This window comes from Acinonyx jubatus, chromosome B3 (assembly GCF_027475565.1).
Source record: "Acinonyx jubatus isolate Ajub_Pintada_27869175 chromosome B3, VMU_Ajub_asm_v1.0, whole genome shotgun sequence".
Taxonomy (NCBI): domain Eukaryota; kingdom Metazoa; phylum Chordata; class Mammalia; order Carnivora; family Felidae; genus Acinonyx; species Acinonyx jubatus.
Genome location: NC_069386.1, coordinates 132,644,779 through 132,788,494, shown reverse-complemented (window position 1 = coordinate 132,788,494; position 143,716 = coordinate 132,644,779). Strand labels below are relative to the sequence as shown.

At 42.5% G+C, this 143,716-nt stretch overlaps 3 protein-coding genes, 1 long non-coding RNA gene and 1 pseudogene across 14 annotated transcripts; 4 read left to right on the top strand and 1 right to left on the bottom strand.

The window, feature by feature from the left end:
- The first annotated feature begins 7,090 nt into the window (after positions 1-7,090).
- On the top strand, positions 7,091-7,199 carry LOC113601688 (uncharacterized; annotated as a pseudogene).
- An 18,398-nt stretch (positions 7,200-25,597) lies between these two features.
- LOC128316105 (uncharacterized) lies at positions 25,598-42,557 on the top strand. Its single transcript, XR_008299619.1, has 3 exons — positions 25,598-25,955; positions 40,187-40,313; positions 42,383-42,557. It is a non-coding gene; the product is annotated as an uncharacterized LOC128316105 (long non-coding RNA).
- Positions 42,558-56,209: 13,652 nt separating this feature from the next.
- CPSF2 (cleavage and polyadenylation specific factor 2) lies at positions 56,210-89,925 on the bottom strand. Of its 3 annotated transcripts, none has more exons than XM_027066457.2 (16): positions 89,769-89,925; positions 85,794-85,855; positions 81,662-81,841; positions 80,296-80,455; positions 80,111-80,216; positions 78,685-78,814; positions 76,835-76,950; positions 74,991-75,178; positions 74,027-74,317; positions 68,438-68,538; positions 66,801-67,001; positions 64,503-64,655; positions 62,876-63,101; positions 61,128-61,427; positions 59,593-59,727; positions 56,210-59,197 (listed from the first exon to the last, which is right to left on the bottom strand). In XM_027066457.2, the coding sequence occupies exons 3-16, from the start codon at positions 81,808-81,810 to the stop codon at positions 59,105-59,107; spliced, it is 2,349 nt and encodes a 782-aa protein (XP_026922258.2). In that variant the 5' UTR covers positions 81,811-81,841; positions 85,794-85,855; positions 89,769-89,925; the 3' UTR covers positions 56,210-59,104. The 3 variants fall into 3 exon arrangements, with proteins under 3 accessions (XP_026922258.2, XP_026922259.2, XP_014941756.2); XM_027066458.2 differs by having other exon boundaries at positions 85,790-85,855; positions 89,769-89,907; XM_015086270.3 differs by lacking the exon at positions 89,769-89,925 and adding an exon at positions 82,512-82,559 and having other exon boundaries at positions 85,794-85,809.
- A 159-nt stretch (positions 89,926-90,084) lies between these two features.
- On the top strand, positions 90,085-96,482 carry NDUFB1 (NADH:ubiquinone oxidoreductase subunit B1). 2 transcript variants are annotated; one of them, XM_027066460.1, is made up of 3 exons: positions 90,085-90,256; positions 95,286-95,430; positions 96,373-96,482. In XM_027066460.1, exons 1-3 carry the CDS (start codon positions 90,100-90,102, stop codon positions 96,407-96,409), a joined length of 339 nt encoding a protein of 112 aa, XP_026922261.1. In that variant the 5' UTR covers positions 90,085-90,099; the 3' UTR covers positions 96,410-96,482. The 2 variants fall into 2 exon arrangements, with proteins under 2 accessions (XP_026922261.1, XP_026922260.1); XM_027066459.2 differs by having other exon boundaries at positions 90,182-90,337.
- Positions 96,483-102,735: 6,253 nt separating this feature from the next.
- Positions 102,736-140,499, top strand: ATXN3 (ataxin 3). 8 transcript variants are annotated; one of them, XM_053224853.1, is made up of 12 exons: positions 102,786-102,804; positions 108,113-108,205; positions 109,698-109,862; positions 110,092-110,136; positions 111,825-111,910; positions 112,385-112,451; positions 117,181-117,268; positions 122,746-122,878; positions 123,545-123,711; positions 125,254-125,350; positions 131,143-131,231; positions 136,179-140,499. In XM_053224853.1, the coding sequence occupies exons 3-12, from the start codon at positions 109,809-109,811 to the stop codon at positions 136,274-136,276; spliced, it is 924 nt and encodes a 307-aa protein (XP_053080828.1). In that variant the 5' UTR covers positions 102,786-102,804; positions 108,113-108,205; positions 109,698-109,808; the 3' UTR covers positions 136,277-140,499. The 8 variants fall into 8 exon arrangements, with proteins under 8 accessions (XP_026922252.1, XP_026922250.1, XP_053080831.1 ...); XM_027066451.2 differs by lacking the exon at positions 108,113-108,205 and having other exon boundaries at positions 102,736-102,804; positions 136,182-140,499; XM_027066449.2 differs by lacking the exon at positions 108,113-108,205 and having other exon boundaries at positions 102,736-102,804.
- The last annotated feature ends 3,217 nt before the right edge of the window (positions 140,500-143,716 follow it).

Below are 143,716 nucleotides of genomic sequence, written 5' to 3'. Positions count from 1 at the left end.
GCGGAAGGGAAATCTTTCTTTAGGACAAACATGTGTGAAGGTACTTGCAAACATTCTCTTTCATCTGCTCGGCGACGCTGCACAGTGAGATGCATTGTCGCCGTTTTGTGGATGGGAAACCTGGATTTCAGGGAATAGGAGTGACTTGACCACCATTACACTGCAGGGGGCAGAATCAGATTGAAACCCAAGGCCGGCTGACGCTCTGTGGTAGGGCCCTTCTGGTATCCCTGGCTCAGTTACTCTGCAGCCTTGGGTTCAAAGTCTGCTCCCCAGACCTGCAGCATCCGCATCACCCGGAAACTTTTTAGAAATGCAAATTCTCGGGCCCCACCCCAGACCTAGTGAATCAGAAAGTCTGAGAACGGAACCCAGCTAGCAGTGTTTCAAGCTTTCCAGGTGATTCCAATGCGTGCACAAGCTTGGAAACCTCTGTGCTACAGATCGAAAGCTGATGAGGAGCAGGGGAGGAGGGGGTGGTGGCCACCAGCTATGACTAGAAGCCCATGACACTCAAAAATATTCCAGCCTTCCTTCCATGCGACCTGAAACTCCAGCACAGGTGTCCCTCCCTTAACGTGATGCTCTAGGACCTTGATTCTCAAAGGGCAGGAACTAAGAACAGCATCCACATCACCTGGGAGCTTGTTAGAAATACAGAATTCAAGGCCACACATCAGAGTCTACTAAAGACCTCCTACATCAGCACCTGCATGTTGAGAAGATTGAGATGTATGTTAGAGCCTGAGAAGTACTATCGTATAGGGAGGGCTAGATGGAGAATCCCTGAGTATACATTCCAACCTCACCACTTTCTTAGGCCTCCCAGCCCGTGTTGTGAGTTCCCAACTCAACAGCTAAAACCTTCGGAGCCTCTGGGCTATGTGCCAGAGTTCCCAACGGAAAGCTGATATAGGTGTCTCAGCCAGCCTCTAACTCATGTTGGGATCCTGTCCTTCACCTTGAGAGACATTCTTGGACTGTGACATTACTCTGAGAGTGTTCTATGAGCAGACAAAGCCAAGAAAGAGCAACAAAAGATTATGTAGCATGAAACAGAGAGACTGGATGGGGTGGGCAGGGGCTAGGTGAGGACAGGAAGAGGGAGCTAGAATCTGAGAAAACAGAGCAAAGGGTGAGGGGCAGAAAGGAGGATGTCAGTGACTCAGAAGCTTAAGTCTGCACACACGTTCTATGTTGGGCATATTGGGCAAATTCTATGGTGTCGAGCCCGTTCCTACCATTTGATCGGGGTTCTGCCTCAGCTTCCCATTTGGCCTTCCAGCCCCCGGCCCAAAGCCCGTTCTTAAGCCTGACGACTAGCCTGCGCCCCACCCCACCAATAGCCATCCACAACTTCTCTTAGCTTCCTCCTCTTCCCATTGGCCCTTGTTCACTAGATCCTGTTTGCCTTACAGCCAAGACCGTCTGAAGTATAACTAGATCTCCCAGAAATAAGAGGCCTGGAGAGGGATCTAGCAGTTAATCTGGTGGACAGGGAGGGAAAGATTGACATGGATATCAGAAGTAGCTGAGAAAAACCTTCCAAACCAGGGATCACAGAGAAGAAAATGGAAGAAGAGAAGTTCAACACTGGGGGTAAAACCATATGTACCTTGAGGAAAGTCTAATATGTACATGTCTGGGACTTTGAAATCATCAGCACACTTTTAGGTGACAGCCAATGGATATCCAGGAAGCCTTTGATTATATTTCAGTAGGCTTTGGTAAGCCTTCTATTTTCAGCATCAGGAAATTGTGTTCTTCCAGGAAGAGATTACTTAGACATCATGTTGAAGCCTAGAAGAGTCCAGAAAAATTCTAACGTGACCCAAGCTATCGTGGGACCCACCTGTACCCACCCTGGCTCTTCTCTCTGGGTTCTTCTCCATCTGCTTACTTTCTGAATCCAAGTGGACTCGTCAGATCAGTCTGCCATAATGCCAGGCTACCACAGACTGGGTGGCTTAAATAGCAGAAATTTGTTAAGTCACAGTCCTAGAGGCTGAAAGTCCAAGATCAAGGTACTGGCGGGGTTGGTTTCTGGTGAGTTCTTGCTTCCTGGCAGCCACCTTCTTGCTGTGTCTTTATGTAGCCTTTCCTCTGTGTGTGCACCGAGAGAAAAACAGAGCTCTGGGGTTTCTTCCTATTATTGAGGACATCAGTCCTACTGAATTAGGGCCCACCCATATCACCTTCCTTTCCCTTGATTACCTCCATAAAGGCCCTGTCTCCAAACACAGTCACACTGGAAGTTAGGGCCTCATCCTACGGAGCTGGGGAAGGGAGACACGATTCAGTCCATATACTAGGGTTAAGAAGCTAGGCTCCGATCACTCCATAAGATGCAGCGAATAAGGCACGGCTATTATTGGGGGGTTGGCCCCTTAAGGCTACACACCAAATAGCAAAAAATGAGTGTCCTCGCTTCTGGACCTCAGTAAGAAAGGAAGTGAGACAAAGCCCTGTTGTAATAGTAGGACCCTAAATACTGATTCTGACTCTGTGACCCATTTTTTCCATATATAAGAGGTATCAACTCGGAAACAGAAGCCAACAGCCCAAGCTTATTTTTGTTAATTTTTTTTTTAAGTTTATTTTTGAGGGAGACAGACAGAGCATGAGCGGGGGGCGGGGCAGAGAGAGAGGGAGACACAGGATCTGAAGCAGGCTCCAGGCTCCGGGCTGTCAGCACAGAGCCCAATGCGGGGCTTGAACTCATGAACGTTGAGATCATGACCTGAGCCAAAGTCACACGCTCAACTGACTACCACTCAGGCGCCCCCCCAAAACAACCCAATTTTAAAAAGGGCAAAGGACTTAAACAGATATTTCTCCAAAGAAGGCATCAGGTGGCCAATAAATACATGAAAAGATGCTCAATATCATTAATCATTAGGAAAATGCAAATCAAAACCATAATGAGATACCACATCACGCCCATTAGGGGGGCTATTATCAAAAAACAGAAATTAACAAGTGTTGACAAGGGTGTAGAGAAAACGGAACCCTTCTGCCCTATCGGTGAAAAAAATGGCCCAGCCAGTGTGGAAAACAATATGGTGGTTCTTCAAAACAGTTAAATATAGAATTACCATATGATCCAGTGATTCCCCTTCTGGGTATATGCCCAAAAGAAATAAAAGTGGGGACTCAGACATTGTATACAAGCGTTCACAGCAGCATGTGCAAAAAAGTGGAAACAACCCAAATGTCATTGACAGGTGAATGGATAAACAAAACGTGACATATACAGACAATGGAATACTACGCAGCCTTAAAATGGAAGGGAATCTTGGGGCGCCTGGGTGGCGCAGTCGGTTGAGCGTCCGACTTCAGCCAGGTCATGATCTCGCGGTCCGTGAGTTCGAGCCCCGCATCGGGCTCTGGGTTGATGGCTCAGAGCCTGGAGCCTGTTTCCGATTCTGTGTCTCCCTCTCTCTCTGCCCCTCCCCCGTTCATGCTCTGTCTCTCTCTGTCCCAAAAATAAATAAACGTTGAAAAAAAAATTTTTTTTAATTAATTAATTAATTTTAAAAAAATTTAAAAAAAAATGGAAGGGAATCTTGTCATAGGCTACAACATGGATGAACCTTGAGGACACTACGCTAAGTGAAGTAAGCCCATCACAAAAGAATAAATATTGTATGCTATTTGTACATGGTCCCTAGAGGCTTCAAATTCGTAGAGACAGAAAGAAGAATGGCAGGTGACAGGGGCTGGAAGGAGAGTGAAGTGGGCACTTAGTGTTTAACAGGGACAGAGTTCCCTAAAAAAAAAGGAGATCCCTCTTTTCCTTCACCAAATGGCAAAATCAAATCCTCAGCCTCTTTCCAACCTGTGCTTCCCAGACCTGTTTCAGAAACAAACACCTGATGAGAATCTGTGGGGTTAGCCAGTCTTTGGTCTTCCCAGGGCAGGACTGGAAGCCCCTGGAGGCAGCTTAGGGCAAGTATTTTGTGATCCTTGGAGGAATAAATTCCTTTTTTGTTTTTTTAATGTTTATTTATTTTTGAGAGAGAGAGAGACAGAGCACAAGCAGGGAAAGGGGCAGAGAGAGAAAGGGAGACACAGAATCGGAAGCAGGCTCCAGGCTCTGTCAGCACAGAGCCCAACGTGGGGCTCTAAGTCATCAACCATGAGATCATGACCTGAGCCGAAGTCGGACGCTTAACTGACTGAGCCAAACAGGCGCCCCAAACTCTTTAGAAATCAGCTCTTGGGGTGCCTGGGTGGCTCAGTCGGTTAAGCGTCCGACTTCGGCTCAGGTCACGATCTCCCGGTTTGTGAGTCTGAGCCGAGTTTGAGCCCCGCACTGGGTTCTCTGCTGTCAGCACAGAGCCCGCTTTGGATCCTCTGTCCCCTTCTCTCACTGCCCCTCTCCCACCTGTGCCCTCATGTGCTCTCTCTCTCTCAAAAATTAAAATAAACCTTTAAAAAAGATAAAATACTTTTTTAAAAAATCAGGGTTCTGGGGTGCCTGGGTGGTTCAGTCGGTTAAACGTCCGACTTCGGCTCAGGTCATGATCTCGCAGTTCATGGGTTTGAGCCCTGATTCAGTCTCTGTGCTGACAGCTCAGAGCCTGGAGCCTGCTTCGGATTCTGTGTCTCCCTCTCTCTGCCCCTCCTCTGCTCATGGTCTGTCTCTCTCTCTCTCTCTGTCTCAAAAACAAATAAACATTAAAAATAAATACAAAAAAATAAATAAAAAATCAGGGTTCTTCCATTTTTGGATGAGTCCTGCTGATTGTATTTCTGAGCTGGGCAAGGCCATTGATGCATAGATTCAGGAAAACCCAACTTGGAACCCATCTGTTCAGTATATGAAGCAAAATCACAGGAAGTACTCAGGCTGAAAATTGGTTTGGGTTTTTTGTGCTTGTCTAAAAAAAAAAAAAAAAAAAAAAATCCTTCAGCCACCATGCAGATGAGTGTAGTATCTTAAAACACTCTGCCCTGTGAAAACACACCAAATATCATCTTTTGCTTTCCTGATCTTTGGGCATTCTAATTTCAGATGTCTGCCCTTCAAATGTGATGAGTGGCTATCAGTTTAAATATCAGACTCTTGATTCAGGATATCCTTAAAGGACCGGAGGGCTTTACAGGAATTCAAAAAAGAATGGTTTCAAACCTGGGTGCCCACCTCTGCTGGTGGTAATTTCATGGAAATCCCTCCCAGAATGCATCTGAGGCGGGTTGGGTGTGATGTCTGCGGGTTTGGGGCCCCCCGTGCACCCCACACACACACACAACCTGCCGTTTCCTTCAAACCCCAGGGCTAAGGCTGGGGCTGATCTCCAAAAGCCTATGTGCCGCCCAAGGGTGAGGATACCTGTCTTGTTTGTTCACCACAGTATTCCCAGCTTGGGAGCAAAACAGAAGCTCAGTAAATATCTACTGAGTTGAATTGAATGTCATCGTGGGTGGTAGAGAATAGAGCATAGAGATCAAAATGTTAATTCCAGATAAGCCAACGTAAACACAAATCTTTGTCTTCCCAGCTAAGCAAACAAAGAAGAAACACTCAGAGTTTGTTCCTTGTGCTAATTAATACCCAAATTTTAAACTCTAAAATCAATGTATTATTTTTATGACCTAGGATCTATTAATCCTGAAAAACAAAGGAAGTTATAATGACTTGGTGATTCATTTTTCTCATTTGGGCTTACGCCTTTCAGCCAGTTTCCTCTTTCTAATAAATGACAAATTCGGAACAGGGGATCTCTGCGCAGTCCAAACAGACCTGCCAACCCCGCGTGAGACAGTAAAACCTGGCTGCGGGTTTGCCCACTGGCCCACCTCATCCCTAAGTATGGAAAGCCCTAGGTCTCACTAGGTGTATCTCTGAGCAAGCTCCTTTGCCAATCAACTCGGGTAAAATCTTTGCATTTTGTATCACATCTTGTACTTTTCAAAGCATTTTGATATGAATCCATAACATTTTATTCTCACAACCACCTAGTGAAATCAAAAGGATCCTCACATGACAAAGAAGACAGAGGCTTGGAAAGGTCATGTGATCTGCTCACTTGAATTAAGAGCATGGTTTGGATTCTCATTCCTTCCCTACTTCTCTGAATTAATCATTTCTTATTTTAATGCACATTTATAAGCTTAAAACTTAGCAGCACCCTGCCAGGTTTTTCAATAATTTGCCCACCGTGCCCTGGGCACACAACAGCCAGTGCAGATGTCCCGGATGCCTGCCAGCTGCGATTACTTTTCCTCTGGGGTCAGAGCCTTTTTCTTTTCTTTTCTGTTTTTAGTGTTTATTTATTTTTGAGAGAGACAGAGCGTGAGCAGAAGGGGCACAGAATCCGAAGCAGGCTCCAGGCTCTGAGCTTGTCAGCACAGAACTGGATGCGGGGCTCGAACGCACGAGCCGTGAGATCATAACCCGAGCCGAAGCCAGCCGCTTAACCGACTGAGCCACCCGGGAGCCCCCGAACCTTTTTCTGAGCGAGCAAGCTTCAGAGACTCTACGTCGTCCACCTCTTTGGTTGTGAAGTGCAGAATCCATTTCGGGAACTGGGAGACTTATGTCAGAATTCACAGAAAGGGGGACTCAGAACACGACAACGAGCTGGACCTCAAGAACACCAGGAATTGATTGGTGCTACTGGGTCCAAAGTGGCCCGGGGTCTGCAGCAGCAGAAGGCTGTAGACCTTCGACCCGGTCTAGAACTTTCCTACTAAGGAGACTCAGCCAGGGAGACACCTCGGGTGTTGCTTCCTGTCTTGCCCTCACCTGTCTAATGCTTCAGTGCTGCTCAGAGTGTGTGGAGCTAATGAAGTCAACACATTAAATGAAATTCCAAGAGCGTCAAAACGTGCTCCTGAAAATTCTTGAAACCTCCCAGAGAGTTTATGTGTGATGCACAAAGCCCCATTTAGTAATATGTGTTATATGCAGAATGTATGGTGTAAGCCTTGCTGAAATTTTATTTTTCTCCGGCATTGTCCTTTGAGCCTTCCCAGTAGAGGGCATCCTTTTCCTGTCCCTTGATGGACACTTGATTTTTTTTTTCATTAAGGTAAAATTCACATTACCTAAAATTACTCAATACCCATTTAAAATGTACAATTCATCACTTCTCGGTCTTTCGGCTAAGATCAAGTGTAGTATCTGTTCTTATAAATTAACACCTCAGGCAACAACAGATGTTGGCGAGGATGCGGAGAAAGAGGAACCCTTTCGTGCCGCTCGTAGGAATGCAAGCTGGTGCAGCCACTCTGGAAACCAGGATGGAGGTTCCTCAAAAAACTAAAAATAGAACTACCCTATGACCCAGCAATTGCACTACTAGGTATTTATCCAAAGGATACAGGTGTGCTATTTCAAAGGGGCACATGCACCCCCATGTTTATAGCAGCACTATTGACAATAGCCGAAGTGTGGAAAGAGCCCAAATGTCCATCGACTGAAGAATGTATAAAGAAGATGTGGTATATATATACAATGGAGTATTACTCAGCAATCAAAAAGAATGAAATATGCCCCATGCCCCATCGCAACAACGTGGATGGAACTAGAGGGTATTATGCTAAGTGAGATAAGTCAGAGAAAGACAAATATACAACTTGACTCGTATGTGGAATTTAAGATACAAAACATAAAGGAAGGGAAGCAAAATAATATAAAAACAGGGAGAGAGACAAACCACAAAAGACTCTTAAATACAGAGAACAAACTGAGGGTTGCTGGAGGGGTTTGGGTTGGGGGGGATGGGCTAAACGGGCAAGGAGCGTTACGGAAGACACTTGGTGGGATGAGTGCTGGGTGTTATACATAGGGGATGAATCACTGGAATCTACTCCTGAAATCATTATTGCACAACATGCTAACAAACTTGGATGTAAATTAAAAAATAATAAAGCATCTGGAATAATGTCAAGAATATAGGAGATAGTTAAATAAATAAATAAATAAATAATAAAGTGTACGATTCACTGTCATTCAGTTCTTTCACACTGTTGTGCCACCAACCCCTCTTATCTAGTCCTAAGGCATTTTCACGCTCCCCCAAAAGGAAACCCCATACCCATCAGCAGTCACTCCCCATTCTTCCCCCCTCATCCCAGTCCCTGGCAACCACTTTATGTCCCTGTAGATTTCCCTATTCGGAGTGTTTCATTTAAATGGAATCCTGCAAGGGGACCCTGGGTGGCTCAGTCAGTTAAGCGTCTGACTCTTGATTTCGGCTCGGGTCACGGTTCCAGGGTTGTGGGATCGAGCCCCACGTCAGGCTCTGCACTGGCATCGTGGTGCCTGCTTGGGATTCTCTCTCACTCCTTCTGTGCCCCTCTGCTTGCTCGCTCTCTCTCTCAAAATGTTAAAGTGGAATCTTACAAAATGTGATCTTTGTGTCTGGCTTCTTTTGCTTAGGATAATATTTTCAAGGTTCATCAGCCCCTCAAGTTTTGCTTATTCTTTGGTATCAAAAAGTCCTACAGTGATATTCTTTGCAAACATGGTCTCAATTCAGGAATTCAACTCTCCCAATCAACACTTAAGTCTTCTTAAGGTAAGACTTCTGTGCCACCTCCTGCCACTGTCCCTCCTGCTCCAGGGCCACCACCTCTCTAGGGGAAGCAGGCTGTGGTCCGTCTTCTCTCCCTCCCTCCTCCTGCCCAGTTCGCTAACTCCAGCTCCTGGTGTCTGGACTCTGTGGGTTGGAGAGCGTGGAGGGAGAGCAGGGACAGGGCTACTTGAGGGGCACTGTACCCAACCAGCCTTGAGCGCTCTGAGTCTGACTGGCCTTTCGTGAATGGCATTCCTCTGGGTTCTTCAGAACCCCTGCTGGAGCTCTGCAATTGCAGACATCTTGATGTGGGCAATACATTCTATTCTTTTCCTGTGTTCCACTCACTCCACACCGTCCCCGTGGTGTCCCTGGCCTTTTCAAATAGTCCTCTGAGCAGGACTGAAAACTCTCAGACTGGTCTCTCGCCCATGAGGTTAGGAGATAATAAAAATAATTCAAATTACATAGACATATTTAGATATTGATCTACAAATGGGCTTGATTACATTCACGGACCTATAAAACTATAGAACTATAAACCAGTTCTATGCAAAAGCATATTTAAAAATAAAATTCTCAAGATAAAAATAATATATCTGCAATTGCATATGTCTGAGCAAAATTTTATTCAGTTTTTTAAAGTTTATTTATTTGGGGCGCCTGGGTGGCCCAGTCACTTAAGCGGCCGACTTCGGCTCAGGTCACGATCTCGTGGTTCATGGGCTCGAGCCCCACGTCAGGTTCTGTGCTGACAGCTCGGAGTCTGTAGCCTGCTTCCGATTCTGGGTCTCCCTGTCTCTCTCCTCCTGCCCCGCTTGTGCTCTGTCTCTCTTAAAAATAAACATTGAAAAAAATAAAAATAATAAAAATAAATTTATTTATTTGGAGAGAAAGAGACAGAGCGAGAGAGCAGAAGTGGAGGAGGGGCAGAGAAGGAGGCAGAGAGAGAGAGAATCCCAACCAGGCTCTGCACTGTCAGTGTGGAGCCCAGTGTGGGGTTCGAACTCACAAACTGTGAGATCATGACCTGAGCTGAAACCAAGAGTCAGATGCTTAACTGACTGAGCCACCTGAGTGGGACACCTGAATAAAATTTTAAAAGTACGTATACTAATTATGTGAGCATTTAAAAACCATTAGAAAAATAATTATTTTGGGTACACAATCAAGTACTTGAATCCATTTTGTAGCTATATCTAATAGCATATCACAAATATTCTTCTAAAGAATATATTTTATTTTTTCAATTGGGGCTCATTTTCATAACATAGCCTGAAATTGTCTTCAAAGTTGCATTTGCTTGTTAATAAATTTGAAATTTCTGATACCTTCAAAAGACTCCTCTATAGACCATGATATTTTTAATTGAGAATATATTCTTTGCAGGTGCTGAGTTGCCTGGTGAGCCCAAAGGAAATTATGCCAGATAAAGATAGCCTCATTTCTAACGTATGTCATATCAAATGTATAATATTTCAGCCCAAATATTTTCACAGGCACTGTCTTTTTGCCACCTTTCTGATTACTTTGGTGAGTACTTATACAAGATTTAAAAAGGCATGAAATAAGAGATCTCTGTTTATGACTCTTTTGAATGTTTTGCCAAGCTTAGATTGTAGGTCCTTCCTTATTCCATTGTGGTACGGAATATATATTTATACAATTAAAAAGAAAAGCTAGGGGCACCTGGGGGCTCAGTCGGTTGAGCATCCAGCTCTTGATTTCAGCTCAGGTCATGATCTCCCGGTTCTGTTTATGATCTCACGGTTGGTGGGATCGAGCCCCGCACTGGGCTCTGCGCTGACAGCGGGGAGCTTGCTTGGGATTCTCTCTGCCTGTCTCTCTGCCCCTCCCCACCCCCAAAATAAATAAACTTTAAAACAAATAAAAATTAAAAGAGAAGCTCCATCCAAAGGATTGGGCCTCAAGCTGAGCTTCCCCCAGCCCCAGGTGGAGGTTATGCGATGGGTGCTCCCATCCTTGAGTTTTTCTGGCTCCTTCCTTCCTTTCTCAGGGCTAAGTTTCCACGCCTTCCCATCTGCAAGCTTGGTTTTCAATCACCGCAATTTTCTAGAGAATTTTAAAAGCTGAAGTTCATTGTAGTGTCTCATGCCTTGAGTATTTTGGTTAACATTTCCAACTTGTTGAATCTACTCCTGAAATCATTGTTGTACTATATGCTAACTAATTTGGATGTAAATTTTTTTTTAAATTAAAAGAAAAGAAGAAACGTCCCAAACTAGCACATAGAAGAGGTGAGTGAGGAAGAGAAAGTTGCCTGTAATACAACAGACCTTATAAAATAATAGGTGAAAAGTTAATGTATTCAAGTATATAGTTCACTAAAATCTTAAGTAAAAATTAAAAAATATATATCTCCAACTCATTTTTGGCAAAAATATAGAGGACTCCCTCAAAAAAAGGAAGAAAAAAACCCAACTTGGTGCCATCATATGACTCAGGCTGATGTACACAGTAGTTCTGCAAAAGTCCAAGCATTTTCACATCTGATGATTCACCACAATGAAAGCATGAACTATTATGCCAAAGTGTTTTTCCTTCCTTCCTTCCTTCCTTCCTTCCTTCCTTCCTTCCTTCCTTCCTTTTCCTTCCTTCCTTCCTCCCTCCCTTTCTTTCTTTCTTTCTTTCTTTCTTTCTTTCTTTCTTTCTTTCTTTCTTCTTTCCTGTTTTTTGTTTGCTTGTTTTCTTAAAGAGAGAGTGTGTGAGCAGGAGAGAGAGACAGAGGGAGAGAGAGGGAGAATCTTAAGCAGGGTCCACACTCATCACGTAGCCTGACACGGAGCTCGATCCCATAACCCTGGGATCGTGACCTAAGCCAAAACCCAGGGACAGACACTCAACCAACTGAGTCACCCAGGTGTCCCTGTGCCAAGCTATTTTTTAATACTACATGAGCTTTATCCAGTTACTCTGAGTTTGCATGCAAATATTTACAATTTTTAACAGCCGCAGTTTCTATTTCAGCTGGTAGAGTATCACAGCTGGTCTAAATGAATTGGGAAGTACATGTGCATAACAAGCAATTCTCGGGTCACTGCTATTTGAAAGTTTAGTAAAAACATCATTTTGATCATGAAGCTGTGTTTCACCAAAATATATTTGTATTGAGACCACAAACATAATTTCATCCTCAATGCCAGATATTTTAACTAAATTTCCAGTAGTGTTTACACTCATTTTGGATGTTTTACCTTTGGCAGGATTCTGTGAGTTGGTTGAAAGAAATCAAATCTCCATCGGATCCACTTAAAACATCGGATGACACTGATACCAAGTTGGCATCGTGTAACTGTTTGCAAAGTCATTCTCTGCCAGGGGAGCCCACACATTAACAGTTATCACTTCTCTTTGTACATGTACAAGAAAACGTGGCATCCAAAGTGAGCAAAATTAATTGTTTATTGTGGGAAAATATACATAACATAAAAATTACCATTTTGACCACGTTTAAGGGTATAGTTCAGTACATTCACATTGTTTGCAGCTCTCGAGAACTTTTTCATCATCCCAGACTGACTCGCATCTCTCTCCCTCCAGCCTCTGGTAACGCCCAGTCTACTTTCCTTCTCTATGAATTCAACTATTCTAGGCACTGCGTATAAATAGAACCAGGCAATGGTTGTCTTTCTATGTCTGGCTAATTTCACTCAGCATGATGTCCACAAGGCTCATCCGTGTGGTAGCATTTTATTAGAATTTCACTCTTTTTTAAGCTGAATAATTCTATTGTATGTATAGATCCCATTTTGCTTATCCAGTCATCCATTGATGGACACTGGGTTGCTGCAACCTTTGGGTATTGTGAATAACACGACCGTGACTGTGAATGTCCAAATATCTGTTCAAGACCCTGATTTCTACTCTTTTGGGTTGATACCTAGAAGTGCAATTGCCCGATCACATGGTAATTCTATGTTTAACTTTCTTGAGGAATCGCCATAATGTTTTGCAGAGAGGCTGTATGACTTTATATTCCCATCAACAATGCACAAGGGCTCCAATTTCTCCAAACCCAATTTCAAATATTTTCTGTTTTGATAATAGCCATTCTAGTGGGTATAATCTGATAACTCACTGTGGTTTTGATTTGCATTTCCCTAATGATCAGTGCCATTACATATCTTTCATGTGCCTTCTGGCCATTTGTAGATCTTCTTTGAAGAAACGTCTGTTCAAGGACTTTATTCAAAAAATGAGCAAGATTAATTTTAAAGGACAATCATTTAATATGAACAAGAAGCCGTGGTTCACAGAGCGGTGTGTAAACGTACTTTTCTGTAGCTGCTCATGTAAATCACCCTCTTTGGGCATCATCTCCTGAAAGTCATAATCACTACCTTTTGCAGTGGACGTTGATGCTTCTTCGGCAGATTTGTGCCTTCTGGTCTTCACGTGGGTGATCACTGCAGCCCCCGTGCTGTTCTTGGTAAACAACAGTTTGTGCTAGGTATATGTTCATCATCATCTGTCTTGAGAAACATAAATGTGCTGCTTCAGTTTCCATTAAATACGCACACAGATTTTGGAGCTCATTATGGCTGGACGGGTTTATTGAAAAACATTCAAAAAGATTACCAAACAATACGGTGAATGAGTTACACTATGTGGTAACAGCCACAGCTACTGTGGCAGGAGACTCTGACTTTTCCCAATATGCTCCAGGGTAGGGCTGTTCAGCTTCTCTTTCCCACACATATTTTCCTCTACTTCATACACCTGACCTGCAACTTCCCATATTTCCAGTCGATACCATCAACTGGCAGCCTGATGGCTCCCGGCATATGGCGGGGCGCAGCAGAGACCATGGGCACAGGCCATTGGCACGCCTGGCCGGCGCGCCAAACGGCCACATCAAATCCCTTCTCCTAGCCCCAGACTAGACTGGCAGTGGTTAGCTTTCCCCCAGTCACTTTATGTTGTCATTTTTCACTTTATTTCTCTCCAGGGCCCTGCATACTGTCCTTGAAAGAAAGGTATGAGTTAAGTGGTGCGAGAGGAAAAGGGAGATGTCGCCAGGAAACTTCTGGACCAAAGCACATGTGTCACACGCTACCAGATGGGGCCGTGGTGGAAGCTGAAAGTGCCAGGTGGAGGTCGACCGAACCCACGGTCTGTTTGAGTCAACTATCAATAGAATATACTTTGTTTACAAATGACATGCCGAACAGGACGAGACCCCTGATCTAAACTGACAACACGTCTAAAGATAACAGATCTAAATTGGAACTGTCCCCAGCAAACGAGGGCCGCTGATCGTTCATCAGTGACCCAAAAGGGGTCCGTGGGAAAAGCCACACACCCCTGCTCAGACAAGCTGGGTTCCCCATGCAGCAGCCACCCGCCTGTGCTCCTCCACCAAGGGAGCTCCCAAGTCCACGTCTATCGCCTTAAAGATTGGCCAGGCAGGAATAAAATGCCAATCCACGCGCTCCCCAGCCACTTGGCCACAGAAAATAAACGAGAGGGAATTCGCTCTTTTGAGATACACTCACTGCACTTCACTGTTGGGTGATACGAGACCAGTCCAGGCTCTACTAAGAGGGCAAGCTGGGCAAGAGTTCAACTCCCTGGGTCACAGCCCACCCCCCCCCCCCATACTTAGCAGCTGTGTGACCCTCGCTAAGTCACTTAACTGCTCTGGTTCCTCGCCTAAAAAGGATGATAAGAATACTTGCCTTCTAGTATCCAGGGTTGCCAAAACAAATTTTTAGTTACAGTGTGCCCCAAATTTAACCAGACATCCTGGATTTTACTGCTTAATCTGGCAACTCTGTTGGTGTTACAGTTAGCACGGTGCCTGGCATATTGTAGGTTATGTAAAGTTAGCTTTGTTGTTGGTGCTGCTGGGCTTTGGCTATGAGGAACAGGAACCTTACCGCACAGGCAAAGGGGACTGTGGTGGTGGGACAGAGCTGTTCCCTCTCTTTGACAGGTGCCTTGTGACTCCTACTCCCTGTCTCTCAGCGGCCACATGGACCCTCACAGTCAGACTCTCTCGGACCTATCCTTCCGTTGGATTGGCTTCATGCTAATGTCTGACCTGATACATCCTCCAGCCTCAAACCTACATGACCTATTAGATTCAATTCTGTCTTTATTTGGGTTGTCGCGGGAGCAGACCCTGACAAAAGGATTCCAGGAAAGTAGCTTATTCAGGGGGTGTCCCACAAACGCAGGCAGCAGGTGGGGGGAGGTAGTGAGACAGAGAAGAAAGAAGTCAATGAAGAAAGAAGCCACGGGGCGCCTGGGTGGCTCAGTGGGTTAAGCACCTGACTCTTGGTTTCTGCTCAGGTCATGATCTCATGAGCCCCGCGTCAGGCTGTGTGCTGACAGTGCAGAGTCTGCTTGGAATTCTCTCTGTCTTAAGATACGTAAGTAAGCTTGAAACAAAGAAAGAAAGAAATCACTATGGAGCAAGTTACCACCATGGGTAACTGAACCTCAACCTTTCTGGGAAAACCTAGAAAACAGAGTTATCCCAACTGAGGGCTGGGCAAGCTTAGCATTTATCCCCTGGCTCCGTTCATCACGTTCAGGGCTGTTTCCGGGGGCATTAACTCTCTGGCATTTCGGGCTTGCTTTGTGCACAGGCTGAGTGTGCTCCCACTGCCAGACAAAAGTTCTCAGATGCAGAGCAGAGGCGTGCACAAGAAGCCACCTTGGGCGTGTGGAAATGGGGGTGGAGGGGCTATGTGAGGGACACGGGCAGCATCTCCTACAAGCACCCACCCCAGCTGAGGAATCTGTGTCTCTCAGTTGAGATTCTCAAGGGAGAGCGCCTGACTGGTTGCTATCCAGCCAATGGGCTGGTTGGTGTGGGTCAGGTGATGACTCTGACCTGGTCATCCAGCACCCAGTGGTCAGAGCCCCGGAAAGCATCATGACCTGCTTGGTCAGCAGAGGCATGGGCTGGGTAGCTATTCCAAAAATGGGCCGGGGGTGAGGAAAGCTCTCCATGCACAGCCCCCTCGCTCTGATAGTCATGTCTGTGTTTACGAATAAAGGTAAACCTGTCTCTTGAACCTGCTCCCTCTGGGTCAGGAGCCTCTCGGGCCAGGCCCAGTCCATCTACAAAGCTCCTTCCCCACCTCTGGAATGCACTCAGCAGCTTCCTGTCTTCTCCTTTCTAGGCTAAATCAACATCCTCACTTTCTTTCTTTTTTTTTTTTTTTAATGTTTATTTATTGTTGAGAGAGAGAGAAAGTACAAGTGGGGGGAGGAGCAGAGAGAGAGGAAGACACAGAATCCAAAGCAGCTCTAGGCTCCAAGATGTCAGCACAGCTGACACAGGGCTTGAACCCATGAGCTGTGAGACCATGACCCACGCTGAAGGTCACCCAACTGACTGAGCCACCCAGGCGCCCCAGCATCCTCACTTTCTTCAGCTCTTCTTTGTAGCATGCTCGGGTCAGAAGAACCATCAGTCCAGAAAAGCAGATGTGGGTGAGGAAGGCAGAGGAGGGAAGCTCGCCCCTCATGTTCTGACTTGGGCCATGAGTGTGCAGGATGGCTGGGCAAGGCCAGCTGGAAGGGAGCCGTGGGGCAGAAGGCCTGGCCTTGGTCTGAGCCATCTGGTTCCAAACGTCTCAGCAGCCAGATTGTGTTTCACTCTGCTGTCTCCAGGAGGAGTTGCTCGGCAGAGCGGTGAGGAACCTGCTCTCGGCCACCCACGCCAAGCCAGATGTCCAGGAAAATGAAGTAAACCATCCTCCTGGTGGCTGGGCGGGCTGTGCCATTGCCAACAGGAAGCCAGGAGGGCAAAGGAACTGTCTTTGTGAAGAGAACGTCCCCCGGAGATAGGCCCATAACTAGGCCATTCCTCTCAACAGGGACCTCTTCATCAGAGAGAGAAAGTCTTCCTGAAGGACACTAACTAGTATTGGGCAAATAACCAGATAGGAAAAACAAATGAGAACCAGGCCAAAAGGAACACACACACCCAGCCTTGGCTAGTGAACTTTCTCTGACATGAGTTCTGTCTCTGGGTTCAGTAGATCCAATCCGCCCCGGCCCTTCTTAGAACTGAGTCCCGCCAACGACTCAATGCCACTCAGAGGCTTTCTTTGGTCATTACTGGCTTCTGTCATCAACGGAGCTGGCTTTTCCTTTGGTTAAGGTTACCAGTTCTATTCATTTCCTGGGACTGCTGAAACAAAGGACCAGAAGCTGAGTGGCCTAGAGCAGTGGGAATTTATTCCCTCCCAGGTCTGGAGTCCGGAAATCCAAAATCAAGATGTCGGCAAGGTCGCGCTCCCTCCAACAGCTCTAAAGAAGCATGGCTCTTCCCTCTTCCAGCTTCAGGGGGATATTGGCCTTCCCTGGCCTCACTGGCCATGGTCATGCCCCTCTGATCTCTGCCTCCATTGTCACATGGTCTTCTCTCATCTCTTCTGAGGACACTTGCCATCAGATTTAGAGCTCGACTTCTTAGTGCAGGATAATGTCATCTCAGGACCCTTAACTAAATCTATAAAGGCCTTTTTCCCAAGTAATGTCACGTTCACAGGCTCCCAGGATTTGTATAAACACATGTCTTTTTGGAGGCCAACATTCAGCCCACCACACCACCTAATTTAAAAGTCCCGGAAATCGGGGTGCCTGGATGGCTCAGTCGGTTAAGCACTCAACTGCAGCTGAGGTCATGATCTCAGTGTTCACGGGTTCAAGTCCTGCATCAGGCTCTGCGCTGACAGCTCAGAGCCTGGAACCTGCTTCAGATTCCGTGTCTCCCTCTTTCTCTACCCCTCCCTCACTCACACTCTGTCTCTCTTTCTCTCAAAAACAAATAAACATGAAAAAATAAAATACAAAATAAAATAAAAGTCCCAGAAATCTTGTTTGTGAAGTATGTACTGAATGCCGACCCTACGCCAGGCTCGTGAGGGCTGGGTCTGCTTCGCAACAACCCCCGCCTGAGGCCTAGTGGAGGTTCAGGAAAGTACTCCAGGACAACACCTGGCCAATTTGCAGTTCTTGTCTCCATCAAGCCAGGGAGGGCCAGGGCTTGCCAGGCAAAGACCCCCAAGCAGAAAGCCAGCGCAATGCAGCCTGCCCAGCAGAGTAGGCCAGAAACAGCCACTCAGGAATCTGAACTGAGAGGGTGAGGGCATTCGTTTGCTGGGGCTGCCGTAACAACCACAGATGGATGACTTCAAACAAGGAAGGTGCACTCTCTCACGGTTCTGGGGAGCTAGAGTCCGAAATCAGGGGGTCTGTAGGCCATGTTCTCTCTGAGGCTCTGGGTAGACTCCTTCCCGCCTCTTCCCGGTCTCTGGTGGTGGCCCTCCTTCCTTCCTTTCCTCCTTCCTTTTTTCCTTTCCTCCATCCTACCCTCCCTCCTTCCTTTCTTCCCTCCTTCCCTTCTTCCTTCCTTCCTTTCCTCTTTCCCTTCTTCCTTCCTTCCTTCCCTCCTTCCTTTCCTTCCTTCCTTCCTCCCATCCTACTCCCCTTCCTTCCTTCCTTCCTTCCTTCCTTCCTTCCTTCCTTCCTTCCTACATCAAATACCTACCACGTGTATACAGAGGGTCAGGCACTGCCTAGACCTGCAGCACACTCTGTCCTCGGTCCCTGCCTTTATTTTCTCTCTTTACCTGCCCCTGCTGCCCAAACCCTCTGGCCTCCCTTCACCCTGTGCTGCCATCCCAGAGTGCCAGCCTTCCAGACCCCAGCGCGAGCTCTGCCTGTAATGTGCTGCTTCCCAGGGCTGGACTGACAGAGAAAGCGAGCGAACCCCTTCTGTGGGGCATGATCACAGGCGAGCCTCTCCTGACTGCTTCCCGCTGCTGTTTGAGGCTGAGCTGTTGGAAGCCAAAGTTTCTGGGTTGGCTCATTTTTAAACAATGATACGGTTTACACATTCAGCACTTCTGCACAGAGCCCTTGGCAACCGCTCAGGCTGGCTTGCTTCCAGCTCTCTGATAAATCAGCTTCTGAGTCAACCTCTTCCACTTCAGGACGAGCTTAGCAGAATCTCACCTTCAAAACTCGCTTAATCAGAATGTGACAAGACCATGTCTGCGGAGGTGCAAGGGAGTTTCTCTGCATTTATCTCTCGGGCATCATGTGTATGGAGTTGGCCAGAGATTCTCTTGCAACTTTTTCTTGGGGTTCTGGAAACGTAGCTAAACACATGCCAAAAAAAAAAAAAAAAAAAATCTCTGCCTGCAAAATAACCTTGTCTTAGCAGACGCGTCGTTTCTGCCATTTTGTAAACATCAGAGGGCTGTCGATGGAGATCAGGGTCTGTGTTTGCCGAAGCCCCGAAGGCAGCAAATGCTCCCAAAGGGGGTTGAAGTGATGGGTTCAGGGACTTACCTGAAACTTCACTGAAGTGAGTTGGAAATTTGGTGGGTCAGTACAGCTCAGGTGTCAAATATGGCAGGTGGTGGGTATTTTTGGTGCCTTCCGCAGGTGGGATAGAGCACCCAAATCATGACTTCCTCACTCTTCCATGGTTCCAAGAAACAGAGGGAAGAAGGATAACAGTGTATTCCGAGGGGTTCCATTGGGTCTACTGCCGAAAGACATTGCTTCAGTTGGCACGTGGAGATTTTGTGTTCTCTTTGGTTGAGGTAAGAAGACAAGAGGAAAGGAGTGACTGGAAGGAACTGAAAGAAGGAAAACATGAGGGCCCCCAGGGTGGAAGTGGAGAGCCCTCACCCGCCCTGCCCCTAAAACCAGGGGGATATGGTGCGCTGCCCACTGTCCTCATGGTACAGAGAGCATGAGACACCCCAGTGCTGCTGATGTACCCCATAGGACCTTGGAGAGCACAAAAGAGAGCCCAGGGGCACTTCTGGAACACAGCCCCCAATGTTGGATGCAAGGCAACTATTTTGATCTTTTAGATAGAATTCTCCCCACCTCTAAAGACCACAGCAACTTTGCAGAAGGACCCTTGACCAACTGAGGTTTGCCTCGTAGGGGTGCTCATTTCCTTAGGAAAGATGCAGACTCCAGGTTTGACATCATCCGTGCCAGAGATTTCCTCAGCCAATCAGCACCATGTGAGGCTCCCAGCCACCACCCTATACCATCCCCCGGCATGACCCCCACAGCAGCTCGGGGAGCCCCAGAGGTGGCTCCTGCACACTCAGGAGTGGTCCTTTGTGGGGCCTGCTGCCTGCGAAGCCATTCATGCCCACACACTCACAGGGTAAGGATGGGCCTGCCAGGCATGAGGCCCCACAGTGCCCCCTGGCTGTGAGTCACAGGAAGTGCGGTGTGCTGCCCCCTGGGACATCTTCACTGAGCAAAGTCCCCCTGAGATCCGCCAGCAGGGGGCTGCGTGCTGCCCCTCACCCTGCCTCACACTGGCATGCATCCAAGTAGGGTGGCCTATTCCCTTCTGCTCTGCCGGTTCCTCCAACAGTTCTCAGCTGTGCGGGGCCAGGCGGAGGGGCAGCCAAGAGAGACTCCAATCCTGTATCCTTATCCCCTCAGGGGCCCGTGCAGAACTCCTCCAGCCCCAAAGCCTCCCATTAGTCACACTGGGTCCTGCCCATTGGTTCATCACACTTGCTAGGGGTAGCTAAATCGCAGCCCCAGGCACAGATTTTCAGCGGCTGTTTGTCTCTTGGTTTCTTTTTTTAATTTTTTTTTTTTCAACGTTTATTTATTTTTGGGACAGAGAGAGACAGAGCATGAACGGATGAACGGGGGAGGGGCAGAGAGAGAGGGAGACACAGAATCGGAAACAGGTTCCAGGCTCCGAGCCATCAGCCCAGAGCCTGACGCGGGGCTCGAACTCACGGGACCGCGAGATCGTGACCTGGCTGAAGTCGGACGCTTAACCGACTGCGCCACCCAGGCGCCCCTGTCTCTTGGTTTCTTAAGCTGATGTTTTGACACTGGGTTAGAAGTACCTGCAAGGTGTGGGGAGCAGGGAGGCAAGCAAGGTGGCCCCAAGCTCTCAGGCTGTTTATTGCCTTGGCCTTGGCCCTGTCCGCCCACCCTGGAACCCCCCTGTGTCCTACTCTTGACCTTCCTGGCTAAGGCCCTGTGGTTTGGGCCCTGGGTTCCTATCCTCTCTGCCTCTTGTACTTGGCACTGTCTTCTGGCCTTGACCTTGGCTTCCACTCAACAATTTTCTGGCTTACACCCCGCACCCCCTGGATATGCTGTCTTTAGCAGATGCTCCTCCAAGCTCAACATGGTCCTGACAGCCTCTTATTCCAGAAATGTCCCTCATCTCCGCCCTACACCCTGCTATGGATGATGCTCAGGCTGGGGACTGCAAGTAGGAACAGAAAGTGGTCTTAAACTTAGCAACTGGGCTCTAACAGAAGGGGAAACTGAGGCAGGTGTTACCTAAATCTTAGCCATACCTCCTGGGGTTGAAGAGTATGGGGGGAATATGAATGGATGTGTGGTGTCTCTGGATGTCATTTTAATGTGATCTAAAATGCCAACATTCCAAGAGAGATGTTCGTGGCCCAGTTTAATTGGATGAATGGACGAAGGAGGGGGTGGTTAGGTGCCTACGGTGGTTAGGTCAGGGGAAGGAATCAATAGTGGGGTGCCGGAAAAAAGCCCTCTGAGACTCAGCAAAACCCACAGCACCTGAAGGGTACAGGTGCAACCAATAGTCCAGGCTAAGAAAGGGCATAGGGATCATTGTGGTAGCAGTAAAGAATCCAGGTCGTGGTGGCTCAGTCGGTTGAGCGTCCGACTTCGGCTCAGGTCATGATCTCACGGTTCGTGAGTTTGAGCCCCACATCGGGCTCTGTGCTGATGGCTCAGAGCCCGGAGCCTGCTTCAGATTCTATGTCTCCCTCTCTCTCTGCTCCTCTGCCGCTCACACTCTGACTCTCTCTCTCAAAAATAAATAAACATTAAAACAAAAAATCCAGGTCACATCACAAGGAACAAAAGTCTAGAGATTATACCTAAGGATTGAGATTGAGTCTTTAAATGGTGAGTTTCATAGAGTTGGGACAGAATGCTTCAAGTTCTCCTGCTCAATGGTCAGCCAACGTCAATGTTTTTGGAACAGGCTGCTGACAGAAATGTAATAGGGAGAGGTGTGACCCATGCCAGCTGCAGAGGGCATATCTGTGGTTGCCATTTGTGCTATTCCCCATCAGTGCTGATCCCTCTTTCCAGGCACTTGGTAGGCTCTCCCATCCCTACCTCCTCTGAAATTAAGAAAGTTAAAGGAGTTGCTCTGGCCAGTGAAACCCAAAAGGGCATGTGTCCTTCTGGGAGGAAGCTTTAAGAACCAGTGAGCTGTTCACCTTCTTCACCCCTACAGGGGTCTTGTAAACACCTGTCAAGATGGTGCCTCCACCTGCCTGAGCACCTGGGTGGACACGCAAGCAGAACCCTCTGCTGACGCATCCTCGGGCATGTAGCGCGGACAACAAATAAAGTCTAATTGTGGTAAGCCACTAAGTCTGGGGGGGTTGTTACTACCGCAGCTTAGCCATTGGACCCTCACTCTGTGCATGAGTCTCTGTGACCATAATCAAAGAGTTTTCCCTCATCAAGAACTCTCCAGAGTTTTCTGAGTCCTTTGTCAGCATTACAGGGTTCAAAGAAAACCACCAGGGGGACTTGGGTGATTCAGTCGGCTAGAGTGGCTGACTCTCGATTTCAGCTCAGGTCATGATCTCACGACTCGTGAGTTTGAGTCCTTCGTTGGTTAGCGATGTGACCACAGAGCCCACTTTGGATCCTCTGTCTCTCTCACTGTGCCCCTCCCCCCACCTCTCAAAGATAAATAAATGTTAAAAAAATTTTTTTACAAAGAAAAGAAAAGAAAACCACCAAAAGGCAACACCCCCTGCTTGAGTTTTCTCATTTTGTTGAGAAATCATACAAGCATCACCAACCTCGTTAAGAGGGCAGTCAGCGGTGGCCACCTCATTACTCATGGCCCCAGAAGCAGAAATCAGCCTGGTTCAGGCAGAAGCAGGGGTGATAAAGAGCACTGGCTGTGTGACTGCTCCCCAGGGATAAACACAGCCTAGTACACAAGCCCTTAAAGGGGAAAATGACACTGGGCTTGATTCTAACTGGTGTCATTCTCCCAGGAGACAGCTCATCCCAATGGATCTGTCAGGCTAGGAGGGAGCACTGAGGTTTACAGGGATCGAGCAGCAGAGTGAGAGGCCACGTCCAAGTGACTCTGTTTCCTCATCTGTAAAATGGCACAATCCTGATCCACCAAGTGCCCCTCTGCACTGGACACTATGCCAGGCCCTGGGGATACAGAGATGAACATGTCCCAGGGTCTGTCCTCAAGGATCGCACGGTCCAGCACAGGGCTACTCAACGCGCTGGGCCGTGAATTGTTTGTTACTGGTCTGAGGAAAACAAGAAGCTTGCACCAGAATGAAAACCAATTCCCATCACTAGGGACACCATCTAGATCAACTGACTTGTCGTATAGCAAGACTTTCTCAATGAAGAAAGTGACGAGTTGATTTACAAATTCTTTGTTGTGAATCGCAAGTTTGGGCCACATATCTATTGACCACCGGTGTGCCATTGATTTAATGAATATCGTCAAAGAGTATTGTCTAGTATTTTTGAGACTTACTCTAAAGGGCTTAGAAGAAGTGAAATATTTTGGTGGCAGAGCAATGGCAGAAGCCGTGGGTGTCCCTTCTCTGCGTCCCGTTAGCACTCGCCAGTCTGGAGCACACGGACAGTTTCCTCCAGCGAGCACCTGCGATGTTGCACCTGAGGGCTGCCTTTGAGCACCAGCGTGAGCGCAAAGCAGAAGTGTGGAGAGCAGATGGCCCTGGGAGCTCCCCCTCAGTCCATGAGAAGGATGTGGAGGATAAATCGCCCAACGTTTGTCCCTCGGGTGGGACAATTCGGAATGTATGTTCTCTGCTCTCTCTCAGAGGTCCCTGGCAAAACTACACCCCCCCTCCCCCCGTCACCCACAGTGGTGACCTGCTCTCTAGGAAACCCTATCTTGGCCCCTTCCCCTCCTTCCTCTGCTTTCTGAGATCACCTCCCAATAAAACCATGTGGACTCACATTCTTGTCTCCGGACCTGCTTCTGGGGAGGCCCTACCTAAGACACTGCTATCTAATGACCCCAGGAATCAAATAGTGGAACTCGTGCTGGATAAGCACTTTGGGGGTGATCATAAGATGCCTTCTTAGAGCTGTGGCTACATTCGGGAATCTTTTCGTGCTTCTGGTTACCACCTTGCTGCTCAGATTGGCCCACGGGGCGGTAATGACTCCCAGTGTAAGGTTTTGTATTGTATTCACTTGAGGGAAGCAAGGCAGTAGGATGGAAAGAGAACTCTGGCCCCGGACTCCAGAACAGAACTCTTGATTTTTGCCCCAAACCTCTTTATCTCACATGAGGCATCCCCGTCCGCCCAGCTGCCCAAGCCCTAACCCTGAGTCGACCCTGAACCTCCCTTTCTCTGTACCCTGCACATACAATCCATGGGTAAGTCCTACCGCGTATGCCTTGGGAACCTGGTCATTCGGCCCTCTCCAGGCCACCCCTTCATTCCAAGCCACCGTCACCTCTCTCTAGGGCCACACCAACAGCTTCCCTACCGGCCCTTCTCCCTCCCTCCTATTGCTTATGATCTGATTTCCACAAAACATCCAGAGAGACCTGAGAACACTGCAAATCAGATCATGCCATCCCTTGCTTAAAACCTTTCAGTGACTCATCATCTCAATTGGAAAAATACCCAGACCCACTTAGCACGGCCTGCAAGGCCCTACGGGAGGCAGGTCCTGCCTTCCTCCAACCTGGCTTCCTCCCTTCCTCACTGAGCTCCAACCCACGGCCTCCGATCAGCTCCTCCGGTTTCCCCAGCTCTTTGCTGCCCTTTTTGCTCTGTGCACTTTTTGCTCTGTCTGCCTGGAAGCCCCTTCCTTGGTCTGTCCTTTGCGTCTGTCAGGCTCAGTTCAAATGTCACTCAACAAGGCCTTCCCCAGTCACTCTAACGAAAGTGTTCCCTGCCCCCAGAACATGCACCAGAAACCCAATTGCTCACCACCACATCACCCTATTTATTACCTTTTTAGCAATTATTACTAATCTAAACTCACCTTGCTTGCTTGTTCGTTTTGTTCCTGCCGGCCTCCTCTCCTGGAATGGAACCTCCATGAAACCCCCAATTTCTGTCTCCTTTGCACCACATTCCCAGCCCTTGGAGAGTGCCTAACATACAGGTCGTGCTCAGTACATTTTTTTAAGTCACAATGGCTTAGAGTCCTGCCTCTGGCACTTAATAGGTGACCCTGTGTGCATAAGCCTCAGCTTCCTCAAATGTAAAATGGGGGTGATGTAGTAATTACCTTATAAAACTCCTAACACGGTCTCACACACAGGGGAAATCTGGCAAATGCTGGTTTGTTTCCATGCCCATCATAATACTTTCAGCTGTACGAAGAAACACACCTGACTTCAACAAGAGGATGAAACAACAACGGGCCTAGGGGCACCTGGGTGGCCCAGTTGGTTAAGCGTCCAACTTCGGCTCAGGTCATGATCTCACGGTTCGTGGGTTCGAGCCCTGTGTCGGGCTCTGTGCTGACCGCTCGGAGCCTGGAGCCTGCTTCGGATTCTGTGTCTCCCTCTCTCTCTGCCCCTCCCCCCTCATGCTCTGTGTCTCAAAAATAAGTAAAGGTTAAAAAAATTAAAACAACAACAACAACCATAAGGGCCTCATTATCTCACATAATTAGAACACCTGCATGAGGGATGGCCTCAGTGGTGCCATCAGGGACCCAGACTCTTCATCTTTCTGTGCAGCCTTCCTTGGCATAATAGCTTGGTCCCAGGCTAGACCATCCTGTGGTCACAAGACGGCCAGCACAGTCCCCACATCACATGTGACAACCCATGACAACATCAGTTTGGAGGAGAAGAGCATTTCCACCCAAGTGTCTCCTTTTACTGGGGAGGAAGAGGTTTCCCAGAAGACACCAGCAAACTCCTCTTCTCTTCGGTCCCATTGGCCAGGATTGGAACAAAGGAGGATGGGAGTCTCCTGTCTGGCCATCCCAGCCTCTTTGTGGCAGGACGGGAGGCAGAGATGGAAAACAGCTGGGGGGTGCATCCAGGAGGTTCCCTGAATCTTTCTTCCCTTTCCTCCCTGCTTTTCTTGCGTTTCCTTTTCCTGATGTGCCCTCTCAGGCTTGGCTGGTTTTGAATTAGTGAGTCCACACAGCTCTCAGCTGTGTGGTTCCCTGTTTGAAAAGAAAGGCCTGCAGGTGTTGTTCGGTGGGTGCGTGGGTGTCTCGAGGCTGAGACCGAGGATGTGCTGAGGGTCAGTAAGAAGTGGGTAGAAAGAGATCCAGATATCGCCGCCGGGGGAAGAAGACAGGGCTGAGCAGCCTGGAGGAGTCAACAGAGGCTGAGCCCAGAGGCAAGTGAGAGCCTGGGAGGCTGTCAGCAAAACCTTTTCCGGGAACAGGGTAAGTGGAACAGAGGGAAAGAGAGGGCTTTTGTTTCCAAACCTCAAACCGACCTCTGCTTTTCTTCCTCAAGCCGCCCTGACTCTGCTCTCCTCTGTCCTGTTCCTTCAGGACACCGATGCCTCTCAAAGGTCCGGGCTCCTGGCGCTCCGGCCTCAGGGGCCCATGGAGGGGGCACCCCTCCTGCTCCTCCTCCTCTGGGACCCTGTCTGCTCCCAAGCCCGGAAAAGACATTCCTGACTACAGACACACACGGTGCCAAAGGGCTCAGACAGGATCTCAGGGCGGGCAGGGCTGAGAGGAACAGCTGAGCTGCGGGGAAGCCCAGAGATCTCCACCCTCATGATGGGAGAAGGTGTGTGCACAGCACGTGGCTGTGGGTCACCATTCGAACCCATTCCACACTGAGTGGTTCTGGATTCCGGGAACAGTGTTTAGGCACCACCTCAAGACCTGCCGTGAAATTATTAAGAGACGGGCCCTGGTTAATGAGGGTTGGAAACCCCACTTTCATATTTACTAGCTCAAGTGGACATTTGTCATTTCGTATGGCCTCGAGAATCCATATCCCTTTATTTTATGGTGAATCCTCCACCTGGAAGTGAGGAACCTGCCTCCCACGGTAGAAGTGGAAAATGCCAGATGCTCCCATTCCCTAAAAGCCTTGCTGCTAAGGCACAGGACCCCACATATTCCATCAATTCAGTCCACAGATTAAGTCCCTCTTAGAAAATGGAAACCTGGGTGCTTTCTGTTTCCCTGACTGGACACTCAGTGGACACTGGCTAAGTCCGGTGACCAGTACGACTCTGAACACTTTTCACGGCCACCTCGTTTCAAAAACCAGGTTCTCTGGTCCTCCCAGTGACATTTTTCCCCTCTAGATTTACTGAGCTATTTCCTTTTCAGCTTTATTGAGATCATGGACGTAGAACATTACGTAAGGGTAAGGTGTACAATGTGATGACCTGAAACTTGCCTAATTGTGAAATGTTTACCACAGTGAGGCCAGTTAACCACCATTCAGTTTCTTTGAGTTGGATGTTTTTAGATTCCACATATACATGAGGCCATACGATATTTGTCTTTTTCTGACTTATTTCACTTAGCGTGATGCATTGAAGCTCTACCCACGTTGTCACAAACGGCAGGACTTCCTTCTTTCTATGTGTGTGTAATATGCCATCGTGTGTATGTGCGTGATATATATGTCACGTCTTCTTTATCTATTCATCTGTGAATGGGCACTTGGATTGTTTCCATGTCTTGGCTATTGTGAATAATGCCGCAGCGAACCCGGGAGTGCAGACATCCCTTTGAGATAATGTCGTCTTCTTCAGATATATACCTAGAAGCGGAATTGCTGGAGCGTATGATAGTTTTATTTTTTAATTTATTTATTTTGAGAGGGTGCAAGCGGGGGAGGGGCAGAGAGAGAGAGAGAGAGGGAGACGGAATCCGAAGCAGGCTCCACGCTGCCCACACAGAGCCCAATGAGGGGCTTGACCTTGTGAAACTGAGAGATCATGACCTGAGCCAAAATCAAGAGTCAGATGCTGACCTGACTGAGCCACCCAGGTGTCCCTATTTTTAAATTTTTAAGGAAACTCCATAGTTTTTGTTGTGGCCACACCAATTTACATTCCCACCAACTGCACACGAGGGTTCCCTTTCCTCCACACCTTGGCCAGCACTTTTTATTTCTTGTCTTTTTGATGCTAGCCATCCTGACATGTGTGAAGTGATATCTTCACAGATCGTGGCTTTGATCTGCATTTCCCCGCCAATGAAGAGTGATGTGGAAGACATATTCATGTACCCCTTGGCCATTTGTATCAGGGTATATATTACATGCAGTGATACTTGCCCTTTTTAAGAGTACGGTTCTGTAAATTTTGGCAAAATTATACAGTTGAATAACCATTCCTACAATCAAGATATGGAACATTTCCTTCGCCCCCAAAAGTTCCCCTGTGCCCCTTTGTGATCAGTTAATTTCCTCCTCCTACCTCCACACCCTGGCAAGAATTTCCTTCTCTTTGGCCTTTTCTAGAATGCCATATAAATGGAATCATGCAGTGTGCTGCCTTCTTTTTTAAGTTTATTATTTATTTTGAGAGCATGCATGCATGAGCAAGGAAGAGGCAGAGGGAAAGGGGGATAGAGACTCCCAAGCAGGCTCCACACTCAGCATGGAGACTGAACGGGGCTGAATCCCATGAGATCACAACCTGAGCTGATATCAAGAGTTGGCCGCTTAACCCATAAGCCACCCAGGCGCTCCAAAGCAGTATGCTGGCTTCTTTTACTCAACATAATGCTTTTGAGAGGTATCCACGCTGCTGCATGTATAAATAGTTTGTTCCTTATTACTGTGGAGTCGTATTCTACCTTTTGAATGCATCAGAATTTAACTCACCAGTTGATGGACATGTGGGTTGTTTTCTCTTTGAGATGATTATGAATGAAGTTCCTATAAACACCAACATTTGGGTTTTGGTGTGGACATATGTCTTCATTTGTTATGGATAAATACCAAGGAGTTGAATCACTGAGTCATATGGTAAATATATGTATACATTTATCAGAGATCATCAAACCATTTTCCAAAGCAGCTGTACCAGTTGGCTTTTCCACCAACAACATATGAGAGTTCCAGTTGCTCTGTATCTTCATCAGCATTTGATATTGTCAGGTTTTTAAAACAGAAGCCATTTTAATACGTGTATGGTAGTATCTCATTATGGTTTTAATTTCCATCTGCCTAATTATAAATGCTTTTGAGCATCTTTTTTGTGTGATTCTTGACCATTCATACACCTTGTTCAGTGAAGTGCCTCCTCAAATATTTTGCTAATTTTTCATTGGGTTATTATTGAGCTTTGAGAATATGTTATGGCTACCAGTCCTTTATCAGGCTTCTGTTTTGCCAATATTTCTCCCAGTCTGTTGCTTACCTTTTTATTTTCATAAGTGTCTTTCAAAGAGCAGAAGTTTTTAATTTTGATGAAGTTCATTTTATAGTTTTGTTTTTTTATGATTCATGTTTTTTATGGCCAAACCCAAAGTATCAAAGTTTCTCCTGTTTTCTTCTAGAAGTATTATAATTTCAGCTTTACCATTTAGGCCTATAACCCATTTCAAATTAATTTTTGTATATAGTGTGATTGAGAGGTTTGAGGTTTGGGTGTGTTTTTGCTTTTTTTTTTTTTTTTTTTTTTGGTTCTTTGTTTTTTGCATGTAGATATCTAATAGCGCCATTTGTTGGAAAGACTATCCTTTCTCCATTGGATTGCTGTGACACCCATGCGAAAAATCAGTTTCTGTATAGGTCTAGATCTGGGTTCTGGTTTCTGTTCTATTGATCTATGTGCTCATTCTTTCACCAATACCACACTGTATTTGATTGCTCTAGCTACAAAGTAAATCTTGAAAACCAATAGTATGAATCCTACAATATTGTTCTTCTTTATCAAAATTATTTTGGCTAATTGAGGTCCTTTGCTTTTCTATATAAATATTTTTTTGTTTTTTTAATATTTATTTATTTTTGAGAAAGAGGGAGGGAGGGGCAGACAGAGAAGGAGACACAGAATCTGAAGCAGACTCCAGGCTCTGAGCTGTCAGCACAGAGCCCAACGTGGGCGGGGTTCAAACTCATGAACTGTGAGATTATGACCTGAGCCAAAGTTGGATTCTCAACTGACTGAGCCACCCAGGTGACCCCCCCTTTTTTTATATTTAAAAAAATTTTTTAAGTGTATATATTTTTGAGGGGGGGTTCCTATGTAAATATTAAAACCAGCTTTTAAAAGAAGCCTGCTGGGATTTTGATTAGGATTATGTTGAATCTGGGGATCAATTAAGGGAGAATTGGCATCATGACAGTATTGTTTTGTTTCGTGAACCCAGTATGCCATTTCTTTAACTCTTCTTCGATTTCTCTCAAAAATATTTTTGTAGTTTTTAGCTTACACATCTTGCACGTTAATCATCCTAAAGAACTTCATGATTGTGGTGCTTCTGTGATTAGTACCTTTTTAAAAGTTTCCATTTCCATTTGTATATAGCCAGCATATAAAGACACAATTAAATGAACGAACGAATTTTATTTAGTTCATTGACCCTGTAACCTCCATTCCTGCTAACGTCACTTGCTAGATAATGGCATCTTTGTAAATTCTTTGAACTTTTCTCTGTAGACAAGCATGTTGTCTACAATTTTATTTCTTCCTTATCATTATGACTCTTAATGCTTTTTCTGGCTTTATTGCACTGACTAGAACATTGAGTAGGAGTGGTGAGAGCAGACATCCCTGCCTTTCTCCCAGTCTTTGGGGAAAGGTGTGGAATGTCTCACCATTAAATATGATGGTAGCTATAAGCTTTTGTGGCTGCTTTTTTGTTTTGGTGAGGAAGTTCCCATTTATCTCTCGTTCACGGAGTGGTGTTTTTTTTTTTTAATCATGAATAGATGCTCAATGACCTTTTATTTTTTATTTTTATTTTTTGGTTTTGTGGTTGTTTATTTTTGGAAGAGAGAGAGAGAAAGAGAGAGAGCACACAAGCAGGGGAGGGGCAGAGAGAGAGAGGGACAAAAGATCTGAAGCAGGCTCTGTGCTAACAGCAGAGAGCCCAAAATGGGGCTCGCACTCACAAACCACGAGATCATGACCCAAGCTGAAGTTGGACACTTAACTGACTGAGCCACCCAGGCATCCCGATGTCCAATGACCTTTTAATAAATTTATTTTCTGTTTAAGTCACCTAGAGTTGGTTTCTGTTGCAAATAGGAGCCCTGACTGATATGCTAGCCTTGCAACGTTAAGCAAGTTCCTTAACGTCACCTGAGCCAGGATCTAAATAGTAGCCTGGTGATGAAAAAAATTTTTTTAATTGTGTCAAAATAGGAATTTATTAAAAATGTTCTGTGTTGTACAGGTAGAGCCACATAACAAAATATATCTCATTTGACCAAAGCTCCCTTGCCTCTTTTTTTTTATTAACTTGTTTTATTTTTTATTTTTTTAAATTTACATCCAAATTAGTTAGCATATAGTGCAGCAATGATTTCAGGAGTAGATTCCTTAGAGCCCTTTACCCATTTAGTTCATCCCCCCTCCCACAACCCCTCCAGTAACCCTCAATTTGTTCTCCATATTTATGAGTCTCTTCTGTTTTGTCCCCCTCCCTGTTTTTATATTATTTTTGTTTCCCTTCCCTTATGTTCATCTGTTTTGTCTCTTAAAGTCCTCATATGAGTGAAGTCATATGATATTTGTCTTTCTCTGACTGACTAATTTTGCTCAGCATAATACCCTCCAGTTCCATCCACATAGATGCAAATGGCAAGAGTTCATTCTTTTTGATTGCCAAGCAATACTCCATTGTATATATACCACATTTTCTTTATCCATTCACCCATCGATGGACATTTGAGCTCTTTCCATGCTTTGCTATTGTTGATAGTGCTGCTATAAACATGGGGGTGCATGTGTCCCTTCGAAACAGCATACCTGTATCCCTTGGATAAATACCTCGTAGTGCAATTGCTGGGTCATAGGGTAGTTCTATTTTTCACTTTGTGAGGAACCTCCATACTGTTTTCCAGGGTGGCTGCACCAGCTTGCATTCCCACCAACAATGCAAAAGAGATTGTCTTTCTCTGCATCCTCGCCAACATCTGTTGTTGCCTGAGTTGTTAATGTTAGTCATTCTGACAGGGGTGAGGTGGTATCTCATTATGGTTTTGATTTGTATTTCCCTGAGGATAAGTGATTTTTAGTCTTTTTTTCATGTGTCAGTTGGCCATCTGGATGTCTTCTTTGGAGAAGTGTCTATTCATGTCCTTTGCCCATTTCTTCACTGGATTATTTGTTTTTTGGGTGTTGAGTTTGGTAAGTTCTTTATAGATGTTGGATACTAACCCTTTATCTGATATGTCATTTGCAGATATCTTCTCCCATTCTGTTGGTTGCCTTTTAGTTTTTCTGATTGTTTCCTTCGCTGTGCAGAAGCTTTTTATTTTGATGAGGTCCCAGTAGTTCATTTTTGCTTTTGTTTCCCTTGCCTCCAGAGATGTGTTGAGTAAGAAGTTGCTGAGGCCAAGGTCAAAGAGGTTTTTGCCTGCCTTCTCCTCAAGGATTTTGATGGCTTCCTGTCTTACATTTAGGTTTTTCATCCATTTTGAGTTTATTTTTGTCTATGGTATAAGAAAGTGGTCCAGGTTCATTCTTCTGCATGTCGCTGTCCAGTATTCCCAGCACCACTTGCTGAAGAGACTGCCTTTTTTCCATTGGATATTCCTTCCTGCTTTGTCAAAGATTAGTTGGCCATACGTTTGTGGGTCAATTTCTGGGTTCTCTATTCTGTTCCATTGATCTGAGTGTCTGTTCTTGTGCCATGGTGATGAAAATTTGTAAGCCCTTTTAATCCGCCCACCTTAAGAGAATTGCCACAATAGCCTTCAAAGCCACCCACTGTGTTGTAGATGAACCTTGAGTTTATTATTTTTCTCCCATCCCACCCTCAATACCTTGCTTATTATATGTAATTATATAAATAATAGATATTAATTGTACAGAATTGGAACAATTCATTAAAATGTAAACAAAGTAAAGGTCACCCAGATGTCACTGTCCTGAGACAACTGCCGTTAACAATTCCCCTCCCATGTCACATCAGAACCACCTCCCACATTCTCCTGGTTCACAGGATTGACTGGGCTCAGCTGGGTGGTTCTCACATGGGGTCTCTCCTGCATTTGCAACCATATATTGCCTGGATCTGTGGTCATCAGAATGCTCATCTGGGCCGGAAGTCCGAATTGGCTCTCTGTCCTGGCTAGAGGTTGCTTAGCTGGGGGTGTTGGTTGGAACACCTTGGGCTCCTCAAAGCAAGAAACCAAGGTTCTGAGAAGGAGCCAGCTAGGAGTAGGAGCTCCGAATGACTGAGCTTCAGAGGTCTCAGGAGCCACCCTGCCACATTCTGTTGGTGGGTCCAGCAAGTCCATAAGGCAAACCTGGATTTGGAGTGTGGGCCATTACACTCCCCTTTCAGTGGGATAATTAGCAAAGGATTCGCGGCCATCTTTAACTTCCCACAATCATTATACAATAAATGCGTGTTGAGCACCTGCTACATTCTAGGTGCTATTGTAAATGCCAGGGACACAGGGGCACCTGGGGGCTCAGTGGGTTAAGCTTCTGACTCTTGATTGCAGCTCAGGTCATGATCCCAGGGTCATGAGATCAAGCCTGCTGTCGGGCTCCAGGCTGACAGTGAAGAGCTTGCTTGGGATTCATTCTCTCTCTCTCTCTCCCTCTCTCTCTCTCTCTCTCTTCCCCTCCCTCACACTCTCTAAATAAATAAACTTAAAAAAATTTTAAATAGGTGCTGGGGATACAGTGGTGACAAGACAAAGTTCCTGCTCATATGGAAATTATTTTTTTAAGTTTATTTGTTTTATTTTGAGAAAGAACACATGCACATGAGCGGGGGAGGGGGAGTGTTGTGCTGACAGCACAGAGCCTGGAGCCTGCTTTGGATTCTGTGTCTCTCTCTTACCTTCCCCCACTCGTGCTCTGTCTCTCTCTGTCTCTCAAAAATAACATGAAAAAAAAGAACATGAGGGTGTTGAAGATGTGATATGTGTTCAAGTCCCTGCCCTGCCAACCCTGTGTGACCTTGGCCAGTAACTTCATTTCTCTGTGCCTCAGTTTTCCCATCTGTAAACTGAGGAACTGAGGCCAATAATAGAACCTACTTCCTAGTGCCATGAGAACTAGCCCTCGTGAGCCTCTTGCTACAGTGCCCGGCACACAGTAGGTGCTTTATCCATGTTTGTTGAACGAATGGACGTCTCCTCGAGCCCCTGCTGCAAGGAGTCGGCTCTTCTGTTGCAGGTGGTCCAGCCACCAAGTGCAGCCCTGGGGCACCCCCACCGCCCCAGGCTGGCCTGAACCAGTTTGCGTGGGAGCCAAGCTGAAGCAGGTTCCACGGGCTGGTTCGCAAGCCAGGCTTCGTGGTGGTGAAAAGCAGGCCCGTGCCGCCTGTCGTCTGGGGAAAACTAAATGGACCTTCCCCTCGGGGGCCACAGCGATGCCTGCTCGTTCAGGAGCTCAGCCCTAGGAAGGCAGGCTCAGAAATAATTAACATCTCACAGCCTGGGCCTGAGCTTCCCACAGTCAGAGCTTCATGGTGACGTGTCAGCACCCACCCCCCAGGGCCGCGCAGCCTGGGCCTTACTGGCCGGTGAAACAGGACCACCAGCCCCCAGCCTTCCAGGCAGTTTGTGCTGGTGACAGCCCCTGGCCACTCTGCTGTTAAGCCAAGTGGCTTCCCTCCTGTGCCGTCCAGCCCCGGGGAAGTAGGCCAAGGCCGGCCTGGGAAGATTATTTGCAGGGAATTAGAGCAGGAGGGAGCAGACTTCCGGCAGCCTTCCAACCGGTGGCTCATCTATAATGGCCATCTGCAAAGGACGGGGGCCACCTTTAGCTGAGAGCGAGCACTGACTGTGGGAAGAGGCTGTGAGGGCAGCCACTGTCACAGCCTCCCCCTGTGCCTCCCCCAGGATGGCTGACCAGTTCTGGGAGTGAGGAGATCTGAGTACTCCTGTCATCGCTCCCCGTGTGGCCTAGGGGAGCCACCTCCCCTTTCTGGGCCTCCTTTCCCTCACCCGTGAGAAGAGCGTGCTGGACCCGCCTACCTCTCCTCCTTGGGACGCCACCATTCAAATGGCAGGGGGGTGGGTGTGGGAGCAAAGACCCATTTGGGATTCCTGCCGGGTTGGAAGGCAACAGCACGGAAAGAGACCAAACTGTCACCGGTGGGGTGACAGGATTCAATGTGGAAGGAAGGCACGAACGAAACGTAGACATGGATGACTTACGTGACTGTTACAGGACAAGAGTTTCCTCCGAGAGACGCGGAACACGTGTAACTAAACTGACTTCTAAGCATCAATTGTATAATCCCATAAAACAGATAAAATCAGAATTAATTAGATGCTTTGAATAATACGTATAGCTAGCATTTACTGAACACTTATTCACCAGACATTGTTCTTTGTGTTTTACAATTATAAAGTCACTGAATCCTCACAATGATACAAAGGCGGTAATGTCATAAGCCCCAGTTTACAGATGGAGAAACTGAGGGGCGGAAAAGGTCCCAGGCTGACCTCGTAGTCCGGCTTCAGGGCCCACGGGCTAATATGCCCCACTTCCGCCTCGGAGTGGCCAGAGTGGCTCTTAGGCCAGAGCGTCACTGAGGCTGGAACTGCTGAGCTGGCGCCCGCCTCTGTCACCCCCTCAGGGGGAAGAGTCGTCCACACCGAGGAGGGCAAGAAGTCCGAGCTTCGGACTGCCTAGCCTGTCTAGTTAGAAACAAAGCTTCTCCGGTGTCTCGTGCCAGCCCTGCCTGACCGACAACTCAGCTGTTCGCTGCTGGAGCCTGGAACCCAGGCCACAGCGCTTCCTCCCCGGTACCCGTGGGGTCGGGCTGTGGGGGCTCCCCCAAGCCCTCTGTCCCCGTGTCACACGCAGACCTGGTCTGACTCCAGGATCCTCACCCCACCTCCAACAGCACGTTTCCTCAAGACCCAGTAACCAGGGGCCAGTACCGGGCCGGCCGCAGGATGATCCCATTGGCGAGACGTCAACTCCTGCACGATGCAGGGGCCTCGAGGTTTGGGGGAGAGATTGTGGTGGGCGCAGGTACTTAGGTTGGTTCCACGACTCAAAACTGACTTCAGGGGTGCCCGGGTGGCTCGGTGGGCTGGGCGTCCAACTCTCGATCTCGGTTCAGGTCACGATCTCGCAGTTCGAGGGAACGAGCCCCGCATCGGGCTCTGCACTGACAGTGCTCGGGATTCTCTCTCTCTCACTCCCTCTCTCTCTCTGCCCCTCCCCTGCTTGCGCACCCTCTCTCTCAAAATAAATACATAAGAAACTTTTAAAAAACTGACCTCAAGGAGGTCCTGGCCTTTACCTGATTACCAAGACAGAGAGGACTGAACAACAGATGAATCGTTTCTCTGCCTCACACATGTGATTGCCAGTCCACACAGTAGTCTAGAACCTAAACACACTGCCATTTGCATCAACTCTAAGGCTCTCTATTCTGCTAAGAAAGTGGCGGGGTGGGGGAGGGGCGGGTAATAGTACTGGTGGAACTTTGACATGCGAACCATTTTAAGACTCATCTTGATTTAGGCACGTGTATCCCAATGTTTATAGCAGCGCTTTTGACAACAGCCAAATTATGGAAAGAGCCTAAATGTCCATCAACTGGTGAACGGATAAAGAAGATGTGATTTATATATACAATGGAATACTACTTGGCAACGAGAAAGAATGAGATCATGCCATTTGCAACAATGTGGATGGAACTGTAAGGTATTATGCTGAGTGAAATAAGTCAGAGAAAGCGATACCATATGTTTTCACTCTTACGTGGATCCTGAGAAACTTAACAGAAGACCATGGGGGAGAGAAAGGGGGAAAAATAGTTACAAAGAGAGAGGGAGGGAGGCAAACCTTAAGAGACTCTTAAATATAGAGAACAAATTGAGGGTGGATGGGGGGGGTCGGGGAGAGGGGAAAATGGGTGATGGGCATCGCGGAAGGCACTTGTTGGGATGAGCCCTGGGTGTTGTATGGAAGCCAATTAGACAATAAAATATATTAATAAAAAAGACTCATCCTGATTTGCATGTGGGCTTCTTGGAATGGATGAAATATGTAACCCCTTTTTACAGATTAGGAAATCATGACCTTGTTGTAGGTTATGCACTCAAGGTCACATGGAAAATGAGGACAAGGGATTTCAGACACCTGTCCTGACAGCAAACCCTGCGTGTCTTATACTCTGTGCCCCGCCTCCCTGGAGGGGTGTAAGGAGAGGAAGCAGAAGGGGCCAGCCTTGCAGACGGAGCTGCACAGAGATCAAGGCCAGTGGCAGTTAACGGTGCAGCAGACATTTGCTGGCACCCCTTAGGAACCTCCCACCACAGTGACCTCAGATGGCCGACAGGAGGGGTGGTCACTGTGCGGCAGGCATGGTAAGGAAGGAATGCTCCAAAGGCAGGGCTGGAGGGCAGGACGAGGAGGGTGGACAACCCCTTCATCTTAACCTTCGCACTTACCGGCTGAGCAGTCCCTGCCCTGAGCCCCATTAATGACTGAGGAAGCCACCTCTGGGGCAGATCGTCAAGGAGATGCTGAAAAACAACGCACTTGAAATATCATGAGGCACTCTACGAATTCAGGTTTCTTAATATTACAGGTACAAACACACAAATCTGGGCTTCTGTGTAGGGGCCATCTAGGCATGCAACCACGTTCAAAAGAAACCCCAGAACCAACTGGAGAGCTGTTTAAATCTTTATTCTCTTGAAAAATCCCAAAAAGGGATTCCCTGTCTCCCTTACTTGTCCTGAATGATGCAAGTTGTATCTATCACTCTTTTCCTTTTGTTTCCATGAATTCCCAAAACTTGAAAGAAAGGAAAGGGTGGGACGCGTGGATGGCTCAGTCGGTTGAGCGTCCGACTTCAGCTCCAGTCATAATCTCCCGTTCCTGGGTTTGAGCTCCGGGTCGGGCTCTGTGCTGACAGCTCGGAGCCTGGAGCCTGCTTTGGATTCAATATCTCCCTCTCGCTCTGTCTCTCGAATGAATGAATGAATGAATGAATGAGAAGAAGAAAGGGAAAGAAAACCTACCCAGCCCAATGGCTTTTCTCCTTTGTCTCAATTCCTCCCATTTCAGGATCTTACCTTTTTTTCTTGCATGCAGAATGCATGCATTCTCTGCCCTTGCAAATAACTGAGGCTTTGTTTTCTTTACCCTTAAAAAGTATGCAGTTCTATGGGGCTCCTGGGTCGCTCAGTCGGTTGAGCATCCAACTTCGGCTCAGGTCATGATCTCGCAGCTGTGTCCATGGGTTTGAGCCCCATGTCAGGCTCTGTGCTGACCGCTCCGAGCCTGGAGCCTGCTTCAGTTTCTGTGTCTCCCCCTCTCTCTGCCCCTCCCCTGCTCACTCTCTCTCTCTCTCTCTCTCAAAAATAAACAGTAAAAAAATCTGCAGTTCTATCCCCATCAAAATTGGCACATAACTCCTAGGCCTGGAAGTCAAAGGATCCTTTCTTGTGGGGGAGTGGGGAGCATGTTAATACTTTTCATTGTGGACATATAAATCATCATCCATGATCTCTTGACCTATCACATAATAACTGTGGGACTCGTGTTTGTAGAGTAAATATGATGGAAAGTATAAGTTCCTCTGGTGACTGAGGTATATTATATACATACAATCATATATGACGGGATTCCCTCCGAACTCTCCCTCACTAAAAAAAGTTGCCTTGTAACCAGGCCTTTACAAAATGTGGCGTGTTATGGGAAAATCTATTCTAGCTGTTGTTATTCCGAACGCTAAAATACCGTTTTGAGAAGATACATCAGCCTGAAAAAATAATCAGTTGATGCTAATTTGGGATGCTTATAAAGATCACCTGACAGAAACAAAAGAGGAGCGAAAGAGATTTAAATTTTTTTAATGTTTATTTTTGAGAGAAAGAGACACAGTGTGCACAGGGGATGGGCAGAGAGAGAAGGAGACACAGCATCCGAAGCAGGCTCTAGGCTCTGAGCGGTGAGCACAAAGCCCGAGGTGGGCTCGAACCCACGAACCGTGAGATCGTGACCTGAGCCAAAATCAGATGCTTCACCGACTGAGCCACCCAGGTGCCCTGGAGCCAAAGACATTTAGCACAGATTTAACAGCCTTTAAGGGGAAGGGTCTTACAATTGTGTGAGATGTTGCTTTAAAAAGAAAACAAAACACACAACTTTTTAAAGGCCACTAAGAAGTAACGCTTGTCACTTAACAGGGCTGGGCACCTGCCCAGTCTCCACGAAGCTGTGGCAATCGGAACACTTGTCTCCACCCACCTTGGGCCTTCAGACCCAATCAACATCACGCTGGGGAATGAGCTCAACCAGAGAGCCTCTGCTGAGGTACCGCAGCCCCTACACTCCGTCTCTGTCATGAGAACAACGGTCCCCCAAGATGTCCCTGTCCTGGTCCCCGGAGCCGGTGAACATGGGACCTTACGTGGCAAAAGGGATGTCACAGGGGTGATGGAGGATCCCGAGAAGGGAAGATGATCCTGGATCGTCCAGGTGGACCCAGGTCATCACAAGGGTCCTCGTAAGAGGGAGGTCGGAGGTCAGGGGAGAGGTGACAACGGAAGCAGAGACTGCAGTGATGCAGCGTAGCCGGGGACCACGGGCCCGGGAAGGCAGCAGCCTCTGGAAGGAAAGCAGACTTGCCGACACTTTGATTTTAAGCCAGTGACAGCTTGTGGAGCCTCTGACCTCCAGAACTCTAACCAGCGTGTGTTATTTTAAGCCCAAAAAGAGCAATGCAGCCAGTACTTACCATGTGGACGTCATGAATATGTATCCACAAGAGGAATTGCTCCCCGAGTCTCCAATGACCGTGTCATGCACGGTCTCAAAAGAGCCTGCGTCTCTTATCGGTGCCGGCTGAGGCAGTAGATTCAGAGGAGAGAGAACAGAGACACCGATGTCCAGGGACTCCCAGCAGAACCTGAATAAAATGGCTCCATGAAACCTGAGTGGAAAAAGAGCAAATTTCTAAATCAGTATCACCTTTTTCATAATATGCTACTTTAGATATAGGTGTGAACATTTAAAAAATATTACAAACCGGGGCTCTTGGGTGGCTCAGTTAGTTAAGCGTCCGACTTCAGCTCAGATCTTGATCTCACAGTTCGTGAGTTGGAGCCTCATGTCGGGCTCTGTGTTGACAGCTCAGAGCCTGGAGCCTGCTTCAGATTCTGTGACTCCCTCTCTCTCTGCCCTTCCCCAGGTTGCACTCTGTCTCTCTCTGTCTCTCTCTCTCTCTCAAAAACAAATAAACATTGAAAAAATAAAAATAAAAAATACTACAAACCTTTGACTATTTCTCTACAAATTTATATATTCAAGTTGGCCAAAAACATTGGCTTTTGGCTGGTTAGTTGCTTGGTTTTGTTTGAGGGAGTATTTTCACTCCTTTCACTGGAAAAAGGGGAAATTGCTTTCCATGTAGAGTTGCATATACGAACTGGGGCACCTACGGGCATAGCAGGAGCAGAATTGAAAGCCTAGAGTTTATGCGTTAGTGTGAAGGGGACTCAAACCTGTACCCGTCTGCCGTTTCAGGACGATGAATCCATCAGGCTTCTAGTGTTAGAGGCCTTCCCCATACCCAGGCCAGCCTCTCTGCATGTTTGTTCTTTTCGTGACTTGGAGGGCAGTAGTTGGAACATTCGAGATGGACCAGGGCGAGGTAAGCCCCTTAACAGTGTCATGAGAAGCATGAGGTTGTGAATTCCTTCTCTAGATCTTTAGAAGATTGTGTTGATTTTAAGAGGTGGGAGGGGTGAGAGGGGCCAGTTCAACTAGTGTTGTCCTTTTCCTTCGGAGATTGAACCTAGAGAGAAAATGTCCTAGCTTGACATAAAAGCCCAGCTTCCCCCAGTGTCCTTCAGAGATGAAACCAGAAGAGCAGGGTGGGGCGGGGGGACCAGGGAAGAGAGGCCCAACCCAGCTCCCCACGTCCTGCATGGCCCCTGCCTTCACGGGAGTAACCAATGACGTTCTCTCTCTTGGGATTCAGCGTCCAAAGAATTTTCCAGATCAAGCATCAGCAAATCCTAATCTAACTTAAAGCCAACCTCCATCCAATGATTCATTTTCTCTAACAGTCGGAAACCTTTAGGAACCCAAACTCCATTTGCTGTGCTCCCCATGGGGCCAGCTTAGCGTTTCTCTTATAGGAAAAGAAAAAAATTTTTAAAGGAATTTCGTGTTGTATTTTGAAAAACTAAAAAAGGAAAAAAGAAAACCTCTGATTTGGCAACATTTCTGGCAACAATTCCCCAGAGAGGAGCCCCTGGGTAGTTCAGTCAGTTGTGACCAAATTTGGCTCAGGTCACGAACTCACTGTTGGTGACTTTGAGCCCCATAGCGGGCTCTCTGCTGTCAGCACGGAGCCTGCTTCGGATCCTCTGTCTCCCTCTCTGTCTCCCTGCCCTCCCCCCACTGTGTTCTCTCTCTCTCTCTCTCTCTCTCTCTCTGTTTCTCTCAAAAATAAATAAGCATTTAAAAAAAAGTCTTTAGGGGCGCCTGGGTGGCTTGGTCGGTTAAGCCTCTGACTTCGGCTCGGGTCATGATCTCGCGGTCCGTGAGTTCGAGTCCCGCGTAGGGCTCTGTGCTGACCGCTCAGAGCCTGGAGCCTGTTTTGGATTCTGTGTCTCCCTCTCTCTCTGCCCCTCCCCTGTTCATTCTCTGTCTCTCTCTGTCTCAAAAATAAATAAACGTTAAAAAAAAAAAAAGTCTTTAAAGAATTCCCCAGACAGTCTAGATTTGCCAGCACAGTTGACTAAGAATCATTTGGTTAAAAAAAAAAAAAAAATCCTTTGGTTGGCACAGGTGCGTGGCCTTTTGATTTTCAAGGGGCTTGTCCGTCTGTCCTATTCGATCCCACCCAACAGCACGGCCAAGTAGGCCTGTGGATCCATTGGCAGGCCTTCTAGTGGTGGCATTGATACTGGTCCACCTCCCGTTTGGCTCTAAATCATGCTGTCTGTCTCGAATGCCAGCTTGTCCTCACCTCACTGTGCCTCCCACCGCTAGCTCCTCTCCCTCCCTCCCTGCAAAGCAGCACCTTTCATTTAGAAGAATGTGTTCTTGGGGACACCGTCAGTCAACGGTCGGCCTCGGTCGGCCTCCTCGTGTCTTTCCTTCAGATCTCCTGGGGGGCGAAGGAAAGCCGTCTGGGCCCCAGGCTCCGTTTCTCCTTCCAGGGTTGGCCCTACCCTGGTCACCTGGCCGGTAGGAGGCGCTCAATGATGCTCCCTCATGTCCCTCTTTCCATCCACCCCCCTGCTCCTGGGCATCTGTCTAATCAACACTGTTCTGATCTATTTAAGAGACTGCCGTGTCTATGTTCTTAAACATATATGATGTTCTTTGTATGTTTATTTTTGAGAGAGAGAGTGCAAGTAGGGGAGGGACACAGAGAGAAGGAGACAGAGAATCTGAAGCTGGGGGGCTCAAAATCACTCACCGTGAGATCATGACCTGAGCCAAAGTCGGAGGCTCAACCGACTCAGCCACCCAGCTGCCCCAGACGTATAGGATGTTCTTAAATGAGTAATGACAGGGACTGGGCTTTATTTCTTTTCTCCCCCAGAGTGACCAGTCCAGCACTGCATATAGTCAGCCTTCAGTAAAAGAATGATTTGCTAGTGATTTACACTAGACCCATTTTTGGGGGGACTGGAGGGTTAATATTTAGTAGACTAAGAGAAGACACAGTGTATGTTATAGGCTTTACTCATTTGCATTTCTAAGTTTTCTGATCACAGATTATTCCAGAAGCCACAGATTGTTCCAGAGTGGATAGGAGCAATTCCATAACATTATGTAAGGTATGAATTGGTCTTAGGGTTATTTTTCTTTCTTTTCTTTTTTAAATTTTTTAATGTTTATTTTTGAGAGAGAGACAGAGCATGATTGAGGGAGGGGCAGAGAGAGGGGGAGACCCAGAATCCAAAGCAGGCTCCAGGCTGTGAGCTGTCCACACAGAGCCCGATGCGGGGCTCAAACTCACAAACAGGGAGATCGTGACCTGAGTCTAAGTCGGATGCTCAACCGACAGAGCCACCCAGGCACCCCATTAGGGTTATTTTTCTAATCAAAGCGTCTTTCACTTGCTTTAGAAAGTAATTTCTCCCAATGGTGCCCTTTCTTGTTCCTCACAATTAAAAAAAAAAAAATCTGCTCTTTTATATTTCTCTTTTCATTCTTTGGGACACTCACTTTTCTATAGATATAGATGAATTAATATATTTCATTTCCCTCAAATTTTAATGTGTCTTCTTTAGATTCTATCCCCTACTTGAGGCTGAGAATAGGGAGTTAGATTACCCAGAGCATTAAAGATTTATCACCTCCATCACTCTTTATAGGACTTTTCTTATTTCTAAGGAATAACTCATTTGCTTAGGTTATTTTGCAGAAGAAAAGGGAATTATGGTTTTCTGAAGCCCTGCATGAATTTTCAAAACTCTGTAGGATGGTGAGTTTTTAATAACTCCAACTAATTACCCATTTAAAGATTAGAGGTGAGGTTGAAGCCTTTAAGCTTACCACCATTGAAAATGACTAATAAAACCAACTTATTATGAACAAAATGTGGTTTCAATACGAAGCGGAGGTGGGGGGGGGGGGGGACAGCCATTTGTACAAGCAAGATTTTCCCCAGTTCAGGTTTGAGATCTATAGTAAATCCACCTAACTAAGGGATGTTGGTTGCAAATGCTAAAATTACGTGAGTAGTTTTCCCCTTTGCTGAGAGCAGTGAGCTGAATTGATGTAATATTTGTTTTCTACCCACTGGGTTATAATGGTAATGAGGAAGGGGAGGGCCGTGTGGAGGATGAGAGCTATAGGGACCCAGAAAGGCATTCATTTGCCAGGTCTTGCTTTTATTACCTATCCCCCACAGTGTTTGGGATCTAAAAAAAAATGGAATGTCATACCCTAAGTGCCACAAAATATTTGACATGGATGATAGAATCATAATATAGAACAGGGTCTCATAACCCCACCCCAGGACCATTTCACAGATAAATGAGGATCAGGGAGGACTAGAGACTTGGCCAAGGTCCCATAGAAAGTGGCAGTTTCAAGACTTCCAAATCTCCAGTGTTCCTTCTACACTGAGACACTCCTCTGTTCTCACTCATCATACCTGTCATTCGTCTTGGGGCAACCAAAGGGGGGATAAGACCCAAATGGTTGTGCTGAACCAGGTGTACATGTTCTTAAACATCTCAGTCAAAGCCATATTTAACATCAGAACTTGTCCAGACTTTATTATTTTTTTTAATGTTTATTTTTGAGAGAGTGCGAGCAAGGGAGAATCGGGCGGGGTGTGTGGGGGGGGTGGAAACAGAGGATCTGAAGCCAGCTCTGTGGTGACAGCTGAGAACCATGATCGTGACCTGAGCCGAAGTCGGATGCTCAACAGACTGAGCCAACCAGGTGCCACCAGACTTTATAGTTTTTTAAAAGGTGATGGATCTATACTCTGGTTTCTCTTCAGATCGTATAAATCTTTCGCCTTTTACTAAAAGGTGATGGATCCTATGTCGGAAGTGAGATGGACAGTGACTACACTGTGAAGCCTTCAAAGACAGGGGTCCAGTTGTGGCGAGGGTAGGCAGTGGGGGAGCAATGAAAGCCAAGGGCGCTGATGCTCTGCAGTGGATGCTTCCACGCAGCTCTCTCTGCCTCCCTGCTCCTTCTCCCTCCTGCCACCACCTGTCTCGCCCCTCTGAAGCTCTGTTACACACTGCACCAAGGGTTGCTGAGAAGAGAGGAGGTGAGACTTTACAGGTAACATCCATCACGGTTTCCCACCTAATTTTCTTTTATTAAAGATTTTATTTTTAGTTAATCTCGACACCCAAAGTGGGGCTCGAACTTATAACCCCGAGATGGAGAGTCATGCACTCCACTGACGGAGCCAGCCAGGTGCCCCCCCCCCCCCGCCCCACCTTCAGACTAATTACTCTTTGAGGCAGAAATAAAAGCCTTAGTAAAATTCATTAACTGAACACTGGGGAAAATTTCATCTTTAATGCAAACCTGAGTTAGAATCTTCCCTTAGCCATTTGCATATACAGCTTCACCAAAATGGCACCATACCTTCTATATTACTCTGAAATTTATTTTTTTGTCATTTTAGCATAACACAAACATCTTTCCAGGTCAGTATGTATCAACCTATCAATCAAAAAAAAAATTTTAAGTAGGTGTTTAGGGGTGCCTGGGTGGCTCCGTCGGCTAAGCGTCCGACTTCAGCTCGGGTCATGATCTCAGTTTGTGGGTTCTAGCCCCACATTGGGCTCTCTGCTGACAGCTCAGAGCCTGGAGCCTGCTTTGGATTCTGTATCTCCCTCTCTCTCTGCCCCTCCCCTGCTCACGCTCGCTCCCTCTCTCTCTCAAAAATAATCAAACATTAAAAAGAAAATGGGTGTTACCTATTCTAGTGTGTCTACACTGTGATCAGCTACTACTCCCTACCCACGAATGTTCAATGTCAACCAGGTTTACAATGCAAAAAATGTCCTAATAAAGGGCTTAGCCCAGTGCCTGTGGTATAGTGAGTCCGGGTGTCGGGGTCCCTATCTTCCTTTGCTATTGGTGCCTTCACAGAGTGTTAGAATGGAAGTTAGGGTTAGCAACTCCAAAGACCTGTTTATCATTTTGTGCATCTCAGCTTGCTGAGGTTGTAGGTGTTCCTTAGTTTCTGAATTTGCATTTGACACTAGTCCTTTCCCTACTTTAGCTCAAAGGTGGAGATCTCAAAATGTCGAATCTGTCTGGAGAGGCTCTATCAACAGCAGAAATGTGCTCCCGAAGTGGGACAGGTGAAGCAGCATGTTGCTGTGAAAGCATTTACAACAGGGAAAACATCACGTGAGTCCCGATTACGCACTAAGATGACCACTGTTTCTATTTTGAAGTGGTGGGGAGGAGGGCAAGTTGAAGCCCTGGGAATATACAGATCCTGGAGTTTCAACAACAGACAGAGAAGCATGGAGATTTCCTTCTCTGAAAGATAGGAAATAACACTTGTTTCGTGAACATCTTGACATCCGTGAATGTTCTCTATTCAATCCACGCAGCTGGTTCCTTCCTTTTTCCCGAACACCTATTTGTGGCTGCATCAGGACAGGTCTCCAATGGTAGTCACTCTTGTTGAAGTCTCAAATCTGTCCAAGAGGGGAATACTTTGAATATTCCAATCTGGATGCATATCCTGGATACGGTTCTTATTCACTAGCAATTGACACCCGGAGAGACTTAGGGGAGGCTTCACTTTCTCACCTACAGAGCGGGGATGACTTACTTGTTAGGTCGGCATAGTCGGCTGTGAGGATTCAATACAAGTAACTCAAGGCACGTAAGTGTGTGATACACAGGAAGTGTTCGCTACGAATCCTCTTTAGTCTGGGTCAGCAACTAAACAGAAACACAGATCCTCTCTCCCTAGTGTGCTAAGCAGTGCATAGCATACTCTTATCACTACAGTTTGTTTCTGTTGCCCTTCATCAACTTCCATAGGATTGCCAATAGAAATTAATCCTTTCGGAGCACATGAGGGCTAAATATGCTGGTATTGGTCTCACTTTTTAGGAAGCTGAGGTCATGGAATGAAGAACTCACCTTGGAATGGCTGCTGGAGGATGATGTCCGTGGGTGAGTTCTGAACAGTTGCCACAGTGGTTGTTTTTACCCACTGTGAAACGTATTTTAATAATTACTAGTAATGAGGTCATGAGGAGAATGATGGCTCTAACAAACCTTTTTAAAAAATTTGTTCTGGCTCCCTTGGGTTGGTCAGGGTCAAATGTGATGTCGCAAGATTGGAGAGAGAAAATTTAAAAAGAGAAAAAGTATTGTGCTAAGCGAAATAAGTCAGAGAAAGACAAATACTATACGATTTCACTCATATGTGGAATTTAAGAAACAAAACAGATGAACGTGGGGTGGGGGAAGGGAAGAGAGGCAAACCAGAAAACAGACTCTTAACTGTAGAGAACACACTGAGTGTTGATGGAGGGCAGGTGGGTGGAGAGATGGGCTAAGCGGGTGATGGGCATTAAGGAGGGCTCTTGTGATGAGCACTGGGTGTTTTATGTAAGTGATGAATCACTAAATTCTACTCCTGAAACCAATATTGCACTGTATGTTAAAAAAAAAAATAGCAAGACAAAAATATACATACAATTCACCCAAAATTCTCATATAAGATGTGAGCACTGGAAACAACTTGGATCCGTTCTGTTTAGGGGTTGATAGTGGGTACTGACGCTCTCGTTTAGTGGTTGAATGTGAAGACTTAACTCCTCTTTTCCAAAGAGGCTTTACTGCACGAGTACATAAAGCTGGGTCACTTTTGGGAACCTGAAGAGTGGCATCTTACCTGACGGTCAGCTTCTTGGATGCTTGTTGCTTTGTATTTTCCCAGTAATAAGCGCTATTGCAGGTTCTAACCTATACCCTTAGTTCCTATTTGCTATGGTTCCCAGGCTATTCAACAAGCTGATTACTCTACTAGGGTCCTAACTCAAGAGATTACTGTCCTTAAAAAGTGGTATTTTGTAATCGTAGCTCTTTGCCACTATATGCTAGTGTTAATATCACCATGATGCACGGTTTTATGAATTAATCTGTCTGCACTCCAGATTACAGAGAAAAATTGGAAACCATCCAACAGTTGGGAAGAGCTAAACAAATAATGATACAGCCATATGACGGACTATCTATAGCCATTAAAAAGATACTTATAAAAGGGGAAGTTTTCTCTAAAGGCACAGTGAAAACTTGTATACATATCAATTACATAAACATTTCATCTTTAAAAAGATGGCAAGAGGCCAAACTAATAAAAGTACTATATTTTGTAAAAGATTTTTTTCCCTCTGTGCTTTTCTGTACCCTCTAAGCTTTCTATAATATGCATTTATTCCTTATTACAGAAGAGAGTTAAAAGTGTAGTGGGGGAGTGCTGAATGAAGGCCTCTAAGCAAGCTCTTACCAGTAGAATGTAGCAGGACATCACCATCTTTATTTTGAACAGTCTATTAGCAACTGGAGAGTCCATTAGTCTATTAGTAATATGGCCCTAAGCCATTACCCTTTTTGGCAGCCATCTTTATACTCAATTTAGAGTCTAATAAAATGCCTTTTTTTTTTTAACCTAGAATTCTAGGCTTTTTCTCTCCCTTATATATTTATGCACCTGGTTTACAAACACAGGTGAAAGTCCATTTTGTTAGATTTTGCCCATGGTCCAAATTGTCAAGATCCCCGCTGGTACCTATTCTCTGTTTTCTCATACAAGAGCTAGTACTTCAGGCAGCAGGTCATTTGCAAAGTTTCTTAACCTGCTGCCAATATCCTCAACCAGAAAATTTACAAAACGTCAAGGTAAGGTGAGGACAGAGTCTGCTAATTCAGACTGGCACATATCCATCAATGACCCTTTGCAAATAGCTTTGGAAGGGTTAGAAACCCACTTGACGAAATCCCAACCCAACCCCCGTATCTCCCTCTTATAAGTATTAGGTGACTTTTCAGAATCAATATATAAGCATTCCTGGATAAATATGTTCCAAGTTTCTCATGCTCATTTTTGACCAAGGGATGCCTGTTTTCTGTAATTCCATGGGGAATAGCATAAAGTTGGCAATAAAGACAAGAAAAGATTCAGTATCTCTAGATTAATGCATTATCACTTTGACCAAACCAGAAAGGTTGCCGTATTTAAATTAACCTTAGTAAATGTCTAAAAATGTCTTAGCTCTACATTAGGTCCTATGGTATAAACCACACTGTTGTTTACAGGAAACTGTAAAACATCAGAAGTTATTTTTGTTGCTGTTGATTTATTGAGAGAGAGAAAGAGAATCCCAAACAGGCTTCACACTGTGAGGGCAGATCCCAATGTGGGGCTCAGTCTCACAAACCGTGAGATCATGACTTGAGCCGGAATTAAGAGTTGGAAGGTTACCTGAGCCACCCAGGCACCCCAACATTAGAAGTTACTTTAAAGGATTCTCATCTAGAAGCCGAAAGGATAAATATTAGAGAACCTTTTTGTAGTTCAAGTGACATGGTAAAAGAACCCAATTCACTACTGATCAGGTAGGTGGCTTTGAATAAGCCATTTAGGAACCCCTCCCCCAGAGCCGGTTTCTGTATTTGTAAAAACAGAGGTGATGCGAACATTTAGGGTTGTAATAAAAGAGTAAACAAGGCAATATATGTGAAAGAGACATTAAAAATTGTTAAAACATATTAAGGTGCTTACTATGTACCAGGCACTCTGAGTGCTTTGCCTGGTTCATATCACTTAATCCTCCTACAACCCTTAGAAACAGGATCATTCCCATTTGGGCTCAGAGATACTGCAGGTTTGCATGTAGACAACTACAATAAAGCGAATATTGCAACAGAGCAAGTCAGATGAATATTTTGGTTTCCCAGTGCACATAAAAGTTACGTTTACACCATACTGTAGTCTATTAAGTGTGCAAGAGCATTATGTCTAAAAAAACAACGTACATACCTTAATTAAAGAACACGTTATTGCTGAAAAAAATACTAACCATCATCTGAGCTTTCAGCAAGCTGTCACCTTTTTGCTGGTGCAAGGTCTTGCCTCAGTGTTGCTGGCTGCTGACTGATCGGGGTTGGGGGATGCTAAAGGTGGCTGTGGCAATTTCTTACAAAAAGACAACAATGAAGTTTGGCACATCAATGGACTCTTCCTTTCCCTGGAACACTTAGAGGCCACTGTAGGGTTATTAATTGCCCTAATTTCAAAATTGTTGTCTCTCAGGGAATAAGGAAGCCCAAGCACACAGAAAGAGATAGGGGAATGGCCAACAGTTGAGGCGGTCAAAACACACAAAACGTGTAACGTATATTACGTGTGCACTCTTATATGGATGCCATTCATGGTGCCCCAAAAGAATCACAATGGTAACGTCCAAGATCACTGATCACAGATGACCATAACAAACTGAACAGAAAAGTTAGAAATATTGCTAGGATTACTGACATGTGACACAGACACAAAGTGAGCAGATTCTATTGGGAAAATGGCCCCGAGAGACTAGCTTGATGTAGGGTTGCCACAAACCTTTCATTTGTAAAAACACAGTTAACGGCAAAGTGCAATTAAGTGAAGCACGATAAAACGGGGTATGCCTGTATAGTTTGTTCCAATATAAACCGACTGGCCCAATCCACACAGGAAGTTGTGCTATAGGCATTTGAAGCCCTGGACTTTGGAGCCTGTGAGCTTAACTACCCCTTCCACAGGGTGGGGATTTGTTGTGTTTTACCTACCACTATCCATTCTTCTACCTTGTGGTTAACAGCCCTTAGACTCTTGTGGAGAAGTCTCCCCGTGTCTCACTTGGTTAAGACTGACAACCAGGGTGCCCCTGTCTAGCCATAGAGTCTGAATGTAACCAAAGCCAGGCCAGCGATGGATTTCCCTCATGACTTTGTGTGGTGAGGGGCCCAAATTGTAGCTGACTCATGCCCTTAGTGGTGCCTTGAAAGACTGTTGGGTCTGTTGCCTGGACCCTAGAGCTATCTGGGGTTTTTGTCCCAACAAACTGTTTTCCTAAGGTAGCCAGAGAGTTTCTTTTGCTCAGAACCAAGAACTCTGATAATAGATCAAAACCAGCACATACTATAATGCCTGTTATGCGTGAGACTGGAGGACTATGGCTTCAGTTTCCTTATCTGTAAAATGGGGTCGTAACAGGGCCACTGCACCCATAATCATCACGATTAAATGGGACAATGCATGCAAGGTTCTCACTCGGCAAGGTATCTGGTACATAGAAAATAGTGTCAGCAAGCTACTATTGCTTGTTTTTTTGTAAAACAAAAGCAAAACAAAAAAACCTCTTGAGCAATTATTCCCATTAGGGGAACTAGATCTCTAAAATGGAAATAATTATGGCCATAGACTCCATCTTCCCACAGGTAGGAATAAGTTCTAATAATTATTATACAGGCTCCCACGTTTGTTACATAACTGGACTCCATCCTGAGCTTACTAAGGAATCATTTGTCCAGGGGCACGATATTATTCCTCCTACTACGGATTGTGAAGATTGAAAAATAACTGACTTTAATAAAAGAACACCTCAGCACTCAGTATAGTGAACTTGGTCCTGACACTCCTAAAGCTTAAGAGTTAAGGGGGTGGATGATCCAAATGATGAACTGACAGGCAGGTTTTTTTTTTTGCAAGGACAGGTATAAAACAATATGAACACAGAAATGAAGATCTTTGACTGCTAACGTGTTTTAGCTCTGAGGGCATTTGGATTCGCTACCGTGTGGTACCCTCCCCGCCACATCCATTGTCCCCCTCAAGACTGCGGCCCCACCTTCTTCTTCCTCACTCTCCTCCACTGACCCCACGCCACAGCAGTCATCACTCTGACTTAACCAGCGTAGAAAGTAATGCGGAAAATATTGTAGCAGAACAACAAAGACAAAACAGCCGAACTAAACAGTGCTATTCAAAGTAGAAAACTTTATCTGTGTTTCTTTCCCTGTCACTAGACCACCGTGGGAACTGGAGGGCAAGATCTGCAGTGGCAGTGCCATCTGGGCCAAAGGTGCCTTCTTTAAAATCCCTACCATGGGGTTCAACCAGCAGGAGCCACCACAGACTTGGAAGGGAGGAAACTCAAGGCGCAGCAGCCCTGTGCAGGGGAGCAGGGGGTGGGGTGGCTCGGAGGAAGGCAGCCAGCCCTGTGGTCAGGAGATTGGCTAATCCCAGGGGGGAGTGAATCTAGTGAGGATTATGGGATCCCCATTTTTTACTACAGGGTAAAGGAGGTATAAACATGGAAAGGGGGAAACTGGAACAGACCTTGTGGAAGAGTAGAATACATACAGATGGGCGGATGGGGAACAAACATAGATGTATATTTTCCCTACTCTCTGCTCAGGGGACCTAGTAGCAATGACAGCACAGTGAGTGGCAATGAGCACAAGTTAGCACCCAGTCTTGTTCCTAAATACGATTCTCCACTAAACTGAAACAGGACTCTGGAGAAACAGCCGATCACAGGATGGGGTAGGAATAATACAAGATAGGAAGTACTTCAAAGAACCACAAGGAAAACAATTATGGAGCCATTATGGAAAACAACTGGAAGTTCCTCAAAAACTTAAAAATAGAATCACCCTATGGCCCAGCAATCCCACTGGACACGTTATCAGAAAGAACTGGAAGCAGGATCTCGAAGCGATATTTGCACGCCCATGCTCATCACAGCCACGAGTCACAGCAGCAAAGTGGCAGGAGCAACCCAAACGCCCGCTGACGGATGAGAGGATGGAGAAAATGTGGTATATCCATACAATGAAGTGTGCAGCCTTAAAAAGTAAAAGGAAGGAAGGGAGGGAGGGAGGGAATCCTGTCACATGCTATAGCATGGATGAACCCTGATGACACTATGTTCACTATGCTAAGTGAAATTAGCTAGTACCAAAAAAGACAAATATTTTATGATTCCACTCACACTCTAAAGCAGTCAAAATCACAAAAACAAAGTAGAAAGGTGGTTATCAAGGGCTGGGGGGAGGGGGTGGAGCTAGTGCTTAGTGGGAACGGAGATTCACTGCTGCAAGATGAAAAAGTTCTAGAATCTGTTGCACAACAATGTGAATATACTCAACACTAATGAACGGTACACTGAAAAGTGGTTACGATGGCAAATTTAATGTTTTCTCTCTCTCTGTCTCTCTCTCTCTCTCTCACACACACACACACACACACACACACACACACACAAAACCTGAGACTGTGTCAAAGAACACAAGAGCCAGCTTGAAAGTGCTCCCACCAGCCAAATCTAGGGCAACTAGAGGATCAGAATAAATCAAGATAGTTTGTAAACTACAAAACAGAATCCATGTTCCATACTAATATGATAAAGAGACGAATGAATGGATGCTAAGTAAATACATAAACAGGGGAGAAGATCAGGTGCTTATACCAGAATGCCAATTTCCTGAAGATGCAGGAGTCTGATTAGAAAGCCGCCATTTGGCAAGGCCTGATTCAGCCAAGAGGCATCAATGGATGCTAAAACCAGAGGATAAAAATGTATACAAAACAGGTATTGATATAGTCTCAAAGTGGCTCCCCACAAGACACTAATTCCTCATTAACTAATTAAGTACAAATACTTATTAACTTCACAGTGAAAAAACCTTGCACACATGACAAACTATTAAAAACTAACATCCCTGGTAACGGCAAAAATTGACATGAAGCGCCTCCTGGTATTACAAAGAGAACACGGAATCGCCTCTCTGGTATCCTTGCCAAAAATTTGGAATCCGATTCTAATCACGAGACACCAGACAAACCCAATGTGAGGTTTATCCTACAAAGTAACTGGCCATCACTCTTCAAAAAATTTCAAGGTCCTAAAACAATTTTGTTAAAAAAGGAAAAACTGACGAAGTACTCCAAACTGAGGAAAGCTGGAGGGAAAACCTAACTGAATCCATGCATCGTCATGGACTGGACCCTGGGGCGAAAAGGAAAGGATTACGATAAGGACATTTTTAGCGTAACTGGTAACATTCGAATGGGGTTTGTGGATTAAATGGTAGAACTTTATCAATATTGCTGTCCTGGTGCTGACAGAAGTACTGTAGTTACAGCTAATGAGACATCGTAACTGCAACTTAGTATAATAACAATTAAAAAATTAATATGTATATATAAATAGAATAAGGTAAATACGGCAAAATGTTAACGGGAGAATCTAGAAGAGGGATATGTGGGATCTTTTAAATTATTCTTGTAACTTTTCCATCTGTTTAAAATTATTCCAAAATAAGTGAAATAAAATATATACAAGTGATCTTTCAGCTGTTAGAGATGTATTACACTGGTTTTTATACTACTAGAGATATCTCTGTTTAATGCTTTCATTATCTCAGGTAAAAACTACTTTAAAAAATGGCCGAAATAAATGTGAAAGAAGCTTTTTTTAATGGGCAATAATGTAGATATGAAATTCTACTCGATAGTTAAAAACTCAGAATACTCTGAATCCCCTTTCCTCATTAAACATGCTTCTTTCTTCCTATAATAGTTTATCTCCTTGAAAAAAAAAATCACATATATGAGATACTGAAAAACCTTGAGAATTTGAATCCTGTACATTTAGGATAAGTAATTTTTTCTCATGACTGATAAAGGATTTACACAGTCTCATTAAAGACTTATGTCCTTTGATATTTAAATATGAAATTTAACCTGAACCATGACTTACATTGGAAATTAGAGTATCTTTATGATTTCTGATATATTCTACTAGTTTTAATTAGAGTTTGGGGTTAAATGACTGTTTAATGTTAAAAAAATCTCCTATGGTAGCAAATGTCTGTCTAGACAAGGCATTTTTTTAATCTTTTTTTTTTTTTTTTTCCATCATTTAGAGTCAAGTGGTAATGTCATTTGGGCCAAGACTGCAAGTTGTTTCTAAAATAATTTACATTTCTCATAAGCTTGGTAAATGAATCCAAAAAGATGAGAGCTCCCAAAATATTAAACACAAGACCAGCAGCAGCACCCCCGGAATACAAACAGCTTCCCACAGAGATCTGTTCAAAGGGCTTCACTAGTGGCAAACACACAATTTAGCAGTGCCTTAAAAAAATTGTTAGAGGGAGAAAAGGAAATACGATGAATTGGATATTGGACATTACCATCAACAAAACCTCAGAAAATGATGTTAGGTCTTCATGAATCCTTCATATATTCTCCACTGGAGTTTATCAGGCAGAATCAAAAATTTGGGCAGGACCTATGGAATCCATGAACAATTTCATGAAAAAAGCATATATACTTTTGGTTCTATTCAACTACAATGAAGAGAAAGTTAAAACCCTCCAAACTTCTATTTTGCTCCTTGACATCATATTTTGACTTCAAGAATTAAAATGAAATAGTCTTGAGCAACAAACGAAAAGCACCAAGAAAGAGAGGGGTTGGGGGCGGGGGGAGGAGGAGGAAAAGGACAAAAGCAAAGCTACCCTCGCTTCCAGCAAAGTCCTAGGTTTATTTATTTTGGTCATTTTGGTATTTTCTCATAGACACAACTGAGGTGGTCAAAAGTGAGAGACAATCAAAAGAAGAAGAAAAACACCCTCCTCCATCCATGCTCAGGGAGGCAGATCTGAATGTTCCTTCTCGCTCCCACCCCATCTGCACTTACACATTCATTCTGTAGTTACCGAATGGCTAAAAGAGGGGGCTTGGGGGTGGCCAGGAACAACCACCACCAAGACAATTAACCTTTCAATCACTGGATTGCCAGCCATAAGTGGTCATCGGTTCATCAATATTTGAAGGACGATAGCCCTGAGATAAGCCACCAGAAACTTACAACCAAAGAAGAGTATAGAAGGTAACACCCCCTCCCCTTTACTGGCCATCATATAGAATGAAAATGAAGCTCTCCCTCAGCATGCTACTGTCCTAGGTTAGCAGGTGCTGGGCGCTGTTCTCAGAGCAGATCAACTGAACATATTAACCCAAAGCAAAGTGAACATACACAAAGGAACTGAAACACAGCAATGCAGAAGAAAAAAAGTAGTTGAAGTTTACAGCTTGATATCTCATAGTGTTATGGTTGGGACTGTGGAATTCGTCTAGTTCAACACACTTATTTTAGTGTTGAATGGGTTCTAGATCCATTCATTTAGTACTGAATGAATAGACTCTGTAAGGCTGGGTCCCACTCCCTCTCTGGCCTGCTATGAGGCTCTCAAGCAAATCCCTTCCCTTCCCGAGGCCCATTCATTCAATACTAAAATAAGTGAATTGAACTAGATGAATTCCACAGTCTCTCTCAGCCATAACAGTTAAGATTTTAAGTTATAAATTTCAACTACTTTTTCTCTCCCTATGGCTTTTCTGCAGACATTGATAAGCTGATTCTAAATTCACACTGACATGCAAGAGCACCAGAAAAGCCAAATCAATCTTGAAAGAGAACAAAGTTGGAGGACTCACACTTGCCAATCTCAAAACTTAATACAAAGCTATAGAAATTCAGACAATGTGGTACTAGTATAAGGATATATACAGATCAGTGAGATAGAATTCAGAGTCCCAGAACAAACTCATACATTTACGAGCAACTGATTTTCAACAATGGTGATAACTTGATGAGGAATTGGTCTTTTCAACAACTGATGCTGGGACAACTGGATAGCCATGTGCAAAAGAATGAAATTGAACCCCTACCTCACACAACATATAAAAATTAGCTGAAAATGAATCAAAGATGTCAATTTAAGAGTTTAAACTATGAAATGCTTAGGAAAATAATAAGTATCAATCTTTGTGACCTTGGATGAAACGACGGTTTCTAAGATATGACACCAACAGTACATGGAACCAAAAGGAAAAAAAAAACAAAAACATAAATCACAATTCATCAAAATTAAATAAAAAATGTTGTGCTTCAAAAGGACACAATCAAGAAAGGGAAAAAGAGAATAGGAGCAAATGTTTGCAAATCACAAATCCGATAAGGATTTCGTATCCAAACTATATTTAAAAACGTATAACTCAACAATAAAAAAGAAATAACTCAACTAAAAACTAGACAAAGAATCTGAACAGACATTTCTCTAGAGAAGACATACAAATGGCCAATAAGTACAGAAAAGATAGTCAACATCATTAGTCATTAAAGAAACGCAAATCGAAACCACAATGAGATACCTCTTCACACACCCTAGAACGATTAAAACAAAAAATAAGGTGAGTAACAAGTGTTGCTGAGGATGTAGAAGAATTGGAATTCTCACTCCCTGCTGGTAGGAATGTTAAATAGTACAGGCACTTCGGAAAATCGTTTGGAAATACAGTTCGGAAAACTGACAGTTTCTCAAAAGAGTTACCTATCATTTATCTAGCGATTCTACTTTTAGGTATCTACCCCCCAAAACTGAAAACACATCTCCACACAAAAAAACTTGTATAGGAATGCTTATAGCAGCATTATTTATAATAGCCAAAAAGTAGAAACCACCCAAATGTCCACCAGTTCGTGAATGGATCAACAAAATGTGGTGTACCCACACAATGGAATATTATTCAACCATATAAAAAATGCTGATACATGCTACAGTATCAACGAATCTTGAAAATATGCTAAGTGAAAGAAGTCAGACACAAAAGGCCACATTTTGTATGATATCATTTTTATGAAATATTCAGAATAGGCAAATCCATAGAGGCAGGAAAGAGATTGATGGTTGCCTAGGACTAGGGTGAAGGAAAAAACGGGAAGTGACTGCTAAGGAATGGGTACAGAGTTTCTTTTGAGGGAGAGGAGAATGTTCTGGAATGAGCTAGTGGTAATGGTTGTACAACACTAAATATACTAAATGCCAATTAATTATATACTTTAAAAGAGTATATTTTACGGTACGTGAATTAGAGCTCAATTTTTTTTAAAGGCCCTTGTTAGAAAATTGACCTCTGCACTTCTGTTTCAGAACACCTACTGGTTCATGAAAACAAAACAAAAAAAACTGTAATGAAACTTGACATTTATAACCTCATTGTAACAAATGCTACAATAAAATTTCTTTTAACCAAATTATCTATACATATAAGCTGATGGTCCACTTGTATTTATTTTGCCTTTAAACAAAGATCTGAAAAAGTTCTCTGCGTTCATGATTTATCTATAGTCCTTTTTAAAATTTATACTTTTCTTAAGTAACCAAGGCTGAACAAATGTCTTCATTTTAGAAAGTTTAGTAATACTGTCCTCTAGAAACAGGTCAAAGTCTTGCTCTTGCAATGACATTAGTTAGCACAGCCATCTTCAAGCAGTACTTTAAAATTTAATTCCTTTTCAAAGGACAATAAAAAGGCTAAAGCAAGAAACAATTTTTCAATATCGGGAATGCAATGTAATATGTATAACCAGATGCTTCAAGCCATGTAACGAATGCAGACTTTTTTTCCCCTGGAATATAACTAGGATTCTAGGCTTACTCTCTTCAGTAACAAGAATTTAAGTGAAAAATTTTCAAAGCTCTACAAAGAAAACATACTCTTCACCATCATCTTCTGTAATGTTGTTCTGCATATCTGGTTTTCAGGATCAGAAAACTATAACTTTGCGTTAGCACTATAATCCACAGTAAATTCTTTGTAAGCTTTGAATGAAATTTTAATTCTAGTCTGATATCACTGGGTGGTACTATACATAGATCCATATAAGTTAAACAAGAATGATCCTTCTAAAAACGCTAAGTATGAAGAGGAGGGCTTAAATACTTAGGAAGTAAAGATCAAGGACTGCCATGATCAAGTTACGTACTGAAAAAGCATCAACACGTTACAATTGGGCAACACGATTTTCATTTTTAAGTTCAATGAGAATTGCATATATTCAGCTTTTACTCTTAAACACAAGTGATTTATACTACGTGAGGGCTGCTAGCCCGAAGAAAGACAGGAACACAAGAAAGGATGACCTTATCCAACTTCAGTATTATTTTTGTAGCAAGGTTATAAAATCCAGCCACTGCTTCAGCAACCCTAGGAAGGAGCAAGCCTAAGAGATGAAAACATTTACACCTTTTGATTAAATTATACTATTACCTTATAAAAATAGGTGGTTCAGCATTTGTTTCCTTAAAAACAGAGCGCTCAACAGTTTCCGATAAAGTAACCTAGCTGAGAGCTAAGATGTATCTAAATGCATACATCAAGGATTTCTTTTGCATTATATATATTCAAATGATGCTGTTATAATTCATACCAAACAACAAAATCTTGATAAAACAGGAAATGGGAGAAATAAAAATTGATTCCTGACCCAAATGTGTACCAGCTCAGACTAGAGTGAATACCCAGGAAATATAGGCAGGGATAAGGAGATATGCCCCAACTGCATATCAGAATTCCAAAGAAAAGTCTGAGTGTACACTCTTTGTTTTTTGTTTTTTAAACACATAGGCCTCAAAAAACCGTTTCATCAGTTTTTTTATATAACACACATCTTTTCTAAATAATTCTCACTTTTCATTCCAGAAAACGTAAGAAACTGTCTGCAAGAGCTCATGCAAACATGTTTCTCTAAGGCCATGAGCTGGTTTGCTAAGTTGCATTGTTTTATTCAAGTAAAAAGCCCTTCTAGAATAAGGGGTCTATAGAGGAAACCAATCATCTTCAACTCTCCGGCCTGCACACTTGTTAGAATCTCTATCATTCTGAAAGTCAAAAGGTAGAATGCTCATTTGACCATTAGCAAAACGAACTCTATTTACATTTTTAAAAAATCTAATGCATGTTAAATTTTTCTGGCATTTCTTTTTTGTATGTTACAAAACAAAAAAGCAAAAGCTTAGAATAAGAACCCTTTTCTCTTAGAAAGGTCAAACAGACACTTCTTGACATCACGTTCTTTACACAATGGCATACTGTTCATATAAAAGGTCTCTTATCCTATAAAAATCTTGACAAAGGCAGCCTTCTAATCCAATGCGGCCAGTTTCCGTCTAGAAAGTTAAAAAAAAAAAAACAAAAAAAACCTTTAGTACATTTCCTATTCATTAATATGCAGATATAATAACCAAAATATATTAATTAGATTATTTGATGATTGGTCTGGAAATGGGTTGCTCTGATTCACAGAATATGGATCTAACATTCAAGTCATGAATTTTACATAGACATGTAAATGTCAGAGGATTCAAATAAAAATTTACAAAGAAACTATATATCATTTCTTGGAGAGCCACTTTTATAAGCCTTCAAGGTCATCATTCATAATGAATATAAATTATGGATCTCCAGTTGGTGAAATTACCAATCAAGAATTACAGAATTCAAAAGGGCAACACATCAGAAGGCAGCGTTTCTTCAATTCATCCCTTATTAGAAACACACTTACCCTGCGGACTGCTACTTGATTGTTGCAAACAAGTACGCCCCCTACAAATTCAGCTTGAATCCCCTCCCGTAAAAGAACTTGTTTGAAGTCTGACAGTCTTGGTTCGTTCATAAAAACTGACTGGTGTCCAGGAACCTTAGATAAGGTTAAAGGGGAAAGAATAACCTCAAATAAAACACCAGACCCACAGTGGTACCGAATAAAGTGAGATTTAACACATGATCTCTAAGATATTTTCTATTTTTCCCTGAAGACCTTTGACAGATCGTATCAAGGCTGTTAAGTCCCATTCCAAGTTGTTATTCTGAATTTTCCCTCATTATTTTACTTAACATCACAAAGCCCTTCACATTTTCTGAATGTTTCCCAATCGATTTTATTAGTCATGCCTCACAGTAACAGAGAGACATCTGGTAAAGTTATGTTCGTCACTCGCCCACTTGCCTGAGGGGGTCAAGGAGAGCGCCAGGAGGCAGAGCTGAACCAAAAAACTCATTTGCCAGATCCTCCTCCTTCATGTAGTGCAGAGGAGAGTTCTCCCCTGACCCCAGTCTCACCTTCCCTTCTCCCTTGAGGCGAATGCAGTGTATGCCAGGGGCTTTGGACTCAGAAAAACAAGCGGTTCAACCTAACGCTGCTACTTGGAAACTGCCTTGATGAGCACTAGCGTTAGCACAGTAAAAAGATTCGAGTTCTTGCCCCAATCTCAAGAGCATTACTAGAAGGGAGTCCAACAACAGAGGCTGTGTTCTATTCTTTATTGCACAGAAAGGCTAAAGAGGCCCCTGCATGAACACGGGCCTCTTACTACACAGTTTTCACACCGCTGTAAGTTAATTACCTGAGATCTCTGCTAACTGGATTATCTCTTGAGAACACGTAAACACTAGATTAAAATTATAGCCATACTTAATAAAAGATTTCTAACTACATCGAAACCAAAAGAGATTTCAGCAGAATTGACAACACACGAAAATAGGAGTACAGGAGTTCCACCGTCTTAGAAAACTACAGCTCTCCTGACCGGAAGCAGGTATGTGATGTAATCCTCACAACCAAAATTTAAATACTGAGGGGCGCCTGTGTGGGCCAGCTGGTGAAGCGTCAGGTTCAGGTTGAGGTCTCACGGTCATGGGATCGAGCCCCACGTCTGGCTCTGCACTGAGCGTGGAGCCTGCTTGGGATTCTCTCTCTCCCTCTCTCTCAAAATAAAAAATAAACGTTTAAAAAAAAAAAAACAAAGCAAAATTTAAATACTGAAAAAAATCAGTCACGAAGCAATCATGGATCTTACAATATTTGTTAAACATTTCCTTTAAATTGTTATCAAGCCCTTGCCGTCTAGGAGACACACACACACACACACACGCGCGCGCTCAGGCGTGCAAACACATAACCATATCTTGAGTCATCTTATTTTTAAAATTCCAAAATCAGCCTACATTGGACACATATTGTAAAGAGTTAAAAACATAAAAGCACAATCCAAAGGGAGACAAATGAAGGAAGAGGCCGAAGCGGGACGTGCTTGTTACCTCATGGGGGGGTAAGGGCTCCAAAGTCGGAATGATCTCACTTTCTTCACCCGTTTCTTTTTCATCATCCCCAAACAGGCTCTTCATGGCCTTCTGTTGTGCCAGAACGCTGGAGTCCGAAGGAGCGTCCACCTGCATTTCCAAGTCTTCTCCATCATCCTTCAGTTCTCCTTCTTCTAAGATAACTCCTGTGTCCACTTTGGAAACTCTCATGTCTAAGACTCCATCTATCCAAGCTAATTCAGCGTCTTTTGCCTTACAAAACTGAAGGGAGCTGACAAGTGAGTCTTTCAATCTCACCTACACATCATGCAAAGGGGAGGGAGACACATAAAATCCTCAGAGTATAAATTAACAACAAAATATCACCTGTTATAATTATTTCCTGACTCTGGTAATGTGTGTTAAGATTCAAAAATCTTTCACTCACCTGATCTTCACCGTGACTGGTAAGGACCTAGTGACCCATGAGATCATTAAGACCCCTATCTACTTTCCAAAGTAGACACACTAGGCCCTTGACTGCACACTAGGACCACATGGCAATTTCTTAAAATTCGTGTTAATGCCAGGGTCCCACCTCCAGTGATTCTAACATAACTGATGAGACTAAAACCAGAGCACTGAGTCCCCCTAACACCCCCAAAGCTCCCTAGATGGTTCTCATGTGTGGCCAAGGTTGAGAACCACTGACAAGTCTCACCCATCAGCCCTTGCTGCTGCTTCAAGAACACTGAATTACTTCTGTTTCCTCCATTACCATGAACCTCACACATCCATATTCTTGGACTGCTGCTTCCTCTTGTTTTATCCAGAGTAACTTTTCTGCCTGGTGAATTCCAATCCATTTTTTCCAACTAAATCTAGACATCATCCCTGCTTTAACTGACACCAACTCCTGCTACCAGAAAAAAGCTAATCTCTCCTCTGTGCTATTCTCGTTTTTTTTTTGTTTTTGTTTTTGGTTTTTTTTTGTATCTGCTTCCATTTTTTTCAAGTATGAATAGAACCTTGACATCAGTGAATTTTTTTTTAAATTTAATTTAATTTATTTATTTTTTTTAATGTTTATTTATTTTGGGGACAGAGAGAGACAGAGCATGAACGGGGGAGGGGCAGAGAGAGAGGGAGACACAGAATCGGAAACAGGCTCCAGGCTCTGAGCCATCAGCCCAGAGCCCGACGCGCGGCTCGAACTCACGGACCGCGAGATCGTGACCTGAGCTGAAGTCGGACGCCCAACCGACTGAGCCACCCAGGTGCCCCAACATCAGTGAATTTTTATAAAACTTTTGAATTCTTGAATACTCCCCATTCCCGTCACCTCTATACTTTTGCAAATGTTCCCTCTGCCTGGAATACCCTTTCTCTCTCTTTCCCTTCTCTACATTACCCTGACAACCCATCAAAACATGTTAGGATTCAGCTTAGTTATCACTTCCTCTGGAAAATCTTTTCTAAACCTCCAAATCTGGGGCAGTGTCTCCCTCTCTGGGGAGTGTCCCTCTCTGGGGCAGTGTCTCCCTCTCCCTCCCTATTCACAACATCCTGTACTTTCTCTATCAGAGGCATAACAATGTGATAAATGCTCTTTCCTTGTTATAAGCCCCTAACACCTTAAAGACTAGAAGACCTCCTAAGACAGGGGACCACATCTATCTCACTCACCCCTGTACTCCTAATATACCTGTCCTAATCTGCAACAATAATGTATTTATTTCACATGGCTCGGGTGCCAGCACGCTTACCTGGTAGATGTGAGTTTCACTAGTGGCGTCAACTGTTTCGTGTAGCTTTGGCATGTACACCTTAATATCTTTCCCACCAAATGCACGGCAGCACTCGGCAAGATCTTGACTGGCCTCTGGTGGTCCGTGGACAATGATCAACTGTCGTGGTTTCATCTGATTAATGATCTTTTTAATGGAATCTCCATCAGAGCGTCCTTCATAGTCTATGTAAGTAACCCTAGCTCTGTAATTAGACAGAATTATCCGAGCTTGTTTTTCTGATAATTTTAAAACCAAGTTATTAATGGCTTTTATAATCAGGAAAGAAATGTATACAATACATAAAATGAGGATTTGAGGAATACACATGTTACAGTGTATGTACATGTGAGGGGGAAGGGTTATGGATTTTTCAGTAGGTATTATTAGAAAAAGTGGCTCACTATATAAAGAAAAATAAAACCGATTGCTGACCTAATGCCACAAACAACAGCAGGTGAGTTGAAGCCATAAAAGAAAAATGTGAAGATTTAAATTCAATAGAATAAAATGTAAGAATTCTGTTTGTGACCAGGGACAGGGAGGGACTTCATTATATACAATTCCAAACACCATAATGAAAATATTTTATTATTTCATTACATCAAAATTAAAGATTTTTTTTTTAAACAAGGTAGACCCTGGACCACTCATATAAACAGATAACAGAATGGGAGAGGCTATCTGCATTGTCTGAAACCAAGCAGGGGTAACATCCAAAATGTACAACGAACCCCTGCACATCAGTAACATAAGGGCAACAACCCCTAGAGAAAAAGACATGAAGGCCATAAACATGGGACTTCATAGACAAGAAGACAAAAAAGGTCCCAAGCATTTGAAGAAGATGATGAAACTAATAATCACTGTAAGACAAACTTAAACAGTAGTGATACGTTATTACTCTATGCCTATTGGGCTGGAAAATGTTGAAGCGTTCAATAATGCCCAATGTTGGTAAGGAAACAGGGTTGAAAGAAGCCTTCTGCTCTGCTAGTGAAAGTATAAACTGATACAGCCATTCTGCAGAGAATTTTGTGACACTGTTAACATGCATTATTTAGATAACAACCATAGCCCATGATATATGCTAAATATCACTGGACAAATAAACTGCTTTGCTATCTAAAGCCTTAAAGAAAAATCCAAAATGATGAATTACTGGTGTTACTAACTGTACCAAATAGAAAAGGAAAAAGGTATATTAACCACTTCAGATTATAATAACATTTTTCAGACATTAGGGCACTAGAAATGTTTAAGTCAAGGAGTATATTTTACAAAACAAACACTTAGAAAAATTAAACATGTGCTACTAGACTTACTAAAAAGTCCAGAATGTTTCTTCATATAAATGTAGAGTTTAATGTTAAACCCCTACCTCAATACCAATTCAATTGCATTGGCTTTCAAATACCATTAATGAAAACAAAATGCCACCATGCTTCACAGACCTTTGCAGGGAAAAAGAAATTAAATTTTAAAAGCAACAACTTACTAGAGGATATTCAGAAATTTCACATTTGAAACAATGTAAATTATATAATTCAAGTTCTTGAAATTTTATCTCGTAACCTAGTTTCAAAACGCGACAAAAAGCACTTACTTTATTTCAATAGACTCTGTTGTAGAAATACACTTAGTGGGAACATCAGATAGATCCTGATCCATGGGTTCATCTCCATTTGTCAAGCCAGATTCCAATTTGCTTTTCTCTTCTTCAGTTGCTTGAAGTTCTGGCACTAAGAAATCCTCTGGTCTAAATTATATAAGTCTCTAATTAGAGCACTAACAAGCAAGCTAATATTAGATAATATATGTACTTAATAAATGGCATTAAGTTTTAGGCTCCTCACATATCTCAAGATTTAAATACACAATTGATCCAAAGCTAATGCAACTTTGTAGTATCAATTACCAAATGACTGCATCCATTGTGTTTTTCCTGACCACTGAGGAATGCTCTTCAGGGCGTGCTGTTGGGCTAGTAAAGAGTCCTAGATAGACCATTAGGAGAGCTTCATGGTTATCAAAAGTACTATTACAACCTGGCCTTGCATTTATTTCAATCATTCTTTTTCTCTTTCTGTGGTTTCTCTTCCCAAGTCCCACTTCTTATAAATCTCAGGCCTCTTCTGATTTCCTTAAGAGCCCCAGTTATTCTATCCCTGCCCAAAGATGACTCCCCACTGGCACATTACCAAGAAGACGGAGATACAAAATCATGAGCTCCCTCAAAAGCCTTTGCCTTTATTTCAACAAAGCACGAATGCATCTATATTCCCATGTTTACTTCCAGTATCAGAGAGAGTTGTATGTTAAAATTTAAAAACAAACTTAAAAATGTTCTCTCTAACCCCCTGAAATTGTCTACGCCCCACCCCCCAAATCTGATCCCACTCCTGAGAATCCAGGCCCCTGTTACCCAACACCTAGACTATTATAGGAGCTTCTCAGACACTGGAGTCCAACTTCTCCACCTATAATCCACATAATAACAATAGTAGTAGCAACCACTTAGAGCACGCTCACTAGGAGTCATGAGTCACAAGTCAGATTCTATGTTAAATGCCTTAAAAACACAATCCCATTTCATTCTTACCCCCACTTTTCAGATAAGGAAATTGAAAACTGAACATTGGACACTAATTAAGTAGAATAAGTAGAATGGTAAACAAACTCACCAATGTTATTTAGATTGTTATTTTTCCTCTCCACTATTTTAGAGGACCAAGTAGACAGGGAAATTTTCCTAAGTAAGTCCAAGAATGACCTAGAATCCACTATATGCTTAAGAGAGCATTACGGGAAGTACAAAGAAGGCACCAGGGAGGGACCTAGACTGTACTGGGGTGGCAAGGAAGAAACAGGAAAGGCTTCCAGAAATTTGTAAGGCCAGATTCAACCGCCTGGAGACCTGGGACGGGAAGATGGAACAAAGCTGAGGGAGGAGCATGTGCAGGAGCACGACGTGGAGAAGCCGAGCAGAAGGAAACGGAGAAGGCTGGTACCACGACAGCAGAGAATGCTCAATGGCATGACAGAAATATACAGAAACATAACAGAAAAGTCGGGAGAAACCAGATTATGAAAGACACCATGCGTCACGCTAAGGCATTTGACATTTGCCTGCAGAGCAATGGGAACTATGAGGGACCTTTACACAGGATAGCAGTGTTTTCAAACTTGGATTTGAACACGTAATTTCAGTTGTCTTCCAGTAGTGGCTGTAAATTTGGTAGACTTCCCATGATTCCACCCATGCTATCTCACATCCCTCTTGGAACTAAAATGTGTACAAAACTGCTTGAGATGTAACCCATTTCCCAAACTTCACACATCACAATCTATCAAAAATTCTCCCTATCCTATGTTTTTCTCCAATGCATGTCCCTTACCCTTTCTTTTTAAGGGGCGGGGGAGGGATTTTGGTCATCTTTTTGAACCTTTCACATACCTAACTAATAAACCTGACAGTTTGCCTTTAATATTAATTCTCTAGGGGCAACTGGGTAGCTCAGTTGGTTAAGCACCTGACTCTTGATTTCGGCTCAGGTCATGATCTCACAGTTCATGAGTTCAAGCCCCCTATCGGGCTCTGTGCTGAGATCCCTCAGAATTCTCTCTCTATCTGTCCCTCCCCCACTTGCATGCACTCTCATGCTCACGTGTGCATGCTCTCTTTCACTCTCTCAAACTTTAAAATACATATGTATTTATTCTCTAGATGTTCCTCATCCTTTCTATTTTTATGTTTCAAACTATACAAATCCTCTGTGGAGTAGTCAGAAACTATCAAAGCACATGACATGACCAGAAAGGCCAAATTTATCGAGTTCTAATGATACAGACAGTTATACACCAAACAGTCTAATCTAGAAGAAAGAAAAACTTATTCACGTACTTGATAATTTCTCCATATTCATCCCATTTAATTCTTTCTTCTGGGGCAGGAAACATAGGATAAGACTTTTTAGCCTGTTTGAAGAAACTTCCTTTACGACTACCTTCACCTTTCATCATCAGGTCATGCTTGGTTTTATGAGCTGAGGGCTGGTCAATATCTTCCTCAACGTCACTCTCATCACTAGAATCTATGTCTGCCCTAAGAAGATTGTGGAACAGAGAAAGGTCATAAAGTCCCCAAAAGATTTTGAATTAATGTTTAGAAAATTATTATTCAATTAATTCAATGATAATATTATTGGATTGATAGTTTGTAAAACATTAACTGCCAGTTAATACTCATTAATACTAGCACTGAAAGCATCAACTACATGCAATTAAAAAAATTTTTTAAATGACATAGTCACACTAAGGTAGATAGATCATAATCAATGGAGAAAAACACACACACACAATACAGAGGAACAAAGGGAACAATGACAGCATTGTCTGAAACTGCCTGCCAGAAACAATGGAATGAAGCCTGTAAATTGCTAATTCACATTCCCGGTAAAAGTATCATTCAAATATAAATATAAAATAAAAAGAAATTTGACAGACCAAAAAAAAAAAAAAAAAAAACCAACCCAGAAAAATCTGATGAAACTTATTGCCTGCAGATATGCAGCAGTCCATGAAACAAAAATCAGGGAGAAGGAAAGATGTACCATGGGGTAATATGTCTATACAAGGGAGGAACAAGAAATTAGAAATATGTGAGCAATATGGGGCGCCTGTGTGGCTCAGTCGGTTGAGCATCTGACTTCAGCTCAGATCATGATCTCACGGTTCATGAGTTCGGGCCCTGCGTCAGGCTCTGTGCTGACGACTCGGAGCCTGGAGCCTGTTTCTGATTCTGTGTCTCCCTCTCTCTCTGTCCCTCTCCCCCTCACGCTCTCTTTCTCTCAAAAATAAAAGAAACATTAAAAAAAATTTTTAAAAAAAGAAATATGTGAGCAATTTAAGCCATTTAAAAAATCTCTTTAGGGGCACCTGGGTAGCTCAGTTGGTTGAGTATCTGACTCTTGAGTTTGGCGCAGGTCATGATCCCAGGGTCATGAGACTGAGCCTTGAACTGGGCTCCAGGCTGAGTGTGAAGCACTGCTTAAGATTCTGTCTCTTCCTCTGCCCCTCCCCTGCTCATGCTTGCTCTCTTTCTCAAATTTAAAAAAAAAAAAAAAAAAAAAAAAAAGCTCTTTAAAAACTAAAACTGATTTTTTCTTTTTTAACTGTGTTTTTCTGAGAGAGAGGGTGCAAGCACGGGGGGGGGTGGGGGGGTGAGGGAGGGAAAGAGAGAGACTCCCAAGCAGGCTTGGCGGGGTCAGCGTGGAGCCTGACACGGGGCTCCAACTCACAACCATGAGATCATGACCTGAGGTGAAATCAAGAGCTACGCTGGTACCTCGATTTTTTTAAAAACAAAACAAAATATTAGCACTGAAAGCACCCGGCATTCTAGCACCATTTAAAGATGTAACAAAAGTAACAAAGTCGACATAAAATTTAAATATTTTCAATTAAAATTTATCTTAGAAATAAGTTCTTAAGTTATATACAATTAACCATAAGCTTTTAATCTGTTTGAAAACAACTCACTCTTTTGACTGCTCAAGTTTTTTCGCAGCTTCTTTCTTTAGTTTCTCTTTTTCCAAGTATTCTTCAAGTTCTTTCCCTTCAAGCTTCACACGCTTCCTTAACTAAAGAAAAATAGCAAACAAAAGGAAATACCGTTACAAGGGGGTTCAGGCAGTGGGGTGTGAGACACAGTATATCTGTAAATTTATCATCTTACATTTGAAACCATTCAAGTTTCCATTACATGCGATGACAGATCCTATTCACATTACTACTAAAATTGAGCTGTTACATTTTTAGGATGGGTTTAATTTAAACTAGTTAAAAATCACCAATCGGGGGGACGCCTGAGTGGCTCAGTCGGTTGAGTGCCTGACTTCAGCTCAGGTCATGATCTCGCGGTTTGTGGGTTCAAGCCCCGCGTCGGGCTCTGTGCTGACAGCTCAGAGCCTGGAGCCTGCTTCGGATTCTGCGTCTCCTTCTCTCTCTGCCCCCCCTTAGTTGTGCTCTGTCTATCTCTGTCTCTCAAAAATAAATGTAAAAAAAAAAAAAAATTTTTTTTTAAATCACCAATCAGGAAAAAAAATATAGATAATATTTTTATAATTTTGATATAGGCCTACACAAGACATAAAACCCAATAGCCATAAAGGAAAAAATAAATACAGCAACATGGAAAAAAAAACCTCACTGACATTTAAAATCTCATAAAATTATAAGGAACTGAGAAAATTATTTGCAGCACTACATGACTATCAGAAGCTCTTTTTCCTAACAGCTCTTCCAAATCAGTTAAGATGATCAACATGTCAAAAAAAGGACAAATCCATATATAAGCCATTGACAAAATAAGAAAAATAGCTATGAAAAGATGTCTAATTTCACTAATGATTTCTGAAAAAGGCAAAATTTTAAGAAATGTACACTACCATTTTTAAACCTATTAGACCTTAAATCTATTAGTGCTAATTACTATGTGGGAAAAGGGCACCTTCACCCACTATTACAGGAAAAGTTAGATAAACTATGTTAGAAGGCAATCTGCCAATGTCTAAACATAAAAATGTGTTTGTCATTTGACATAACACTTTTAGGAATTTATCTTACTGAAACAATCACAAGCGTGAGAAAAAAAGCACATTGCAGCAATGTTTGGAATGGTAAAAAACCAGACTCAACTTTTGGTTTTTGGTAGATTACATTTATTAATGTCTACCAAATCAGAAATTAAAAGTGAGAAAATTTTAAAATATTCATCTTTTCACTAAAAAGTAATAAAATCATTACACATTAACAGCATATTTTTACAAGAGATAATTACACTTTCCAAAGACCCCCACCCACCCCCCGCCACACAAAAAAATTAGTAAAAAGCATGGCATTATTTTACGTTTTTACAAGTCTCTTTATTTTGTAGCCCAATATAAGACAGCTGGATGCTCACATCTGCTGAATTCATTCTCTTGCAATATGTCGTTTTGGTTAAAGCATATGAAGAAAATGCGGCCTCACACAGATGTATAGTTGGAAAAGGGAAATAGATTTAAATAGTGTTTCCATGAATATTCTTTGATGTTATGTTAAAACTCTAACACTGCATCTGGGTGGCTCAGTCGGTTAGCATCTGCCTCTCGATTTCGGCTCAGGTCCCAGTCTCCTGGTTCATGGGATCAAACCCCATGTTGGGCTCGGCACTGACAGCATGGAGCCTGCCTGGGATTCTCTCTCTCCCTCTCTCTCTCTCTGTCCCTCCCCAACTCGTGCATGCACCCTCTATCTCTCTCTCAAAAATAAACATTTAAAAAAAAAAAAAAGGTTTTCAAAAAAAATTTTTTAATGTTTATTTTTGAGAGAAAAAGACAGAGCACGAATGGGAGAGGGGCAGAGACAGAGGGAGACACAGAATCCGAAGCAGGCTCCAGGCTCTGAGCTGTCAGCACAAAGCCTGAATCGGGGCTGGAACTCACAAACCACGAGATCATGACCTGAGCTGAAGTAAGATGCTTAACCAACTGAGCCATCCAGGCACCCCAAAACGCTGGTTGTTTCTTAAAAATTAGGCATAATGTGGAATCTGAAAGATACCAATAACTTTTTATAGTGTTACATATTAAAAGTGACTGATTTATCTTGCACTTTGAATGGATCTTTTATTTGTGTGCTATTTTGTACCTACAAGCTTTGGTTATTTGCAAAATACAGGTTCACCAAGTTACACGAATCTTATAAACCTTGACAATATTTTAAACATCACATTTGCAAATATCACTACCAACCCCATCAGCAAAGCCTTCTAAGTTTACGTTGTCCATCTCCTGGTGATGAGCACAGCTTTCCAAAATTCTAATTTTCACTTGAAAGTTTGAATTTTATTGGATTTAGGCAACAAACGCTGTCAATTATTTTCCTCAGAGTGACAAGCTCACCTTGCTCATCTCTGCTGGATACCCAAGTCTGAAGAGCTGTGTCATTATTTCAAGGAAAAAATGGCGTTCCAAGAAGAAAGCAGCCAGTGTAACTCACAACTCAGTTCCCCAACTGGCTTTCTTCAAGACAAACATCACGTATCAGCGTGCGGCATACCTGCTTTATGCACACTTCCCAGCCTGCCACCCAGAGTTTTAAAAACCTTTTACTGAAAGGATTTAATAAAATTCATAACTTTTACTGCTTTATCGAGGCCATTCTTTTTTTTTTTTTTAATTTTTTTTTTTTTAACATTTATTTATTTTTGAGACAGAGAGAGACAGAGCATGAATGGGGGAGGGTCAGAGAGAGAGAGGGAGACACAGAATCTGAAACAGGTTCCAGGCTCTGAGCTGTCAGCCCAGAGCCCGACACGGGGCTCGAACTCACAGACCGCGAGATCATGACCTGAGCTGAAGTTGACCGCTTAACCGACTGAGCCACCCAGGCGCCCCTCATCGAGGCCATTCTTAAGTGAAACGGACTCTTCTTTGGAACTTCGGGCGTGTGGCAATGCGAAATGCGGTGACTGCTGCCGTCTGGCGCCACTGCCTGAGTTTATGCTACGGCACCAGCACCTTTCCCGCCACCGTTTTCACTCGGCAACATTAAATGTAGGCACAGTGAAAAGGCAAATAGCATCTTACCATTACTATGAGAAGTGGCTTTGACCTTGGGGACTCCCTGAGAGGATCTCAGGCCCCCCTCCCAGGAGTCCTCACACCATACTTTTGAGAACCGCTGGATTCAATAATCACAGTACATATATACGCCTGCATTATTATGGAGTTACTAAAATGAATTAAATTATTCAAAAACATCTGAATGTTTATAATATACCCATCTATGCATCAGAAATCAAGATAGTGGTTACCCTGGGGAGGGGACAGGAAGGATCGGGAAGGGAATGTCTAGGGTACTGGTGATATTTCTTGGTCTGGGTACAGGCGAGAGAACACGCACACCCTTAACATTATGTTGTACACCAATGGACATTTAAAAAATCTGTACTTTTCTGGCAAGAGTCAATATGTGGAAAGTGCTGCTATTATGCTGAGATGGGGAAGACTCAGAAAAGAGTAAGTGTGAGACTGGGGGCAGGAAGGACAGTAAGTGTTTCGGATATGCCCAAGTAGAGGGGAAAACTAACAGGAAACAGAGAGAGAAGAAATAGTCCTACAAGGGGAGAAAGGAAAGAAGCCTGAGCAGTAGTACCACTTACTAAAAAGTCAAAAACCTAACATTTCACGTTACAGCTCCAAATGTCCCCTTCTACGTTTTCCAAACTCAAACCGCTTTTAATATTTTTATTAGTTCCTCAAATGGCATATCAGCCTTAATTGAATTTCTAGTAATTATTATTTTCAGATTCAGTATTTATCTGAAGAAACTATTTCAAGTATTTCTGAGCCCTTTTAAACTTTTTTTTTTAAAACCTTTGTGTTTCTAAGCTATTAAATAACCCAAAGGACAGTGTGTACTTTGATTTGCTTGTTCTGACTCCTTCCTCACCGATTCCGTATTGATAGTGAATGTATATGAGATTTTCGTTACTATTTTCGTACTTTCTTGAGTAAAGACTAAGGTACCCTTATCACTCAGCTTTTAACAAACTAAACATTCCTTAAAATGGTTACTAGGAAGGAAAAATAAAGTGTCATCTAAAACACTGTACAGCTTTGGCAGTTATCAACCCATTCAGTATCAGCTGCTATAAACTTTATAGCTAATGATACTAGTTTTGGAAAACTGATAGATTTGATGAGTTGGTTATGAAGCAAAATAGCCTTTGGTCATTCGGCCAATTGTCTTGCTCCCATAACAGGAGATAAAGCAGCAAGTGCAGATACAGAAACAAGTTAGGCTATTTAGTGGGGAGAAGATAAGGGACTCTTGTCTGCTTCTACTTCTTAGCTAAGTTTGAAACAAGTTCCTGTGCTATGAGTGAGGGCTGAGATGGGCTGTGGGATATTTGGGGAGAAAGAAGGTGCGTAGCTATCTTACTGGAGTAGGACAAGGAATATCCTGCAACATGTTGGGCTGGTGGTTAAGTGTTGGTCTGAGATGTGAGGTCATAAATGTGAAGGGAGACCTATCCACCCAGTGGTGCATTAACACTAGTAACAAACATAAGGTTGCCTGGGTAGAGGCATGGTCAAGCAAATGGTTTAACCAGAGTCACAGCTTTGCCAGGTGGTTACAATAAACAGGAGGCTAACAGAGTTAAAGGTGTTTATAAAGTAACAATGGACCATTAACTAGAAGCTGGAGCAATGGATAGTCAAAGTGGCAAGGTTCACAAACTGAAAGTCCCAATGGGACCAAAAAATTGCTGGCATGGAGTATTAGAGCAAGTCAGCTGTAAGATCAGAGTGGGATGCTTGAGGTAGAGACCTTTAAAGATAACCCGTAACAAGGTAAAGGGTATGACCACAAGAGTAGGCAGCATGGTTGTGGGAAGGGATGGCTAAGGTGGATTGGAGGAAAAGATCATTAAGAAACAAGGTGTCAAGGAACTGAGAGGGCCAAGGACTTGGACAGATTACACATACGGAAGCTAGAGTCATCAAGAAGGCAGTCCTGAGTGAGTGGACAGGAAGACTGTGACCCAGGTTAAAGCCACCAATGAATAACAGAGAATGACCAAGAGATCAGGAAATGTCAGAAGGGGTCAGTATACTGTCAAGTCTGATGGCATAACCCAGAGGGAAGAGAAATGGCTTGAAAGCTGTGAGGAAAAAGGACACCTACCCCACCCAAAGCGCATAAGGCGTGAAAGAGAAACAAAGAGCACCTACTTGGGAGGCCCACAGGCAAAGGAGCATGTTAGGAAACAGCCAGATTTCAATTTCAATTTCAATTTCAATTAGGGAAAGGATGCGGACAGAACTTTTTTCACAGAGGGATTAAAAACACAGCGTATGTGCTACCTTCTGGGCACGGTTCCAGAGGATACCACGTAAGGGCTAAAGAATGACAATTTCCAATTAAGGAGCTCTGAAATTTGTGCTGGGAAAGGCTCTCAACTCATAAAAATCTGGAAACAACTTCAAGCTTAATTTCTGGTCACTGATTTTTATAAGCATCGTGCATAACGTGTCCCCCAAACGGTTTTACGACAAAAGTTCACATACAAGCGCTTACCTCTATTTCTGTAATTTTTTCGGAAGGATTATCAATTAGGAAACGTGCTAAAGTCCCAGGAGTAGTTCTGTAGGTTAGAATGATTGAGTTTTTAGGGTCCTGACACCACTGAATAAAGAGATCCCTTGAAAATCCACATTCCAGGTCGGGCTGGCTGGCAAGCACCACTTTAGGGCTTGGTACCCGGGCCAGGTCAGAAAGACCGTGGCACAGAGAGAGGTGGCGGAACTGAAATGGATTATTTCTTTTGTCTTCAAAACATCTCATCAATTTGTCACTCATCCATTCTACCTGGTATGGGGGGAAAGGATGACAAGAAGTAGAAAATACTAGACTGTAACTTCAGTGTCTTCTACAAAGCCGAAGAGTTCACGTTCTGCCTTTTTTTAAGTCTTTCCCACCAGTGGTTGCTTAAACTTGAACCGTTTTGATGAGCAGCTTATTTTCTGCTCTGTCCCCCACGACAACATCCTCCCACCCCACAGTTCATCCCTAAAAATCCAATTCTGCATTATATCTCAGTTACACATCACCTTAAATCTTTCTGAGAAAGCAGAGTACAAGTTCTAAATAAATCTCTTACCCAAAATTTCTAGTTCAAGGGAAAGAGTTCATTCAGAAAGAAGGGAAAAATGGATTCTACCATTTATATCCCAGGAGGTATGTGTTCCCATTTTACAGAATGTGATACCACGCATTAGAGGAGAAACAGCTTACCCAATCTGTAAGATGGGGACAAAAACAGAAGCTACTTCACAGGGTACATGAGGATTACATGAAATATTCCACATGAACACACAGTACAAGTGGTTCTTTTTTTAGCTTTTAGTACCATTATCACCACCATCATCATCAACCTCTTTCACAGAAAAATAAAATCCAAAGGACAACTGAAACATTGCTTTCCATAAGCCCAATTTCTGTAGCAACCTTCTTTATTACGAAGGACAATATGGAAACAAACCTGGGACTTAGAAAACTCCACCACATTGTAGCTGACATTATTCAGGAGTGCCAGTGAGTAGACACCTAGCCCTGCATCTTTAGTTCTCCAGATCTGATCAAGGAGTTGAGCAAGTTCCAAAACTCTGCCTGCAGTGTCCACTGCTATTAACACATTTCCATCACCTCGAAGCGTCTCCAGGACATTTGCTAGAAAACAAGAATATACATTCTGTATCAAGCATAACAATACCTTGCTACAAAATTGAAGAGGACTTCATCTCCACGTTTTGAGTATAAAGACTGTAATTTATAAACGAGCACTCAGGCCAAGTGCAAAATTAAAATTCCATTCACGTTATTACAACTACTTTTTTGTACATCCTGTGAATGTATCCTCATAGGAGTGAAGGACATTGCCATTAACTCTACTTTTTTTCACTGAAAAAACTGTAAATCAGTGGTCCCCAACCCTCTCCACCGAGAGTACACATGAACAATGACATTCAAGGGGTGCCTGAGCGGCTCAGTCAGTTAACAGTCAGACTTTGGAGGCGCATGGGTGGCTCAGTTGGTTAAGCATATGACTTAGGTCATGATCTCGCCGTCCGTGAGTTCAAGCCCTGCATCGGGCTCTGTGCTGACAGCTCAGAGCCTGGAACCTGTTTCAAATTCTGTGTCTCCCTCTCTCTCTGACCCTCCCCCCATTCATGCTCTGTCTCTCTCTGTCTCAAAACTAAATAAACGTTTAAAAAAAAAAAAATTAAAAAAAAAAAAAAAGAGTCAGACTTTGCCTCAGGTCATGATCTCACGGTTCGTGAGTTCGAGCCCCATGTCAGGCTCTGCACTGGTGGTACAGATCCGGCTTGGGATTCTCTCTCTCTGCCTCTCCCCTGCTTGTGTGCTCTCTCTCTCTCTCTCAAAATAAATAAACTTAAAAAATTTTTTTTAAAAAGAAAGAAAATGACATTCGTACACTACACCAGGGTCAATTATTTATAACTTTGTTATAAATGATTCCCAAATGTATACACACACATGCACACATTTATACTTTATGTTTAGACGTTAATCTAGAGCATGGAAATCTACTTTGAGATATTTGGTAAAAACAAACTCTAGCAGAAACAAACAAAAAGACATAAGAATTGAATAGGTGACTAAAACATAGGACACAGATTATGTTTTTAAGTAGGGCATGGAGCCCAACATGGGGCCTGAACTCACAACCCTGAGCAGAGGTCAAGAGTCAGATGCCCAATCGACTGAGCCACCCAGGTGCCCCCACAAGTTATGCTTTTTAAATAGAGAGATGAAAACAGTGGTTTCAAACGTGTAAAAGCAGAATCCATTTTTCTTGCTGAAATCTCATGCAGCTTATAAAAAAAGAGTAAAAGGCAAAGCAGCTAGAGCCAAATTGGAAGCAACCAGGGATGGTCCGGAGGCTCCTCTTTAGAACCAAGACTACTAGAATGTAAGACACCCAACACCAAAATCAGTGGACTATTTCCACCCTCGTGTATCTCTTTGGTTCATTTTTTTAGAGTGTAAATGTTTTTCTAAATGATTTCTGTGAGCTCTTTATACATTCTGGCATCCCCCAGACACATACCAGTGAGTGCCAAATAGAGCTAGCTATGTGCTGAAGGGCAGGGAGAGGTCAATCTTTATACCTATCTCACAAAAGCTAAATTCAAAGGAACTAAAGCATCTTTTTGTACAAAATAATGATAAGATCACATAATATTTTTCCAAAAATACTAGAGTTAACCAAGCTCATATGACAAGAAAAGTGTTAAACAAAGTAGAAAAAACAGTATTTCACGCTACCATGCACTTCCACAGAGGACATTAGGTAATACATACTCAGAAGCTGTTCATCTCTCTGTTTCCTCCGAGGCTGCACATACGTAGCATTAAATGAATCTGTGATAAGCAGGGAGGGTCTGCTTAGCATTTCCAGGGAACATCCATTTAAATGGCTATAACAAAGTTGAAGAAGAGAAATATTTTATATCACCTCAAATAAACAGTAGCTTATCTCACCTAAAAAAAAGCAACTTTCTTCTATAAGATTTTCCTCTAACTATAAAAGTACACATGCTCATTGATAAGAAATCTAATATATTAAAAAAAATTTTTTAAAAAAGGAAAATTAAGATCTTCCAGCGTACCACCACTCTGAGAAATCGATATATTATTCTGGCATATATCCTTCTAAGCATATAAACACAGTTTTCTATGCATATACGTGTGAACGTATTTTTTAAAAGTGGCATCCCATGTCTATATATTCAGTTCTATACCCTGGTTTTCTCCCATGACCTTAAAATTGGTTTCTAAATCTATTTTTCTAACAACTGTAAGAACTTCCTACTGTGTGTTTTATTTGATCACTTCCCTTATTACTCAGGTTACTTTTCTTGTCATTATAAATAATCTCAAAGAACATTTTGGCAAAAAGTTTCAATTGCATTTCTGACGGTTTCTTTAGGACACATTCCTAGAGAAGTATTTACTACAATATACAATTTTGCTAACTGGCTTGCAGAAAGATTTAACCTTTTCTAGAAAGCTCTCCCTTTTCCAGAAAAGTTCAACCAGAAAGAATGAGCAACTCACACAATATTTCCTGGAAGAATATTACCATTTAAGAGTCATTTTAATGGTATGTAATTTTAAAAAGAATTATCATTTTAATTTTACATTATAACTTTTGTCCATTTTGTCACTGGCATATTTTTGATTGGTTAATATCTGGTCTTCTACATATAAATGTCTTTAGCCAACTTGCTGCAAATATTTTCTCTATTGTATTGGTCTTAATTATTTCAGACATTTTGAATCTGTATATAACCAAATCTATCAAAGTTTTCTGTTGTAACCTGGTCTGGTAACTTTACACTTACAAACTCTTTTCCAAATCAGAGATTAGACTCATGAATATTGTTTCATTTTCTATTTAATTTTAATCCATCTAAAATATATTTGATAAGCAGTAAAAAAAAAAAAAAAAAAAAAAAAAAGACACAAACTTTCCCCCAAAATGTCTGAATACCATTACTCAAAAATCCATCCTTTACTCATTAATCTGTGACTACAAAAGCCTAAAATTCATTACTTATATATCTCTAAATAGAAGATCCAGAAGATCTTGAGGCTTTTGTAATCTAATACAAAATAACTATAAACTTAATGTACAGAAATTACAAAAGAAGCCTCTACAAAACGATTTTATTGTAATGTTGTGAATACAAAATGAAATATTTAAACTTACAACTACTATGTTCCCTTTTAAAGGGAGTCTGACTTCATTTTTTTTTTTTAAGGGAGTCTGACTTCAAATGTAGTTATATGATAATTACTAACTTTATTAAAAAAAAAAATACCCATCCACAAAGTTCCTTTAAATAGCAGGTGAAGTAGCATATAAGATATAATTTTATGTATAAAAGTTAATCTCCTTTCCAACATCTCCAGGGAGATACCTGTTTTACAGAGTGGATACTTAGGTGTAAATTTGTAAAATATATTTTATCTCTTATATCAAAGTTTTCCCTTACAGTGAAAATAATTAAGTTTGAAAACGTTCACTACTTGAGGCTTTTAAATAGTTCTAGATTTCTGGTTAAAAAAAAATAACTTTTTAAGTTTCCCCCCAAAGAATGAAACACCACCAACTGCATCTCCGTTAGCTTTTGTCTTGATATACCTACATCTCCCTCTTGTGGTTAAAGTCAACTGCATAGACAATTTCTTCTTCTCCATCTTTGACTATTTTCCATATTGTTCCACCTATCATATGACCAGCTGGCAGAGGTGTGATAGACAAGCCATGTCCTTTACCTGTGTCAAAAAGATAATGACAATACTCAGATTTCTTTTACAATCCTAAAGAAAGCTTATTTACTTGTAAACTATTTTTAATAGCTAATATATACAGTGATACAACATTCCAAAGTAACAAGGCATACAATGAAAATGCAAGTCTCACTCTCCTGTCCCCCAGCTACTCTACTCCTTCACTATAGACAAACACTCTTGTCATATTGTTATGAATTCTTGCAGACCTATTGGTGCTTATAAAAAGCAGTATATAGAAATCAAGTTTAAAAGCCAATACACTATTAATTACTTAGTATGAATGAATACATTTGAATATTTTTTGTTTTTACTTATTTATTTTGAGAGAGAGAGAGCAAGTTAAGAGTGGGGAAGAGGCAGAGGGGGTGGGGGGAGAGGGAGGGAAAAAGAGGGAGGGTGGAGAGACAGACAGAGACAGACTCCCACGCAGGCTCTGCAGTGTCAGTGCAGAACCCAATGAGGGGCTCGATCTCACGAACTGTGAGATCATGACCTGAGCCGAAATCAAGATTCAGACACTTAACCAAGTAAGTCATCCAGGCACTCCAAATACATTTGAATATTTACACTGTACACACAATCATCAAATGTTTCTCCTTCTGCTAACCTCTAAACTCACAGAGTAACCATTCAGATCTCATTATGGTAAAAAATCTATCCTACAGAAAAATTAAGCACAAGCAAAACTGTTGTGACCATTGTTATTTCTTGACTAAATCACCAGAGTCCACTGTTATGCCATTTTTTCAATTTCATTGCCAGGCTTCATATTTATGACAATCTTTAATACCTATCTCTCCACAGAGGAGAAATGTGTACTTAAGAGAGGACTTCCTGACCTAATTACATAATAAACTTCTTAATATCCGATTCTAGAATTCAGTTATCTGCTACTATGCCGCCAAGGCACTGCATCTCCTTCAAGGCCTGAACACCACCTGCAGTCACCAGAGCGGCTTTAGCCCCTCAACCCCACTGTGAAGTCCTAGGAGGAGGATGCGGCCACATCACCTTTGTGCACCATACACAGGAAACACTAAGTTTTCCCCGGCTGCATGTGAAAAGGCTTGAGCTCCTAACGTTTTGTTGCTATTTAGCCTGGACTATTTTAAAATTCAAACGACTTGGGAGAAGTTCAGCGTCCATATCAGAACTAATCAGACGCTAATCTTTGCTTTTTCAGACCACAGCCCCTAGGATATTTACTACAAGTTCTCCCTGGACTTGTCAGCAGCTTAAACCCTGTTAGTCCAATTACTACTGCAGACATTCTTTTACCTTTCAAATTCACAATCTGAGAGAATTTTAACTGCTGTATTTTATCAAAGGCTGCATCCACATCGTCTAATGTAAAGAGCGTAAAGTCCTCTGTGTTGTGTCGAGACTAAAAGAAAAACACAAATAAAAGGTTAAAAATGATCACTGCGGGAGTATAAAAAGCTTTTTTTTACCGCTTCACTTACCTGGTAAAGATCATACATGAACATCTGTCCCATTTTATAAACAGGAATGGTCGCATAGATCGCACAATTCAGCCCCAGCTTCCCGACAGCAGACGGGAGGGCACCAAGATGGAGAGGATCAGGATGGGACAACAGCACTGCATCAATCTGGTGAACATGCCTACAAGAACAGGATCAAAACGCTCTCTCCATTTCTCCAGACTTGTTTTGAAGAGTAAAGACTATGCTGGGGTCAAAGAGGAAAACTAAGAGCTAAAGTTACGACACCAATCAAGTTCAGTTATTACTACCCCCATGTTGCATAGATATCACAAGTATGGAATATGTTGCACAGAAACAGGTGATGTCTATACACATCTTTTTTAAAAAAAGGAAAAAGAGGGGCGCCTGGGTGGCTCGCTCAGTCGGTTAAGTGTCCAACTTCAGCTCAGGTCACGATCTCACGGTTCCTGAGTTCGAGCCCCGCGTCGGGCTCTGTGCTGACAGCTCGGAGCCTGGAGCCTGCTTGGGATTCTGTGTCTCCCTCTCTCCCTCCCCCGTTCACACTCTGTTTCTCTGTCTCTCAAAAAATACTAAACATTAAAAAAAATTAAAAAAGGAAAAAGAGAACCAGTAGACACACCACACAGAAGCTGATTTTCATTGGTTATCTTATATGCCATTAATTTAGGTTGAAGAACTCAACTTGAAATTTCAGAAATTGTTCATTCAGAAATGGCCACACGTTTATTATGGATTTTTGCCTCCGCTTTTTAGCATGGTGCCTGATAGCACATTCTCTACAGTGAAACTTCAATTAATCAATAAAGCACACACTCTCACTGACAGAGAAAATTAGGAAAAAAAAAATGTTTTGCTACAAGTTCTAGTTTCCAAATATTTCAGTCCCCTTTCCTTCCATAATTAATATAACTGAAAACATAACTGAATTTTTCTTTGATGGATCAGTATTGTTTTATATCACATGGTCAGTATTCTGGGCACCAATTCTCAGTGTAGAGCCTCAAAACACATAGAAAGTAAGCAAATGTGATCTGACGGCAGACCTTCCACAGGGAAGGTTTTTTCCTCTTCAAATTCTTCTAAACCTAATCTTCTCTAAAATTAGGATGCAAAGATCTCTACTGGGACCCATTAGCCAAGTAACAATTAACATTTTACTGAATCTCAATAAACATAGCTCATAATACAATCAAAACTTTAAAAATGAAAACAGTCGCTTTTTGGCTCTTTGGCATGCAAAATCAGGTCTTTTACTATAAATCAGAGCAAAGAGAACATACACTGGGTCACATCAAAATGGTATCATGGTGTAGAAAAGAGAAGTTGATTTAACTGAAGTCTAAAAATAGGAGAAGTAACTTACTTCCTCAGGGAGTCTATAATATCCATAGAAAAGTGCTCATCCCAGCCACAGTCCAGGAGAAACCTAAACTCGTCAACTTGCAGAAGATAGCAAAGAGCAGACTCTTCCTGAACCCCCGAGAGGGTAGTTAATTTGATAATAGATGTCATTTTTGGTCCAAAAACAACAATCCAAAAAGTTCTTTTAAAAGAAATAAAAATATAATTAAACACACATCATAGTCTAACACACGTAATAGACAAATTAACATTGTATCAAGTTTCTAAATGGTTAAAAATTCCATAAAGAGAGAAAGCAAACACATTAAAGACCTACTTCCATCACTGCTAAATTTGAAAGCACAAACATGACGTTACACACTCTTGTTGACAACGAGTCCTTCAGCGGCTCCTCAGTGTGGCTTAATGAAAAGCAGTGAACTTTAGAACCAGTTTCAGATCTGAAGCTACTACTATGTGGGTCTAAGCAATTAATTAACCTCTCCTCACTTATGTATGCCAGTCTATAAACATGAGTATTAATAATTCACATAAAAACGATGTTGAAAGATTTCAAATAATGTGTAAATTACACAGACTAGAGAACACCAAGTTCCCCAATAAATGAATGTATAATGAATTAATGAACTCATCCTCCAAGGTGACTTTGTGCTTCCTTTATTTTGCTCTGTGATGGCAATGATTTCACTGCATTACAATTAGTTTCCATGTCTTTCTCTCCTATTAGACCAGTGGTCCTTAAATAAACAGGCATGCTTGAGGATCTGATAAAAGTTTTGCACTCTTTCTTCTCCCCTCAGTCGTCAGGGAACAAACAAACAAGGCACACATACTCAAAGAAATCCACGTACTTTTTAGGGAGTTTAATGTTAAGAACACTTGCACTGGAGAGTAAGCAACTACAAAAGACAGATGTAGAATCTTAAGCTTGCAATTCCTGAGAGAACCTGACACACAGTAAGTGCTCAACATATATTCCATGGAATTTAGGTCGAGATGCCTACCGTACGAATTTCAAGGTGTAACATGAACACATCTATTGGGATTTCAGACCTAGAACTGCGTGCTATTAAACACATGTGACAGAAACACTGATTAGCAGAGTACAGCTCCACGGCAACATTTCAGATCTTAGCTCCTCACACTACATTAGTCTTCCCTGGCCAACTGTGCAAGTTAGGAGAGGTCACGCATACCTGATGGCCTCTTACCAGCTGCCCAAGGCCCTATCAACACACTCAGGTAAACTGACTGTCACCTTTCATGACAGGCTGTCAGGAGGCTAATCCCACCTCATGTCATCTTTCCTCTCGTCAGTCTCAGCCAAAGATCCAAGACTCCCGGGCTATCCATGATCACTGACGTGCACATCTGCCTGTCAGATCCAATCCCCTACTTTCTATCCCTCCCAGGTCCTTCCAGTACGTTCTCTGGGATGATGCCGCTCACACTCATCTGTAAGCGCACCTCTTCTCTGAAGGTCCTCTTCACCTGGTAATCTTCACAGAAACTGGTTCTCCTGCCACCTCCTCGCAGGGTTTTCTTCTTCTTCTTGCACCCCCTGTGCCTCGAAAGCGGGAAGTATGCGTTCCTTGCTCCTCGCTGCAGCTCAAACCAGGTCTCCTCCTTCCTCCTTCAAATACTCCAGTCCCACGGAGCCTCACGCCTCCCAGCGGGCTATGAGCCTTCCCTCTCTCCTCCTCGCTGCTGACATCCGTTAACCTGACCTCATTCACGGACGACTTTCATTCCTGACTTGGTCTTCTTAGTAACGTCACTATTGAATCTGGTGCCTGCCTTTCTCCACTCCCATAACCCTGTTTCACGTCAGCCACCCACCACTACAGGTATGCCCTAGACCTCTTCACCCATGAGTTGCACCATTTCCAAAATCTGACCTTCCAGCATCTCCCTCTCTCGCTACTGCTTCGCTCACTCAGCAATCCCACTGCAGAAATCCTTCGGCCTCACCGAATCCCTCATCATCCACCAACCATGGTTTCACCCCCTCCAGTCTCCATTCACATCCCTACCATCAATCCACGACCCATCACGAGTATCTTGCAAATACCATCACGTATCTCACTGCTTTAGTCCTTCTTGGTACCAACCTGGCAAAACCCCAACCCCGACCGACTCCAATCATTTGGTCTGCCTATTCCAGGAACTATATGTTGCCGGGGGGGAGGGGAGGGGATGGGGGTCAATCCCACAACTGTGCTACCTGCTCTTTCAATTCATGGTCAAAGGTCCCAAGGAGGCACTAAGCACTACTCACCAACCTGAGTTTTCTTAGCTGGCTGACCACCTCTGAGACTGCCATCTGACATCGCCCTTCTCTGCTCAAGCATCATGCACTGCCCCCTCTGCCCTACTATCAGTTCATAATCCCACTTCATTCTTCAATTAGAAAATAGAAGTCATCAGACAAGAATTCGTTTTCCAATACCAAATCTATTAATGTATCTGCACGTACACTGTTGTGTCTCCCATTACATGAACTCAATAGCCCTGCTCCCTATGAGTAGTCTGGCTGCCATTCTCGTTTACCTTCTAGAGGACCGAACTTCTTCAGCCATTCCCTCTTTTCCCCACATCAAACCATGTATCACTGATGTGCCACTCCTATTAGCACACACAGATCCTCTAGAATTTCCCGATTTAAAAGAGCCCTCTCTTAATCCTACTATCCCCGCAAGTAGTCCATCATTTCTATGTTCCCCTTTCATCGCAAAAGTTCTCAGAGGATTTGTCCACATGTGTCTCCACTTTCTTGCCTCCCGTTCAGACTACCAAACCTGGCATCTTTGTCTACCAGCCCACTACTAGCGTGTTCATCAAGGTCACTGGCAAACCTCTACGCAATTTAAGCCAATGGCATTTCTCGGGCTTCCACTGACAGAAACTGTAGCAGCATTCGTTAAAGTAAGTGCTCCAGCCTCCCTGAAATGTTCTCCTCCCTCTGCTTCTGTGTCACCTCCATCCTAGTTTTCCTTGTATGTAACTGGCCACTCCCCAATCTCCTTTGCTATTTATTTTCTTCCACCTCACATGTGGCAGTGTGCTTCAGCAGGACTTTTTTTTTTCCAGGTAATCTCACCAGTTCCACAGCCATAAATATCACCTGATCTCTGATGGCCTCATCCTTGAGTCCTTCCTTTACTTTGTATCCCACATCCGATCTATCACTAAGTGCTGCATTTTTACCTCCATTCTATTTCTCAAACTTCCCTTCTGTCTCCACTGTCACTAAGACCTCTAAATAGTTTGTACGTTTTCCCAGTCTCAAATTTATTCTGAGATGGTTTTTTAACAACCCTAAAGTCCTTCCCCAACTCAGTTATACCCTGTGACATCTCTACTTCCCTCAAAATGCTTACTGCTCTCTATGCCTGCTAGTTACTTATTTACTTGCTTTGCCCATCCCTGTCTTTCCTCCTCATCCCCGCACTAGACTATGAATTCCATGAAAAAACAGACCTTGTCAGTTCTGGTCACAGTTATCCTCCAATGTGTCCACAGTGCCTAACACATGGGGGGGGTGGTCAACAAAAGCTTAAATGAATGAAGTATGGCTAGTGTTAAATGAGCTTAGTGAACTGGCTACACCATCAACAGTTATCTATTCTTATGCATTTCCCCTTGCTTGGGAGAGCTGTTTGAGGCTCGATCCTTTTTTGTGTCCTTACTATATATTATTAGCACGTGTCTTAAACACATAGTGGTTGTTCCATAAAGAACTGATGAAACAAATAAGTTAAAATTAAAAATATGTGGACTCAGCATATTCCTATTTGTAAGGCATGAGAAGTACAAAGACATTTCTCCATTTGATGAAAAACATTTATAAATACAATTTTGGGAAGGAAATAAAAAAGTTCTCCCTGCCAAAAAGCTTCCTGTACCACAAGTATATTAGTGGCCTAAGAGAAACTCTTTTCCTACTCAAATCCACCTTCACTTCCACTTTATTTAGATTACAAAGTGGAAATAAAGTAGCTTGCAGACAGAAGTGAATGAGTTCATGTGAAAGCTTTTTGCAGATAGACCCAGGTTTCAACAGGTGAAAAGGTATTTTTAATACAATTGCTCATACTGTGGCTATATCTTTACTAGAGACATTCATCACTTACTGATATCTCAGTCGTATATAGGATGAAACACCATGAATTCACGGGAAGAGTTCTTCATAAATCTAAAAAATAAAGAGAGTCTGCTAAATGTGGTATAACAGATTTACTTCTGTTTTTAATTATGGTGTTTACCTTCTATGTCATGCCCTAAGGTGAACACATGAGCAGCAGCAAGTAGCATAAGAAATGATCCTGTTTTTAAAAAGAAAACCTGTCCTAATTTTTGGAAGCTGAAGCTTACATAAAACAAACAGAGATAATAAAAGTCAAAAATATTGTACCAAATCGGTCACAATCAGGGGCTAAAATATGCAGTTTAGGAAATAGGATTTTAAAAACTGACATTAGCTTATGTTAATGAGAATCATAAAAGAGGTGAGATCTTAAATTACTCGTTAAGGATGGGCAGGCCCCGAGAGACAAAAACAAAAGGTATTTCAAACAGGGGAATAACATGACCAAAGGCACAAAAAATGTACAGAGTGTTAGTGGAAAAAGCAGCTGGACACACTTTCATATAAGCAAAAAAATGAAAGAAAAATTCTAATGAACAGAAAAGGGCCAGATAAAGGCCTTGGACTCTGGATCTAGTTCTTCAGGCAACAGAGAAACATTTTAAGTTCCATTATCAAGTAAGATGACATAATACAGGAAATTCTGTATTTTAGGAAAATCAGTTGGTATGGATGATTGATTAGGTAAGATACAGAGAACAAGGAGATGAAAAGGAAGAGTATTTAGCAAACTACTTCCTCCTTTCGACTTTGCTGGTTCTATTTTGAGACTAAATGCCTTTGGTCTCAAATGTACTTTGTGACTATATGACATGAATTCATTAGTTCTTATCTAAGTAACCAAGGCTTGAAATTCTACATGTTTGATTCCTTCCTTTACTTTTTTTGAACAGTCTGTTACCAACTCCTGATTATTTTTCTTAGCCTCAAAATGCTTTCAAATGTATCATTCCCTTTCCATTCCTACCACCAGTACCTTAAAGCAGGGCCTCATTACCTTACATTTGGGTTTCTCTGTTTCTCTGCCTCCAGCCTTTCCTCCCTTTCATCTCAACCTAAACATTACTGCCAGGTTAATTACCCTTTGCTCAGAAACCTTGGAAGGCTTCTCACTGCTTGAAAAAACAAAAACCTGAATGCCTTAACTGGCAGTAGAGGGCGCCAGCTCACCAGTGTCAAGACCGAGTTCAAATCCCACCTCCTTACAAATTCCTCTATCATTAGTCTAGACTGCATCGGCTCTGCCCAACAAAAATATAATGCAAGCCATAAATGTAATTAAAAATTTTAGGGGCGCCTGGGTGGCGCAGTCGGTTGAGCGTCCGACTTCAGCCAGGTCACGATCTCGCGGTCCGTGAGTTCGAGCCCCACGTCAGGCTCTGGGCTGATGGCTCGGAGCCTGGAGCCTGTTTCCGATTCTGTGTCTCCCTCTCTCTCTGCCCCTCCCCCGTTCATGTTCTGTCTCTCTCTGTCCCAAAAATAAATAAAAACGTTGAAAAAAAAATTTTTATTCACAGCCACGTTGAAAAGTTTTGGGTGAAATTACTTTTAATGTATTTTATTTAACCCAATATATTCAAAATATTATCATTTCAGCAGGTAATCATTATTAAGTTATTGAGATATTCTACATCGTTTTTCTTACCAAGTCTTTGAAATTCAGTATGTATTTTATATTTACAGCATATTTCAAATCAATCTAACCACAATTTCAAGTGCTCAACAGCCACATGTAGCTCGCAGCTGCAGTAACAGCACTAGGTCTAGACTCTAAAACCCATGCTTTCATCTGTAGAGCACTGTGCTCTGCCACTCCTGAAGGTGCAGGCTGGCACCATTCTATTCTGATGTACATGTCTTAGGCTTGTTTTTTTTTTTTTTTTTTTTTTAAATGTTTATTTATCTTTGAGAGAGAGACAGAAAGCGCACAAGCAGGGGAGGAGCAGAAAGAGGGAGACAGAGAATCTGAAGCAGACTCCAGGCTCTGAGCCGTCAGCACAGAGCCTGATGCAGGACTCAAACTCACCAACTGCGAGATCATGACCTAAGCTGAAGTTGGAGGCTTAACCGACCTAGCCACCCAGGTGCGCCATCTTAGGCTTGACTTTAATGGTATCACCAACCATTTAGTCCTTGGCCCAAAACCTCTGGAGTCACCCTTCCTCCACCAAATTGCTGCCACCAGTTGAATCCTATTCAGAAAGGTCTCTCCAGGCACCTAGGTGGCTCAGTCGGTGAAGCGTCCAACTCTTGATTTCGGCTCAGGTCACCATCTCACAATTCGTGAGATCAAGCCCCATATTGGGATCTGAGTAAATAGCATGGAGCCTACTTGGGATTCTATCTCCCTCTGCCCCCGCCCCCCACAAGCTCTCTCCCTCTCTCAAATAAAGTTTAAAAAAAATTGTTTCTTTCACACGCATTACTATCCTACTTCAATTGAGGCACACATTACCTTACCTGAATGACTGCAATTTCCTCTTACCTAGTTTTCCTATTCCAAGTTGATTCTCTATACAGCTGTCAGAGACCACCCTGTGTGTGTCTGTGTGTGTGTGTGTATACACACACACTCACGCCCTTTCCTTGTGCAAAGTACGTGCACTGGCTCCCCTCTAACTACAGGATAAAGCCTGAACTCCTTAGCTGGAAATCAAGGTCCTTCACAAGTGGCTCTCAATCTCGCTCTTCCTTCGCCAACCACCCTTGCACTGCATGTTCCGGCACATTTATCTTCCCACCCTCCCTCAGCGCGCCAAAACTTCTCAAATCTCTGCATCCAGGAATGATCTCCTCCCGAGCCTAGTAAATTCCTTGTGACCCTTCATGACCCAGCTCAAATAGCTATTCCTTTGTGAAGCCTTTTTGGTGGCCTCGGGCGGTTTATTTTCATTTAGCACAAACAGCACTAAGAATGTTTGTTGAATGGACGTTGAATGTATAGGTGAAGAGCAAAACTGATCATCTTTGTATCGCCAGTATCAAGCACAGCACTCAAATCCTAACCTAACCACAGTACCCTAACCAGGTCATAAATTGCTTCCTTGAGTCTGACGGACTCATTCATCCCAATTACCAATTACAGTTACTTGCTCTCTCAATAACGACCTTGCATGTTGATGACAACCAAAAGGAACTACACAAAATCCAAGGGAAAACGAAGGAATCTGGGTTGGCCTTTGAACTCACGTGGTACAAAAAAGCCTCTACCTGGTTAGTTCAGAAAGAGAAGCGGCTTCTTAAAAAAAAAAAAAAAAAATCACAAGGGTTGCAAAATAAAAAAATTGGGGATGGGTAATTGATAACTCAGGTTCAGCAGGTGGCAGGAGGCCACACTTGCCAGTGTTAAGGCTGGTGTGACCTCCAGTTTACTTAAGAGCTAGTAAAACAGTGACGGTGGAAGCGCTCGAGGGCAAAGCGAGGGCTGGGAGGGTGGGGAGGCTGGGGGGCGCGAGGCGCGGAAGGCCAAGACAATTTTAACGAAGCATGGTTAACATCTTAAAAGGTCCCCGGAGTCGATTAACTAAAAAGGACGCCTACTTCGTGCCCAGTGCTTAGCAATCTCGTGGCCTTTGAACCCGAGGCCACGGGAAGACCCCCAGCGAGGAGTCCAAGAACACGGTAACCACGAGACCAAAGCTGGCGTCAGATTAACTCCTCCAACGCCGAGAAACAGGGCAGAGGAAAACAGCAAAAAAAAAAAAAAAAAAGGGGGGGGGCAAATAGGAGTGAATCCTACGGACTGCCACAAAGACCGGGAGCTCTAGACCCCCGGAGAAATCACTTCTCTTTCCCTCGCTGAGCACTTCTGCCAGGTCCGGCCAGGACAGTCGCAACCGAAACCCCAGGAGCACGTCCCCAGCAGAGACCCGGCCGGAGTTGGAACCAGGGTCTCCCCTGAGGGCCGAGGGCGCCCCCTCCCCCACCAAAGGGCTCACTCCTTTCCTCCGCCCTCACTTGCCTCGTCAGTCCTCCCCCAACGCCGTCCACTGCCCTTCCCAACCCCTAGTCGAATCCAGGTTCAAGAGCGAGAAAAGCTGATGCTCGCTCAGCAGCACCCGTGACGATCAGCCAGCAGAAGGCCCCCCGATGGCGGCCGCCATTTTGAAACTGGAGGCGAGCCGCTGAGGCGGGGAAGGCCCAGGGCGATACCATCTTCGAGGGGTAGAGACGAAGCTGTGGGAAGTAGATGGCGCTTTACCCCAACAAGTCCCGTCATCTTGCACCGAAGGTGTAGTTTTAGAAAATTTATAATGTGTGAAAAGCTAAAATAAATACGAGAAGAGTCAAACATGAAAAGGAAGAAGGGGTTTGGTTTCCCACCGTCACCCCTCTCTTCGAGCGGGCGTGGCGAATGGCAGGTCCCAAGGCCGCAGCTTCCGCCGGCGCCGGTGGCTGGGCTCGCCTCTGCCCTGGGTCGTGGGGTCCTTTTTGGCACCAAGGCCGCAGGTGGGTCCCGGGTCCAGGAGCGCCGAGGCGCCCCGTTGTGTAGGCAGGGAAGGTCCACCTCTAGGAAAGCCCTCGGCGGCGGTACGTGTAGGCGGCGGGGGTGGGGGGGGGCGGGGTGTGGCTCGGGGCTTGCGAGCTGTGGAGACGGGGAAGGGAAATCGGGGTTTCTTCCCGGGGACGGCTGGGCTTCCGTTTTGCGCCTGGCGGCTTTTGGAAAGGGTAGTAGGAGGCTGTCATTATTGGAAAACGTCTTTAAGGGATAACCCGGTGACCGCCCTTGGCCGGGCCGCAGAGGTTACAGGCCGGGGTCGCACTCCAGGCTCAAGGAGGGAAGCCGCTGCTTCTCTGCCAGCATCACATATTCGTCCAGGTTTCAGCGTTCTGTCTCCTCGTTGCTCTAGATTGGAAACCTCGTTCTCTTCCAAATCGCAAACCTTCTTGAGCCGGCCATTGCGCGCGCGTACACACACACACACACACACACACACACATCACTTAAAAAATGTAATACTGCATTTGTGCTTGGTTTCCAGGGTGGATATGTCATTAAGACGTTTCCAGATCTCAAGCAGTTCAGTTTCTCCACGCATCCCGCACTGCTTTTCATCGATCATATATATGGTTCAAAAAAATGTCGATCTAAACTGCTGTGGGGACCTATTAGAGATTAGGATTTCATTTTTGAAATATCTATTCATTTATGTTTTTACAACGTAAATTGGCTTACAAAAATGCATACCAGATTCAGTTTTCTTTTTAGAAGTTACGCGAGAAAAATTGGGTTGAAGAAAAAGTAATGTTAAGAAAAATGAGATAATCCTGAGTGAGGTCGCTCTAAATGTTTACCTCTAGAGTTACCTTAACGTACAATAAAGCACAAGTAGCTTGAACCAAGGAGCCACCCTGCCTGAGTATTAATCCCAGCTCTACCACTTAACTGCATTTGTCACATTATGCAAGTTGATTGTCCCTGGATTTCCTCATGAAAAAAATGTGCCTCCTACATCGGGGACATTAGTGCAGACACGCATAGTGTTGTGAAGATTACATGAGGTTAGTGATGGTGAAAAGCAGTAAGAACCGTACCTGATAGTGCTATATGAGTCTGCTCTTTCTAGAGGCAAGGCAAAAAATTTGGAACATTGGTAACAGAGGACAGGTGATAAGTTAATGATTCCTTGAGTCTGTAAGAGAAAAAACAATTCGTTTTTCTTAGGAATACCATAGCAAGTCCCAGTTCTAAAGTAAAAGCAGAATTTTTCATGAGTCTTCCGTGGAAAGAAGACAGTACTAAGTGCAGTGTTCTCTTGGTCACCCATGTGGATGTCCCTCTTCATCCAAACCTGGGCTTGTTTCATTGGAGTCTGTCCCAGGACCTCACTGCTGTTTGTCCATCACTGAAAGCCCTCTATGGTCTTCGGCCCATGACCAGAGCCTGTCTATACTCCACCTTCTAGCCATTCTTCCGGGAATCATTCTAGCTCACTCTTAGGTCCATAAATCTTTGTCCTCCCTGGTCATCCACTCACAGTGAAATACAGAGGACAAATTATGTTCAGTGCCGCTGCTCCCGAAGTCCCTAGATAGATGATACAAGTGTAATATGAAATGCCTGTGGGACTAAATTTGTCATTTACCTCCTAGCAATAGAATCATGGTGGCTGGACCCAGTTCTGTATTTTGAACATAGAATCCTTCCATCGACCATTCTTCACCTGTGGAATATATGTGAGAGCCTATATGGAGCCAGGGCCTCAGAGGCTTGTCTCAGAATCTTCTCAGATTCTCAGAGTAGAGCCAGACAAAATACCTACTTGCCCTGTTGGAAGAATGCCAACAATAATGGCTTATAGCCCACGGGTGGCCATGGGCTTATTTAAAACAGTCTCGGACTGAGTCATCAGGCATTTTTTAAAATGCAAACACTATCGCGGGGTGCCTGGGTGGCTCAGTGGGTTGAGTGTCTGACTTCAACGCAGGTCATGATCTCGCGGTTGACGAGTTTGAGCCCCAGTTGGGCTCTGTGCTGACAGCTCAGAGCCTGGAGCCTGCTTCAGATGCTGTGTCTCCCTCTCTGTGCCCCTCGCCCACTCATGCTCTGTCTCTCTCTGTCTCAAAAATAAAATAAACATTAAAACAAAAAATTTTAATGCAAACACTATCTGACTCTGCTGTGCTGTTAGGCTTGACCCCTATTAAGAAATTTGAGGAATCTGTAGCAACAGGTGACAATACATGAGAGCTTGATTTCTACAGAGGCCTATCTTGTCTAGTAGTCTGCATTTTCCTGCTTTCAAAGTTACATTGTTTGATTAAGGCATGTATTATTCCCATATTTGATTGGCTCAAGTTTATAAAACAAGGGGCTATAATTTGGTGGGCACTTGGTCAGATTCACAAAAAGTGCTTTGTATCTAAATGCAAATAATGTTACTTAAGGCACAATGCTAAGAGAGCCACCATCTTCTAGAAAATAAGATGAGGTTACCCAAGAACTATTTGCATCAAATTAGCTAACTAAATCAATTCTTTGAGTTACAGGTTTTTCCAACCCCACCCAGAAGGAGGACCAAGGAGTCTCTATTTTTGATAAAGACTCCCAGGTGCTTTTTAATTTTTTTTTTTTAATATTTGTTTATTTTTGAGAGAGCATGAGCTGGGGAGAGGCCGAGAGAGAGAGAGGGAGACACAGAATCCGAAGCAGGCTCCAGGCTCCGAGCTGTCAGCACAGACCCCGACGCAGGGCTCGAACCCAAAAACCATGAGATCATGATTGGAACCAAAGTCGGACACTTAACCGACTGAACCACCCAGGAGTCCCAGGGCTCCCAGGTGCTTTTGATGTGCAGGCAAGTTTGAGAATAACAGCTGTAGACAATAGACTAAAACTTTAATGCCTAAACTATATATATTTTAAATACCTCATTTACTTTACATAATTTTCCAGATTGGTGATATTCAGACTGGAACCTGCTATATGTAATATTACACCTTATTAAATAGAGTATATAGTAATTGTGCAGCTTTTTACTTCATGGCCATTTTCTAGCCCAGTGCCTTTAGATAGTGATTAAGTTTGAGAAATATAGTAATAGAATGTGTAAGTATGAGAAACGGTGTCCTAGGAGGAGAGGCAGGATCCAGTCTACCTAATCCTAGCAGTTTCATGCTAAGCACTTTTGTTGGCAGTAACGTGTTCTCTTACTAGGGTATTGTCCTATGCCTTCTCAGCCATTGTATATTATTTATTCATTTTAGATTCGTATATAGGCAGATGTATTTTGAGTTCATCTTTAGGTACACATTTTTACAGAAAACTGACAATGCAACTATGTTTTTATGGAATTAATGCAAATTAATTTTCCATTTGGTAGCTTCTAGTTCTATTCTTCCTCTTCTACCTTTTAGGAACTCTTAGAACTTAAAATTCCTTAAGTGCCATGAATGTCAGTTCAGGAAGAGATCAGGAATATCAATTCAGGAAGAGAGGCATTGTGATCTAATAGAATACAGAGCTTTGAAGCAAACCTGAGTTTGAATTCCAGCTCTGTATTCAATTTTAGGTTAAGGTGTTTTCTAATCTGTAAAATTAGGATAATAATAGTTATTTCATGTTACATATAAGACTATATGATGGCTCCGGTACCTAGTAGTCGTTCTCTGAAAGTAAATTCCCTCCTGCCCATATCTTTTATAAAATCACTGATTGATATTGAGATCTACCATGACATTTTTTTTAATGTTTATTCATTTTAGAGAGAGTGGGGGAGCGGCAGAGACAGAGGGAGACAGAATCCAAAGCAGTTTCCAGGCTCTGAGCTGTCCGCATAGAGCCCGATGCAGGGCTCAAATTTAGGAACGGCAAGATTATGATCCAAGCCACAGTTGGACACACAACCAGCTGAGCCACCCAGGTGCCCCTAGCATGGCATTGTTGAATGTGGTTATTTTTTTTTTTAATTTCTCCCATATCTTCATTTACTTTCAAAAATTAGTTTCAGCTTTGTGCTGTAGCAGTATCACAGCTAATGGGGTTTATCCGAGTCACAATTACTGCTAAGTCAAAAATTAGTCTTCAATATTTATAGCTTTATCTAAAGAATTTGGTTTTTGGCATAATAGTATAATTATATTTTAGTATTGTAAGAGGTCCTAAAAGATTTTTTTTGGTCTTAAAAAGATTTTACACATGTGTAAAAGTTTTAAGTTAACAGTAGGAGGATGCAAATACTCAGCTTTTACAGGTGGAATTTTTTATACTCTCCATTTCTCTGCACTGTACCATATCAGATCACTAGTGGAACTAGAAAAAAAGTTAGTAAGTTGATTTTAGTGCAATGCAATTTTTAAACTTTTTTTTTTTAAGTTTATTTATTTTTGAGAGAGAGACAGAGTGTGAGCGGGCAAGGGGTAGAAAGAGAGAGGGAGACAGAGAATCCGAAGCAGGTTCCAGGCTCTGAGTTGTCCCCACACACCCCGACTCAGGACTTGAATTCATGAACTGTGAGATTATGACCTGAGCCGAAGTCGGACTCGGTGGTTAACCGACTGAACCACCCAGGCACCGCATAGTGCGATGCAATTTTTATATTAACCATTGTCACCTATATAATCGTCGAGTAGATTTTAAGTTGTATACTGCATTCTGATGCTGAGCAAATTTGAAGAGGCTTATTATGCTTTTAACATTTACTAAATTCAGGATTAGCTCTCTGTTTCAGATGCAATTAAAAACATTTTTTTTAATGTACTTATTTTGGGAGAGAGACAGAGGGTGTGTGCACGAGTGGGAGAGGGGCAGAGAGAGAGGGAGAGAGGGGATGCAAGCAGGCCCTGAGCTGTCCGCACAGAGCCCAAAGTGGGGCTCGACCACACCAACAGTGAGATCATGACCTGAGCTGAAATGGAGTCAGAAGCTTAACCGGCTGAGCTACCCATGTGCCCCAAAATGCAATTTTTCAAGATATTTCAAAGGCAGTTATATTTCTGCTCATTCTTCTTTTTTGTTGTTGTTTGGTTTTTTTTTTAGCATTCATGATGAACGTAATTCAGATTGTTCGTGACCACTGGGTACATATACTTGTGCCTGTGGGATTTGTCCTTGGATGTTATCTAGACAAAAAGAACGATGAAAAGCTAACTGCCTTCCGGAACAAGAGTTTGTTGTTTAAAAGGTTAGTTTGTACGTTTGTTTTAAACCAACAATTGGCCAACTTTTGGTAATACTCTTTTTAATACCATGTGTGCCAAAAATAAGCAGAAAGGGTAAATTTTCCCCCAAGAACTTCTATTCAAATGCTATCATTTTGTAGTGTTATTTGTCGTTTAATCTTTGGATAAAACTGAGTGATTACCTTTCGAATAACAGATCTTCAGTTTATGAACAGGGTATTTCCGATGTTTGAATTTTTTTTTTTTTTTTTTTTTTTTTGGCATTCAGGGTACATTTGTAATATAGAAACGAAGTTTTAAACTAGCTCACCAAAGCCTACTTTAGTGTGGCTTTCACATACATTATCAGACAGCATTTTACATAAACCAGAATGTGGCTGAAATATATGATACCAATAGTGGCTCAGTGCTGTGTTTGCAGCAACACTGCTGGAGAGCTCTAGACACGGTGGCCAAGTGATCAGAAGGCAGCTGACTGCTGCCTGGTCCCGTTGTGTCTCTGGAGATGGCTTTTTTGGCAGCAGAGAGGTAGTTAGCAAGGCAGGGTGCCTGCCACTGGGTGTCACCTAGGTGGGAAGAAGCTCCGGGGACCAGAGGCTTGAGCAGCATTCACAGTCCCTATGTAGAGGGGGTCTATGGTTAGGGATTTCAAGAACGATCAAATACATGAATTAGAAAGGGTTTAGAAAACCTCAAGTGAACAGAGGATAAAAGCTTTCATACAGACTAAGAAATTACGGTTCCTAAATCTAGAAAAATGAAATTGAAGGGCTGGTAAAAGTTTAAAATCATGAGAGAACAGAATGGCTCTGTTGAGTCTACATAAAAACTTTAATGGGTCAATTTAATAGAATATAAAATATTGAACTCATACTCTTCTTTTTCTCCCCCATGAAAGTTTAATTTATACCTTTTCCTTTCCTTCCTTTCTAATTTCCACACAGGGAATTGAGACCCAATGAAGAAGTCACCTGGAAGTAAAGGCTGTGACTGAAATACAGAATGTTCACATTTTAAAAATTGGGAGAGAAATAAAAACACATTCATTATTTAATTTAAAGTGTGATTCTTTTTATGTTGGAGTAATCTTCCACATTTCAAGTAATAGGCACACATAGCTTAAAAATAATTATTGACCGCTTGATTATGCACATTGATGTTAAATTTACAGTCAGCATTTCATTTTCTTTTCCCCATTTTAGACCATAGCACTATTAAAACACATAGCAATTTTTTCCTCAGGTATTTTTCAGAAAAATGTTTTCAAATTATGTGCTTTAGAAGGATGACACTAGCTGAAAATTTTGGTGACCTTGAGTTTGGCAAAGACTTCTTAAATACAACACATAAAGCATGAACTAGTTTTAAAAACTTTTGCTCTTCAAAAAATACTGTTCCAAAAATGAAAATGCAGCCATAAATTGGGAGAAACGTAATGTACAACAACTTATCTAGAATATGTAAAGAACCCTTCTACCTTAATAAGACAACCCAGTTTTTTAAAACAATTCACTTATTTTTTTAAGTAATCTCTACACTCAGTGTGAAGCTCAAACTCAACGACCCCCAGATCAAGAGTTGCACGCCCCACTAACTGAGCCAGCCAGACACTCCCAGCCCAATTTTTTTAAATGAGCAAAAGATTTTAATAGACACTTTACCAAAAAAGATAAGAGGATGGCAAATAAAGTACATGAAAAGACTCCCAACATCAGCAGTCATTAGGGAAATGCAAATTTAAGCCACAATGGTACCGTGACACACCTATTTGAATGGTTCAAGTTAAAAGATTGATGTATTTACCAGTGTTGGCAAGGAACTGGACCTCACACTGCTGGCAGGAGCGTAACCTGGAGTTGCCAGTTGTAGCACTTTGGAAATCCAGTTGTGTGGTTTCAAATGAGAAAAACACCTATCATATGCCCCAGCCATTCCTCTCTGAGATACTCATCCATAAAAGAGAGCCTCCTTTCACACAAAGACTTCCATAAATATGCATAATCCAATATTAAAGATAACCCAAATGTCAATCAAGTCAATACGCTGTGTTAAACCCATACAATGGAATACTACTTGGCATTAAAAAAAGGAATGATCTAGAGTGCCTGGGTGGCTTAAGTTGGTTGGGCCACTGACTTTGGCTCAGGTCCTGAACTCACGGCTCATGAGTTCAAGCCCCATGTTGGGCTCTGTACTGACAGCTCAGACCCTGGAGCCTGCCTCAGATTCTGTGTCTCCCTCTCTGCCTCTGCCCCACTCCCTCCCCCCCGACCCTCCCCCACTCATGCTCTAAGGTAAATAAACATTAATAAATAAATAATTTTTAAAAAGGAATGATCTAATGCTTCAACATTAATGAATTTCAAATGAATTATCCAGGATGAAAGAAGCCAGACAAAAAGCATACGCTTTACGGTTCCACTTATATGAAATGTTAGAAACTGTAAACTATAGTAACAAAGCAGATCACTGATTGCCTGGAGGCACAAAGTCCAGAAAAGGGTTAGAGGTAAGAATGACCAGGGAGGGACAGCACCTGAGTGGCTTGGTCCATTGAGTGTCTGACTCTTGGTTTTGGCTCAGATCATGATCTCACAATTCGTGAGTTCAAGCCCTGTGTGTCGGGCCCTGTGCTGATGATACGAAGCCTGCTTGGGATTCTCTGTCTCCTCTCTCTCTGCCCTTGCCCTGCTCTCTCCATCTCTCTCAAAAAATAAACATTAAAAAAAATAATATGAATTACAAGGGGGCACAAGGAAACTTTGCTTCGGATGGTTCCATGGATGTATACATGTCATCTGTTGTATTCAACTACCTCTTCTCAGAAAACATTTTGTTTTAGATAATACTGGATTTAGGAGAAGTAATATTACAATGAAATGATACTCCCTAATTATCAATGATTCTTGTCAGGACTCTGGACACTGAATCTGACACACCTTCAATTTTAAAATGTGAAATGTTTAAAATTCCGTTAAGCTATTTGGTCTTCAGTAACAACAAAATGAACACCAGATTAAATTTAGAATATACGGTGTTCAAGAAGAAAGAAATATCTGTGCCATCTCACTTGTTGACATAAAACTCCAATGAAGTAGATTAGAGAAAATCTGAGTGGCCCAAGGTGGCATAAGAAGTTACTAGTAGTGGGTCTGTTTGGTCCGCTGTCTCACCAGCAACTCTCCTGATTAGCTCAGTAACTTCTCTCTCCCACTGAATTATCGTAATACTTTCCTGTGCCAATCAGTCAAAAAGAATTCATGCATTTATTCACTGCTCTGTACCAACCCTTGATACAAAGACTAAGACTTCTCTGCCCCTCAAAAGCTAATAGTTCAGTAGCATATAAAGTAATAGGTCCAGTATGGCGTAATGAGTGCATTCCTATAGGCATGTGCAAGGTATAGTGGCACAAAGGACTTCGTTAGAAGACTCTGGAAGTCAAGGGAAGCAGCTAGTGTGATGAGCAGGGGGAATTCTGGGAGATACAGCTGGACAGGTAGTTGGTCCAGGTCACTAAGTGCTTTTTAAGCCAGCAATGGGAAGCCACTGAAGGATTTTAGAGTAAGATTTGTGTAATTAGTATTTAAAGATCCCTCCCAATATAAGCTCCATGAAGATGGGACTGTTTGTTTCACGGTTACGGTCCTAGTGCCTGACACATAGTAGTATTCCATTTGTTAAAAGGAAGAAAAACTGATGAGATTTGCATGTTTGAGAGATCATTGACAGTACTCTGAATCTTACATATTGAGACTGGAATTAGAAGACCAATTCAGAAATCCTCAAACCAGGCTGGCTACACAACAGACCAAGAGGGCTTGAACTACCAGGAGCAATGAAGAAAGAGGGGAGACGGTGAATACACAACATTTGAGGACTGACCAATGCAAGGAGTGAGGGGGAAGAGTTAGGGGATCACGAATCATTCCCAGACACTTGGCTTCATTAATTCATTTGAAAGACATCAACTACCAAATGGTCATAAGACATGGGCCCTGCCATCATGACATTTATAGGATGTTGGGGAAGATGTATGGTTAAACCAACTATTATGATACTGTGTAAAAGTGACTATGTATGATAGAGGCACATACAGGAGCTCAGAAGGGGGAGAGGGACTTCTAAATTCAGTGGAAAGCAGGGAACATTTTCTATAGGGTATAGTCATTGAGTTTTGAAGGATGATATATCTTACAAAGTTAAAAGTTTAGGATGTGCTGAATAACAAGTGGAATTATAAGAATAGGAAATGCAACACATTTAATATGCAGATCATACACTGTTTCAATGGCAAAGCCAAAACCAGAACTTTCATTCTGACTCCCAGGCATCAGTCTTTTCACTTTACAATGTTCCCTATTAATCACATGCTCAACAGGTGGGGAAGCCCTAATGAAATGATTAGTATTAATTCAACATCACTGAATATTGCTGGGAGGATTTAAGAGGGAACGAAACAATGAGTCCTTCAGCATATTGTTCATCCTAGTAAGCAGTCACTCACTAGAGACAGTTAAAGCATGTCCTTCCAAAACTCAAGTCCACCCAGAACCAAAGACCTTGTTTGGAAGTAGGTTCTTTGCCAATGAAATTAGTTAAAGATTGCAGCGTGAATTAAGGTAAGACCTAAATCCAACCATTGGTATCTTATGAGAGGACAGAGACACACAGAAGGAAGATGGCCACGTAAAGACCAAAGCCAAGGTTGGAATTCTGCAACCGCAAGCCAACTAATTAATAATGCTAGGAGCCTTTAGAAGCTGGAAGAAGGAAGGATTTCTCCCTGTGGCTTTGGAGCATGGACCTGCTGACACCTTTGTTTCAGACATCTGGCCTCAAGAACAACAAGAGAATACATTTCTGTTTTTAGCCACCAAGTTTGTGATGATTTGCTGCGGTAGCCATATAAAATGAATATAATCACATTTTTTTTTCTGAATAAGTAATACAATATAGTTCAAAAATCAAGAATAAAATTGTATACTGTGAAAAGTTTCCCTCCCACCCCTGCCTATTTGCCTAGTTCCCTTCCCATCTCAAACATGTAGGTAACCTCTGTGTCTCCTATGTAGTCTTCCAGAGATTTGTAACGTATATAAAGCAAAAAGGTAAACACATGTTTCTGTACATAGACACAAACTTTCTTTTAAAAAAATCAGGAAAAAAAGTGGTTTGCATATTTTTTCACTTCGTGAGATCATGATTTGTTTCCCCAGTCAGTCCACAGTTCCTTAAGAACATGCATGGACTGTTTCCCCAATATGGGATTGTGGACTGTGCACACAGCATCATCTGATAAATGGTAACTAAATCCTATCCCAGAGCACCCGGTCCTCACTGGACTCTCCATTTCCTTACCTCCTGCTGCCCCTTGTGTTCCTCTGAACGTGCACTCACCAAAGTCAACAATAGTCTCCATAGCAACACAATTTAGTGGAATCTTGCTAAGTCCTGATGTTGCTGGACCTCTTGGCAGCAACTGATACTGACTGCTCCTTGAAACGTTCCCTTCTCAGGGCTTTGATAACTTTACACTCCCCTGCTTTTTCCTCCCTTCTCTTCCACTACTCCTTCTCTACCCTCAAGATTCTGCTTTAGATCCTCTTCTCGAGCTCTTCCTTTTCTCCTAGATGATTTTATTCACTCCTGTGAATAACTCCCTGCTCTATAGCAAAACCAAACCCCTGAACTCCAGACTATCTATCTTTTAAAAAATACTTATTTATTGGAAGAGTGCAAGCGGGGGAGGAGCAGAGAGAGGGGACAGAGGATCCAAAGCAGGTTCTGCACTCACAGGTTGACATCAGCAAGCCCAAAGTGGGGTTCCAACAAGATCATGACCTGAGCTCAACCAACGGAGCCACCCAGGTGTCCCTATCTATCTATCTATCTATCTATCTATCTATCTATCTATCTATCATCTATCTATGTGCCCACCCATTACTTTTCTCATGGATCATAGGTTTGTCAAATTCAACATCTCTAAGAGGTAACCTCTATCTTCTCTTTCCCAAAACTTGCCCTTCCTCCTGCTCCTGCCACAGTGGCTGCCTAGGGCAGAAACCCAGACATCATCCCTAATGTTTCTATGTCCCTCACTTCCCACGGTCACCAAGTTCTGTTGAGTCTCCACGATTCCTCATTATCTCTCAAAACAGTCTCTTCTCGACTGCAGGTCAATACTCTAGTCCAAACACCATCAGCTCTCCTAAGACTCCCTCGACAGCATCAGCTCTTTTCTGTAGCTAGTGATCTTTATAAAATGCAAATCTGAGCATGTCTCTTCTCCTTTAAAAACTGTATATAACTCCCTAACTGCCTTTAAAAGGCATACCTTCCTGGGAGCACCTGGGTGGCCCACATTGGGTTCTCTGTTGTCAGTACGGAGTCAGCTTCAGATCCTCTGTCCCCCTCTCTCTGCCCCTCGCCCACTCTTTCTCTCAAAAATAAACGTTAAAAAAATTTTTTTAAAGCATACCTTTCTTAATTTCAAGGTGCAAAATCTGCTTCTTCCCTACTCCTTCAGTTGCCTCAAATACCTTCCCCCCATTTTACTGGATTTTTCAGTTCCTCCAACTCATGCTTCCTCTTCAGGGCCAGAACACAGACACTAATAACAAGGTGTATGGATTTGGACCCCAGCGCAGCAACTTACCAGTTGACTTTGTTCACCCTTCTTTTCTTAATCTCCCTGTGCATCAGTGTCCTCATAGGTAAAATAGGGATCATAACAACACCTACATCAAAGGTTGTATTAAATTCGTTAATATATGCAAAAGTAGTTTAAGAAGAATAATGCCTACCCTACAGTAAGCTCTGTATAAGTATTAGCTACATTTTTACACAAGTGCTAGGTGTTGGGGGATGCAATGATGTCTTTTTCTTAATCCGGCTTTCAGTGGGGGAGGACGAGAAAGATATTAAATAATTAAATGCAAATATGATAAGCATAAAATACAAAGTGGAAAACATAAAAGAACATAGAACCCAGGTGTTCCTTGTCCAGACCCCTAATAGCCTAAAAATCCATAGCAATGGGTGGGAAGCGGAGATCCTCCAGACCCTAGGTGGCGCTGCAACACCCCCACCCCCCCCTCCAAGCTGGCCAGATAAAGGGAGATCGCAGGACGCGCTACACAGGTCACGTGCCCTCGCATTTACCGCCCCGGCGTTCACTAGCTCTTCGCTCCACGTGACTCACTTCCTCGGAGATGATTGGTCTGTGAGAGGCACGTGGGCAGGGGCGGCTCGAGGCGGGGCGGGGCAGGGTGGGCGGAGGGGTGGGGCCGAGGGGCGGGGCTGGAGGGGGGTGGTTCGGCGCGGGGGCCGTTGGCTCCACACAAATAAACATGGAGTCCATCTTCCACGAGAAAGTGAGTGTCCGCGTTCGGTGGGGAGCTGTTGTGCCGTGGCTGCGATAGGGCGCGGTACAGCCTCCTCCCGCAGAGCTGGCGGGGGCCCGATCGCCCCCATCCCAGCCTCGCCGGGCGGGGGAACTTCGTAGGGAGGGCAGCTTCACCGACGCCCCCACCGCACCCTCTGCCAAAGAGGCCGGTGCCCGAGGTGTCCGGGGCTTGGGACGCCCGGGCAGCTGGGAGGGAGTGAGGGCAGGGCCGGGGACACCATGGGGGCACGGGAGTGCGGTGGCACCGAATGGGTTAGCTTCCGCGCTTCCCTTCCACTTTCCGTGGGCTTCACTCTCCATTCCCTTCTCCCCCAGTCTCTCTAGGTTCTAGTTAGTCACCTCTTGGACCCTTCCCTCAACCCTCCCCAACTCCACCCCACTCCCTCAGTCCCACTTCTGGCAGAATTAACTTTTCCTCCTCTGGGCTCCTCTGTTCTATATTGGAACCTCCCATACACTTAGATCTCCGGGGTTGTGTTCTTGTCCTCCTGCACCGGGTCCCTGAGCCTCCCTAGGGCGGGGACCTTGGCTCGTCCCACGTAGGGCCTGACACTTGGGGAAGTGAGGTAGGAAATCCTGAGCGCCCCTGAACAGGGAAGTCGTCACAGGAGTTTTTGTTACGGGATGTCTAGGTTTCGTTTCTTTTGGTAGTTGCATCTTTCCGGATCAGGAGGCCAGCTTCCTTATTAGTTATCAGGACTAGACTGGAATAATTTTGTTGTCGTTCACCTAGCCTGTTTTGCTTTTATTCTTTAACGACCACGCACTTGAAGATACGATTGGTGGCATGTGGAGAAACAAGCTATTTGGGTGTGAGTGAAACCTTCCCCAGGACAACTTTGGCACATGATAGATACATTGTTTCATAATAGTTTCGTGTTTGGAAAGGATTGTCGGGGAGGCTTTTGTTTAGTAGGAGCAGCAAGGTTTGGTTTTGTTAAATACTTGTAAACGATCATTTATCCATTCACACAAAGCCACCAAAGACAAAAGAGACACAGGATGGATCTAAACAAGTTGTTCAATGGAATGCTTTTCTTTATAGAAAACATTTTAGAACGTTTTGGCACTGGAGTAGACCAGTTTTTATGTTGGGGGGGGGCGGAGGAAGGACTCCTATAGTTACCACTAATCTTTTGACTTGATTGATGTGATTGATGAATCTTGGACAAGAGAAATTTAGTTGCCTGGCTAAGGAGATTGAATGAAGAGAACCCTCCATATACATATTTTTATTCCTAATTTTCAAAAGCTTTGGTATAGGACCAGATGTTTCAAATGGAAGACTTTAAACTTTTTCCACACCACCTCTTGAGAGTTACATATTTTTACAGATATTGATTGACAGCCATTGGCACTGTTGGGATAGATTTCAGTGAAGGTAACTACTAAACCTGGGTGGTTTAGTAGCTGGGTGCTAGCCTCATAAAGGTCTACTTTTCCTGAAAGAAGTCACTCTCGATTATCAACATCTGTGTAGGCTTAAAGGTACTTACAGAATACATTTATCCTTATCAACTTATATGTACTTAACAGATGAGGGCTTTTGAAGTTTTTTAGGCATATTTCAAGAGTATGGAAAATACCTATAACCACAGGGCCCGTCGTGAATCTCATACACAGTCCATTCTGGGAATGTTTGAGCTTAATATGCCGTTTTTCAGCACCCTCCTTTCCCCGTCTGCCGCATACACATGACCTTTGTCAGAGCACCAGCGTTGGCCGTAAGAAGCTGTGTATATAGAGATGCCTGCCTTGCAACTGCTTCCTCTGGGAATGTTGGTTTCCCCATTTTCACAGTGGCGCCACCTTGAGTGCCCTTTGTTAAGTTAGGATGTAAACTTAACAGTTGTTCTGTGGTATATCCCCAGTGCCTAAGATGGTGCCTAGCACATAGTTGCTCAATAAATATTTAAGTGAATTAAGAGAGTTTCTTGAGCTTCTAAGATGTGTATGGTGGTAGTTATCTAAAAGAAATCATTTTTCTGTATTTTAGGCTTTGCAGGTCACATACTGCCTCTCACATGTTCTTGTTTGTGTGTGGGTGTGTTACCCAACCATCTCAAATCATAAAAACCACTCTTAGCCACCGGAGCAGGTTGTATTTGGCCTATTGGCTAGAGTTTGCCAAGCCCTAACAAACCCTCGTACTAAATGGCCACTAACTGCCCGGTGTTTTGGTGTTTGTTTTAGTTCTGATGTCTGCTTTCTGTCATTTCTGTTACCATTTCTATTGCTAACTGCTCTTGGTGTGGGCACAGTGCCATCCAAATTGGTACTTTTAATGTAAATTGAGAGTGTAGCCACACTTGTTGGGATTGTGTTTAAAATTAATGAAAATGCCAGAAGATGCTGAGCTTTGACTTGATGCTATTCATTTGGCCTTTTTGTGATTGTTGGTTTCTAGCTGTCTTGAGGACAGTGGAGGTCTAGGGACAACCCAATTCCAAATGAGTGGCTCGAGGAAGTAATAATAGCACAGACTTCACTTCTGCCTGAGTTTGAATCCTGGCTCTGCTATTTACAATCCATAGGATCCTGAGCAAGTTACTCATTATCTCTCTGTGCTCCAGTTTCCTCCTCTGTGGTGTGAGGATAATGAAGTGTCTACCTCAGTTATAAACACTTGGAATGCTTCCTGGCACATGTACTAGGGAAGTGCCGGCCATTGTTGTTACTCAGATACTTGTGTTTGCTGGACCTCGCCATAGGGGGTGAGAGCTTAGCGTCACTGAGATGAGATGAAGAAGTAGTCATAGGTTGATTGTGTGGGCACTTTAGGCCGACCCTGAGTGCACCTGAAGGTTTATGCCTGGTTTCCGCTGTAATCAGTAGTGTCTGTGGGAATTTGAACTCGTTGCAGGTTGGTCCTGAAGACTTTAAGGACGGTGAGAGAATGATTTGGTTACACTTACCCTCTGTGTAAGTGTATTTTATAAAACCCTCTGTGGTTTTGTAAAATACCTTGGTAAAGCTGAACATACAGATTGTTCATCCTCTGATCCCAATACAAGAAGTCTGGGCCTAAAAGCATGGCATTTCAATGCTACTGAACTTTGACCATAGCACATATAAACTTCTATCCAACTTTGGTTTAAAGCTCCACGAGGAAGAGGTGGGTGGGGATAAATTGGTGGGCTGGGAATGGATAATATTAGGTGGGGCACTTGTACAATTTTTTTGGGGGGTTCATGTAGAATTTGATTCACCTTGTTTAAAAAGTGATTTTAAATTTGGACTGAACAATTTGTTTTCTTCTATTAAATCACATTAGAAGTACAGAACTTGCTATTTCCTGTGACAGTTTACTTAGACAGAGTTTGATATCAATTGCTTATTTTTTTGTCCTTCAAAGCTAGGTTTTTAAATTATTTTACGGAGGTCGAGTGGAAAATTGAGGCAGAGGGAGGGAGAGTTTTCCAAGCGTGGGACTCAATCCCACAACCCAAGCCAAAACCAGGAGTCAGCTGCCCAAGTGACTGAGCTACCCAGGCACCCCAAAGCGAGTTTTTTAGAGAGAGAATTTTTTATTAAATGGTTGGCTTCACTATTTCAATATATGTATTAAATGTGACGACCATAGTTGGAGAGCACCAAACTGAGGCATGTAACCTGACAGCCAGACAGAAAATTTGCATTAGGACTGTTCCCAGAAAATCCAGTGTCTGGTGACCATAGTAGGAAGTTCTTGGGGCTCCTGGGTGGCTCAGTCGGTTAAGCGTCTGACCTCAGCTCAGATCATGATCTGACGGTTGGTAAGTTCTAGCCCCACATCAGACTCTCTCTGTGCTGGTAGCATGGAGCCCCCTTTGGAACCTCTGTCTCCTTCTCTCTGCCCCTCTCCTGCTTGCATGAGCTCTCTCTCTCTCTCTCAAAAATAAATAAACATGGGGTGCTCGGGTGGCTCAGTCATTTAAGGGACCAACTCTTGGTTTCAGCTCAGGTCATGATCTCACAGTTCATGAGTTTGACCCCACATCAGGCTCTGTACTGACAGTGCAGAGCCTACTTGGGATTCATTCTCTCTCTCTCTCTCTCTCTCTCTCTCTCTCTGCCCCTCCCCGACTCATGCGTGTGTGGCCTTTCTTTCTCTCTCTCTCTCTCTCAAAATAAATAAACTTTTAAAAAGTTAAGTACATAAATAAACGTAAAAAAAGGAAGCTCTTGATATGTGAAATACCTGTATCTTAGCAGAGTTGTTGTGGTTGTTATTTGAACTTTTTTAACTGTAACAAACACATTAAGGGTACACACACCATAAGAGTACAGCTCAGTGAGGTCTCACAAAGTGAACACATGTGTAAATAATTCTTAGATCAGGTAACAGAATATTTATTTGCTCCGCTTAGGCCTTCCTCCAGATACTGTCCCTCCACCCCACCTTCACCCTTGTGAGGGTGATCACTGTCCTGAATTCTAACGTCATAGATGAGTTTGGCCTGTTTTTGAGCTTTTATAAATGGCATCATACAGCGGCTGCTCTTTGAATCTATCTTCTTTAACGTTGATTCGTCTGTGTTGTTGCAGGTCGTTGTAGTGAATTCATTCTTATCGTCATATAGTTTTCCCTTGTGAAAAGAGCACAGTTTACCCATTCTGTGATGGGCATCTGGATGGTTCAGGGTGGGGCATTACCAGTAGTAGTGCTAGGAACATTTTTATATGTGTTTTGATGAATGTACGTTTACATTTCTGTTGTTGGCATTATGTACCTAAGAGTGGAATTGCTAGACCACAGGGTTCGTATATGTTAAGCTTTAGTAGATACTCCAAATAGTTTTCCAGAGGGGTCGTACTAATTTACATGTCCACAAGTGGTGTTTTGATGTCTCTAATCTCCAACATTTTAGCCATTTTGGAGAGCGTATAGTAGTAACATACTGCAGTTTTAATATATCATTCCCTGATGGTTGATGACGTTGAGCATCTTTTTGTCTGTTTGTGAATACTTGTTTGTCTTGCCCGTTTTTCAGTAGAATATAAGTAGGATGGCTGTGTATTCCTTCAGTTCACGTTGTATTGTTCAGAGGAAGTTTCTTTCTAGAGGTAGGAATACAGTAGAAGGAAAAAGAGGTGGAGACACTTTCTCTTGCACTATGTGGCTGTGACTTCAGGGATACTGTCTTCAGTTTCAAGATACTTCTATACCAAAATATGAAGATAAGCTTATCTTGGCCCCCTCCCTATCTTGCGCTCAGACTCTCTCAATGCTGCCTTCCTATTCCACTGCATACATATACCCTGTATCATTTTCTGAAGCTGAATTTTGTTCCTAGAACCAGGAGAAATATGTGTCTCACCAGGTGTTGCTCTTTGGAGTCACCAAAGAGTTCTGTGTCACTCTTGAGTGACAGAGCAAATCGTACAAGGTAAGACAGGCTGGGTTAAGGCATAGACTTTAGTGGAGGAAAGGAGAACTTAGAGGGTCAGGGTTAGTGGGAGAAGAAAGTATTCTCATCTTCTGCCATCATTCCACAGAGGGGTCTGTGTTCACAGGAAGGGATCTCCTTCGCCAGTGAGTTTCCCTTCTTCCAGGGCAAGTATGGGAAAGTGACATTGTTGTGGGGAGCAGGGTGATAAGCAGACTGCTCAGGGCCAGGCACCCGGGATTTATTTGTTTTTTTAAATTTTTTTTAATGTTTATTTATTATTGAGAGACAGAGAGACAGAGCACGAGCGGAGAGGGGCAGAGACAGAGGGAGACATGGAATCCAAAGCAGGCTCCAGGTGCTGAGCTGTCCGCACAGAGCCCGACGTGGGGCTCGAACTCACAAACTGTGAGATCATGACCTGAGCCAAAGTCGGACGCTTAACCGACTGAGCCGCCCAGGCGCCCAAGGCAGCTCGGATTTACATTTGGGGTGCCAACTGTGTGAGGGCCAGCTGCCCAGCAGCTGAAGACCCTGGGGCCCATGGGAAGTTGTACTCCCTCCACCCCCCCCAATGATACAAAGCCAGTGATGCCTCCTTGGATGCAGCCCTCCTTGCTGGCTTGTTCAGAAATGAGCTCCAGGTGTGGTTTGGGGAAGTTTTGCTTGTTGTACATACTGCATAGACATTTTGTGCAGAGCTCCCCGAAGAGAACCTTGGTTCTGTTGGCTACAGGTCTTCATTAACGTCGAGCAGGATCTTTCCTACCTGTATCAATTCTTGAGATACTTTTGTTCATTGATTTGAAACTCCTTGAGTAAGCATTTAGATCGATAGATTATCTTCAAAAAGAATTTTTTTAATGTTTATTTATTTTTGAAGGAGAGAGAGACAGAGCATGAGCGGTGCACCGGCAGAGAGACAGGGAGACACAGAATCCGAAGCAGGCTCCAGGCCCTGAGCTGTCAGCGCAGAGCCTGACATGGGGCTCGGACTCAAGCCGTGAGATCATGACCTGAGCCAAAGTCAGAGGCTTAATCGACTGAGCCACTCAGGCCTCTTGATCGAGTAGATTATCTTATTAAAAGAACACACATGTTCTGGGGATTAAAATTTCGCTTTCAGTGTTAGTAATTTTCCATGGAACCTCCAAAGAGATATATTTTAGGTACTGAAAATGAGAGGTGCTAATGTTTTTATAGAGTAGTTTCTAGTGAAATGTGAAATTTGGCATATTTGTAGAGAACGCTGTTTGTTTATATAAGTCATTCTCAAGTTTTTGATCATAGAGCTAAATAATTGTAGTTTCCTTAATGGTAAAATTATAAAACAAGTGTTAAATGAAAATTCAGGTACTTCGTAAATCATTGCTGTTGAAAGCCAAAAAGGCTCGGTTTGGCTGCGTTAGTGATTAAATTCCTCTTGAGAGGAAGATACCGTACAAGTCTGTTCAGCAAATCACATTTGAATTTTTTCTTTTGAAAATATTAGCAAGAAGGCTCACTTTGTGCTCAACATTGCTTGAATAACCTATTGCAAGGAGAATATTTTAGCCCTGTGGAGCTGTCTTCCATTGCCCATCAGCTGGACGAAGAGGAGAGAATGAGAATGGCAGAAGGAGGAGTCACCAGTGAGGACTATCGCACTTTTTTACAGGTACTGACTTTCAACTCACCGAATCAGGTTCTGAAAAAATGTGGGTACCCTTTAGAAAAGGATGAAGCATTCTTCCTATGGGGATCTGACATGTCGATTATAACTATGCTCTCGACTTCATAAACGGGACCGCGCAAGATGTTATTTTAAATATGCACACCAATGACGGTTTCTATCCTTCTCTCCCCACCCTCCACCCCCGCCTCAACGACCCATCCGAAATAAACAGCAGCCCTCGGGAAATATGGACGACAGTGGTTTTTTCTCTATTCAAGTAAGTGGTTAGAAGCATGTACTAAGGGCTGTTGGTGTCTGGGCACTGATCGCGCTGAGGATGTGGTCGATACGCATCTCTTCCCACAGCATCTCTTTTCACGGTCACTGTAATGATGTGACCTTCAGCGGTCCTTCTAGTAGATTGTGTCTAAGACTGTAAGATTATTAAAAAATAAAAATAAAGCCATAGAACACAAGGAAAAAACTGGGGGAAAAAAGTGTAAGATCATACTCTAGAGCACTAGATTTTTATAGAGATAAACATGAAAATTAAGATTGTAGAACCTTCATTTTAGAGTAGGGCGTTTTGAACGAAGACCATGTAATTTACATTTGGATGCTGTTAACCGTAGTTCCAATAAGAGTATTTCAAACTTGCTACATCTTGGATAAATTTGAGAAAATGCAGCACCTCACTGCCTTCCATTTAAATCCGCGTACCGGGACTGGATTCCTTTATTATGGTCTGTGGCTTTTGCTTTCTTTCTTTTTTTACACTTTTAGCTCCCCTGGGATTCTGTGGGTGAATGTGTATGTACTTGTGAGATTCTTTTGCCTTATCCATGGGTCTTTCATTCTAACAGCCGGGAGGTATATCCAGAGTTCTTCCAGAAGCTCTCTCGAGGAGCCTGTTCCGTCCCCCTGTATTGTCCTCCCGGACCCCTCATTCAGTAGCCTCTCCGTCCAGCACTGCTCCACATGGGCGGTACCTGGTGAGAGCTGCCGCAGCGCTAGAGGAGGCTCGAGCGGGCCCTGCGCTTGCTGTTGCCTGTTTGTGCGACACTGGGACGCTGGTCTTGGTGCCTGTTCACGTCTGCCCCCTGCGTTGTGTTCACTGTTTATCTGTGCTGGCTGGCACCTGGTTCACTTGCTGCTCTGTTGGCTGCCTCGGAGGGTGGAGAGTGAATTTTCAGAAATGTCCTTTTTTTTCCTCCAGACAGTTGGAAGTAATCAGGCTTATTTATTTATTTTTTCCTACGAATTACAAACCCATGATGGTAGTTCAAAGTCTGAAAGCTTCAGTTTAAATTCCCAGGAAGAATCCATTTTTAATAGACAAAATTTTCATCACTACTGACATACCAGGTAGTGAGTTGAATATAACTTTTCTAAAGCAGGACCCGGAGCAGCCAGATTATTGTGTGTATATAGTGGACTACTTTTAAGAATAATACTCAGGGGCGCCTGGGTGGCTCAGTCACTTAGGCGTCCGACTTCGGCTCAGGTCATGATCTCACGGCTCGTGGGTTCGAGCCCCACGTCGGGCTCTGTGCTGACAGCTCAGAGCCTGGAGCCTGCTTTGGATTCTGTGTCTCCCTCTCTCTCTCTCTGCTCCTCCCCCACTCATGCTTTGTCTCTCTCTCTCTCTCTGTCAAAAATAAATAAACATTGAAAAAAAAAAAGAATACTGAGTAGAATATACATCTGGATTTTTGAGACAGTTTTATCTCGGAATTATGTGGTTCTCTGGAATGTTCCAGAAACCTAGTGTAAAAAGGACTCTTTTATAGGTACTTTTTTTTCTTTTATGGATTCAGTGATGTATTTATACACATACTTTTTAAAAAGCATAGCCTTCCAGGGAAAATTATGAAGTACAGTTGTTTATGCAACTAACATGGCTGCGCTACTTAATTTGGAATTGAATGGTTTAGCTCATGAAAAGTTGCTTTTTTTTTTAAACAGGTTATAAGCAATGCCTTGAAGGTTTGGGGTTTAGAACTAATTCTCTTCAACAGTCCAGAGTATCAGAGGCTCAGGATCGATCCCATGTAAGATTTTATTTTGCTCTTCCACATTGCTTTTTCTAAACTTGATTTTTAAAGTTATAATTTCTTAAAGAAGCAAAGCATATTTTGAATGCTTTTGTCTTGCTTGATGTTCCCTGTTTCATTCCCTCAGAGTTCGCTCTGACACCTTTTGGGGATGTCCGTGAACATCTGCCCATTAACTCCCCTCCTCCCTTCGGTGTCAGGCAGCACAGGACTGATCCTTAAAGGGTGTGTGGTGCCATCATTCTTGCATGCGGCATCACTAACCTGCAGAGAGATTTCTACTGTTTGGGTTTTGGTTTTGGTTTTGTTTTTAATGCTATTTTGTAATTTCTCAAAATCTGTGATGCTTCACTGTAAGCACAATCCTAAACTATCATGTTTTATATAATACTTGCTAGTAGATAAACTAAATGAATGTGAACTCTGTTATTTCAACTTAATATTGTGTATGCATTTTTTTTCTTTTTCTAGAAATGAAAGGTCATTCATATGCAATTACAAAGAACACTGGTTTACAGTTCGAAAATTAGGAAAACAGGTAATGTTTCTCCTTTTGTCTTTTTTCTCATTTTTCCCTCCATTTGCAACTAAAATGTTCATACCTCCCGGATGAAGAAATTTACCAGTAACGTGTGTGTATGGTACGGTTTTAATCTTAATGGAAATTTTCTCTTTTCAAAGACAGTAGCAGTTTCCCTTATAGGTTTATTTGTAACAACCATGCACAGTTGATGCTTGAACGACATGGGTTTGAACTACATGGGTCCACTTATCCGTGGATTGTTTTTTACAGTACAGTACTATAAATGTATTTTCCTTCTGATCTTCCTTTTATTTTTATGGTTTTCTTAGTAACATTTTCCTTCCTCTAGCTTTATTGTGAAAGTAAGTATATCATAGGTGCCTGATTGGTCGATAGAACATGCAACTCTTAATTTCAGGGTTGTGAGTTCAAGCCCCACGTTGAGCATGGAGCCTACTTAAAAAAAAAGTATAGAGTACATATGCGAAATGTGTGTTAACTGTTTACATTAGCAGTAAAGCTTCCAGTCAACGGTAGGCTATTAGTACTGAGTTTTTTGAAGAGTCAAGCTATACGTGGATTTTCAGCTGTGCCAGGGGCCAGCACCCTTAACCTCCACGTTGTTGAAGGGTCAACTGTACAATTTAAGTACATAAGAAAAGCTTTCTATTTAATACAGTACAGAAGGGGTCACTTTTAGTGAGTTTTTATGGGATAAAAATGTTCTTCCAGTTAACTATGACTTTATAGATTTGTTCTCGGCATACAGTAGTGTCATGAAGCCTGAAATAGCATCCAGCATGAATAAAAAGTTTTCAGTTATGTTTGCTTTAGCATATCAAGATTATCCACATTCCAAAATGTCATGTAATACGTAAGACTTCATAAAATCTATGTGGATGTAATACGTACATCTACATAAAACTCTATTTTTTTTTAAAAGAACACGGAATGTGTCTTGAACAAGCCTTTCTTAAGATCAAGAAACGTACCTAAGGTGTTATTTTTTAAGATAATTACCAAAGATCTTTGGATACATGACACTATTTTGAAACAATTATGTAAAGTCCTTTTTAGGGGCGGCTGGGTGGCTCAGTTGGTTAAACATCTGACTCTATTTTGGCTCAGGTCATGGTCTCGCTTGTGTGGGTCTGAACCCCACATCGGGCTCTCCACCGATAGTGTGGAGTCTGTTTGGGATTCTCTCTCTCTGTGCCTCCCCCCCATACACTCTTTCTGTCTCTCAAAAATAAATAAACTTAAGAAAAAAGCCCTTTTTATTAGAATTTTGAATCTTGGGGCGCCTGGGAGGCTCAGCCGGTTAAAGGGCCTACTTTTGGTTTCAGCTCAGGTCATGATCTCTCGGTTTCGTGAGTTGGAGCCCCTCGTCAGGCTCTGTACTGACAGTGCGGAGCCTGCTTGGGATTCTCGCTCTCTCCCTCTCCCTCTCTGCCCCTCCCCCACTCACACCGTCTGTGTCTCTCTCAAAATAAATAAACTTAAAAAAAATGTTTTGAATCTTGGAAAGAGGAATATTAGAAATGGTCCAATATAAAAAGAAATGAACTTATTGATACGTTCAGCAACGTGGGTGAACAAAAATAATTATGCTGAGTGAAGGAAGCCAGATACAAAATACTATGTACTGTAAGGTTCCATTTGTATACAAGTCTAGAAATTGCAGACTAATCTGTAATGACAGATTAACCAGCTGTTGCCTGGGGATGAGGAAGGTGAGGAGCAGTGAGAGAGGAGGATCACAAGGGCCCTGGAAACTCTCTGTGGTGGTGATGGTTTCTTGGTGTGTACACATATGTTAAAGCTTCAAATTGAACACTTTTAGGTATGTGCAGTTTCTCGCATGTCAGTTATAGCTCCACGAAACTTTTGGAAAATAAAATAATACGAAGCAAAAAGGAAAATGAAATCAAGAATGAGTGCACTGATTAAATCAATAAAAGATAATTCAAAAATAGAAACCCTGCTATTATGTTTTAAGTCCTTTTAAGTCCTGTGACCCGATTATTTCTAAAGGTCCCTCCTGAGTTGTACAAAGAGCAAGTAAGGAGGTGCGTTGCAGTAGAGGCTGACCTGAGTGGGGGTCAGCTCCAAGGAGAAAGCAGAGAGGACACTGCCGAGATTATTTAACCTTCGGCTTTTATTTATATCTTTAAAAAATTATGATCAAGTATTCTTTACCTTTCCTGTATAATCACTGGATCTTTTTTTTTTAAGATCTGAAGACTTAGGTTCCAGAAGTTCCTTTGGTGATTTGCATGTAAACTTGCATCGTTATTTTGAAAGATTTTACAAATATTAGTTTAAAATTGAATTTTCACATTTTAAATTACTTAATCTTTTATAAATACAAGAAATGTCCAATTTTAACTTACTATATTTGGCTCTAATTTATATTTTTGTTTACAGTTATGTTTTTCACTGTACACTCTTTTGTTAGAGGTCCTTGTATTATGAAAAAGATGACTGGAAACATTTTTTTTCCTATATATATTTTTTAAAATTCCAGTATAGTTAACATACAATGCTATATTAGTTTCAGATGTACATGTAAGTGATTCAGCAGCTCTGTACATGACTCAGTGCTCATTACAGTGAGTGCACTCTTGGTCCCCTTCACCCATATAACCTGTCCTCTACCCACCTTCCTCTGATAACCACCAGTTTGTTTTCTGTAGTTAAGAGTCTGTTTTTGGGGCTCCTGGGTGGCTCAGTCGGTTAAGCATCCAACTTCGGCTCAGGTCCTGAGCTCACAGTTTGTGAGTTCGAGCTCCGTGTCAGGCTCTACGCTGACAGCTCAGAGCCTGGTGCCTGCTTTGGATTCTGTGTCTGTCTCTCTCTCTATCCCTTGCCTGCTCACACTCTGTCTCTCTCTCCCTCAAAAATAAATCAACATTAAAAAAAATTTTTAAAAAGAGTCTGTTTTTTGGTTTGTCTCTTTTCCCTTTGTTCCTTAAATTCCACATATGAGTGAAATCCTATGGTATCTGTCTTTCTCTGAGTTACTTCACTTAGCCTTATACTCTAGATCCATCCGTGTTGTTGCAAATGGCAAAAGTTAATTCTTTTTTATGGTTGAATAATATTCCGTTGAGAAAGAGAGAGAGAGAGAGAGAGAGAGAGAGAGAGAGAGAGAGAGAGTGTGTGTGTATCTCCTATCTTCTTTATCCATTCATCTATTGGTGGACACTTGGGCTGCTTCCATAGTTTGGCTGTTGTAAATAATGCTGCAGTAAACATAGAGGTGCATATGTCTTTTCGAATTAGTGCTTTTATTCTTTCGGAGAATACCCAAGTAGTGGAGTTACTGGATCGAAATGTAGTTTTATTTTTAATTTTTTGAGGAAACCCCATACTATTTCCATACTCCATACTGTTTGCATTCCCACCCACGGTGCAGGAAGGTTTCTCTTTCTCCACATCCTTGTCAACACCTGAGTCTTATGCTTTTGATGTCAGCCATTCTGACAGGTGTGAGGTGATATCTCATTGTAGTTTTGATTTGCATTTCCCTGATGGTGAGTGATGTTGAGCATCTTTTCATGTGTCTATTGGCCATCTGGGATGTCTTCTTTGGAGAAATGGGTGACTGGAAAAGTACTATAATCTCTGTCAAAATCCAGGAAAAGTAGTTGGTCATGATGTTGACAGTAACTTTGGAAACTTTTGTATCTTGTGGGTTACATTAGGAATCCTATAAAATAGTGACTAAGTGATTTTAATTACATGTGACAGTGGCTCAGTGATCCGTGTAAAATCATTTGGCGGTTTTGAATTCCCTTCCTGGAATGTCTACTTTTCTCACAATTGGAATCTTTTGGCCAAAATTACCAGTAGTGGGAAGACTTTGTGTTGGTTTCATTTTTCTTCAGTATAATGTGATTAGGGTTTTGTTGGGCTGATACTTTGAAAAAGATTTGATTATACCTATCAATAAAGATACTTTAAAGTATCAATTTAAAATTAAATTGATTAAATTAAAATTTAAAAATTAAAGTAGTATCAATTTCTGTACTCTTTTTTGGGGTGGGAGATACAAAGTTTATGACTTAAAGCAAAATTTTATTTTATTTTATTTTGTTTTTTTAATTTTTTAATGTTTTACTTATTTTTGAGACAGAGAAACAGAGCATGAGCAGGGGAGGGGCAGAGGGAGAGGGAGACACAGAATCTGAAGCAGGCTCCAGGCTCTGAGCTATCAGCACAGAGCCCGACGCGGGACTCGAACTTACAAACCGTGAGATCAGGACCTGAGCCGAAGTCGGCCACCCAACCAACTGAGCCACTCAGGCACCCCAAGCAAAATTTTATTTTTAATTAAAAAAAAATTTTTTTTTTATGTTTATTTATTTTTTGAGAGAGAGACACACAGTATCCGAAGCAGGCTCCAGGCTCTAAGCTGTCAGCGCAGAGCCCAATGCAGGGCTCAAACCCATGAACCATGAGATCAGGACCTGAGCCGAAGTCGGATGCTTAACTGACTGAGCCACCCAGGCACTCTGCAAAATTTTATTTTTAAAACATTTAATACTGGTAAATGTGCAACATTTATTTCAGTTTTTAAAAATCATATTATTAAATTACTTTTTAAAAATCTTGGTTTGACATGTTTTCAGTGTTTAGATAGCCTTAGTAAGTTTAGATGGGTTGTATTTATTCTTAACATATGGAACTTCCCTATTACTTATAATGTACATTAACTTAAATACTTAAAATTTTTTTCCAGTGGTTCAACTTGAATTCTCTCTTGACGGGTCCAGAATTGATCTCAGACACATACCTTGCACTTTTCTTGGCTCAATTACAACAGGAAGGTAAATAAAGACTGAAATTTTTATAATATTGTCTTTCAAAGTAGCTTAATAAAACCAGCTCTATTAGATGTAAGTATAACAATACTGTTTTTATGGCAGGGGCAGTGAAATCATCTTTATGTTTTTCTTGGTGAACTTTAATCTGTGATTTGGATGATACTATCCATCCAGTTAGAGTTTTCACTGACACTTGGCCCTCCCCTGAGGTTGCTCCTGCCTTAGCAACCCCACTAAGTAATGGCTCTTGTTCCTTCCAGACCCCACAGACTCCATGGCCAGGCGTGGTGGGTGGGGGTATTCTTCTTGCTTCTTGCTTCTTGCTTCTTCAGGCCACTGTTCTTACCTAAAGACTCCAGCTTCTCTAAAATACCTGGCACGAGAGTAAACTCTGCCTCCTGCTCTTTTCCATTCACTTGTGATCCTCTTTTTCCATGGAATATTTTAGGGTCGGACTCACTGTTTTCTCTCAACTTGAACTCTTCATCATTGTTAGTGATTTCTACACAAAAATCCATCCGATTCCATACATTTTTATTTTCAAAGACCAGTTTTTTCATCTTGCCTTTGCCATTACCAACAACGGTATCACCTTCAAATCCCAATTACAAGCATTTTAGTCTTTGACAATTGCCTATCTTTATACCATATTTTCTCCGTTTTCTGCATCCAACAATTCTTTAAACCCTACCCAAACATTGCCCTTATATCCTTACTTCCTGTCTGACCCTGCTTATTTCTGTAACCCATCATTATAATCAATCTGATGCGTTTCTCCACTCCTCTTTCCTTCCCTCTATTATACTTTCATGACAAAATGCCAGCCCTGGTTAAAACTAGATCTTGGGCTTGTCCATTCCTGCATCAGAGCAGCTGAACATGGCTACGTAAAATGGGGTGACTGATTTTGCTTTAAATTTATGATGACAAATTTCAAATGATCCTTTAGGGCTACTTGACCTTGCTACTGTGTTTTCATAGTAAGGTCACTTGCCACTCTCCAAGATGGTTATTTTCCAGTTCCTCTCTTCAAATCTCTAACCACTCACCTCTTCCTGACCCCTAGCTATGACCTTCCTTTGTATTCTGACGAAACAGAAACAATGAAAAGAGGGGCACCTGTGTGGCTCAGTTGGTTGAGCATCCGACTTCAGCTCAGGTCATGATCTCAAGGTCTGTGAGTTCAAGCCCGGCGTGGGGCTCTGTGCTGACAGCTCGGAGCCTGGAGCCTGCTTTGGCTTCTGTGCCTTCCCCTCTCTCTGCCCCAACCCACCCGCATTCTGTCTCTGTCTTTCTCAAAAATAAATAAACATTAAAAAAAATTTTTTTTAAATAAGCAACGAAAAGAGAACTCCATCTTTATGCCAGTCTATCAACGTGCCTGTATCCCAGCCTGTGCATTGAGCCTATTAAAATAGGTGAATTGTCCCCTGCTCCTGACCAAGACCAGCCTGTCCACTTTGGGGCTATATCCCAATTCCTCTCACCTATTCAGGATCTTTGCTCTTGCTTTTGTCTTTTCTACTTGCCTGCATGGTCACTGTCCCCTCTTTCTGTATTACTCCTATCAGCAGAGAAGTAAGAAAAAGCTTCTCTTTACTCCAGGAAAGGCCAGCTGCCTCCCATTTTTATTTTCTCCTTAGAGTCCCCTCTAGTGTATTGTCTCCTGTTCTTGAACTCCTTCCAGTTACATTGTCATAGCCAACATTTCACCAAAAAGTTGCCTTCTCAATTCATTAGTGACCTCCACATTTGTATTCGGCTCTCAGTCTTCTTTTTATTTGACCTCATCTTGAGGGTGGAGTTGAGTATACCCTCATGTAGAATAGAACAAAACTTTTTCATTGAAAATTTCAAACAAATAAAAAGTAGAGAAAATAATGTGATGAATTCTCATGTACCCTTTACCCAGCTTGAACAGTTATCTCATGGTCAATCTTATTATACACATTTTCTTCCCCTGCTAATTTTGAGCATCTTATTTTCTCTGCAAATTTTTTAAAATTAAATTTTTAAAAGCAAACACTCTTAAATACATATGTGTGTGTGTGTGTGTATATATATATGTATATGTGTATGTATGTAGATACATGTATATCCACAGTACTATAAGCACGCAAAAAATTGAGCCACAGTGCTTTAATAACATCAAATACCCAGTCTGTTCAAATCTCCAGTCTCCTTGGTTGTGTCTTAGGATTTTTACAGTTTAACTAGGTTGAAATGAGTTTCACTAATTGCATTCATTGACTGATATGTTTTCCAAGTCTAACTGTAGGTTTCCTTACATCTTTTTTCCCCTTGATTTTATTTGTTTGTTTGTTTGTTTGTTTTGAAGAAAATGGGTTGGGGTGCCTGACTGGCTTGGTCAGTTGAGCGTCCAACCCTTGATTTTGGCTCAGGTCATGATACCATGGTTAGTGGGTTCGAGCCCTGCCTTGGGCTCTGCATTGATGGTATGAAGCTTATCTGGGATCTTCTCTGTCCCCCTCTCTCTCTCAAAGTAAATAAACTTATAAAAAAAAAACAAAAACAAAACTGGGTCATTTGTTCTTCCCCACACTGAATTTTGCTGATTACATCTTTATTTTGCTCTGAGCCCTGAATACCCAACAATCTGGTCTTTAGAACTGAGGCTTAATCAGATTCAGGTTGATTTGGGGGCAGGGTGGGGAGACCTTGGAAAACTTCACAGATGGGGTGACACTTGACATCTGGTTGGCTCTCTTTTTGTGTTTTGAGCAACCACTGATGATTGGTGCCTGGATCGATTATTTCATTCAGGGTTGCAAAATGGTGTTGTTAGATTCCCATGATGTCTTCACATATTTGCTGCATACTTTTATACAAATAAACTTTCATCAGTTATTTGGTTCTCCTGAAGTATAGTTCATATAGGAAAAGCAGAATAAATATTCTTCCGTTTTATAGTTTTTTAAGATGAGTTGGTTTCATAGTGCACTTCCTCCAAAGATAACCAGTTAGCAAAATAAAAAAGGGGGAGGTGCATGCGTGGCCCAGTCAGTTGAGTGTCCGACTTCCGTTCAGGTCATGGTCTCGCAGTTGGTGGGATGCAGTCAGTGGGTCCGAGCCCCACATCAGGCTCACTGCTGTCTGCACAGAGCCCGCTTTGGATCCTCTGTGCCCATCTCTTTACCCCTCGCCCATGCACGTGCGCTCACGCTCTCTCAAAAAAAAGTTAAAAAACATTCAGAGATAACCTGTTAGTTTGGAGGTTTTGATTTGTGATGGTAAACTAATCCATCAAAACGTAGTTCGTGTGTTTCAGTCCATTGTGATTATTCATATCGATACTCAAATTGTGCCACTTGCATGAGGGGGTACCTTTTGAAATTGACTCCTCAGTTTCTGAAATGACCACTGTAGCTTTTTGAAGGCTTTTTTTCTCATAAGACAAGATGTTTCAGGCTTACCTTGTATGTTTCTTGCCTTAACTTTTAATAATGATGTGTAAAGCTCAGTCTGGGTACTAGCCTGCTTATTGCTGCTGGGTTGGTTGTCTGTCATGTTGTTCTTTCCAATTCACATTCAGGGTTATAGTAGTTTTACTTCTTTGATATCATATTCTAGTATGTTTTTTCTTTCATGCTTAAACTTCTGTTCCTAAGTATATCCTTCCTTTTCGAAACACTATCCACACTTGGCTTCCAGACCACTATGCTCTGGTTTTCCTCCTATCTCATTGGCTTCTTCTTTCAGATTTCCTTTTGTGGATCTTACTCTTGCCAATTTCTTATGATTGGAAGTGACCTAGAGACAATCCTTGGACAATTTCTTGATTATGGGCTGTCCTATTATTATTTTTATTTTGCTGTCCTGTTATTTTAAATATCATCTTCAGGGGCATCTGAGTGGCTCAGTCGGTTAAGCGTCCGACTTTGGCTCAGGTCATGATCTCACGGTCCGTGGGTTCGAGCCCCGTGTGGGCTCTATGCTGACAGCTCGGAGCCTGGAAACTGCCTCGGATTCTGTGTCTCCCTCTCTCTCTGATCCTCTCCCGTTCATGCTCTGTCTCTCTCTGTCTCAAAAATAAATAAACATTAAAAAAAATTTAAATATCATCTCTAAATAAAATCTACATGCCCATAATTCCTAAACTTTTATCCTCTGCCTACACATCTACCCTGAACACCAGACTCCTGGCTTTGATGTCTCCACTTGGGAAGCATTTCAAACCAAACATGTCTGGAAAAAATTTATGTCTCTTTTCCCTATATATGTTGTCCCTCAGGTTTTCTGTTTTGGTAAGGTTCTGTCTTCTTGCACTCTGGTTCCTATACGTTATATTGATCAAGCAGCCCAGAGTGCTTTTTAAAAAGTGTAATGCATATTACAGCACACCCTCTTACCACCCTTTGGTGTCTTCACCGGCATATGTCTCAAATAAAACCAGAGGTATTTACTGTGCCACCTAACCAAGACTGAGTGTCTGTTCTTCATGATGCTCCTCACGGACTGCCATGGTGCTGACACATTTACTTTAGGGTCTAGAAACAATTTTACTGGCGTACAACGTTCTAGACCATCTGAACTCTGAGCACATTTTTTCTTGTTTAAATAAAATATATTAATCGTATTATGTCTTGTTGAAAAAATAAATATTAATGTGCTATTTTGTATTTTTTCCATTAATAGTTCTTTTGTTCTTTGTTTCATTATCTTTTAATACTCACAAAAGATATCCAGTAATAAGTACCAAAGCTTAAGAAAAATTTATGGTAGAAAAGCTTAAATTGATCAGAATGACTTAGGTATAGTCTACCCATGTTCATTTTTTGTGTAGAAGATTTAGCTGGGAAAACTTTGGCTTTCTAGGATGACATTTATAAAAAATTCACTGAATCAGTATAATTCTTTGAAAATATGAACCACATCATCAATACTTTGGCTAGATTTTGAGCATTGGTTTCCCAGCTCCTATATTCAGCAAGGAGGGGTGTGTGTGTGTGTGTGTGTGTGTGTGTGAGAGAGAGAGAGAGAGAGAGAGAGAGAATGTGTCGGGGGGGGGGCAGCTATTTCTATAGATTGTTCATTTTACCAGAGACCATGCTTGGTCTTGGAATTGGAAGAGCTAGGACCAAAACCCTGACAATCTGATTCCGAATTCCTTGCTCTTCCCCACTCCTTCACCCACCTCTCCGATACCGTTTAGTGAGCAGAGTATGTGGTCACACACTGTTTTGGTAGGGGCCCTTTGTGGACATTATGCCATTTATTTCTCACAGTCACTCTGTGAGATGGCTGTTCCCATCTTACAGACGAAGGAAGTGGCCCAGAGGCTTTCAGTAGTTTGTCTGAGATCAGCGAGAGTCGGGATTTGAACCCAGGTCTTCCTCACTCTTGAACTTGTGTTCTTCCCACTAGACTGTGCTGCCTTTCTATCTGCTATCATTTTAAATCTATTTTTAATCTCTTACTGGCTGTTTTCGATTATTTTTGCCTTTTTTTTTTCTTTTTAGGTTATTCTATATTTGTTGTGAAGGGTGATCTGCCAGATTGTGAAGCTGACCAACTTCTACAGATGATCAGGGTCCAACAGATGCACAGACCAAAACTCATTGGAGAAGAGTTAGCACAGCTGAAAGAACAGAGGTGAGATGAACCCTGCAGTAGGGAGTATATGATAGTAGTTCATATTTCATTATAAGAATTACATTTCCTTCCTTCCTTCCTTCCTTCCTTCCTTCCTTCCTTCCTTCCTTCCTTCCTTCCTTCCTTCCTTCCTTCCTTCTTCTTCAAGACTTTATTTTTTAAGCAATCTCTATACCCAGCATGGGGCTCGAACTCACAACCCCAAGATCAAGATCATGCTCTACTGACTGAGCCAGCCAAGTGCCCCAAGAATAACGTTTTCCTGCTTACATTGAATGTGTGGTCCTTTTATTGTTGGTGATTTTTTTAGACCTTTTATATTTTTAGTGAAGTTTATTGGTCCAAACTTGAATTGACAATTTGAATTACTTTATTTACTTAGATGCACAGCACAGCACAGTCTTTAGGTTGTTAGATTATCTGCCAGAAAATGTGTAATTTTTGACTTCTATTAAATCTTTGGGGACCTCTTTGGCTCAGTTGGTGCGGCATGCGATTCTTGATTTTGGGGTTGTAAGTTCAAGCCCCACGTTGGATATAGAGGTTACTTAAAAATAAAATCTTTTTTAAAAAATTTTTTAAAAAATGTTTTGGTTTATAAATATTTCTGTTTTATCTAAAATAGAAGACTGGTCTGCAGTTACCATCAGTGTCATTGTTCTTTAGAGTTCAGAAAACAGATCTGGAACGAGTCTTAGAAGCAAATGATGGGTCAGGCATGTTAGACGAAGATGAGGAAGATTTGCAGAGGGCTCTGGCACTGAGTCGCCAGGAAATCGACATGGAAGATGAAGAAGCAGATCTCCGCAGGGCTATTCAGCTCAGTATGCAAGGTACAGACATTCGGCCGCACCTTCATTTGTTGTTGAAGGATTGAGTCAGATCATCTTTAGTTCCCCCGGAAGTCAATGTACTGTTGGTAGAAGTTCTTTGACAATTACTCTAGAAGCAGTGACTATGGACATACGACAATCAGCTGTTTAGTTTTCTTGTAATGTAAATACCTTTTAACAACCTAAGTTATATTAGGATTGGATATATTTTTAGTCTGGTTTTTCCGTTTGGTCAAAAAACTGTAGTAACGGAACAATAATAACCTGAGGTTAATCTTTGTGGGCAAAAGTGGGGGGGGGATTGGGGGGGTTGGGGGAGCTGGGGGGGGGCTCTTACCCAGACTTGCTATTTTGTAAATGTATGCTGTTGGATACAAAAGGCCTGGGCAGAAAATATTTCAAAAGTGTAACACTTAGTGGCCATGTACCTTACAGCATAAGCCCACTTCATGGACCCACCGTGATAGTGACATAAACTCACTAGCAGAGGAGAGTGAAGATGTCTCCCCTCGGGAATCCAGGCAGCGGGAGTTGTCTGGCAGGTAGCTCAAAGAGCTTACTGAAAAGTATGTGTGGGTTTTTGGCAGTTTTGTTTTCATCTAATTAATGTGGAAATTTGCCTTCTATTTTCTTTCTTTTTTTTTTAACCTTTATTTATTTTTGAGAGAGTGAGAGAGAGACAGAGCGAGCGCAGGGGAGGAACAGAGAGAGGGAGACACAGAATCTGAAATAGGTCCCGGGCTCTGAGCTGTCAGCACAGAGCCCAGTGTGGGGCTTGAACCCACGAACTGTGAGATCGTGACCTGAGCCGAAGTCGGACACTTAACCGACTGAGCCACCCAGGCGCCCCAAACCTTCTATTTTCTTAATGAGATGATTCAATGGGATTTCTTAAATACCTAAATAAAATTGAGGTTCCATTACTATGAAGATTATCCTTTTTATCCTGTGTGTTGTCCTGAACTTCTCACACCTCCTGGCACAGCTCGGAGTGCTTCATCTCTGCGGTCCCATTTTTGATTAGTAGAGTCCTGCTGGATGAGCCCAGTAATGGACAGACAACAGCACTTTATAATTTTAGATATTTTTGTGTCATTTGCTTTTCTTCCCACCTTATTTCACAATCTTGGCAGGATCTCTGGGACACACACTTGAGCTGTTACAGCATGCAAATATCGTAGGAGATCGGAATATAGAGAATGGGTTTACAGTTACCCACTTCTCGTTGCTTCTCGTGGAAAGTGCTGGGGCATTTCTAGTAAGTTAAAGAGGGCAACACAAGTGTGGTGTTGATGGCTCTCCCTAATGGGTTGGCTGTTGGACTCACATCCTTACGTCCACTGTGTCACAGATGGGTGTGGACACAGGTTATATTTGAACTGCCTTATTCAGATTTGTCCATGAGACTTTCTTCTAGTTACAACATAGCACAATATTTTTAAGAAAAAAGCTTTTGTGAAAGCTTGCTCAAAAAGCATAAACATAGCATCGCTTGAATTGGTAAATAAAATGATTGCTTTTTTTGTTCTGTTTTCTTTTCAGGTAGTTCCAGAAATGTGTCCCAAGATATTCCACAGACATCAGGTACACATCTTACTTCAGAAGAGCTACGGAAGAGAAGAGAAGCCTACTTTGAAAAGTAAAGTAGTTGGTACAATATTAAAATTGCATATTTAACGTGTACTTTGTCTGTTTTGTCTGCAATCTCTACATATAGAGCTTTGGCTTAAACTATTTTACTTAAGATTCTCTCCTTTTAAAAGATTGGTTACTACCTGAACCCTGTGAACATCTGAGTATTGTTTTGTTTTTAATTTAGAGCAAATAAACTGAAATGATACGTAGTTTTAGGGAAAGTCTTTGCCTCAATACTAATTATAGGGTTTATATGAAATAGGGTGAAGGAAACCCAGTCAAATGTAAGTCATCAAACGAAAATGGAATTGGACCAAAGCAAGAACAATGCCTTTGGATGTGCTTCTTGGTGACCTGAGCAACCTCACAAAGTTCTACTGTCAGTTAACAGGGAAAACAGCACTGTGGTCGGGGAGCACACGCCCAGATACAGACGGTGGTTAATTGTTCTTCTTACTGCCACTTCAGGGGTTACTGCGGGCCTGTCTGCATCAGGGACATGGGGCAAACCATAAATCCTAAAACCTAAATCTGTCAGTGCTCTCAAACTAGAAAATAAAAATTATCATCCTTTCCCGTAACTACCATTCACAACTCGTCTTCCCTTTTTCTTTTTTTAATGGGGAAAAAAAAAAAAAAGAGGTTACAAGGTAGTATTTAGAGAGACTGTGCAGATCCTCGGATCCCAAGTCAGATACCAAAAGTCCAGCAGCTGAATCTGGCCTGTTCACTGTATTTCATCAATTCTGAGATGTATGTATTTTCCCAGTTCAACATCTCTATAATCGAGAAGCGTCTCACAATCATAATTGGCAATTAGTGGGAGCTGAAATAGTGGAGCATTATGATGGTGTAATGAAGATAATATTTACCTTGTTTTCTGTTTTGTTTTGTTTGTTTAAGTTACAGCTCAGAAGTATATGAAGGAAAGTTCTGATCAACTGACATCCTCTTAATGTGAGATATTTCTAGTCTTTATTCAGCGATAGGTTAATGGATTTAATTATATATAAAATTTCAAAATTGTGCTTATTAGTGCTTTTCACTTCCTTTCAAATTTTAAAGTGAACTTTTAAATTCTTTAATTATGATAAACTTCAAATATCTATAAACGTAGAGAAACCAGCATAATGAACCCGTTTACCCATTGCTCGTGTTTAACAAATGCCAGCACGTGGCCAGGCTTGGTTTTCTGTGACCCCATCTCTCATGCATTCCACTCTCCCACCCCCAAGCTGGGATTATTTGGTAACAGATCTAAATTATTGTATCATTTCATCCATTTTTTTTAAATATTGCCAAATGCTGTCGTCACGCTGTTAATAATTATCATATGATAATTATTAATCATTCTGTAATGTCATCAAATGTCTAGTTAGTGTTAAAAAATAACTTAAGGGGTGCCTGGCTGGCTCAGTCAGTGGAGTATGCGACTCCCATGTTCGAGTCCCATGTTGGGTGTACAGATTACTTAAAAATAAAATCTTAAAAAAAAAAAGTGAATTAGATAAAAACTTACATTTGAGAAAATTTATTTGAAGATATATCAAAATCAAACAATCCTAACTTTCGGTGTGCCTGGGTGGCTCAGTCGGTTGAGCATCTGGCTCTTGGTCAGCTCAGGTCATGATCTCACAGTTTGTGGGTTCAAGCCCCTTGTTGGGCTCTGTGCTGAAACAGGAGCTTGCTTTAAATTCTCTCTCTCCTTCTCTCTCTGCCCCTCCCCCGCTTACATTCTCTCTCTCTCTCTCTCTCTCTCTCTCTCTTTCTCTCTCTTTCTCTCTCTCTTTCCTCCCCTCTCTTCTCAAAATAAATAAACTTTAAAAATCCTTTATTTTAATAACTAATGTTAGTATTTTGACACATTCTCTTCTACTCACACAGACACACGTATATGGTGTTATTAGTTACACCCATTTCCCATCATAGTAAATAGTCTTTGTAATATACTGATTTTTGCTATTATAATTAATAGTGCAGGGGCGCCTGGGTGGCTCAGTCAGTTAAGAGCCCGACTTCGGCTCAGGTCATGATCTCACGGTTTGTGAGTTCAGGCCGCACATCGGGCTCTGTGCTGACAGCTTAGAGCCTGGAGCCTGTTTCAGCTTCTGTGTCTTCCTCTCTCTCATGTCTCTTGAAAGACATGTCTCAGAAATGTTCTGTCTCTGTCTCTCTCTCAACAATAAATAAATGTTAAAAAAAAAAGTTATATAATTAATAGTGCAGTGAACAATCCTGTACTGATGCCATGCCTCAAATTTCTCACCATTTCTTCCAGTTATTCTGAGGTTTTTGGGTTAAAGGACAGAAATATTTTTTAAGGTCTTGGTATGGATTTCTAAACTGCTTTCCAGAACGGTTCTCAAATGATACTTCTATCATGCTTATTTCACATTCTATTTTTTGCCAGAACAAATTGGTCCAAACAGACGTACCTTATAGACAAACTGCAAGATTCACAAGTAGATCTAAGAAAAGGAAAACATCTTTAAAGTAGAAAAACAAATCCCTTCTTTACTTAAAAAATTATTTTAGGTTGGAGAAGCCTGGGTCACTCAGTCGGTTGAGCATCCAATTCTTAATTTAGGCTCAGGTCGTGATTCCAGGGTCATGGGATCGAGGCGTGCGTGTGGGGCTCTGTGCTGAGCATGGAGCTTACTTAAGATTTTCTCTCTGTCTGCCCCTCTCCCCCATCATGTGCGCATGCTCTCTCTCTGTGTCTCAAAATTAAAAAAAAAAAAAAATTATTTCTTTAAATGTTTGAGCATCAGTGGGGCTCCTTCCTGGTTGGAGGACAGTGGATTGGGAAGGAACGTGGGCAGTGATGGTTTCCAGCTCCAGCGGCATCCTCTGAGCCTGGCCTGACCTTCAAAATATCAGTGGGAATTTGAGAACTAGAGAATATCTTATAGAGTCACAAGTTGCTGAGAAGAGTTCAGAACGAACTTCTTGGTGTTTCTGTCCACCATTGCGTAGCATCCAGAGTCTTGTTAGACTCAGTAGTAAAGGAGCTGAGGAACAGCTGTAGTTTCAAATATTAGGCCTTTCACCAGAATTCCTGATTATTAGGCCTACAGGTTCTCTCTAGCTTCTGTCTCTGGGAACTTGGCTCAAAGGTTATCGCGCTCTTCCCTCTGACCCTCTCCAAACTGACCCTGGTGCTAACTGTTATTCAAACAAATTTTGAATTCAGGGTTTTTTTTTTATTATTCAAATAGTTTATTTTGTTACACATTCTAATAGTTTTTTTTTCTTATAGACTATTTGAAGCTTCATGCCTAATGTAGTAACCGCCGTATTCATGCTTGATCAAACATAAAAATACTGTTTAAAAATCTACCTGTTACAAAGTCATAGTTTATGAATGAGTGTCAGGCAATGTTTTCACAGCCATATTTTTTTTCCAGTAGTAATCTCTCAATCCATTTTACCTATTATAAAAGCCCAAGTGAAACTCTTACTACACCAGCAGTGTCAGTATAAAACCTACCGCATTCACAAATTGAATTAGTGCGTGTACAACTGTTGTGTAAACCATAAAGTATTCCACAAATGTGTTAGCATCATCGTCTTCTCTAAGTGTAGCTCTGAAATGATGCAGATTCTCTCCTTCTGTTACTAAAAAAGTGTTACCCAACAAAGAGGCAGTTACTGGGCATTGTTTCCATGGTCGCGGATTGCTATGATTTTTTAATTGTCTAACACCTGAGCCACTGCTTCGGTGGCACGGCATAATGAGATTCACTTTAAGAAACAAGCTGCTAGAGGTATTTTGAGCAGAAAAGGTTTTAATACAGAGACTCAGGGCTTACGCAGTCTTAGGAAGAGCAAGCGGGCGGTGCGGGCTGTAGCCAGGCTTCCAGAATTCCACAGACCAGCCTGTTGGAAGAGTGCAACCAACCGCCCCGGTTGGGAGGATGGGAAATCAGGACACGGAGTTCAAGAACACGTTGCCATAGCTGTGATCCTAGGGTCTGGAAGCTTGCCACCACGGTTGCCTAGACATGGAAACAGGAAGTCAGCCCCCACTGCGGCTGCCGGGAAGCCGCATCCTGGGACCGGCTCCATGACTTGACTTGCCCACAGAGAACCACCAAAGCAGCAGGAAGATGGTCGTGCCTCATTTCTGCGAGCGCTCGGTTGATTACCAGCATCCTGGCTGTACAGTGACCTCCGGTGGTGTTTTTAGCTTTCTAGCCTCTGATTCTGAGGGCACATTCGAAGACACAGTGGGAGTGGGTACTGATTTGCTGTTTGAACATGTTGCATCTTATTGTGTCAGCAAATATGAGAGGGGTCAGGACTGTTTCAAGGCTGGCAATTCCTTTACTTCTCACTTTTCATAAATTTAAGTAGATGAAGACTGTCCCTCTAAAGCTGCTGTCTCACCCACCACTCTTGTGTTCTGACATGTTGGCTTGGCTGGAGGGGGAAAAGGGCCGGCGGAGAGATCTGATGTGCCAGGATTGATTCCTCCTGCCTTGCAGAGGCGGACCCCGTTACCGGGATGGACTGCTTTCTCGTGCACACCCTGTTGTCGGGATGGGCTGCTGGGAACCTGCCCTCTTGTGCACTGTTAGCCACGCACGCCTGAGAGTAAACTGAGGCAGACAGCAATATGCTTGGGTTTTCTTTGTTGCTCATATTTAAAACAGAAGACTGAGACTCTGGAAGACATCGTGTGCTATTCTATTTGTAGAGTTGCTGGCAAATTTAAAATTCTGGTTCCTTTAAAAATCCTTCCATGCATTTTTTGAAAGCTATGGCTTCTCACTGCAGAGTGTCAGCTGTTTATGTTTTTTTTTTAATTTTAAACATATTATGTATGTATTATGTGAAATAATTTTGAATTTACTTAAAAGCAGAACTAGTTCCCAGAACTCCTTATACTCACCCAAGTTCCCTAATTGTGGACATTTCTGAGGAATTTGAGAATAACTTGCAGACATGACTTGCCATTACATTTCAGTACTTTAGTGTATATTCTTTAAGTACAAGGGCACTGCCCTACATATTTACATCATAACCATCGTGTTTAAATGTTTTCAAACGTGGATTTTTCTGACGTCGTTCTCCCTTCTGCAAAAAATCCAGGGAAAATTTATTTTAATATAATAGATGGTACGGCAACTTGATAACGCATCTTAAAAAGTTATTTTAACTTCTTTCCCTTTATCAAGTATTTGGTGGATGCGTACTATGTGACGGGCAGTGTTTTAGGCACTTGGGAAGTGAGATAAGGTTTGTGCTCTTGTTAGCTTGAAGAGGGAGACAAACAGAAGAGTATCAGATGGTGCTAAGATGACGCCGAAATTGAAAGGACGTGAGGAGATAGTGTGGGCTGGTCAGCAGCGGTGTCTCTGAGGACATGCTGAAGCTCGGAGCTGGACGGCAAGAAGAAGGCAGCCGTGGGAAGGTCAGGTTAACTGGCATGGTAATTTGAGATGCTTGATGTTCTCAAAGGTGCTTATTTCCAGTGACTTCCAACAATACTAAGGATCTGTAAGTCAAAACACCTACCTGCCAGCGAATGCTTTTGCTTATGTGTTATTTCGCGGTGAAAATCTTTACCTATTAATTTGATAATTCAGCTTTTATATCTGGGTCTCCTAGGATCAGCACTGTGCTACTTTTAAGTAATATATCTCAGAGTGATTGCTCTGGCCTTCTTTTGTGGAGGTCATGACAGTGACTCTTTTGTTTTATGGAACCATTTAGTTTCCATGCAGTTTTTCTCGTGGCATATTTATTCTTCGGGTTTGGGTTTTAACATACACTCACCTTCACATGTTTCAGGCAGCAGCAGCAGCAGCATCCACCAGCACCGCTTTCCCACCCACGCGAGAGGCCAACCACGAGTTCAGGTGCACTGGGCAGCGATCCAGGTATGCCTCCCTGACTGTGCTGTGTTTGACACGGGCTCCATGTGGTTTTTGGCTTGACAGGCTTTTTTCTCCCCTCTTGAATTACACTGAAATTCATGTATGAATTTGGAATCTACTAAATTTCCTCAGATTAAGAAACAGGCAGACTAGAGCATTCAGTGGCTATGTTGCTTTAAAATTCTAAACAATACTTGCGACTTCACAGTAATTAATACACCCTCCAAAATTTCCTCAGAGATAAAGAATATTGGTAGGGGGAAGATACGCTTTACCACCTGGGTAACTGAAAACGCCCAAGTGTAGTCTAAATAATAGGAAATCGAGAGTTAGTGATCAGGCCTTGGTTTAATAGGTCTTAAACTTTGGTCAGTTCCTGGTAGTACCAGTTGAGTGAAAAAGCAACTATGTGACAAAGGCCTTGTAAACAGAACATGTGAAGAACTCTCAAAACTGAAATAAGAAAACTCAAGGGGCAAAGGATTTGAACAGATACTTCACCATGGTTGACAAATAAGCATGTGAAAATACGATCAATATTAATAATCGTTAGGGAGATGCAAATTAAAAAGTTTTTAATGTTTATTTACTTTTGAGAGAGAGCGAGCGAGCAAGCGGGCATGAGCAGGGGAGGGGCAGAGACAGAGGGAGACACAGAATCTGAAGCAGGCTCCAGGGTTTGAGCTGTCAGCAACACAGCCCAAAGCGGGGCTTGAACTCACAAACCATGAGATCATGACCTGAGCTGAAGTTGGACATCTGACCGACTGAGCCCCCCAGGTTTCCCTAGGGAAATGCAAATTAAAGCTACACACCTTATTATAAGAATGGCTTCATAAAACCATAAAATTGACAATACCAGGTGCTGACTAGGATCAGGGTTGCCATGACACTCCTATACTGTTAGTAGGAATGTAAAAGTTTGAAAAATAGTTTAGTATTTTCTTAGAAACTTAAATGTGCACTTAACCATGTGATTCAAAGGTCCCGCTCGAGGTATGTAAGCAAAAAAAAAAAGTAAACTTAGGTTCACAGGAAAACTTGTATGTGAATGGTTAGAGCAGCTTCCTACTTGTCAAAAACTGGGAGCTACCCAAAAGTTGTCCTTCGGCTGGTGAATGGATGCATGTCTGTGGGACTTGGAAACCACGGACTACTATATAACAATAAAAAGGGACGAACTGGTGCTTTTCCCGATTCCTCCTGCTATTTACAGCTAACCACCACGGACACTTACATCAAAAGAACATAAGAAAATTCTGAAAGCTAGAGAAGAGACAGACTGCTTAGGGGGCTCAGGACCAGAGGGATCACATAGTGGCATGTGGCCTGGGTTCTCTCTGCTTCACACACCCTGGATTTGGTGAAGAAGCTATGGCACAGACCCAGTAAGTCTGCTCTGTGTAGTCAAAAGGGACTGCGGAGCAAGTAGAATCTTTTATATAATCTTTTATATAATAAATACTCTAGTCCAGCCAAAGAGGGTCATAAACTGGCCTTATCGTCACCCCACCGCATCAGCATGGACCAGGTGGGAGCATAGACTGGCATCCCCAGCTGGCAGGCACGAGCTGAACGTCCCACTTGCCTGGCCAGGGTGGTGTGGCCAAATGAGGAACTGGGATTTTCATTTCCTCCAGGAGAGAATGAGGGGCCCTTTCCCATGGGGTCTGTGGTCACAGGGAGCCTAGACTTCCACCCAGCCATACGAGGCGTCCCTCTGGTTTCCCGCAGGGTAGTTTCAGAAGAGGCCTAGTGGAGAATCCGGAGGCAGTGATTTGAGGCAGTAACGAGGCCACACCCACAGCGTCGGTGAGAGGCGGTCCGGAGGCATTCCTACCCTTCCAGTCAGGGAGATCTTATGGAAGACAGTGGGGAGCCAGAAGTCCCACGTGTGCACAGCAGTCATGATCGCACACACGCTCCCCCTCTCTGGCCATAGCAAGGCAGCACCCTCTCCCCCACTGGTACTGTGTCAGAAGAGGCCTGCTGGAAGAGAAGACCCAGTCTTGTAACATGCAACATGGCAGATGTCTAGGATTTGATCGGAAGTATTTATCATACCAAGAGCCAGGAAAGATTCAGTTTGAGAAAAGACCATTCATCGACACCACCACCCAGATGACACTGATGTTAGAATTCATTAATCTCACAAGAAGTTTTATTTTATTTTATTTTTTTTTAATTTTACTTATTCTGAGAAAGGAGAGAGCATGAGCGAGAGAGGGGCAGACAGACTGGGAGGGAGAGAATCCCAAGCAGGCTATGTACTGTCAGTGCAGAGCCTGACATGGGGCTAGATCTCACAGACCAGGAGATCATGACCTGAGCTGGAACCAAGAGCTGGACACCTAACCGACTGAGCCACCCAGGCGCCCCTCACAAGGATTTTTAAAGCGGCTATCATAGAAATGTTATACTGAGCAATTGTGAACATGCTTAAAACAAATGAAAAAATAGAAAGCTTCAAGAAGGAAGATATAAAGATGAACTAAATGGAAAGTTTAGAACTGAAAAATAACAGTACCTAAAATTTAAAAATGTAATGGGTGGGGCGCCTGGGTGGCTCAGTCGGTTAAGCGTCCGACTTCGGCTCAGGTCGTGATCTCGCGGTCCGTGAGTTCGAGCCCCACATCGGGCTCTGGGCTGATGGCTCAGAGCCTGGAGCCTGCTTCAGATTCTGTGTCTCCCTCTCTCTCTGCCCCTCCCCCGTTCATGCTCTGTCTCTCTCTGTCTCAAAAATAAATAAACGTTAAAAAAAAATTTAGGAAAAAAATTTAAAAAAATAAAAGGCTTTATTATAAAAAAAAATAAATAAATAAAAATAAAAATGTAATGGGTGGGTCCAAAGGTAAATGGAAGGACAGAGGAGAGAATCCATGAACTTGAAGACGGAACAATAGAAAGTACCCATTCTGAGCAACAGAGAGAATTAGACTGGACAAAACAAAGCCTTGGACACCCGTGGGACCATAGTGGGAATCTCGGGAGATAAGGAGGGTGAGCTGAAAAAGTATTTGAAGAAATGATGGCTAAAAACCCCAGCTTGGGCAAAAGATCTAAAACTCCAGATTTAACTGAGAAAACCTCTAACAGTTAAGCCCAAAGAAATTTATGCCAAGACATGATAATCTAGCTTTTGCAAACTGAAATAAAAGAAGAAAATCTTGAAACCAGCTAGAGACATCTTGCCTGCGGCAGTTTGCATGACAGCAGATTTCTCATCTGAAATCATGGAGATCAGTAGGAAATGGCATAACATTTTTCAAGTGCTGAAAAGACACTCTCAACCAAGAATTCCCAGTGAAAATTTCCTTCAGGAATGAAGAGAAAAATTAAGAGAATTTCTCACCAGCAGACCCACCCTACAATAATGGCTAAAGGAAGCTTTCTAAACAGAAATGATAAGAGAATTCATCTGGGAACCTCAGAAAGGACAAAAAGAACAGTAGAAAGAGTAAAAATATGGGTAAACAATAGATGTTCCTCTCCTTTTGAGTTTTCTAAATTATGTTTAATGATTGAAGCAAGAATTAGAACATTGATTTGGTGTTTGGTGTATATGTAGAAAATATTGGGAGAGTAAAGGATGTAAAAGGAGGTGAAGTTTCTACATTTCAACTATTCCAGCCAGTCTGGAAAATAATTTGTCAATTTCTTTAAAAACTGAACAAGTACTAACCATACAACCTGGCAGTTAGACTCCTGGGCGTTTATCCCAGAGATATGACAACTTAACCGTCCATGTAACAACCTGTACACAAATGTTCATAGAAGCAGCTTTATTTCTTACAATCAAAAACCAGAAACAATCACACTGTGCTACAGGAAGATGGATGGTCAAACAAACAGTAGTACACCGTGGAATACCACTCAGGACTAAAAACAAACCTGCCGTTGATACATGCACCAACTTGGATGAGCCTCAAGGGCATTATGCTGAGTGCAGAAGAAAATCTCAAAAGCTCTCATTACAGCGTGATTCAATTTGTGTAACCTTCTAAAAACGACAAATGTGTAGAGGTGGAGAACAAATTAGTTGGCTGCCTGCAGTTAGGGAAGGTCGGGGCAGAGAAGTGGAGAGCAGGAAAGAGATCTTTGTGGCACTTGAACAGTTCTCCATCCTGATAGTGGTGCTGGTGGTGACATGAAATCGTACACGTGTGATGAAATAGCACGGCACGACACACAACTTTGTACCGATGGCATAGCCAAGTTTGGGTTTGAGCTGTAGTGACCTAGGATTTAATTATTGAGTTTAATTGTTGAGTTAAAAATTGAGCTGAAGTGTACGCGGGACCGCTCTGAACTATCTTTGCCACTTCCTGTAAATAAACAATTATTTCAAAACAAAGTTTAAGGAACAGATTACGTATATACACAACTAAGTTCAATTTTCTTTCACAGCATAATGCCTTTGTTTTGAAATATAGAATAAATGTATTTTGGGGATTGACCACACAGGGGCAGCATAAGCAAATTTTGGAGGGCAGTGGAACAGTTCTGCGCCTGGGTGGTGATGGCAGCTATACAGCTTTGTGTACTTGTCAGAACTCGTAAAACAGTAAATGAATGCATGTGACTTTATGCAACTGTTACAAATCAAAATAGGCAGTTGCAGTGGTCAGACCGAAATACATTTTCTAGGAGCTTACCTTTTTTTTTTTTTTTTAACGTTTATTTATTTTTGAGACAGAGACAGAGCATGAACAGGGGAGGGTCAGAGAGAGAGGGAGACACAGAATCTGAAACAGGCTCCAGGCTCTGAGCTGTCAGCACAGAGCCTGACTGACGCGGGGCTCGAACTCACGGGGCCACAAGATCATGACCTGAGCCAAAGTCGGACACTTAACCGACTGAGCCACCCAGGCGCCCCTAGGAGCTTACCTTTTGATGACTTTAAGAATTTTCCCAAAATGTCTAAGAGATAATGCTTGTTTTCTTTCCCAGCAGGAGATGCTATGAGCGAAGAAGACATGCTTCAGGCAGCTGTGACCATGTCTTTAGAAGTTGTTAGAAATAACTTCAAAACGGAAGGGAAAAAATAATAGCTTTTACAAATCATTTCGACCTTCGTACTTTCCAGCATTATCCTGGGTGATTACAGCATAGACGGTCCATTTTAGTAATGTGTCCAAGGAACAACGTTCAACAGAGGAAATAAGGCTTTAGGCGGTTTGCAACAAAAAGATGAGAAAACGGAAAAATGTGTCAGTTGTAGGACTAAATAACGATCTCCAAACACTAGCCAAAGAGGCATTTAGCAATTAAAGACATTGAAAATGGTTTTCTAGAGGTTCCTTTTCTTTTTGAGTGTGCAATATCCAACATGTCTAAAGTTAGGGCGTTTTTCTTGGATCTTTTTGCAGACCAGCTAATTAGCTCTTGCCACAGAACTTTTTCCGTTCGTTTTCTTTTCATCCTTTCTGGTCTGGTCGGTTGGCTCGCTTTTCATCATCTCTTAGTTGCTTTTATTTCTCATTAACCAAGTTAACCTTTTAGGACAGTGTCTTTTCTATGTTGATAGGAGTAACGGTTCCAGAAGGATTAGCTGCTTTCCCTCCAACCACGTGGCGTGCCCTTGGATGTTTTCTCCTGTTACTTTCTCTGATCACAATTTCTTTGGGATGTGGTTTTCCTTACTTTTCTACAACTCTTTTGAAAGCTGGTAATCTTTCTTGAGGTTTTGCTTCCTAAGCCCTCTAAGATGGGATCATTGTTTCGTGATTCTGATGCATTCCTCAACTCTGAAATCAACTCTGCACAAATATTTGAGAAGAAATGAGAATTTTTTAAATATGTGAGCACATCCTTTTCCAGATGCTTTATGAATGTCTTCTCAATTATGTCAGACCTTTACAGCTTTGCTGTAACCCTTTCTCTGGCACCTTGATATTTCCTTGTCTTCTCCAATTGAGAAAAATAGGAGAAGCACGGTATGCAAGCAAGTTTCATTCCGTGTATGATTTAACAAATAATACCCACCCTGAATGTATGAGAGACAAAGTCTGGCTTTTGATTTACTTGCAGTTTCATTTTCTTCTCTCTTGTGCCTGGAGCTCTCCGTTCTGTTTACAGTGGAGTCACGGAGCGTAGATGTCTGCTTCTGATGTACATCTTGTAGCAGGATAGATAGCTTGCCAGAGATGATGGTCTGGAACATGAAAATAATCTACTAACAAAAATACATTTAAATTTATACCGTTATTTGACACTTGCATCATGTTTAAGTAGCTAAAGAATTACAGAAGTCACACAGTACTTACTGGGTCTGTAAATACGAAAGTCTTTAGTTTTGATAAACATTTTGATTGGGATGCACAGAGTTTGTTTCTGGGTCAATATAGTGGTATGATTTTGGTGGAAATTAATTGTCTGTCTGAAGTGGACATTTCGGATTCCGTCACTTATTCCCCATCCCTCATTCTCCATCCCCCATTTGAAGCTCTTTTGAATGCTGAGTTGTTCATAAGCTAAAAGATAGGAAATTTCAGCCGACGGCTTGGAAAATTAAAGGATGATATGTTGCCATGACTAGTGTATGGCTGTACACATTTTATCAGGGAAATTTTTTTGATCTAGGATTTATGGCTGAGTTGAAAAGAGATGGGAAAATGACTTTTTATGATTATGAAGTAGCTTTTTTTTTTTTTTTTTTGGACAGAGACAGGTTTTCTTTTTAGTCATTATTTTGTGCCAAATAAAGTTTTCTGAAGTTTCCCTTGCAAAATTAGACACTTTTACTTTAAAATCTAAAGTTTTCTTTTGAGAATCGAAACGTTTTCAGAAGAGTTATTAAACTTCAGAACTGTAAGAGACATTGGAGTTTAGTACTGCTCTCTCAAGATTTACAAACCAAAATATTTTAAGAGTGAACATTTCTGCCATTATCCCCAGTATACTTGTCCTGTTTTCCATGGATATTTGGCTTTTACGTTTTCCCATTGAAAAATTACATTCGACTTTTCATACACTTAAATGGATGAGCTACCTAATATAAAAATGAGTAAAGAAATATGCAGAAAGTTTTAACCTTAGAGTTTATAAAGTTCTTATATTACATACCTTTATTAAAGCACTTAAGGAGATATAGCATGTTGATCTTCATTTAGGGATTTTTTTTCTTTTTTTTTTTTTTAAAGCAGAGCTGAGCACACACTGGATACATTTGTGAATGTGTTTATTTAGTTAGTTTCTTATGAATGTTATACTCGGCAGGCAGATCCAGAATGACTAGGGAACTGCCAATTTGTTTGAATTGGCTTAAACTTAATTTAGATTCCGTTTCTTAATCGATTGGCCAGTATGAAAAAGATGCCAATGCCTGTAACTACAGTATCAGAAAACTTAGTTATACAAAAGTATAGTTCACACATCAGGAACTGCTATTTACCGGAATCATCCTGCAAGAAAGTCAGAAACAATGAAATTCACAAAAACTGTCCTGCTAAGAACTCTATATAAAGCTTTCCATTCTGTTTTGCCAATTGGGAGCACCTTAATGTTTAATATTTAAACTATTGGTATCATTTTTCTAATGTATAAGTTGCATTACCAGGATAAAATACCTACAGTGGCTATGCTAGTGTTTAAAGTTTAAACAAGTTTTGGAAACACCACTTTCATATTTTGAGAGGTTATGGAATTAATAAGTAGTTATTTATGTTTTTAAAATCACAGTAGTTAAAAAAAATTCGCAGCAGTTAACCTCTGATCTAAAACCATCAATAAACACTTTTTACAGTAATTAACATAACAAATATGTCAATACTGTACATTGTTTGAAAAGATTTCTGCAGGTAAACTCTATTTTAACTTTTAAGATCTTGGTCAAATAATTTACAATTCACAGAATATGTAAGGAGGTGCTTTTTTTTTCTTTAAAACTTGATTTTTCTTAATTAAGACTTTATTCATGCCAAAGTTAATATGGAAAAAAGCTCAAAACTGGTTGAAGATCATTATAGGTAAAACTACCAATAGTCTGTGTTATTTCACTTAAGTTGAGTAAAGTAATTTTTATTCCTGTCAGAGCCTCAATTACATTTTTAATGTCTGCATGTTTGATACTCCTTAAATAGTATCATGCGAGTGCCAAGATTTATTAAATGTCTTAAAATTGGCCCATTGGATCCATGCAGATTCAAAAAAGATTGAGTCAGTGCATAAGCAAAGTATAGTGATAGAAATTAAAATGTCTCCAGTTGAAATAAATCTATGTTTTTAAATTCTCGAGAGGACTCAATAATCAATATTATGATGATTTCCTATTAACTTTATTTGCAACTGGGAAGCCCAGCGGCCACTATTCTAAATTGTTGTATCTGAGCCCTAACAAGTATGGAGATATTGTATATGTGATCTTAATTAAGAAAAAACAGATTGGATCAACTAATCATTTCACCAGTGTCGATCATTTTTTCATATTTTCAAAAAGAAAACTTTATTCCTGGTCTCTTCATAAACCAGTGTTTTTTGCTAAAGAAAGGAACTGGCTTATATTTTAAAGTCTTACGTTAACAAAAATATTTTGTTCATTTTGCTTTCATGAATGAAAACATTGATATGGTTGGTTAATTCTTGAATTTTTATTTTTTTTTTTGAAGAAAATCTGTGCTATTTTTGTTCCCCCCAAATGTTCTGGTATTTTAAGAATTAATGCTAGTAACATCACTTCTAAATTTACAGTTATTTGGCTCGCATGTTTAATTAATAATAGTGTATCAGTAAATATCTTAAGACCGGATTCATAGACAAGGAATGGGAAGCAATAGTGAAATATATGTGGAAATTTCTGATTCATTTAGGAAGCGCTTCACTTGTTTCTTGCATAGTTCAAAGGTGAATGTTTCCAGGAATTTTTTAAAGTTTTTTTTTTAAGAGAAAAACGTACATTTGAATGTGAAAAATAGAATTTCTACAACACTGGACTACTAGAAATAACTTTTTAAAAATTACTGTTGTGTATAAATTATTTGAAATTCAAGTACAAAACACACCCGAAAAAGCATTGTCTTTTGGCCGTGACACAAGTGCACTGAGGCACTGCCGTTTGCTCAGGACCCAACTGTGCGGCCCTCGGGGTGTGTTCCTCCCTCTTGAGCTCTCTTGCGGTTACTAGACACACACAGGCCTTCCTCTCTGGTCCTCGGAAAAGCCGGGCTTCCAAAGCACTGTTGAACACTGACGGTTCTCTTGTTAATGTGGATGTTCAATGAGTTGTATTTTAAATATCAAAGATTATTAAATAAAGATAATGTTTGCTTTTTTATTTCTGCTTCCGTTTGTGCTGATTGTTAATTCCCAGTCTCGCTATGCAAAGCGTGGCCGAGGGACCAGCAGCTTCTGTACGCCTGAGGGCTTTTCGGAAATGCAGAGCTTCAGGCCGCAGCTACTGGGTCAGAACCTGCATTTTCACAAGATCCCCCAGGGAATTCACAGAGATTCAACTTCGAGAGGAGCTGTTTTGTGGGCTGCTTGGCACTGACACTCAGTTCCAGCTAACTGCTGCCGAAGGGCCCGTTATTACGGGATCCTCTGGTCTTTTCCAAGGGACGCTAAGAATTCCAAATTTTTACTTGAAATCTGATTTTTAAGTGGTTTCTCAATTGTTTTTTAACCTTGAAGGCCAAACAAAGCACATTAATAACAGTTTTTAAGAGTACTGTTTTTTCTTCATTTTATCCAATTCTAGACACCAGAATCCAGCTGTAGTGATGGGAATCCACTTAGACCTATGAAGAATTCTAGAATCCTCAAATCATAATGAGGGTAGTATATCCATTTCATCCTTAATTACGGTTGGGTGCAAATGTTGAAATATAAAAGTTTCAAATTGATCACGTACATCTTAGCAAAACTTCATAGCTTAATGCTTAGAAGGACCATTTCATTGAATTTGGATGCCACCAAATGGCTCTGATCTCACCAACACCTACTTGTGGGCTCTAAGAAATACGTTGATTCAAAGCTAAAACTTTATATATCAGCTAAAAACTTTATCTTTTAGGGGCGCCTGGGTGGTTCAGTCAGTTAAGTGGCCGACTTTGGCTCAGGTCATGATCTCACAGCACATGGGTTCGAGCCCCGCAACAGGCTCTGTGCTGACAACTCAGAGCCTCTGGAGCCTGCTTCGGATTCTGTTGTCTCCCTCTCTCTCTGCCCCTCCCCTGCTCACACTCTGTGTCTCTCTCCCCCCAAAATAAACATTAAAAAAAATTTTTTTAACTTTATCTTTTATAAAGGGAATGTGAGGGTTGTCTTTATCCTGAAGATTTGCATGTTTGAGGACCCTTTAACCATTTTGTATCTATGTCACCAAATGCTCACAAGTTCATTTTTAAGTAATTTGGGTCAGGCTGACCTCTGGACATTCCCCCTTTACACACTGTGGTTCTAGCAGGCCTCCTTATGGGTCTTCAAATAATCTGTGCTCTCCCCACCCTCCCCTGCCCCCGGGGCTCTATAACATTATCCTTGCCCCCTTCCCTTTGCTGTTTTCATATTCCTGCCCCTGAAGTGTGTTGGCCATCCCCTGCTATGAGGACTCTTTCAACTGGGACTACCCACCTTTGCTGTGCCATGCTCTCCCCCGAGATTGTTCCAGTTCTTTCTGTGTCAGGAACCACTGCTACCCTTTGTCTCTGGCTGCTAGAGAGAAATAATTGCTGTGGCACTCATTCACTCATTCAACAAAACGTGTGCACTTCCCATGTGCCAGGAATGGTTCTGAGTTCTGGAAACAGTCATGAATAAGACACTGTGCCTTCATGGTTCTTGCATTCCGATTGGCTGTTAGGCAGAGGAAATCTTGACCATCTCAGAGCTGTCACAACATGGGCAGGGGATCTGCGTCATTTTACATACTACTAAACAAGGTTGTTTCAGCTCTCTGGGCACACACGCGGTGGGGGCTCTGGCAGGTTGAAGGCAATCCTCTCTGACAGACAGAAATGGGTGCTGGTTGTTGGGAGCAAAAGCAGCCCAGGAAGAAGTATGCACAGAAGTGGTAAAGGGGTGAAAGGACCAGGAGGGGCCACTGGCATCTTCTGCGATGGCATCTATCCAGGCAAAAAGTTAGGGTCTGATAACCACGCACGAAGGGGAGAACAGACTTTGAGGAACAATTAGCAGTCACTGCCAGATGAGGCAACAGCAAAAGCAAGATGTAGCATTTTGGGGGAAGATGGAAAGTTGATCCAGGAATGAGCATAGATAAGGAAAGGAAATAAGGAAGTTAAATACGAATTGTTAAAGAGAAGTACACCCAACAGTACACACTAAAGAAACAACTACCTTGAAAGGTGGGGGTAGGATGTGGACTGAAATCAGGAGGATTAATTAAAGGTCTCTGAAAATGGATTCCCCAAAAAGAAGGCATTCATCAATTAAAACAAAACAAAACAAAAAACCTTTTAAAAACTGGCAGAACTAAAAGACATGGCTTTTGAAAGGGTCTGCCGAATGCCCGACATAATGAATGACACTACAAACAAACTCATTAATTTCAGAGCATCAGAGGTAAAAAACAAGGCACAGAGAATAATCAGAGAAAAATAGAGCAGGAAAGCACAGAGCTCTAGGTAGAGAGATTGAGTCTAAGCAAATAGAATTCTTGATGCTTTCTTGCAAACAGAATTAGGAGCATGTTTTACAATGCTCCTGATGCGTTCTAGAAGGACTTGCAATTCTGTAGTAACAGAAAAATGTGCAAATTAAAAATAAGGAACCTGATGGGGAAGGGCACCTGGCTGGCTCAGTCAGAAAATTATGCAACTCTTGATCTTGGGGTCATGAGTTCAAGCCCCATGCTGAGGGTAGAGATGACTAAAATAAATAAATAAATAAACTTTAAAAAATATAGAGGGGCACCTGGGTGGCTCGGTCAGTTGAGTGGCTGGGTCTTGATTTCGGCTCAGGTCATGATCTCAGGGTTCATGAGATGGAGCCCCACCTCAGGCTCTGTGCTGACTGCGTGGAACCTGCTTGGGATTCTCTCCCTCTCTCTCTCTGACACTCCCCTGCTCATGCTTGTTCTTTCTCCCTCTCAAAATAAATAAATAAACATTTTTAAAAATATGGAACCTGTTAACCTCAGAAAAATAGAGTTGAAAAAAAATTTTAAATGTAATCTTTTAAAAATTGTATTTATTTTTATTTATTTATTTTAACGTTTATTTATTTTTGAGAGAGACAGAGACCGAGTGTGAGCGGGGAAAGGGCAGAGAGAGAGACACACACACAGAATCCGAAGCCCGCTCTAGGCTCTGAGCTAGCAGCACAGAGCCTGACGCGGGGCTTGAACTCACGAATTGTGAGATCGTGACCTGAGCCGAAGTTGGACGCTTAACCGACCGAGCCACCCAGGTAGGTGCCCCATCTTTCTTTTGTTTCTTTTTTTTTTTTTTTTTTAAAGAAATGTAATCTTAATACAACCACTTGGCTCAGTGATGAACAATGCTGATGTGGTTACATAAGGTAAACATCAA

What these genes read in the sequence shown, in the direction of transcription:
- CPSF2 (XM_027066457.2), bottom strand. Translation starts at nt 81,810, where the DNA reads ATGACATCTATTATCAAATTAACTACCCTCTCGGGGGTTCAGGAAGAG. An exon ending in ACAGAGTCTATTGAAATAAA is followed by an intron (nt 63,102 to 64,502) that starts GTAAGTGCTTTT and finishes GTCTAATTACAG; the next exon opens with AGCTAGGGTTACTTACATAG. An exon ending in ATCAAGTAGCAGTCCGCAGG is followed by an intron (nt 59,198 to 59,592) that starts GTAAGTGTGTTT and finishes TTAACTTTCTAG; the next exon opens with ACGGAAACTGGCCGCATTGG.
- NDUFB1 (XM_027066460.1), top strand. Translation starts at nt 90,100, where the DNA reads ATGAAAAGGAAGAAGGGGTTTGGTTTCCCACCGTCACCCCTCTCTTCG. An exon ending in TTTTGGCACCAAGGCCGCAG is followed by an intron (nt 90,257 to 95,285) that starts GTGGGTCCCGGG and finishes TTTTTTTTTTAG; the next exon opens with CATTCATGATGAACGTAATT. An exon ending in AAGAGTTTGTTGTTTAAAAG is followed by an intron (nt 95,431 to 96,372) that starts GTTAGTTTGTAC and finishes ATTTCCACACAG; the next exon opens with GGAATTGAGACCCAATGAAG.
- ATXN3 (XM_027066449.2), top strand. Translation starts at nt 102,781, where the DNA reads ATGGAGTCCATCTTCCACGAGAAA. An exon ending in ACTATCGCACTTTTTTACAG is followed by an intron (nt 109,863 to 110,091) that starts GTACTGACTTTC and finishes CGAAATAAACAG; the next exon opens with CAGCCCTCGGGAAATATGGA. An exon ending in TATTCAGCTCAGTATGCAAG is followed by an intron (nt 123,712 to 125,253) that starts GTACAGACATTC and finishes TTTTCTTTTCAG; the next exon opens with GTAGTTCCAGAAATGTGTCC.